Genomic DNA, 144,179 nt, shown 5'->3' on the forward strand with positions numbered 1-144,179 from the left:
AATTCATCCAGCCATGCTCCAATAAAGGCTTTCTCCCTGACGTAACCATGAGTGCCTTGAGCATAACTTTACTTATAATGTGACTTATAATCCTGCTGCAATGCGGTCATTAATTAACAGTGATTATAATGCATTATAAAATTATAATAATGTATTCCAGCTATGGGAATTATAATCGAGCGACCAGCAATTATGAAGTATTATGATTCTTGACCTTATAAGCGATTATAAAATGCTTTATACGAGGGATAGGCTAATTGTCACCCATGCAGCCGGTCATTGTTGAGTTATTTCTCAATTATCCCACTTCGCGGCTACGTAATAAATATGAATGAATAATTTGACCCAAAAGTAACAAAACAAAGTATTTCTATGCTTACGGTAATACAAGTATTGCATGTTTGTTGTTTTGTCCTTGTTTCGCTGAGCCTGGGTGGTCACGGTTGTCTCGGAAAACAAGGAAATGTTACTGTTGATAGAATACATTTTCAGGTTATTTTTTGTATTTCTCATTTTTTTTTTTTTCAAAAGGGATTCTTGAGAGCAATTGTATATCTGTACAGTACATTTTGTTTTAATGGCTGAAAAGGCATAAAATCAAGCAGCGCAGTCTCAAAATCCCCCCCCCCATACCATATGAAATTCCACCCGGGAGTGTCGGACTGTGGCAGTGAGACTTATCAGACAGCAGAGTTTATTGAATACTTCCTAAACCCACTGTCGATAAAACACCCCGGTTTTATAAAAGACACTTACGATTTTGTAGACAAAATTAAAGCTATTATAGAAGGAAGGGAGGCCTTTCTTTTTTCAATAGATATAGACAGCCTCTACACAAACATTGAGACAGAAGCAGGCCTACTAGCAGTTAAAGAAGTATTTAATAAATACCCAGACACAAATCGACCAGAGGAGGAATTACTTCAATTACTAGACTTAAATCTAACCCAGAATGATTTTTCCTTTAACAACAAGTTTTATTTACAAATCAAAGGGACGGCCATGGGAAAGCGATTTGCACCATCTTATGCAAACATTTACATGAGCATATGGGAGCAGACAGCACTAGAAAAATGCAGACTTAAACCAACACATTATTATAGGTTTCTGGATGATATATTTGGAATATGGGAACATAGCAAGGAAGAATTCCAGGAATTTATTGATGTTCTAAATAGCCATCATAGATCCATAATGATAAGATTTGTGACACACACTGAAAGGATTGACTTTCTTGATGTAACAATCTTCAAGGGCCCAAACTTTAACACAAATGGGAAACTAGACTTAAAAGTATTCTTTAAAGAAACAGACACCCACGCCCTATTACACAAAACGTCCTTCCACCCGACACACTCCAACACAGGGATAGTCAAATCACAACTACTAAGATTCCATAGGATTTGCCCGCAAAGAAGTGATTTCAAAATAGCTTGTAAAACACTATTTAAGGCCCTCAGACTAAGAGGATACACTAGGACATTCCTCCGGAAAGCTCAAAGTACCTTCTTAGAATTAAGAGTGCAGGATCCAGGTCCCAAATTGGCCCTGATAACCAGTTATTCAACACAGAGCACACTAGCCAACAACAGAATAAAAAGGAACTTTGAGAACCGAACGGATGATCTTCTAAAAGATTATAAAATTATATCGGCCTACAGAAAAAACCTTAAAGATTATCTAGTACACAGCAAGCTAAAAGAAATCAACACACCAGCACGCCAGGGACCAGAATACTTCAAACCCAAACAATTAGTCAAAAATAGAACTACAAAACGCGTGTTAGAGATTAAACAACAAATAACAACCAGAACCAGCAACTGCATTTACTTAATCACATGTGAAGAATGTGGTTTACAATATGTCGGAGAAACGGGTAAAACAATAGGTACAAGGCTGGGACAACACAGATACAATATTAACAATGGAAAAAAGACAACCACAAGGTTTGTGCAACATTTCATGGCTCACGGCATTGAAGCTCTAAAATGCGCTGGACTTCTACACAATCCCAACTGGACAGTAGGACAAAGACGTTTTAATGAAAAACAGTGGATTAAGAACCTCAACACGGATTTTCCTAGAGGCTTAAACATGCCTAAAATCAGATCTTGAACACAACAAAAACTTAAACTCAGGATTAAACTGGAGAAATCTAAAAATGATTGGATCAGACTTCCTTCAGATACATGGCGAATGCATTTATTCCTTGCATTGTGCCTACACATGTTGCGACCTGCCGTGTGTAGGCACAGTGCACTGAAGTTTTTTAATTCCCCCCCCCCCCCCCCGGGCACCAGTTTGAATAAATTTACGAGAAATTGTTACATGCCTAACATTGCAGTATTGATATACTTTAACTTAAGTTACTTTTTCCACCATCACTTGTCCATAAACAACATATCAGTTCTGCTTGGCTTGACAGGCGACACGGCCGTATTACATTATTATAGGAGTATAAATTAACCCATTTGGAGCGGGAACCCCTTTTGGTGTTACATACATTATGTTATAATTTCGAAAAAATAGCAGATCTACAAGCTACGAACTTGTAGGTCTGCTATTTTTGAATAGTTGTAAAAATGTGGCGCAAATTCTTTCAAAGTGAATGTTTTTAACTCTGGTCTAAATGGATTAAGCTCTTTCAGGCAGCACATCACACGCGTGTCATCCATCCATCCATCCGGGGGGGAACATGATCCAGTCATGTGGCCTCCTGGCCGGTATTATGTAGGAATTAGCACGCAAAACGCTCGCGCGACCGCGAAGAAAGCGGAGCGCAGCGACAAAGATGGGGATCTCTCAACACTGTCGAGGTGTCGGGAGGATTAGGACTGCCCTTCACACACTGGGATCCATTACACACTGCGGCGCGGTTACATAACCCGTTCTGACCTGAGATCAGATTCTAACAAATGTCTTCTAATCTACATCCTGACAGTTTTCTGGAAAAAGCTATGTTTCTATATGTCAGTTGTGCTCAACCTTTTTCATGTCAAGGACCCCCAGAATTATTATTTATATTGTGCCACGGACCCCCACCTGAAAATATGTAGTTCCAGGGACCCCCCCAGAAGCCAATATTTTAGTTAAAAATGTTCGCTCTTGAAATATTATATTCAAAGATTTGCGCCACATTTTCGCGACTTTTCAAAAATAGCAGACCTACAAGGAGCTTGTAGATCTGCTATTTTTCAATAGCTAAAGCATAGCATAATGCTAACACCAAAAGGGGGTTCCCGCCCAGAATAGGATAAGCAAGGGGAGATAGGGTTAAGATGTGATTACGGCCGTCGGCTGGACAGCTGAGGACATAGAATCACATGCGTGACCTCCTGATATGACCACCCTCGGTGTCTGTTGACTTTGGGACGCTGGCATGGTCCTCAAAGAGGGGCCTGCCTGTGGGGACGTCCCCCGGGGACGTCCTTGAGGGGGTTCCAGCAAAATTGAGAAACAGTTTTATGAGGCCTATTTTATTTGTTTATCTGGCTTTAAAAAAATAGCCCATCTAAAGAGTTCACGAAGCGCCACATTGTGGCGGTCGTGAGCTTGTATAGAGGCTATATAGGGCTGTTTTCTAAAGATTTAGACAAATCTGGACAAATTGTCACTTATAATAACGTCCACTTGGACTCAAGGATATGCCACATTTTTATGCCCGTGAAAGTATTCACACATTTAATACCTTTTTTACAAATGAGTCTGGAATTTACATATCTGTAAAAATTGCAACGGATTCGCAGAGTGAGTGAGTGAGGTACCCAACTGGCATGCAGAATTGTATAGATTTTTCTTTTTTCAATTTCTTACAATAGAATAGAATGCTATATTAAGTACGTTCATAATGGGTTCCCGCAAAAATCACGGGAATCTACACATCATGGAGTTGGTTCCCGATTTGATTCTCCACTAGTTCACTAGTTGGAGCAATGGGAGCATTGACAGGCTCATTGACAGGCTCAAATCAGACAGACAGCAACCAAGGCTTATCCCATTCTGACCTGAGATCAGATTCTAAAAATGTCTTCTAAATCCTGACAGTTTTCTGAAAAAGCTATGTTTCTATGTCAGTCGTTCTTCGATTTAAAAAGAATAGCAGACCTACAAGCTCGTAGCGCGCCACTCGGTGGCGCGCTATGAGCTTGTAGATCTGCTATTTTTCAATAGCTAAAGTGTAACATAATGCTAACAGCAAAAGGGGTTCCGTCCTGTGTTTCCAGGTAGGTGTGCTAACCGCTGTTTGCCATGCCTTATATTAGCTGTCATCAGTTAGGTAGACATGTTGCAGCCACAAGGAAACGAGATCAGCACCGATAAAAGCATGCCATAACTAACTAGGGCTTCTGTCTCTCACCGTGAATCAGTGTGGGGGATGACTGATGCATCCTGCTAAGGTGAGGTTGGACTGACTGATTAAACCATTATAAGTATGAATCAGTGTGGGGGATGACTGATGCATCCTGCTAAGGTGAGGTTGGACTGACTGATTAAACCATTATAAGTATGTGGTCTACGTTCTATGATCGCCATGCAGCAATACATCTTTTGTCAATTAATGTGAGCATTAATATAGACTGTATATATATATTTGGAATATAAAAGTGTAAATTACAAAATGGTGTCCGCTAGCTGACCTTTGGTCATATATTTTACAATATGTTTCCATGCCAGGAAAAAGGAAACGACTTTTATCACTATCGCCTTCAAAATGAAAGGACAGAAAGGGTCACTGTCTAAAACTGAGTAAAAAGGGAAGTAAACTGTGTGTGTGTGTGTGTGTGTGTGTGTGTGTGTGTGTGTGTGTGTGACGTGTGTGTGTGTGTGTGTGTGTGTGTGTGTGTGTGTGTGTGTGTGTGTGTGTGTGTGTGTGTGTGTGTGTCAGTGCAGGCACACCTTAGCGCACAGACGAAGCTGACGCCTCGACGTCATTCCGGCTTTTTAGACAGCTGGTGGATGGAAAAGAAGCTCCACCCCCGCGGCTGACTCCCGTAAAACGCTCTCCTCTGCTGTTGACTCCTCGTCTGTTCGCGGCTGTGCGCTAAGGCAGGGGTTTTCAACTGAGTATGAACCAGGGACCACCACCCTGACTGAGAATCAACCTGGGGACCACCACCCTGACTGAGAATCAACCTGGGGACCCCCACCCTGACTGAGAATCAACCTGGGGACCACCACCCTGACTGAGAATCAACCTGGGGACCACCACCCTGACTGAGAATCAACCTGGGGACCACCACCCTGACTGAGAATCAACCTGGGGACCACCATCCTGACTGAGAATCAACCTGGGGACCACCATCCTGACTGAGAATCAACCTGGGGACCACCACCCTGACTGAGAATCAACCTGGGGACCACCACCCTGACTTAGAATCAACCTGGGGACCACCACCCTGACTGAGAATCAACCTGGGGACCACCACCCTGACTGAGAATCAACCTGGGGACCACCACCCTGACTATATAATCAACCTGGGGACCACCACCCTGACTTAGAATCAACCTGGGGACCACCACCCTGACTGAGAATCAACCTGGGGACCACCACCCTGACTGAGAATCAACCTGGGGACCACCACCCTGACTATAGAATCAACCTGGGGACCACCACCCTGACTGAGAATCAACCTGGGGACCACCACCCTGACTTAGAATCAACCTGGGGACCACCACCCTGACTATATAATCAACCTGGGGACCACCACCCTGACTATATAATCAACCTGGGGACCACCACCCTGACTTAGAATCAACCTGGGGACCACCACCCTGACTATAGAATCAACCTGGGGACCACCACCCTGACTGAGAATCAACCTGGGGACCACCACCCTGACTGAGAATCAACTTGGGGACCACTGTTGTGTTGGAGGGGGGGATATGGTCGTGGTGTGGGGGAAATAAATTAACCTTCCATATTAAACTCATGTTGCTGTTCATTGTAACATATTCTATGACTCAGTAAGCAGGCACTTGCGATTCATTATGGGCACATTTCCTTATAATGGTGACTCAACCAGGCAATCCGGTACAGTTTCCCTTGAGATTCTAACTCACTTTTCTTCAAGTTCTTGACATCCGTCTTCCCAGTAACCATGACAACATCGATGCGTCATCATTTGTCACCAGATTATTTACTGCATTGTTTCTCAACTTGTGGTCAATACAATAAATTCAAATACGAATCTTCACTTTCCTACATTACCAAATGCACGGTCAGGGACCACATGCAATACCTTCACGGACCACCAGTGGTCCACAGACCACCTGTTGAAAACCCATGCGCTAAGGTGTGCCCCCGGCCTGTGTGTGTGTGTGTGTGTGTGTGTGTGTGTGTGTGTGTGTGTGTGTGTGTGTGTGTGTGTGTGTGTGTGTGTGTGTGTGTGTGTGTGTGTGTGTGTGCATTCTCTCCAGGGTGCTACCAGTGGGGGGGGAGAACTGATACGTGTCTGACATGGCATGAATATTGTCACGCCTCGCTCCTCCGCCTTTGAATTTGAGCAATTATTGACTTAGGTCCAAAGCACTGGACTAATATTTGGCTTATGACCTTCATGGTTATGTGGTTGATTTATGTTCTGTATTTGCTTAAGTCTAGAAAATAAGTTGTTGTTACTATTCATGCCTTTGTACTTGTTTACTAATATACTGCAGTCCTTCAAACTTATTCTGTTATTTTCTGTATGTTCAGTATTTTGCCTTGTCTTCCTGTTCTGTTTGGTTTTCTGTTACTCGATCTGTTGGTTTTGTGTATCTTATTTTGTAGTATGGTCCCTAGTGTTTCCTCCTGTCTGCCTAGTTACTGTTCCCTACCTTGTCTCACCTACATTGTGATGTGTCAGTGTTTTCACCTGTGTGTCCTCTTTAGTTCTGTTAGCCTATCCTGTGATTGATTGTAGTTTGTTTCACCTGTGCCTAGTTAGTCCGTGTCTATTTATAGTCCCCTGTTTGTTCACTTCTCTTTGCTAGTTCCTCACTTTATGTCAGTAGTGTTCTCCTCGTGTATCCATGATTTAACTCCTAGTGTAGGCCTACTGTATTTACTTCTTTGTTGCAAGGGATTTTTTGGAATAAAGACCTTGCATTGAAGCTCATCTGCCTGCACCTATCTGTCTGCTATTGGGTCCTAAAGCTCCTGCCACGATTATCCCACGATTTTGTAACCCATTTTTCACCCCTGTGTCAATCATCTAATGTGATCCTGGGCTCTACACACCCTCCACCAACCTAGTCCCCATATGGGGGACAAGGGGAGAGCAACGGACTTCATGCCTGAGTGTCCAAGTTGCTCCTTTACACCTGACAGGGGGGAGTTTCCCTGGTTGGACGTAGCGCGGGGAAGGAACACGTTATTCCAACCAGTTCCTTTCCCCTCCATCAGGCGCCCCGGCTGACCAGGGGGAGGCAGTTTAGTGACCAGGATTACTGCATGTTTTTTGTGAGGGTACCTACCCTAGGGGACACGGGGAGAACATGCAAACTCCACACAGAAAGGCCCTTTCGCCAACCCCGCCTTCGGGTTGCCTTTGCACTGTGACAAATATACTAGTCTGACATGGCATGAATATAGCCTACTAGTCACTAGTATATTCATGCTATGTCAGACAAGTATCAAGAGCAAAATTAGTTTATTCCACTAGTAACTAGTGGAATAAACTCATTTTGCGCTTGTTGAAAGTCTTTAGGACAGAGACAGTGAGTAGGGGCTCAAGGGTGCTTCTGTTTTGTACTGGGTGTTACACTAATAATTTATAAATTATAAAACCAGTTAATACTGTGTTTGTAAATATGGTATGGTAAAGGAAATGATTTTAGTTCTTTAGTCTCTTGTCACAGATTGTGTGACAGCTCAGCATTATTAATACGTTCCCTTTAAAACACGTTCACTTCCCTGTTTTGCTCCATGATGCTACTTCCTTATTTTTTGTCTCTAAGGCTTAATATACAGGCTTGTTGTACCTCATTGCAACGTACGGTACTCATCGTGTGCATGACAGTGGAATGTTCAAAGGCAATATTTATTTTTCATTCACCTGAAAAATGGGGAGCAACTGAATTGTTCTGGCTGCATTAAGTCACTTGGGTAAGGCATTACAGCTGTGTGTGTGTGTGTGTGTGTGTTGCAAATCCTGTAAGGATTTTACAGTAAATGTGAGCTGTACAAAAATGTCACCAGTCCACTTCAGTCGTTGATCAAATTATGAACGTGAAATACAGCAATCCAATTGTTTCTGACATATCATACAAGGTTTTTGCATAGCTTAATATCACACATTCCCTAGCTTCCCTCTAGCTTGGTTATATAATACGCCCTGTACGTGTGAAGTAGTCAATACTTGTGAACATTTTCAGGTGGGGGATCATATCCTGCAAGCTTTCTTTCGACATGGAAGACGCTTACACGGAACTTTTCCGGGAATTCCTTCGGCTGAGATCCATATGTCTGAAGCAGGCCGCCCTGCTGCGTCAGCTCACAGATACCCTGCAGCAACAGCCAGGTTTGATTGATTCAGATTTTACGGGGGCCAGTTTCGAATTGCAGTCGTCCGTAGGTGCCCTTTGAGAGCTGAAGGAGTCAAGGGATTTGCATGTCTTAATGACTGTTGGTAGGGCGTTCCACATTTTGGTGGCATAGGAGCGGAAATAATGTAGTCCCTTGTTTGTGCCAGGCCCAGGTATGACACAAACACTCAGATACCCTGCAGCAGCAGCAGCCAGGTCCAGGTATGACACAAACCAGTGGCGTGCACAGATAGACACTAGGGGGTGCTAGAGCACCACCTGCCCTTGCCCTCTGGACAGCAATGTGCCCTTTTGAAAAAAACAAAAAACACACTTTTTTTGTACAGTGTACAGTATGTGGACCATGGTGACATTGATCAATTCTTGATTTAAAGAAAAGCTTCTAATATATTATTTATGCCCCAAAATCTATAAATCTCACACTATTAAGGCAACTGGCCGGTTCCACGCGCTGCACAAGGTGCCGTTTTTTCACTTGAGCACCTGCCCCTCTAAATGTCTGTGCACGCCACTGAAACAAACACTCAGATACCCTGGAGCAGCAGCCAGGTCCAGGTATGACACAAACACTCAGATACCCTGGAGCAGCAGCCAGGTCCAGGTATGACACAAACACTCAGATACCCTGGAGCAGCAGCCAGGTCCAGGTATGACACAAACACTCAGATACCCTGGAGCAGCAGCCAGGTCCAGGTATGACACAAACACTCAGATACCCTGGAGCAGCAGCCAGGTCCAGGTATGACACAAACACTCAGATACCCTGGAGCAGCAGCCAGGTCCAGGTATGACACAAACACTCAGACACCCTGGAGCAGCAGCCAGGTCCAGGTGTAGCGTGAGGAGGGGGGTGTTTAATGGACAAGTGTGCAATTTGTAAGGACAATGACAGGGAAACATAGCCCTCATGTTGACCCTTGTTTGGACCACTTGCTGAGTGCAGCTTTATGACAAAATCCAGACTTGACCAAGGAGGCTCGATTATTTACAAGGGTCACGCTATCTAGTGTGACCACAAGGTTTATTTTCGTGACCGAATACTGACCCCCAAATGAAGAAGGCACATGCGACTGCGCACGCACGCCGAGTTGGGACTTTTGATACACATCACACATGCACCACTGATAAATGTGTATTCAGCAGACACGCACATCTGATGAAAAATGTAATATGCGTATGGTTGATTTCTTGCTGTCCTATTTCATCTTATAACCACAGATTTTTGACAGGGGAAATGCGGCTGCATTTCTGATGTGTGTGTGTGTGTGTGTGTGTGTGTGTGTGTGTGTGTGCGCATCTGTGTCCACACTCATAGGAGTGCGAGAGGGTGAGGGTGACTAGATGGTCGACCGAGATAAGAATGAATAATGACACAAGAAGTTTCCGTTGTGTTGTAAAACTGTCCATTGTTAATTGTTAACGGTTTCGTTAAGATTAGCAGTTTAAGAGCTGGTCTAAACCAGTTGTGGGTAGCCCTCTCTTTTTAATATAATGTGGGTCTAATCAAGACTCCACGCTCTTGTTCAGCGACAGCTCTGTGAAGCAGGTCGCATCAACCCGCTGGCCCACGCGCATGTAGCCTACTCGGCCCAAACAGGACCGCCGCCTATGCGCTCTCTTACGGCAGCTCTGCGGAGCAGGTCGCGACATCTTACACCACGGGCGGGCCTACGCGCAGCTGAGGACAACCGCCTAGTCTAACGGCGATCAGGACATTAAGAGCAGTCCAGTTTAATGCGAGTTTTACTCTGACAGTGATCGACTTGTTATACTTTAACTAAGAAGTAAAGTTATCCTCGCGCGCAGCATCACCAGCAGGTGAATGAACTTTTCCTGCACAGAAACGCTTGAGGAACCACCGGTGAAGGCAGTGCTACTATACCAGGTGGGTCGGAGACTGTTTGTTAAAACATCCAGCCTCAAAACGACATGGTTTAATAGAGATCTTAAATGTAGCCTATGTAGTCTAGTTGTAAAGAGAGCTCCCTTTTTATTAGATTATAATACAACTGAGATCTTCAGGCACACCGACCACCAAACCTAAAAACCTCTCTCTCTCTGCGAGGCGTCACTCTTCTCCTCCTCCTCTCCTCCCTCCTTCTTGCTAAGTTGCTGTGTTTAATTTCTTTTATTATTCATGCAAACGTGTTTTAGAAGCGAACCTATTTCAGTTGTGTATTGCGTTCGATCAGACGGGACCAGAGAACGCAGTCGCCCTTGATGATACTGTCTGACACATATACTGTGTAGGCTGTATCAACAACGAATCGCGTATACCTGCCTGACTAAACGCAATAAAACAATACGCATTTAATTGTTTCTCTGTGGCTCATGCCCAAATGGAAACAATCTCATGACGTGTTCGCTCATTTGCTATGTGGTTTTCATATCATTTGTATCCAGTAATTGATATAATAAACACCCCTTTTGATAATACAATCAATCTTCGTTGAAGCAGTTTCTTTGATTCACCAGTATTACTGTATATCTGAAGGTTGCATATGCAAGGGGAAATCTATTGCATCTCATTTATTCACAAGCCGTTCAACAACTCACGTCCGACAGAAGTGACGTTTTTAATGATGCGCTGAAAAGCATTGAATATTCCCGATTCATTTTATTATGATTTTGGAATATCATATTGCGGATTAATCATAACCAATTAATCTTACAATCTCAGTACTACATTATGGTGCCCCCTTGTTTAATGGTATCATGTCATTAATTGACGTTTATGGTGCCCACTTAAATAGGACGGCTTTTGAGGTGGTAATGACTCCCCTTTGTATGTGACATCGGTGTACATTTTATATTGAATCAAAGTTCAACGCAACTGTGGCCTTGCTGCTCATGTTTCACACGTCGCTGTAAAGGCTGACGTAATAAGCGTTCGACATCCCTAATCGCTACGCCGAACCCTATGCATGGGTGACGGTTTGTGAAAAGGGAAACTAACACGGGTTATACTTACTTGTTTCCTAAGACCCTGTTGTGCTAAGCCACGGACTCGCTATCCGAGAATTAGTCAAACAACGAATCTATATGCTAGTCAGCTTTCAGCTTTGTTCATGTAATGTGTTCATAACTAAGGTGACTGGAACCTGGGTTGTATAAACGATAGACGATTGAATGTTACACATAGGGTAAGGACAGAAAGACTACGTTAAGTATGACCTTTTAACTTAAATGTTCCCGTAAAGTAGTGTTATTGTGATTTTGTTATTACTGAACCAGGAGTGAACGAGTGGGCTAATCGGTGGTTTTCATCGGGTGCTCTATATACTGTTTTTCAGTACACGCCATATTGTGTGTTGTGTGAAGTCACGTGACTCAACTCACCACACACCCCTTTTGTCAGGGACCTGACAGGAAAAAAAGTTAGTCTGCTAGATCGCCATTTTGGTTTTCAGACTATCGTACCTCCCCTAGATAGGAAGTTCCAAGCCGTGACAGGCCAAGAGTGCCGACGGCCAGCCCCTTTGCCCGTACTGTGTGACAATCCCAGCCAACCGCCCATCTAGTGGCCATAGCTGGTGTCACTCTCACAACGGTACGTGCATGTTGCATGGTTACCAAAGCATTGAGACGTTTGGGTCTTGGTGTGTCATGAGTACGCTGTTTTTAAATAACAGCACACACTCACTGGTTCTATTTGCATGCGTTTGTTCACATAGTATCAGCAACCGCATAAGTGCGGAGCTGCTCAATTTGTGGTTTCTTTGAAGTATAGTCTTACTTAGAGACACTGTACTGCTGGTTTGATTGTTTGTGCTTTGTGTGGCGGTTTTGTGGTACTGCTGTTACACTGTCGTATGGTTCAGGTGGAGAAGAGTCATTTTGAATGCACAATGAGTGAAACGTTTTGAAAAGTGGGTAACTTTGTTATTTTAAATCTAATTAGGATTGTTTTATCACACCCTGCCGTTGCAGAATCCTAGCTTCGCCTGGGGTTTTCACAATTTAAATTCTAAAGAGTTTCAACTGTGGCTGTGTGATCGTTTGATTAGACCTGTACGGGTTATAATTAGGCGATCGCTTAACCATTGTTTTAGCTGGCTCCATTTCGTAAAGGGAAATAATCGACTGGTGGGTTTAATTGACCCGGTGGTTGAATTTAGTTCCTTTTTCGCGAATGATCTTAGTTGCAAGCTGTTAATGATCAGTGACTCTCATTGCTTAATTAATTCCGTTTTGACAAATAGTTTTAATTGAATAGTGGGCTCTTTGCTCATGTTTTCAATTGATTCAGTTTTGACAAATAGCTTTGATTGGGTAAATGAGTTACTTACTCACTGTTTCGATTAAACATTGATACCTGCAACATGTATAAGGCTTTAATTGGATTTCCTTAATTACTTTTTTTAAATAAAAAATAAATTTGGATTAAAATTTATTTTGAATTTTATTTGAATTTTAGTTTTTGAGAATTTTTTTTTAAAGTTTTATTTGCTCTCTTACTTCCTTTTCAAATTATCACTTTGATTCTTTGATGGGAATTAAGAGGGTAAATAAAAGGGGGGTTAATAGGTAAATAATAAATAACAAAACTAAAACAAATATATATCCACTTTGTTTCATTCGTGCGCATTCTTACATTGCTGTTTTTGCTTGATAGACAGTGGAGGGACGCTACTTGTCCATTCTACCTCCCGGTGTCAAACAGCATTGTGGAGTTTTGAGTATTGTTATACTTCCGAGAGCTTTCAAATTACTAAGTGCTAAAACCACAGCAGTCAGAGGGTTAGCATGGATCCAATCATAGCCATGATCAAAGGACTCCAGGTCACCACTGGTCGATTTTTCGATGACACGCCTTGCGTGAATCAATTGGATGTGACCATGACCCACTTGAATGTCCAAACTCTAGCTAATTCACATGCTGAAACCAGAGACTATACTGAAGCCGAACGCGATAAATTAGCTGGACATTTGTTGGGAAATTTAATCCGTTTATGGGAGCTGGATCTTGCGACAGGCAAAGCACTTCGTCAGCAAGTACAGGATTTGACTGATAAGGCCAACCAGACAAGCAGTGACCTCATCAAGGCACAGCTGGAAATAACTCTCTTACAGGGCATTAGTTCCCCACCTTCCCCGCCGGGGATTCCTCCTTTGGGGGGGGGAAATGCCCAGTTGCGGCAGAGTCTGACTTCCCAAGACACACCCATGATGGGTGTGGAAGGAAGGTCTACAGACCCATTGGTGACCGACCGGCTGGATGCCGACGTCACTCTGCGCAAAGTAACAGACTTAGGTTGGTTGAGCCTGACCATTCCGATCATGGGCAAAAGCCCTGCGTTACTGCAGTGGGACCAACGGTCCCCTGATGTGACCACGTCGTTGCCCTCGGGCGCGACCTTTATAGTCTATCAACTGCCCTTAGTGGGCAGGATGGAATTTGATGATCAGGAGCACATGTTGATTTACAACATCTCTCAGGAAGGCACGGCCGCAGCGCACAAGAAGCGCACGGCAACCCTGGCTAGGGTAAACGTGCTCGGTCCTCCACCACTGCCAGAGTTCGACGCAGAAATAACTCAAACTCTGGCACTGGGGGACGCAACCACAGATCCAAAATTCCACACAGATTTTCGGCAGATGTTGTATAAGCACGAGTCTGTCTTTGCCAAGGTTTCTCTCGATTGCGGGTTCACCGACATCTACATGATGGGGACCCCAATGGAACCAGCCCCGCCCTCAGGTGTGAGGCAATGCAAAGTTCCCCTGACTCTGTACGACGAACCTCCGATTGACTATAGTAAACTGGCCCCTGTGGAGAGACATTTCGATCTAGTGTCATTACAGGCGGCTGATCCAGCCCTAGCCCACATGATGGCGCTCCTTGCTGGTGATACCCCATCACCTATCCCAGATGTAGACAGGGACTCCACAGAGTACCTGGCACAACTGCTGTTAGCAAAGGACTGCATGTCACTGAGCGAGGGCCTGTTGGTGTATGCTGTAGACTTATATGCGGCACCGCTTTTGGTTATCCCCCAGCACCACAGGGGGATACTATTAAGCTTTGGCCACAACTCAGCAACTGCTGGACATCGGGGTGTCCAGGCAACCTGCGATGTGTTGTGTCAGATAGCTTATTGGCCCAAAATGCACCAAGATGTGGTTGTTTACGTGAGAGGTTGTCTGACTTGCTGTCAGTCCCAAACTTCAAGTCCAAACCCCAGAGTGCCCTCACAAGAGAGGGGAATTAAGTTCCCATGGGCAGACCTCCAGATAGACTGGTTTGGGCCATTTGCCAGATCTTCTCAGGAAAATTTGGCAAAAAGCATGCAAGTCAGGAAAGCTTCCTATGACAAAACGGCCTCGCAGGGCCAGATCAAATTACACATGCCCCAGACAATCACCGAACTGACCGACCCTGAGGCCAAGGCGAGAGAACTCACCGGCATGCACATTGTAGAGCGCTTGGTCGTGTTATATCTAGTCTATTAAGTTTAACCTTTTTATTATATTACTATAAAAACTACCTCAAAATGCCTATACAGAATACTGACTCCTATGAGGAAGGGTTGACCTTTTACTCCGCCCTGCTTCAGTGTGAGACATGAGCAAACTACAACCTCACTATAGTGGAACAAAATCCAAACAAATAGATACGTTAATCTGTCACAAATGTAGCTACACTTTTTCTTTTAAATGTTTACTTACATTAGATTTTGAGCCATTTAGCTCCTTATATTTTTGTTTTCATTTAAGTCTTATTTTTACCAGACAAAATGTTTATTTACACTAGATGTTGAGCCATTTGGCTCCTTATATCCGGTTATCATTTAACGAAAGTATTATTTCCTTTCTTCTACTCTGGCCCTTGTTCCATTTCCTCTTCTCACTATCACCCTGGTTTGCCAGTCTTTAGACCAGCACAACTTTACAAATAGAAGAGGGAGCTCAGTGTAAAATGACTTAGGAGAAACCATGTCGTTTTGGGTGCATGATGGGTTAAATGAGACTCTGACCCGCCTGCAAGGACATGATTGACATTGATGTGTTTTTCCCCTGGGAGCCGGCCGTGCTCAGGAAAAACCTTACACCCACCTGAATGACATTACAGACATCGCTCCCTCCTCCTCTATCATGGATATCATTCCGTGCAGAGCGGAACCTTGCACCACACCTGAAATGACACTGTTGCTTTTCTCTCCTGGGATCGTGCTCGGAAAAAGCTCTCTCTCCCTTTCTCTCACGAATGCTTTCCGGGCAGAGCGAGACCTGGCCTCACCTGAATGACATTGCATACACTGTCGCCTGCTCTCTGTCGCTCTCTCTGCCTCCCTTTTTCCCATGGATGCTGATACAGGCAGAGGAAGCCCTGCACCCAGGTTAATGACATTACAGACACTGCCTCATGCCTCTCTTGTCCCCATGGATGCTGATACAGGCAGAGGAAGCCCTGCACCCAGGTTAATGACATTAAAGACACTACTGGTTCCCCCCGCACCTGGGAGTATGCCAACTCGGGGGGGGAGCCTCACCTCTCATCACGTCGCACCTGACGCTCACCTGAATGACCTCACATGCCCTGTCAGCGAGGGTTTTATCTTTTCTCCTCATCCCTTACCCAAGAGAAAGCCACGAACATTGACAACACATTGGCCTCAAATTGACAACTTGTCACAAATGAAATGCGGGATATGGAAATAGGCCAAATGAAGGTCCACAGACGTTGTCTCGTGTCCCCTCATGTGTCCTAAGGGGGGATTATGTAGCGTGAGGAGGGGGGTGTTTAATGGACAAGTGTGCAATTTGTAAGGACAATGACAGGGAAACATAGCCCTCATGTTGACCCTTGTTTGGACCACTTGCTGAGTGCAGCTTTATGACAAAATCCAGACTTGACCAAGGAGGCTCGATTATTTACAAGGGTCACGCTATCTAGTGTGACCACAAGGTTTATTTTCGTGACCGAATACTGACCCCCAAATGAAGAAGGCACATGCGACTGCGCACGCACGCCGAGTTGGGACTTTTGATACACATCACACATGCACCACTGATAAATGTGTATTCAGCAGACACGCACATCTGATGAAAAATGTAATATGCGTATGGTTGATTTCTTGCTGTCCTATTTCATCTTATAACCACAGATTTTTGACAGGGGAAATGCGGCTGCATTTCTGATGTGTGTGTGTGTGTGTGTGTGTGTGTGTGTGTGTGTGTGCGCATCTGTGTCCACACTCATAGGAGTGCGAGAGGGTGAGGGTGACTAGATGGTCGACCGAGATAAGAATGAATAATGACACAAGAAGTTTCCGTTGTGTTGTAAAACTGTCCATTGTTAATTGTTAACGGTTTCGTTAAGATTAGCAGTTTAAGAGCTGGTCTAAACCAGTTGTGGGTAGCCCTCTCTTTTTAATATAATGTGGGTCTAATCAAGACTCCACGCTCTTGTTCAGCGACAGCTCTGTGAAGCAGGTCGCATCAACCCGCTGGCCCACGCGCATGTAGCCTACTCGGCCCAAACAGGACCGCCGCCTATGCGCTCTCTTACGGCAGCTCTGCGGAGCAGGTCGCGACATCTTACACCACGGGCGGGCCTACGCGCAGCTGAGGACAACCGCCTAGTCTAACGGCGATCAGGACATTAAGAGCAGTCCAGTTTAATGCGAGTTTTACTCTGACAGTGATCGACTTGTTATACTTTAACTAAGAAGTAAAGTTATCCTCGCGCGCAGCATCACCAGCAGGTGAATGAACTTTTCCTGCACAGAAACGCTTGAGGAACCACCGGTGAAGGCAGTGCTACTATACCAGGTGGGTCGGAGACTGTTTGTTAAAACATCCAGCCTCAAAACGACATGGTTTAATAGAGATCTTAAATGTAGCCTATGTAGTCTAGTTGTAAAGAGAGCTCCCTTTTTATTAGATTATAATACAACTGAGATCTTCAGGCACACCGACCACCAAACCTAAAAACCTCTCTCTCTCTGCGAGGCGTCACTCTTCTCCTCCTCCTCTCCTCCCTCCTTCTTGCTAAGTTGCTGTGTTTAATTTCTTTTATTATTCATGCAAACGTGTTTTAGAAGCGAACCTATTTCAGTTGTGTATTGCGTTCGATCAGACGGGACCAGAGAACGCAGTCGCCCTTGATGATACTGTCTGACACATATACTGTGTAGGCTGTATCAACAACGAATCGCGTATACCTGCCTGACTAAACGCAATAAAACAATACGCATTTAATTGTTTCTGTGGCTCATGCCCAAATGGAAACAATCTCATGACGTGTTCGCTCATTTGCTATGTGGTTTTCATATCATTTGTATCCAGTAATTGATATAATAAACACCCCTTTTGATAATACAATCAATCTTCGTTGAAGCAGTTTCTTTGATTCACCAGTATTACTGTATATCTGAAGGTTGCATATGCAAGGGGAAATCTATTGCATCTCATTTATTCACAAGCCGTTCAACAACTCACGTCCGACAGAAGTGACGTTTTTAATGATGCGCTGAAAAGCATTGAATATTCCCGATTCATTTTATTATGATTTTGGAATATCATATTGCGGATTAATCATAACCAATTAATCTTACAATCTCAGTACTACACAGGTATGACACAAACACTCAGATACCCTGGAGCAGCAGCCAGGTCCAGGTATGACACAAACACTCAGACACCCTGGAGCAGCAGCCAGGTCCAGGTATGACACAAACACTCAGACACCCTGCAGCAGCAGCCAGGTCCAGGTATGACACAAACACTCAGATACCCTGGAGCAGCAGCCAGGTCCAGGTATGACACAAACACTCAGACACCCTGGAGCAGCAGCCAGGTCCAGGTATGACACAAACACTCAGATACCCTGGAGCAGCAGCCAGGTCCAGGTATGACACAAACACTCAGATACCCTGGAGCAGTCAGTAAACGGTAAACAGTGGCAATAAGGTGCAGTACAGACTGTTCCATACTTGGAACAATCTACCCACTGATGTAAGAGGGTTCACTGTCACGATGTGAGACAAGTGTTTTGGACCCGTGAAGTGATGGTTTATTATCTTTATTATTTATTATTAACTGGACACAGTGTCCATTATGAATTGTATTGGACTGGAAAGACTTATGTATATAGTTAGGGGCAGACAGAATGATTTTGTCCAGCTTTGGGAGACATATATGAATACTATACAGAATATTATTAAAGAGGAAAAGAAACAGAACTGAAAACTAAAGAACTTCACAAATGTTTAAAAAATAAATCATTAAAAATATTATTGAAAAAAAAAACTGGACACAGCTAGTGGAATATAAGTATAAAATGGCAAGGACACAGGGAGGTTTAAATACACAAAGACCAACTAGACACAGGTGAAACAGAACTACAATCAACACATGATTGGCTGAGACTGAACAAGACACACAGGTGAACTTTGCAAATATTAATATTATTTGCAAATATTAATTATCATACAACTACAGCTGTGGGTGCGGCTTCAGTTCAGGTGGATCACCACCCATCACCACCCACCAGGCAAACCAGGCATACTTAATGAACTGGTGGGCGTGTCTACATGATAAAAGCATGATTTTAACAAATACTGTACACTTTTTGGAAAAAGTTCTTCCTCCTTATATTATAATAATACCTGATGATCATATTTTAGGGTCGTGGCACACCGTCTTTAACCCATTTTGGGCAGGAACCCCTTTTGGTGTTAGCATTATGTTATGCTTTAGCTATTGAAAAATAGCAGATCTACAAGCGAATAACTTGTAGATCGAAGAACCACTGACATAGAAACATAGCTTTTTCAGAAAACTGTCAGGATGTAGAAGACATTTTTAGAATCTGATCTCAGGTCAGAATGGGTTTAACACAGTGCATTTTCTACCTCTAGTAGTGGCCTCTGATCCTAGCGGAGAGACGGCCTCCATCCTTGCCCAGCGAACCCAACAACAACAACAACAGAGCCCCTCATGTTGTGCCCTGCACCACGGAGGACCCGGGCCCCGGCTACAACCACCACCAACCACAGGACGAGGACCCGGGCCCCTACCACCACCACCACCACCAGCAGCCACAGCACGCAACCCAACGGGACGGCACCATCATGACGCCAATGACACTGCAGGCAGAGGCCCTCTATGTGACCTGCTGACTACGGGCAGAGGCCCTCTATGTGACCTGCTGCTGACTGAAGACATGAAGAAACTAGGTCTAGGAGGTGTGGCCGATGATCCCAAACAGGACGTGGTGGTGAAACACGGTGGCTGCAGGGATTCGTCTGGACTGAAGGCATCGCCATCATCATCTTCTTCTTCATCTTCTTCTTCTTCAGCCTCACAACAACATGCGAGGCGAGCGTGTGCTTCTGCCAGAGACACAACACTGCAGGCCTTTAGGGTAGGTTCCTAAAGGTTCCCCAGTTTCTCATTGTTCCGCTGCATTCGACGACTGTGGCTCAGAAGGTAGAGCAGGTCGTCCAATGATCCGCATGGGTCGGCGGTTCGAATCCCGGCTCCTCCTCCTGTCTACATGTCGAAGTGTCCTTGGGCAAGACACTGAACCCCAAATTGCTCCCGATGTGCTGGTTGGTACCTTGCATGGCTTCCGCCGCAATCGGTGTATGAATGTGTGTGTGAATGGGTGAATGTAATGCACAATCTATGTAAAGCGCCTCTCTCTCTCCTACTACAGCCTATCTATCGGGCCTTGCTGGACGGCGGTGATTTCCTCAGCCCTGCGGGTGAGGATCTGATGTCAGAGCTGACGCTACAGTCCCACGTGTGTGAATTCTGTCAGGCCGTGTTCCCCGGACACACCACCACCAGGGGGGAGTTCGTACGACACCTCCACACACACATCACCTAGACTCGCTGGCCTTTGTTGCCTTACCTTGTAGCGGTGCGAAAGATTTCATTTGATTTCCTATACGGTTTAACAATACTAAAAAACAGGGGAAAGGGGAGGTGGAACAATGTTGGCATCAAGTTCAGGGTCAAACAATTCTGAATCTGAATCGAATCTGAAGGCAGAGAATCACTTCCTGCCTATAAGCACTCATCACAGCACGGGCTCAATCCCACTGGTTAGGGATGACACTAGGTGTGAATGGTCATTGTCCTATTGTCTTCTTTAAAGTGCTGTAAACAGTGCAATTCAATTAAGCTATTTCACAAACAATATTCAACACCTCTCGATAACGCTGCTGTCTGTGCGTTAACGCGGGAAAGCATCTGTATCATTTTCTTTAAGTCCAAAAATCTGAAATAACTAATGTGTTGCATTGGGCATTCAAAAACAGCAGATATACAAGCTCACATCACGTCATGAAGCATGTATATCTGCTATTTTTGATTAAAAGAAAATTGGGGGGAGAGAAAAACCTTTGAAAGTGTGAGAACTACTATAGTGATTCAGAAGGCATTTTATAGAATCGACTTGCACCAGCTCTTAATGGGTTAAACTTAACCCATTTAGACCTATAAGAACAGATTCTACAAAATGTCTAATTCTAAATCCTAACAGTTTTCTGAAAAAAACCTATGTTTCTATGTCAGTGGTGCTCAACCTTTTTCATGTCAAGGACCCCCAGGAATTATCTGTGTTTGGCCACGGACCCCCCATCTCATTTTTTTCAGTTTTTGGTTTAGACTAGTCATTGGTTAGACCAGTCATTAGTCCTACAACTACAACCTATCTCAAACCCTCACCCTAAACCTAACCTCCCACGGGGCAGCACACCTAAACCTTACCTTAACCCATGTCTAACCAATGACTAGTCTAAACTAAGTATGCACCTCTGTAGATCTGCTATTTTCCAATAGCTAACGTATATAGCATAATGCTTGAAACACCAAAAAGGGTTCCCGTACAGAATGTATTAAAGGGAGGGAGTTATCATGTACATGAGGAACTGTGCGTGCGTTGTGGCACCCAAACGAACGCGTCACCCAACTCCAGGTGAGTCATCATTCCAGCATCGTCTGTGCTGTGGAAGCTGTGGAAGAACCAAACAAGAACACACAACACAAAGAAACACACAAAGAAACACACAAAGAAACACACAACTCCAGGTGAGTCATTCCAGCAGCGTCTGGTGGAGAAGCTGTGGAAGCACCAAACAAGACTACTGCGGAGGCGGTGTTGTTGTTTCGCTGCGTGGGAGGAGGAGGACATGTATGACTACTCGGTCAGATCAGCAGATGACTATAATACTGTACTTGGACCTGCTGTACTTCTTATTAAGCCATTTTGGGGCGGGAACCCCCTTTTGGTGTTCATTCGAAGCATTATGTTATACTTTAGCTTATTAGCTTTATTATTCATGTCATGTGTGAGTGGATTGGACCCGACTGGAAACAAGGCCACAAGGTCTTTCTTCGGTGAAATCCTTTTTTTTTGGACAAAAATGCCTTGACTGTACATTGTACATTTATGTTTGCATTTATGTTGCCTAATAAAATATTCAATCATATTCATTGAATATAATATTTCAGAATTCAGAGTGAACATTTTTAACTAAAATATTGGCTTCTGGGGGGGGGGGGGGGGGTCCCTGGAACTACATATTTTCAGGTGGGGGTCCGTGGCCCATTAGAGATAATTCTGGGGGTCCTTGACATGAAAAAGGTTGAGAACAACTGACATAGAAACATGGGTTTTTCAGAAAACTATTAGGATTGATTTTTTTTTCGACCTCAGTCCAAAATGGGTTAATTGGAAGACATAAGGAAACCTATAACTGTCCTCTCAGGGCTTATTTGGGTTATCCTTTTTAGCCCAAGTACAGTTTGCATTTCTGTCTAGTAATAAAGTCAAATCAATCAAAATAAAAAATAAAAGGCTGGTCAGCACAAAACAGATCCTATCCAGGTTGGAAACAGATTGCAAAAAACAACATCGACAGTGAATCAGATTTTTTACCACATTCCTGAAATGCGATTCAAATCTGATTTCTATAACGATTGATGTGTGTCTGTTTGGACACTCATACTGGTGCCTGATTTACATTTCATTGTTGGACGGCGTTGCTTGCAGAAAATAGCTCTTCTACATTAGCTCATAGTGCATTATTCTGTTACGCTTTCTCCCCCTACTCTGTACATATACTGTTTTTATATTTGTGATGATATTGAATTTCTGGTGTTATTTCTTATATGTTAATATACTCGTATACTGTTTTACATTTCTGTCTAATAAAATATGAAATCAATCAATCTCAAACATTTTCATAACAACGCGGATGTGTATTTGACCGCGCAGACCACCATCTGAAAATGTATTGTGCCAGGGAGAAGATTTGTGTTAAAAAATAACATCATTCAATGCTTTTCAAAAATACTTTTGACTGTTCTAGAGGCTAAGAGTTTTCAGAAAAACGTATGTTGCTATAATATATAGCTAAAATACCGTGCACGCCCTCAGGCAGACTCGTTGACGGCAGACTGCTGGGTGAGTGCTTGGGCGAACTTTGGGGCAGGCCCGTCTAGAGTTTGAATGGACCGGTGGGCCTGCTGAGAACTCTAGTTTTCACTTTGGGGCAGGCCCGTCTAGAGTTTGAAAATCAAGTCACAAACAAGTCTTGTTAAATAAATAAAGTGCAATAAAAGGATTTAAACAATAAAATAACATTTATTGAGATTTAATAAAATAAATAATCTGTTTTACAACATAACAAACCGAAGAGGATGTCTTAATGCTCAAAGAGACAGATAAAGATAAACCTGTGTGTACTGTCGGCTACCATCATATCGTTGAATGGACAGGAGGAGAGCGATCAGAACAGGTTGAAGTGTGTGTGTAACAAACATACAGTAACCATGATGTATACCAGTGTAATAATTTGGTCAGAAAATTATACCAAAAGGTTTCATATATACCCTGTGTGACAAAGGAAATTTATCGGAAGGTCCCATATTGTATTTAAAAAAAAAATAAGAATGTGATGCTGTTCGACTATTTTGTGCTTGTCTAGCCTTGAAGTTGCAGAATAAGGGCCGATTCATTTCATACTCCTATTTTACCGCTGTTTCAGCGCTGTAGTGCCGAAATGATTTCGGCTCGTCAGAAATGTTCAGTAGCACCGAAGAGCCGACTTTAGGACGGTATCCCCCCCCCCCCCCCCCCGAACCTCAAATGACGTCACACTGTAGGCTCTACAGAGCCAAATGACGTCACATTGTAGGCTCTACAGAGCCAAATGACATCACATTGTAGGCTCTACAGAGCCAAATGACGTCACATTGTAGGCTCTACAGAGCTAAATGACGTCACATTGTAGGCTCTACAGAGCCAAATGACGTCACATTGTAGGCTCTACAGAGCCAAATGACGTCACATTGTAGGCTCTACAGAGCTAAATGACGTCACATTGTAGGCTCTACAGAGCCAAATGACGTCACATTGTAGGCTCTACAGAGCTAAATGACGTCACATTGTAGGCTCTACAGAGCTAAATGACGTCACATTGTAGGCTCTACAGAGCCAAATGACGTCACATTGTAGGCTCTACAGAGCTAAATGACGTCACATTGTAGGCTCTACAGAGCCGAACAGACTTTTATTCGGCTCTGAAATAAGAGTATGAATCGGCCCTAAGAGTGCTGAGAGAGATAAAAGGAAAAAAACGAAAGAAAAAAGAATACTAAGCCCTTGAGAACAAAATCACTGCTTTTGAAATATTTGGACCCAGTTTCACGTACAGTAGAGTACAGTACAGTACAGTACAGTACAGTACAGTACAGTACAGTACAGTACAGTACAGTACAGTACAGTACAGTACACATGACGTATTTCCAGATACCAGATCCAGAGAAATGCTGTATTACATGTTGTGCTAATTTAGCATGGATATTAATTATAGGCCAATCTAAAAATAGGATTTCAAGACCCTACAACAATCACTGATATTGTAAAAAAAAATGCTAAATAGTAAAATTGAACTCAGTTTCAATTCAGAAAAAAACATCAGGCTTTCCTCAGAGGTTGTGTTATAGCACGATGAAGCAACACTCTAGCAGTGGTGGAAAGTAGCTAAGTACTTTTACTTAAGTACTGTACTTAAGTAAAATGTTGAGGTATTTGTACTTTACTTGAGTATTTCCAATTGCCAGTACTTTTACTTCTACTCCACTACATCTCAGAGCCAATTTATTTTTACTTTTACTTCACTACAATTATTTGAAAACTTTAGTTACTAGTTACTTTGGAGATTTAAATGTTGATTAGAAAACAATACATTAACCACTTCAACCCTATGCATTTTGGCCATTTGAAAATAGCCGATCTGCAAGCTCACAATGCGCATTGTGAGCTTGTAGATCGGCTATTTTCAATAGACTTTGTACACATTTTGAACTTGTGAAGTGGGACATTCTGCAATATGAGTACTTTTACTTTTAGTACTTTAAGTACATTTTGATGCCGATACTTTTGTCCTTGAGTAAAAGTACAAAAGTATCGGCATCAAAATGTACTAAATTGCAGTATTGGTACTTTTGCTTAAGTAAAACAATTGAGTACTTTTTCCACCACTGCATTCTAGATCCCCCCCCTCCCCCCCAAGCTTACAGCGACATTTAAATCAGTACAACAGTCACAAACAGATATTTAACAGATAAAAAGAAAAAACACCTGCCATTTTTGTTCCCAGTGGTGTGTGTGGAGGAGAGAGAGATGCAATTGTTAAAGGATTCAAATTCAAATCTTGATTTGTGTGTGACTCTATTGAGCAATGACATTTACATATTATCAACATACAAAGCAGGTGTTTTTCTTTAGTATGTTTTGCATTTGGGGGAAAGGAAACACCCCCTGGTTCTCCCCCGTCCCCTCTACACAATGTGAATATAATATACCCTCTATCAAAAACAATATTAGCACCGAAGGTCAAAACTAAAACGGCATCCGTTTCTCTGGTTTGTGAGGCTACAGTGAAAAGGACAAATAACGTTGATAGAAAGTGTTGGATGATGGAAATGCATACTTAACCCATTTTGGGCGGGAACCCCTTTTGGTGTTTTAAACATTATGTAAACATTATTATAATTTAGCTTTTGAAAAATAGCAGACCTACAAGCTCACAAGCTTGTAGGTCTGCTATTTTTTGAAAAATCGTGAAAATCTGGCCCAAATGTTTGAATATGTTCTTTCAGAGCGAACAGTTTTGAACTCAAATCTTTGCTTCTGGAAGGTTCCTGGAACAAAATATTTTCAGATATCAATATATTACATATATATTTGGGCGTCTTTGACATGAAATAAATGAGAACCACTGATATAGAAACATGAGGTTTTTCAGAAATGTTGTAGAATCGAGGTCAGGTCTATTAAAATGGGTTAAGCATCCACGTTTCTGCGAATGAATGAATGAATGAATGAATGAATGAATGAATGGATGGATGGAACTGTGGAAACAGTTACATGGAATCCCATTTCAAAAGCTGTGTGTGGGAACTCTTATGGCGCCCCCTGCTGGCCAGAGAGAGAGACTCAATATTCATTTTTTTGTAACATAATCGTCAACTGGTGATTTATTTTCCCTCCTCAGTGTTTTTCACAAGGAAAAATGGTTCTGTACAAAATGTACACGACTGGAATAAATGTTAGCTCAGATTACCTGTGTCCCCAAACAAAGCTCTTCTAGGCTCTATAGTATGAAATATGGAGTTGAATTTGTGTGGTTTAACTTTAACCAGAAGTGGAATGAATACCATAGTTGAACATCACAGATCTAATAACACAATTGCATTGAAGGGGCATGGTCCCTAAAAACAAACAAATTCACATATTTATGATAGTCGCGATTCAGACATAATATAATATTTATCATTCTTCCCCTGTCAGATGTACATATAAAGTCAGTTATGTAAGTACGGTCGACGCTACGTCGTCACTTGCCCCTGTGGTTGGACTCATCTTTGGTGATGCCAGACGGGCTGTCAGTCCGACAGGCCGGCACCGCAGAGCTCTTCCTCTCCATCTTACTGTCATAATCTGGTGGATGAAAAGGATCGAATTATCAATCAAATCAATAAACTTTATTTATTCAGACACAGGTTAACATAAAATCCCACTAACATCCTTTAACGTCGAAAAAAAAGTCTTTTCTGGAGAAAAAAACATGTTTCTATGTCAGTTGTTCTCAAACATATTCATGTCAAGGAACCCCAAATATATATGACATTGGCCGCCGACCCCTATCTGAAAATATGTAGTTTCAGGGACCCCTCTCAGTAGCAAAGATTTGAGTTAGAAACTCTCTCTGAAAGAACATATGTATTCAAAGATTTCAGGCACATTTTCACGATTTTTCAAGTGGCGCGCTACGAGCTTGTAGGTCTGCTACAAGCTAAAGGTCTGCTAAAGCATGACATAATGCTAACACCAAAAGGGGTTCCCGCCCCAAAATGGGTTTTAAAAACAGCAGTTTTTGTCACAGCCCTGCAGGCCACAGTCTGTGCCACACCCACTCATCCACTGCCCTGATGACTACCTGGGCCCACCTGTGTGTCTGTCTCACCTCACCTGCTCCCTAATGAACCTAGTCTATATATAGCCCTTGATGCTCTCATGTGGTTGTTGGTTTATCAGTTTGCTCTGCCTTGTGTATTCATTTATTCTTGCCTCGTAAGGTGTACCTGATTTCTACTTTTGCCAAGTAAAGACTTTAAGTTTATTCCTTGTGTCTGTGAGTTGTGCATTTTGGATCCTTTACCTGGGATAGAAGCCTGATAGTTTTATATAGTAAACAGTCATACCAGACAGTGCTTCCAAAAAGCAGACCCGATACCTAGTTACACTGAGGCTGGGGTTACACAGCACCAAAATAACACAGTTCTGAGACTCATTGAGCCGACACATACATTTGTATACATCAGGTTTCTCAGTAATGCATGAAAAGTATACACACCCACATTACAGAATAACTCCCTTGCACTGTCTGCTCCACCTTGGTGTTTTCAACAGTATACGCATGCAATCATAAGCAACCTGCAGTTTCTGCATGCCTGTTTTCTTAAATTTATATGTGTCAACCGAACAAATAAGGAAATGGATCTGTAATATAAGGCTACAGACAACCGTAGAACATCATACATCAAAAATTCAAAACGGTCCGCGAGTATGAGAACAGATGTACGTGTACCGCCTTATAAGTCGAACAATTTGACAACAAACTATTCCCGATCTCATGATTTGTTTTTCCTCTATGACGATGAGGATTATAGTCCTTAAAGCTGTTATCTATGTAATGGTTGAATATATAAATCCTTCCTTGTTTTTACAGCACAGGGGAAAGACTCTCCATGTGTGAACAAGTCACAAGCAACAGGTCATTTATTAAAAAGTGTCAGAATGTATAGTTAATAGGGTTTTATTTCAAGACTGGCTTCCACTTTATACAGTTAAAAACCGAGTCGGAGATTTGTTTATTTTAGGGTTTGATATATTGTGTCATTGTTCTGATGTTTGTTCTACGAGACAATTAAAGAATAGTTATATGCATACGCGTTAGGGCATTAAGCTACTAGTCGACTAGTTTACTAGTCGACTAGTTTACTAGTCGACTATGCTGGTACTAGTTGACTAGTTGATTGTCATAGTTGATAGTGATTCCCCCCCCCCCCCCCCCCCGATTTTGTAGGCCTCAAGATCAGGTAGATTATAGTTATAGTCACCAATGTAAACAGTTTTAAAATGTACAACAAAAAGAAAATAACTTTTACATAATAGGTGGTTAAACAACTAGTCAACTAGTCGACTAGTCAACTAGTAAAAATGACTAGAAGTGAATGCCCTAATACGCGTATAGTAATAGTTCTATGCATAAGCGTATTTGTAGTGTTTTAAACAGGTGAGGTCCGAGGATGCAAAATAAAAACTGCACACAATTCAAAGTGAACTAAGTAGTGAGAGAGAAACAAAACACACGTGAGGGGGAGACCGACCGACGTCAAGACATTCCACTTTTCTCCTTTCTGTTGTTGGGTGTACAGTATTTCCACCCCCTTCCAAAGTAACACAGGGATAGAGAGAGATAAAGTAACACAGGGAGAGAGAGAAAGATACAGCATGTGTATATAAAAAAGGGCCTGCCTTGTGTGGCACTTCCCTGCCCACGGGTTTTTTTATTTTTGTAACACTGTCGCTTGGTGAGTCAATGCAACGCCCCTCCAATTACCGCCCACCACCTCACCCCCACGCCCTACCCATCCCAGCCCGCCCCGACCGCCCACGCAAGCTAGCACCGTCTGACGTCAGGCAGCCTGACGACGCTGGCTGCTGCTGTGGTGTGGTGGTGGTGGTGGTGTGTGTGTGGGGGGGGATCTGCTTCAACCGCCCACGCACCACTTCCTGTCCCCCCCCCCACTCCCCCCCCCCCTGTGTCTTTGCTGGCTTCCCTCTTTTTTTCCTCCTCTTTTCTCTTTTCTCTGCTACCCAGAGCTCAGACCTGCCGTGCTAAGTCATCCGTATCAATTATATTTACAGCGACTTTTAGACGAGCCCTAGAATAGATAGACGGGTCTGCGATTGATTGTTTTGTGCTAATTTTTTTTCTTTCTTCCAAAGTTTTTGAAAACATCTTTTGCCTATAATGACAGCCAAGTGAGTGGTCAAGTTGATTGACAAAGATGTAGATGGTGAAGATTAGAAAAGTTGTATCTAATGTGACACTAAAACAGCACACAATGCTCTCTCTCTTTCCCTCTCTCTCTCTCTCTTCCTCCCTCGCTCTCTCTCTCCCTCCCTCTCTCCCTCCGTACCTCTCTCTCTCTCTCTTCCTCCCTCCCTCTCTCTCTCTTCCTCCCTCCCTCTCTCTCTCTCTTTCCCTCCCTCCCTCTCTCTCTCTTCCTCCCTCCCTCTCTCTTTCCCTCCCTCCCTCTTTCTCCCTCCCTCCGTACCTCCCTCTCTCTCTCTTCCTCCCTCCCTCTTTCTCTCCCTCTGTACCTCTCCTTCCCTCCCTCTCTCTCTTCCTCCCTCTCTCTCTCTCCCTCTGTACCTCTCTCTCCCTCCGTACCTCTCTCTCTCTTCCTCCTCTTTCTCTCTCCCTCCGTACCTCTCTCTCTCTTCCTCCCTCTTTCTCTCTCTCTCTTCCTCCCTCCCTCTCTCTCTCTCCCTCCATACCCCTCTCTCTCTCTATCTATCCTCCCGTTCCCCTTTTCAAACTTCTCTCCTTCTCTAATTTGCAGCGTAGTGAGGTAGGTTCAAGCTGCGTATAATGGTGGGAGGGTTCAGCTGCGTTGTATGGTGGTGGGAGGGTTCAGCTGCGTGTATGTATGGTGGGAGGAGGCGCGTCGCCTCAGAGAGATTGTGACTCACCACAGAGAGTTCAAACTGCAGATCCATGAAGTGTTCATTGTGAGAGAGGTTGGGGAATTGCCTGTCTGCCTTTTTTCAAGAACACATCAATTCTACATCAATTCCTTCTTTATCTGCGCAGAAATAAAGAGGTCCTCTGTTGTGCGCATTGTGTGTGTGTGTGTGTGTGTGTGTGTGTGTGTGTGTGTGTGTGTGTGTGTGTGCGTGTGCGTGCGTGTGTGTGTACGGTACGTGTACTATACTATACACATACAGTAAATTGTTGCGGGGCATGACTAAATCCACCCTTGACTTCGAGGTGCAGACAACAACACAGGTATCAGCAAGCATTGCGGTGGTGAGACCGATTGATTGCACATAATACTGTGGCTTTGTATTGCAGTGCAGAGACCACGATCTTATGAACAATGAACAGAAGTACTCATTTTTCATCCCCCCCCCCTCCCCCCAAAGCCACGAAAAGGTGCCAAATCCATCTTTCATTTGCACCTCCAACGCATTCACGTGGCGATGATTCCCTTCCTTCCGCCCCATTCGCACTTAATACGGCGTGACGTCACTGTAGCAGCCAAGAGAATGATTTGAACCCATTCTGGGTGGGAACCCCTTTTGGTGTTAGCATTATGTTGTGATTTAGCTATTGAAAAATAGCAGATCTACAAGCTCATAGCGCGCCACCGAGTGGCGCGCTATGAGCTTGTAGGTCTGCTATTTTCGAAAAATCGAAGAACCACTGACACTTTTTCAGAAAACTGTAGACGACATTTTTAGAATCTGATCTCAGGTCAGAATGGAAAACTGTCAGGATGTAGAAGACATTTTTATAGAATCTGATCTCAGGTCAGAATGGGTTAAATCTCACCTGTGGAATGAGGGCCCCCCTCGGGCGGCCCGCCGCCTATAGGGCCCATCTTGCCGGCGCGGTCGTGCGACACCATCCGAGCCAATCGGAGCCCTTCGTCCATCAGCGTCTGCTGGATGAGCTGGCGACTCCAGTTGGCGGGGTTGGCGTTGGCGGTGTCGGCGGCGGGGGGGTGGGGGTGGGGGGACGCTGATTGGTTGTTGCACTGCGAACTCGCGTCTGTTAGAGCCAGAGACAAAATTGGGTGTAAATGAAAAGTGCGATCGTCATAACCACACTGACCTCTGTGGCTTTGACTTTAGCGGATATAGTCAACGGTTCTCACAGTCAAGACAATTTACAATTTAGGCATTTAGCAGACACTCTTGATCCAGAGTGACTTACATTAAGCAAGAACAAAAGCATGGCATACATCACATATATAAAAAGTAGTTATCATGAATCATGTATAAACTAAGAACGTAACAGTGGAGTATCTATGTCAGCTATACATACTATACTATACTATATATTATACAATATACATGTATATTGTATATTGTATATATATATTGTACACATATATATGTGTACTATAAAGTGCTATGACTACATAAAATGCAATTCTAGTGCCGTCTACGTAACGAGCTATACTGTAAGTCTGTCTAAAATACTATCTAAGTCTACATAAAGTGCTAAGTAAGGGGCTAGGCTAGGGCAAGTACTACGGGCCATGGTGGAGTCTGAAGAGGTGGGCTTTCAGACTACAGACACTGACATTTAGTTCTTTTTTTAAAGAGACAGATGCAGATGAAATCTGATATACTATAACTGGGTGCCTAAAGTTCAGAATCAAAGCATGGATCTGAATTGAACGATTAAAAACCAAACAGCGGCTAAAACTTGCGGAATAAAACAACAATACAGTATCTCCTAAACTGTCATTTTCGCAGCAGATCGTGACACCATAAACATACCGTGTGACAAGCTATCGAGGCTCTCTGTTGATAGGCTGTCGTCGTCTGCCCTCTGTGCCAAACACTCGGACGCCTCGGCGCCATGAAGGAGCGAGGAAACACCCTCGGGTACGGCGCCCTACGGACGGTCAAGCATAGCTGGGGTCAGTAGACTGACCGGTGATGTACTAATAAACCTTCTGGAAGTACTGAAGGGAGGATAAGTGGTAGTTGCTGTGACACACACTACTCAGTGACTACTGTGTATTCCTTCCAGTCCTCTTCATCACATAATTATACAGACTATACGCCGACTGTAATAGGATTAATCAGACCTATACTTTGGCTGGTAGTACGGTAGTTGTTTTAGTGAGATAACTCTGGATTGCTGCTCCCTTATGTGTTTTATTGTCTCTCCACCAGGCCAAAGGCATGGGGGGAGAGTATGGTTTATTGTCTCCACCAGGCCGAAGGCATGGGGAGAGAGTACCGGTATGTTTTATTGTCTCCACCAGGCCGAAGGCATGGGGGGAGAGTATGTTTTACTGTCTCCACCAGGCCAAAGGCATGGGGAGAGAGTACCGGTATGTTTTATTGTCTCCACCAGGCCGAAGGCATGGGGAGAGAGTACCGGTATGTTTTATTGTCTCCACCAGGCCGAAGGCATGGGGAGAGAGTACCGGTATGTTTTATTGTCTCCACCAGGCCGAAGGCATGGGGAGAGAGTACCGGTATGTTTTATTGTCTCCACCAGGCCGAAGGAATGGGGGGAGAGTATGTTTGTCTCCACCAGGCCGAAGGCATGGGGGGAGAGTATGTTTTATTGTCTCCACCAGGCCGAAGGCATGGGGAGAGAGTATGTTTTATTGTCTCCACCAGGCCGAAGGCATGGGGAGAGAGTATGTTTTATTGTCTCCACCAGGCCAAAGGCATGGGGAGAGAGTATGTTTTATTGTCTCCACCAGGCCGAAGGCATGGGGAATTTCTATACACTATAATGAAACTATGCATATAATATATAGTGCTATTGTCTACATATCTAAGTTAATCTAAGATCTAGATTGTTTGACGTTGTGTCCAGCACATGTCCGAGCATGTACAGCACAGCACAGCACAGTACTACAACTCACCTCATGTTTCATCCTCTTTTGGGATGTCAAGTTGTCATCTGTGCTCGTCCTGTCAAAACAAAGCAAGAATTTCACACATCGAAAGCGAGACTAACATAATTATATTCTATTGCAGACATTTTGCATTTTGCATTTTGACAACAACCCAATCTAAGAGAGACCCTGGTTTATTTAGATCAAATGGTGTTACTATCATTCTTTTGGCTCTGTGCTACATCCGCTAAATGTCTAAATTGAAATACAACACTGAGAATAAGATTAGAAGTATACATAAAAAGCGTGCACGGTCATTTTTTCTTGGATCAAAGAGCACTGGCTCTACAGCACCAGAAGGTGTGTGGGTGTAGGTAATCATGGTCATTGGTTACAGGTGGGAAAATCCCCGCTCTGTGGGTTGGTTTTGCTTACCTTGCGTGCTTTAGTGTGGACGTGTAGGCGCATTTTCTCGCCACCTGCCTAGCCAAAGAAAACAGTTCCACACGTCTCAACAAAAGAGCATTGTCCCTCATACAGAACTGGGCAGCGGCTTCATTGATGATCAACTGTGTGTGGGGTAGGGAAACAAAACTAACATTAAAGAAATACTCCTACTTTATTTTTAATACTTTTCAATCTTATCTTTTTTTTTTGTTTTTTTGCAAAAAAAGAAAAGAAAAGAAAGAAAAAAAGACACCAGCAATACCATCTGTTGCTGCAGGAACTTTCCCTGGCCCAAACAGTGAATACTACAACACCCAGAATGCTTTTCTCTAGCTTTTCACAGCTTTTTTTAGACTTAGAATAACTTCATATTTTACTGGACGTGGAGCTGGACAGTTCTATAGAATACATACAAAACGTGGGAAAATGGAAATAGCTCAGATGTACATTATTTAGATTATGTATTTATTCTTCCTCCTCACCCGCGGTCTCTCGCTACGAGGGCCAAAGGCAGCGGTGGCAGCTATAGCTGCTGCCCACGACTCATGATCCTGCAGCAATACTGTACATTACGCGCTGATACAGACAAGATGGACATGTACAGTATACAGATAAAATGCCATTACAGTTTGGTATTTTGTATTTGAAACATTACATTATGGTTCTCTCAACCTGTGGCTTGGGTCCCCCCCACATGATTTTTGGGACAGTGAAAGTGTCAATTTAAGGACTTTTAAGACCTTTATAAAGCCTAACAAAACAACAAACTACACGCTAAAAACTGGTCAAACAATGACCAAAATTGTCAAATTATATAAGAAAGAGTCAAAAAATTTCAAAATAGCAGCTCGAGCGTTGCGAGGTGTTGTGAGCTTGTATGTCTGCTATTTTCACAATCTGTGAAACTGATTCAAACCAAATTGAATGCCCTCAACTGCTATAGTACATTCCAAGTGCTCCTCAGACATCAGGGTGGGGGGTCTCTCCAGTTTAAATATGATTTTCTTTTTTTGGGGGGGGGTTCCTTTAGACCAGTGGTTCCCAAAGTGGGGTCCGGGGACCTCTAGGGGTCCTTGAGGGAGTTCCAGGGGTTCCCCAGCTAAATGGTAGTTATAGGGAACCAAATGGACCCTTATGGGTCTGTAACCCAGAGAGTGTACTAATAGAACCAAATACCTCGTGGTGTGGGAGTTGTAGTTTCTGTGTTTACCTCGTGGTGTGGGAGTTGTAGTTTCTGTGTTTACCTCGTGGTGTGTGAGCTGTTTGCCCTCTCTCCGCTTTGAGTCGAAGCGGCCATAGATGTAGTTTTTTGTGTTTACCTCATGATGTGTGAGTTGTAGTTTCTGTGTTTACCTCGTGGTGTGGGAGTTGTAGTTTCTGTGTTTACCTCGTGGTTCTGTGAGTTGTAGTTTCTGTGTTTACCTCGTGGTTCTGGGAGTTGTAGTTTCTGTGTTTACCTTGTGGTGTGTGAGTTGTAGTTTCTGTGTTGTTTACCTCGTGGTGTGGGAGTTGTAGTTTCTGTGTTTACCTCGTGGTTCTGTGAGTTGAAGTTTCTGTGTTTACCTCGTGGTTCTGGGAGTTGTAGTTTCTGTGTTTACATCGTGGTTCTGTGAGTTGTAGTTTGTGTTGTTTACCTCGTGGTGTGGGAGTTGTAGTTTCTGTGTTTACCTCGTGGTGTGGGAGTTGTAGTTTCTGTGTTTACCTCGTGGTTCTGGGAGCTGTAGTTTCTGTGTTTACCTCGTGGTGTGGGAGTTGTAGTTTCTGTGTTTACCTCGTGGTGTGTGAGTTGTAGTTCCTGTGTTTACCTCGTGGTGTGTGAGTTGTAGTTTCTGTGTTTACCTCGTGGCGTGGGAGTTGTAGTTCCTGTGTTTACCTCGTGGTGTGGGAGTTGTAGTTTCTGTGTTTACCTCGTGGTGTGGGAGTTGTAGTTTCTGTGTTTACCTCGTGGTGTAGGAGTTGTAGTTTCTGTGTTGTTTACCTCGTGGTGTGTGAGCTGTTTGCCCTCTCTCCGCTTCGAGTCGAAGTGGCCATAGTGGTGTGGGAGTTGTAGTTTCTGTGTTTACCTCGTGGTGTGTGAGCTGTTTGCCCTCCCTCCTCTTGGAGTCGAAGCGGCCGTAGATGAGGCTGTACTTGCGGATCTCCTCCTCCTTGTTGGCGTCCTGTGGCGCCATCTTGTAGATGTGGCCCACCGTCTTGGCCAGCTTCTTGTTCATCCTCAGCAGCGTCTTCACCTCCCCGGGCTCCGACCGGGGCAGGGTCCTCAGGAGCCTCTCCACGCTCTCCCCCACGGCGCGGGCCGTCTCCGCGTCCAGCTGGCCCCCGGGCCAGGCCGAGAGAGGGCTGAGGGTCGAAGAGGCCGGAGGCGTGGACGCCGGGCCGGGGCGAGAACGCGACGACGACGAGACGGGCACGGGCGGGCTCGGCTGCTCCTCCTCCGTCCCGGAGCCGGAGGTCAGAGCTCCGAAGTTCCCCTCGGTTTCGCCGCCGCTGCTGCTGTTGAGCCAATGGGGGTCCATGGGCGAGAGCTTGTCCCTGTAGTGTGCGTCCAGCGGCTGCGGGGAGGCCCGCTGAGAGCACGGGCTCCGAGGGCTGCCGCTGTGCATGGGCGTGAGACAGGCCCGGTCCTGAAGCAGCAGCTCCCTCTCGCACGCGGGCGAACCGGGCCGGCCGTTGCTGCTGCAGCTCAGAGCCTTCCGGAGCCCGGCCGGCGTCAAGCCGCCGCTCGGCGCCGTGCCTTCCACCTTGAACAGAGGTATGCCCTCGCGGGCCGGCGGAGGCACGCTGGCGGCGACGGGCTGGTTGAACACGGCGGGGTTGTTGGCCCAGTCGCGGAGCGCCTTCTGCAGCCGGCGCACGTGCAGCGGCTTGGTGGCCATGCCCACCAGCGCCATGATCTCCAGGAACTCCTCCTCGGCCGCCTCGCACAGCTGCTGCACGTCGTCGCCGCCCTGCTGGATGAAGGTGTCGTAGTAGGACAGCAGGTTGGCCTTCTGGAGCACGCGGTACAGCTGCAGCTCCCCCAGGGTGCGCGGCAGAGACATGGCCGACTGGAACTACTGTACGGGGGAAGATATTAAAGATATTAAAGACATTAACTTAACCCATTCTGACCTGAGATCAGATTCTAAAAATGTCTTCTACAATCCGACAGTTTTCTGAAAAAGCTATGTTTCCATGTCAGTCGTTCTTCAATTTTTCAGAAATAGCAGACACCAGATGCTAACACCAAAATGGGTTCCCGCCAAAAATGGGTTAAAGATGGAGTGCCAGGATTTTTTCCCCCACCCTAAAACATGATCATCAGGTATTATTATAATATAAGGAGGAAGAACTCTTTCCAAAAAGTGTACAGTATTTGTTAAAATCATGCTTTTATGTGGACACGCCCACCAGTTCATTAAGTATGCCTGGTTTGCGGTGATCCACCTGAACTGAAGCCGCACCCACAGCTGTAGTTGTATGATAAAGGGGGAGGGGAGGGGCTGATAGTGTGATGTCACTATATTACTGTTTATTTCATTGGCCCGTTTGATTGTCAAGGGTTCAGCCTCCAGGAAGAAACCGTAAATACAAAGTTAACACACCATTGCACATAAAAACGACTCAGGGTGTCTAATGAAGTACTGTCACCTCATAGACACATGAAAAACTGGAAAAATACAAAAATTGTGGCACTCCATCTTTAATGTTTTGAAGAAAGAAAAGAAGAAAAAAGCAGATATCTCTTCAATGAATATATAGGCTGGAATGTTCTAAAGTGCATGACAATGTTGTAAATGCTGGAAATTATAGGTTATAAGTTTAGAAACAAAACATGATGTAGCTAGTACTGCATTAGATAAATAAATGTTGGCTTTGCTAGAATGCTATAGTGCATCTCCATGCAGTTTTCAAACTGCTCTCTGGACAGAAAATAACTAGTAGGCTAAGTAAGTATTAAGTAACAGCGTGCTTTTGCATGTTTATTTCCCAATAGACTTAGACTAGCACACCTCCCACTAGAAGTCACAGCTCGAATGTTCAGGTCCATTGTTTCTTCAGATGGTATGCCATTAAAAAAATAAAAGTTTAAGACTTTATTGTAGCCTACTATAAAAAAGAAAACAGCCTTACCTTCAGCTCACACAGATAGGAAAAGGCTAGTCACAGCGTGGGTGACTTTAGGGTATATATAAATCCAATCAATCAATGATTCCAAATAAACATAATTATAAGTGTCCTTAATTGAGCAGTTTCTTATTAAAACGGTCTTTTAAAAGAAGCGAGGCATCTCGCCTTAATTCGAGTTCTTCTGGCGCGTCTCGTCCGGACTATATAGCCTACTATAAACAAAGGTGTGTGTCGATCATGAATGTTTTGTGATCCAAGATCCTTTAATAATCCTTACCTTTGTTGGCGAATCTTCCACAAAGAACGGCGAAGTCATGCAGCCAGCCAGCCGCGTCTGTGAGAAATCCGTTGGCAGAAAATCCTCCCTCCCGACGGCGCACCGTAGAGGCTATTGGTTGTGCTCCGTGCTGACTGTCTTTTTGCTGTTTGTGTGTGTGTGTGTGTGGGTGCGAGAATTACGGGGGCGGACTGCAGCACATGCACCATCTGACCGAAAAAGAGCTTTCCTCTGCCGGTTATACAGAGCAGAGGCGACTATACTTTTCAAACTGAAGGCGTGGGTGGCGAGGCGAGGGTGCGAACGAAGGACATTATTAGGCTACCCTTTGTTTGTTTCTCCCAGATTTGTCCCTATAGCTACACAGAATACACAACAGTTCGAGAGATATACATTGGAGTTAGGCTACACCCTGTTCTTTGTAAACTGGAGCCTAACATTTCAAAACAACACACGACTTGACTGAGGCGTAATGTATTAATAACTCGAATACAAATCGGCTGATAAATTTATTTAATTTAGGGTTTAGGCCTATACTCGAAGCTCATATTATAATAAGTAAAGATAATAAATGTAGTTAGTTTGGTCAAACAATCGTGGAAGACACGTCGTTGGTGTAATATTTGGTTTATAAGACCAGTGTTGCCGATGGAAACTCTGTGACGCATTGAGGGGTTCCCCGGGCACATGTCTGCATCACTGCTGATATAACGGTGATGCTGGCCAGGGGATGCTGTTTTGAAGAGGGTGATTTCATCATTCTTTTTTTTAACTCATTTCAAAGGACAAGGTACACTATAGGCTACTATACTATAGGCCTATTGTGTTATTTGGAGCCCACAAGTTCAAGAAAGTATAGGATGGATTGTGCGGCAGCCAGGTGTAGGGAGGGAATGAGACAGGTGCATGCAGGTGAGTGCAGGAATTGTATCGGGATCAGATGGCCTTGTCCATCTATTCAACAACCGTAGTTAAAATCCGAGGTAGAAGCTAGAGGAAAGTTACATAGCCAAAACCCAAACATGTTTGTTTGGGTTTGTGTGTCACAGTGTGTGTGTGTGTGTGTGTGTGTGTGTGTGTGTGTGTGTGTGTGTGTGTGTGTGTGTGTGTGTGTGTGTGTGTGTGTGAGACGCAACTTGGCCTGTTGTAGCGCCACCATGAGGCTGATTTGAAAACTGTCAAGTGGCATTTCTTCCTCAGCCTATAGTCGGAATAGGCATGAGAAGCCGTGGATATGCACGGCTTGGGATATCCGTGGAAATGCACGGCTTGGTTACATAGTGCTAGTGGAACACTACTGTACATGTTTTCCCTTTTTTATACTTTGTGTGTGTCTAGTGCTTTTTGGTTTTGTCCTCAAAGTAGGCCTAGCCGTTTTTGTATAGGCCTATTGACTTGTGCTTTCAATCAATCAAAAAGCTTTAATAATAGGCTATACATTCATCCTATTTCTGTGTTTAGTAAATGTCTTATAATAAACAACTTATTCATTATTGATTATTGATTAAGATTATTAAGCATGAGTTCAAGTCCGTTGCTCTCCCCATGTCCTCCATATATGGGGACTAGGTTGGCGGAGGGTGTGTAGAGCCCATGAAGGATCACATTAGATAATTGACACAGGGGTGAAAAATGGGTTACAAAATCGTGGGATAAAAATGATCAAAAAGTATTGATTATTGAAAAGGGGAAAAGGTCATGGTTCACACTGTCGCAATGCAAAGCAATGAGATTGTAGGCTACCGTAGGACTGTCATCAGATATATTATTTTCATTTTGACTAATAATGCTAAAGTTGTTGAGTTAATAAATAATGGAATCACATTCGTCTTCTTTATTAAATGTATATATTGGTCAGAATCCTCATGCTAATGCGGACACTACACTACACTACACACTACACACGGACACTACACTCCCACATGTTACATGATCAGTATCATTATTAGTAGTATTGTTATTATTATTACATGTTCCATGATCAGTATGATCAAGTCTACATGCATCAAAGGCACATCAGTATAATATCTCATTGTAATGTAGACAAACTGTTTCACTGGTTTGGAAAAGTGGCGACCACTGTGGTGCTTCGGTAAAAATGCAGAAAGGCTTCTTCTTCTCTGAAAAGAAAAGGCTGCCCAAAACAGTCCTGTGTTGCAGATAATAAACAAAAGGTATCCTCAATGAGAAATAGTCCAAACACGATCAAAAACAAGGTATTCTATGTCCAACAGAGAATAAGTCTTCACTCTGTGAAAGCTGCAAACTGACTGACTCACAAACTAAAAACTCTCCTTATAAAGAACAAACTCAATTTAACACACCTAGGCTGTAATTGCTGCCTCTCTCTCTCTGAGCTGAACACTCAATCATCAAAGATTATTATTATCATTAATAATTAATATCATTAATCATCATTAATCATCATTATCATTAATAATCATATCATAATAATCATTATTATTATTATTATCAACACACATGAGGTCACACTGGCTCACTTAAGGTCATAGTGACCCAACTTTACACTGTCGCAATGCAAAGCAATGAGATTGTACTGTATAGGCCTATACCTCTGATATATTCTTTTCATTTTTAGGAATAGTGCTAAAGTTATTGAGTTAATCATGGAATCACATTCCTCTTAATTCTTTATTAAATGTATATATTGGTCAGAATCCTAATGCTCGTGCGGACACTACACTCCCACATGTTCCAGGATCAGTAGGATCAAGTAAGGCACACTGCTATAATATCTCATACAAGGTGAAAATTCAATGTGCTTCACGGACAGGGCCGGCTGTAGCCTGGCCCACTAGGGTGGGCAGGACGAATATATGGGGGTGCATCCCGCACGCACCGCATAGCGTAATAATCCTATGCTATTATCTCAGATTATCTATCTATCTTCTCCTTCTTTGACCAATAGTAATCCAATTTCCATCCGCACCCTGTTGGCAGTGGCGTGCACAGACATTTAGAGGGGCAGGTGCTCAAGTGAAGAAGAAAAAAAGGGCACCTTGTGGAGCGCGTGGAACCACTGGTTAGTGTGTGAGATTTATAGATTTTGGGGCATAAATAATATATTGGAAGCTTTTAATCCAGAATCAATGTCACCATGGGCCACATATTGTGCATAAAGTTAATGCGAGGCCAAAACAAATGTATTATGGAATACTGTAATCAAGTAATTGTTCATTTTTATTGACTGTCCATGTCAAACGGTGAATATCAGCGGTCAAAGGGCTTTTATTAAAGGCAGATGATTAAAGAAAATTTAATTAATCTGTCCAACAGCAACACAGTTCCCTAAAAGATGATCGTCCGTGCCAACTTCATTCCATTCACTGCAATAAAAGTCTCGCTTCACTGCCGTCCTTTGACCATGCACTGATATTCACAGTTTGACGTAGGACAGTTAATAAAATTAACAATTACTTCATTACAGTAGTTTGTACACACACACACACACACACACACACACACACACACACACACACACACACACACACACACACACACACACACACACACACACACACACACACTCCATAATCTTTGATTGGGTGGGCAGGATGCACGTTTGGGTGGGCTAAGCCCACCCTTGTGCCCCCTTAGAACCGGCCTTGTTCACGGATAAATAATAAATGCTGTAAAGAACAAACAGATACAGTATTCCAAACCACAGCCCCCCCCATCCCCCCCCCCCACACACACACACACACACACACACACAAAGTAAGGCATAAAAGAAATCCATCCATCCACACATTCACAGCATATGAACTCTTTCCCCACCCACGCAATCATGCACACCCACACAGGATGCAGCAACCCACACAGAGAGAGAGAGAGAGAGAGAGAGAGAAGAGACTGACTATCTGTCTGTCTGTCTGTCTGTCTGTCTGTCTGTCTGTCTGTCTGTCTGTCTGACTGACTGACTGACTGACTGACTGACTGACTGACTGACTGACTGACTGACTGACTGACTGACTGACTGACAGACAAACCATAGAAACTAATATGAGAGAATGGGTATGGACATTTGCAATCTCAGGACAGTTTGTTCCAGAAATATTTACCACAATTACTATAATGCACCATCCCAGGATTAGTCTGATTAAATTAAATAATGACTAGATTTTGTCTTGTCGTGTGTGTGTGTGTGTGTGTGTGTGTGTGTGTGTGTGTGTGTGTGTGTGTGTGTGTGTGCGTGCGTGCGTGCGTGCGTGCGTGCGTGCGCGCGCCTATATGGGGCATTCATTATGGTTAAAAAAGAACTTCATTAATTTGTCCTCTGCATCCGCATAATTGCGCCCCCTGGGGTCAGCTCCATCTATGGTCAACACCATGCAACTCCAATGGTTTATTGCAATCTTCTGGGTTAAAGTAAGTAGATTCTGTGGCAGCAGTATAATCTTCTGTCTTTTTATCATTATCTTTATTTATTTTTTACATTGTTTTATTTAATGTTCAGCTTTACATTCAAACTTGTGTTACAAATGCAAATTGTAACTATAGGCCTACATATCTGTCTTTCTTATGATGTTTTTGCCTATATTATTGATATATATATATATTATTGTTGTTTGTTTGTCTAGTTCAGTTCTTGATGAATTGAATACACCTTAATGGATTATTATTATTATTATTATTATTATTATTAGTAGTAGTAGTAGTAGTAGTAGTAGTAGTAGTAGTAGTAATATTTGGGTTATCCTTTTAGAATTATCTGTGCCACCATGCCTTATTTCAGTGGTTCTCAAAGTGGGGTCCTTGAGGGAGTTCCAGGGGGTCCCCGGCCCAGCTAAATGATAGTTAGAACCTGTATGGGACTGTAACTCAGAGAGGGGGTCCCCAGCTCAGCTAAATGATATAGTTAGAACCTGTATGGGACTGTAACTCAGAGAGGGGGTCCCCGGCTCAGCTAAATGATAGTTAGAACCTGTATGGGACTGTAACTCAGAGAGGGGGTCCCCAGCTCAGCTAAATGATAGTTACAGTAGGAACCTGTATGGTACTGTAACTCAGAGAGGGGGTCCCCGGCCCAGCTAAATGATAGTTAGGAACCTGTATGGGACTGTAACTCAGAGAGGGGGTCCCCGGCTCAGCTAAATGATAGTTAGAACCTGTATGGGACTGTAACTCAGAGAGGGGGTCCCCAGCTCAGCTAAATGATAGTTAGGAACCTGCATGGGACTGTAACTCAGAGTGTACAAACTACAAACCCCTACGCCGGTAAGGGTCCATTTGGTTCCATTTGTACACTCTCAGAAGTCTGTCAATCTGGGGGTACCTGAAATGAAAATGGTTGAGTCACTGCTATAGCTGTAAAAGGGGGGGGGGGGGGGGGGGGGGGGGCATAGTGGCATACCTTGGCATGCCCTGGCATAGTGGCATAGCTTTTCAAATTGATTGATTGATTGATTGATTTATTAACAGTTTGCAGAACGTTACAGTATACGTTTCAAGTACAACTCAATACAAAAACTGTTAACTGTGAGTGGACGACACCATAAAGCAAGCATTACACTTGTTTACAATAGGGCCCACCATTTTCAATTCATCAAAAATGGGGGTCCGCCGCGGGATAATAATAATAAGTGTCAATTATTTTATTTTGCAAAGTGAAAAGATCAGATGAGGCTTTTTCCCCAAACTTTCATGTCAGACAGTAGGTGGCGTTAATACACCTCCACAAAGACACACACGCAAAATAACCCACAGGCAGAAGGAGGAGAAGAAGAAACAAACAGTAAGTATAGTGTCAGTAGAAGAAGAAGAAGCTGAAAGTAGCAAAGCAAAACAACACGTCTCACTACAACAGCTAGCCGACACACTGTCTCTGTCTGCAGCTACAACAACCACCACACAACACACCCTTATTCCGGGAGGTAAGGCGCAATAACGGGACACTCTCTACGAACAGCACGTTTTAAACGTTTCCCACGCCGTCGTCCCCGAATCGTTTATTGGGACATTATCCTCCACAGCTTTTTAGCTTCCCATGCTAACACCTTTTTTAATATGAAGGAAGAAATCACAGCTAGCATCACAGTTTTAGCCGTGCTACTATAAGTGGGACGACTTCCTGTGATGTCGGGGCTAAAGGGTTTAGCTAAACGCGTTGTGTTCAACATTATGTCCGTTTTGTGTCCCTTCTTCCAGGAGCAGAACATCTTTTATTTGCCTGTCTTTTGTTAAAATGACCAACAGTGAACTTAATTCGTTTATAAGTTGGCATGAACTATAATCTGTCCCGCCCTGGGGCATGATGATGACACGATGTAGGTGAACATTCTGGCGAAAAATGGAACAATTCGGCGAATATAGCAGAACTACAAGTTCACAATGAACGCGTCGCATCGCGCGCTCACAGATCGCGGCTGTTTGATAATCGATACAAGGAAGTGTTGTTGTCAACGTGTCTTATCGTGGCCTGTGGCTGAGCTATTGTGTGAAAGGCTGTACTATAGGCAAGATACAGAAGACACGTGTCTTAATATCTTGCCTAAATAAAGCAAACTATAGACAGTATCTATCTAAAGGTTATTATTTATTAGATGACCTACATGTATGCCACGTGTATGTCTAGAAAGAAACCACTTCTCTGAATGTCCATAGCTGAAGGTAATGACAGGCAGATTAACTGAGACACATTTGCATAGTACAGTTAGATCTGTACTATGCAAATCTGCATAGTACATACTAGCAGATCTGGCAAGCTTGTTGGAGCTTTTTAGACATTACATGATCATAAAGTATTCATTTTTCAGTACTAAATTATTCAGTGCTTTATTCTTTTCCTCCTTGAAATAAGTTGAAAATGAATCCAAGTGGCTCACAGTTTTCTTCCCTTAAGTTTCAGTTTTACTTGAAGTGAAAGTTAACTCCCACTAGCCTCATACATCATATCTTTTTATTATTTAGAAGCGGTGTCATTCCTTATAAAACCCAAATGGCTTTTTCAGAGGGTGTAACTTGTGATCGGTTTGCTTGTTTAAATTTCTTGCAGATCAAAAGAAGAAAGATTCACCTCCTAAGAAAGCCTTTTTTCTTGTTCTTGTTTGCACGCCTGTCCTGGATGTGTCTCTTGACATTGTGGATAATATGACACCTACCTTCAATCAATCCAGGGTCTTGTTCTCTCCTCACCAGACTTTGGGGGAAATGTTGACCGAGCATGTTCTATGCAGGCTCTAACAGGCGCCTTCAACCTCCAATGACACTCAATTCTCACAGAAGTAAATCAAGAGGCTAAGAGGGGGTAAAAAAAATGGAAAAAGAACCCGCCGCCGAGAAGGAGATGGACAGCATTGTAGATAACGAGGACGAGGGCTCCCCAGCGGGCGACCCGGCGGTCAGCGGTGGTTCCGGTTCCACACCGACGGCCGAGCCCGGTCGCTGTGAAGCCAGAGGGACCGAGGAGGAGGAGGAGGAAGGCGAAGGACCAAGCGAAGAGGTCTCGACGGAAGGTCTTCCGTCTAACCCTCAGGACGCGGGCCCGGATCCAGCCGCGCCACTAGCCTCAAGAGACGGAGAAACGGAGGAGAGCTGCTGGGGGGGAGGTCCCGCCGGCGAGGGCAAAGACGAGGACGCCGCGGAAGAAAAGGTTTCCGCTGAACGGATCGTCTCGGACGAGCGAGCCTCGTCCGAGCCGGGCTGTCGGAAGACGGCGGAGATGACGATGGACGACGAAGAGGAGGAGGAGGAGGAAGACGGACAGGGAGGTGAAAGCCTAAACACGACGGCGGACGGGGGGGAGTCGTCCGGCGGTGTCTGGAGGAACCCGACGGGAGGCGCTCCCGGTGGTGGGAAGAAGTGCCGGTCCAGGAACAGCGGTTCGGAGCAGAGCCACCCGTCCTACACCGCCGCCTACACCGCCGCCGCCTTCGCCCCCCCTCCTCCCCCCCCCTCCTCCTCCTCCGTCCAGAAGGGCGGCCTGTCCGGTGCCGCCCCGAGCGGCGGCGGCGGCAGCCGCCACAAGCAGACCCGGAGACGCAACAACCAGCACCACCAGCAGGGGCGGTCTGGCCGCCGGCGCACGGGCGGCCAGTTCGCCGGCGCCCTGCGCGACATGCTGTCGGACTCGCTGAGCACCTGGTGCATGTCCTGCGTCCACATGGTCATCGAGCTCATCGTCACGCTGACGCACAACTGCGGCGTGGGCGTGGAGGCCGGCGGCGTGGCGGTCTACGGCCTGGCGCTGCGGCTGCTGGCCCGGGTCACGGACGTGCCTGGCATGAAGGCGGACGCCCGGCGGGTCCTGGAGTGGACCAGGGTGCGGGGCGCGGGCGTGCTCGGCGTCGTCCTGACCACGCTCTGGTGGGCGAAGCGGGCGTTCATGGCCTGCTGCGGCATGTTCTTCGTCATCGCCATCCTGGGGTACCTGGGGGGCAAGCGCCTGTTCGTCAAGCTGGGAGGGGAGAGGGGCCAGCGGTGGTGGGGCGCCCTGCGGGACTCCAGGTTCTGGGGCGCGGCGGGCTCCCGGCTCGCCAGAGTCATAAACTGGTTCAGGAGAGCGCCGCGTCCGTCCAGCGGCAGCAGCAGCCCGGAGTCGCCCGGCCGGACGCCGCCTGGGGGGGGGAGGTACCAGCCGGACCAGGAGCTGGAGAGACTGCTGGCCATGGCTCAGGTGCCGGAGGAAGATCTGGACCCCTTCGCCGTGCTCGGCGTGGAGGTTCACGCTACTGAAACGGAGCTGAAAAGGGCTTACAGACAGCTGGCTGTCCAGGTGTGTATGTAGTTCTGTACTGTACTGTACTGTACCGTACCGTACCGCAGGCTGGCATAGCCTATGCCTCCAATATTTACTCATTAACCCATTTAGACCTGAGCTCGATTCTACAAATCTTGACAGTTTTCTGAAAAACCTGTGTTTCTATGTCAGTCGTTCTCAAACATTTTCATGTCAAGGACCCCCAAATATATATGTAATTGGCCGCCGACCCCCATCTGAAAATATGTTGTGCCAGTTTTTCTTAGATCTGATCATATACATTAGGGATATTGTGGGGATGACTTGGCCCTTTTCTTGAACACAATATTTAACGTTTTGGTAAATAATTATCATAATTATATAAGGCTTAGAGGTGGCACTATTTTAAACATTTTAAAATGACTGAAGCCGACCAAAGTGCTATACTACAACACAGCAAGAGAACAACAATGACACAGAAAAAATATACAAACAAATGCATGCAGCAATTTGAATACGAAGTTAAATATGCACAGCAGAAAACGGTGTTGAGGTAGCCTGGACACTACACTCAATCGGCAGAACATATTTTTGTAATGGCCGTGGTTAGCGATTCAGGGGGCTTGGGGCCAGTCTTGGGGCGACAGATGTAGCTGTGCTCAAAAACCAAATAAATAAGTCTTGATTGATTTAATCATTTTTAAATCAATGATTTAAAAATGTCCATGGACGACTTAAGCGGCAGGCTATCCCAGAGCCCTGGGGCAGCCGCAGGCAGCAAAGGCTTGACTTCCTCTGGTCTCTAGTTTTAGTCAGTCTTTTGAATGAAACTTTCCATTTACTTTTAGTCATATTTTAGTCATCTGAAATGTTTTAGTCTAGTTTTAGTCAGTCTTTTGAATGAAACTCCATTTACTTTTCAAGGTTTCTTTATTTTGTCTCCCAAGAGAGAAATTTGTCTTGGACCCTAAGGACCCGCCCTGCACCATACAGATACAATACAATACAAGACAAGACAAGACACAATACAAGACAACAAAGGCACACAGTGACCCGTACAACATTAGAAAAAACACACCCAACATACCTAGTGCAGAAGAGGAATTAAGAACATCACCAACATGACCTTTTAGTCATATTTTAGTCATCTGAAATGTTTTAGTCTAGTTTTAGTTGACTAAATCTCCAGTCGATTAGTAGTCGACTAAAATTGTAATTTGGGCCGGCCTTGAGGCCATCGAATGCCTGATTTATATGCCTGATCCCGGCTGTGTGCTGAAAATAGCAGATCGGTTTGTACATCCGTTTATTTTGGGAGAGTGAGACCTGCACACGACACAACCAAACACAAAATGACTTGTCTTAGTTCGACTGTGTCTCTTCTCCACTTAGTCCCTTAACATTTTAGCCTAGTTTTGATTTGTTGACCGAAATTGTCAGTATTTTTAGTCAAAGTTGTAGTCACCATAGCTTAGTTTAGTTCGTTTTTATTTGGGTTTTTTTGTCAGTGAAAAAGGGTAGTCGACAAAAAATAATTCGTCATAGTTTTAGTAGACGAAATTAACACTCATCTCATATAACCTATTCAATGTTCAAGGTTTCTTTATTTTGTCTCTCAAGGGAGGAATTTGTCTTGGACCTGCAGCATACAGATACAATACAAAACAAAACAATACAAGACAAGACAAGCCATTAGCCATTTTGGCTAGTCTAAGGATCTCAGATTTGTATTTTACAGTTGGGTTTCCAAACCAACTGGTGATACCATACCTTAGAATTGACTATACTTGCTCTATAGAAGATCAGCATTATGTTTCTACTCACACCAAAGAGTCTGAGCCTACGGAGAAAATCAGTGGTTCTCAAACTATTTCACCCCCAGAATTATCTGTATTTGAAACATCTGAAAATATGTTGTTCCAGTGAGTCAGCGACCCTCCCCCCCCCCCCCCCCCCCCCCCCACACACACACACACAGAAGCAAATATTTGAGTTAAAAACATTTGCTGTGAAATAATATATATTTAAACATTTGCACACATTTTCACTATTTTAGTGATCTACAGGCTCGAGCTTGTAGATCTGCTAGTTGGTGGTTAAAACGCTAAGGTGAAACAGAGGGCGTTCCAGGTCTTATAATAATGATATTGATATTGCCTTAAATCACCTGTGTGTTCTGTCCTTTCCTTCTTAGGTTCACCCAGACAAAAATAAGCACCCGCGTGCAGGCGAGGCGTTCAAGGTGCTGAGAGCTGCGTGGGATATTGTCAGTAACCCTGAAACAAGGAGAGAGTATGAACTGTGAGTATTATTAACCACTTGAAACCTTATATACCTGCTTATCGATCAGAATACCCAGCCCAGGGCTCTGTACTTGGCCCTTCCCCTTTGTTCTTTCTGCACCAAATCTCTCTGAAAATAACCAATTTACCAAGCTCGCTCGCAACACATGTCTCATTGCGAGATTGTACTGCTTTGATATGTACCATTTGATGTTGTCAAATGTTTGTCAATTTGTACGGCAGTGGTTTTCAACCAGTGGTCCTTGAGGGGGTCCCCAGCTAAATGATGGAGAGTTGGTAACCAAATGGACCCTTATAGATCTTTAACTCTTGAGAGTGTAAAATGAAACCACATGGACCAGGGGTGTCCAAACTACGGCCCGCGGGCCAACTGCGGCCCGTGATCCATTTTTAATTGGCCCGTATCAAATTCTAAAAATATAATGGAATATGGCCCGCACATGAAACTTGCACTTGACTGTATTGTATTTCTTAGTTTTAACACTAGGTTGAGCTACTGTCTTGAACAAGGCAGCTTCTCCACAAAACCAAAACCGATACCTAAGAAACCTTTTCCCAATCGAGTGATAGAGATTGACAGGTTCCTTAGCCAATCAGATTTCGAGTTTGCCCTGCTGGGCCAGCTAGCTGGCCTTTGGTGACGTTAACGCTTGCTTGGATCCCATCTGCTGAAAATATTGTCCAACTAGAAAAAGTGCCCTTCCGGGCACAGGTCTCCACCAGGTTATCCACAGATCCGTGCAGTTAGAGGTAAAAACACTTTTCGGCCAGTTATAGCGCCACCTTGAGGCTGAGTTGAAATTGTTCATGTGGCATTTCGTCCTCGGCCTAGTGGGAATGTGGGTGCACAATTTCACGGAAATCACGCGATGTGTTCATGATTTGCAGCATTTTGTTTGAAACTGAGCACTCCTGTGAACTTTGGAAGCCAATCTTAACCAATCAGGATGGAGTCTGATAAATCTGAAAGACCCGTTTCGTTGAATGGCTGTAGAGAGACTGTGTACCAATTTGCGTGATGTTTGGACAAAATCTGTAGGTGTACTGTGCAAAAACGTGTTTTGCACAAAGCGGCCTCCTGGTGGCGCTATAACAGGCCGTTCTGGAAAGTTTGGGGCAGAGGTTCATGGTTGGCATCCAGGGAGTGTGTGTGCAAAATATGGCATTGAAAAACTTGTTTTGCACAAAGCGGCCTCCTGGTGGCGCTATAACAGGCCGTTCTGGAAAGTTTGGGGCAGAGGTTCATGGTTGGCATCCAGGGAGTGTGTGTGCAAAATATGGCATCGACCGGGTTAACGGTGGCCGAGATTAGCTGTTCACGGACACACACACGGACACACGGACGGACGGAGTGCAAAACATACTCTCCCCACATGCCTTCGGCCTGGTGGAGACAATGAGAAAAGAGTACTGGGTGTTTGAAACTTTCTGCGCGACTTCCTATCTGTGGGTAGCTCGCTAAATTAACAGATTTAACTCACAAACAAACACCAAAAATGACTGGACTAGGAGAACAAACTGTGGTGGTGGATTTACAGTCAAAGCCCTGTTCGAGGACTTCAAGAAAAGCTTGACATTATAACGAAGGGTCGGCATGATATGATCAGCCATGGTAAGGATATTATTACATGCGATGCGATACGATGCAGCTTATTGATCGATTTATGGCCGGGTCCGTGTTGAAGAGAAAAACAAATTATATGTTAGTACACGGGCCGGCTGGGCGCTGGCTGTGCGCTATGGTTGTTGTGAACTTGTGGCTGGTGCTCACTGGCCGAGTCTCTCTCAACCTCAATGCGGCAGTGCCCACTTGGTTGTAACGTGTGTGCTGCGGATCTCTCTCTCTCTCTCTCTCTCTCTCTCTCTCTCTCTCTCTCTCGCGTGTGTGCTGTTTAGTCCCCCGGTGACAGGTTGACACTTGACAGGCTGCATATTATTATTATTATTGTTTGTTTGTTTGTGCACGTGCGGCCGTTCCGCGACCGTCCCGGATGGTGATGTAGGCTGTTTTATTTCTGTAAGCATATTCAATTATCAAGCATAATTTACCTACATTTGATTGATTTTGATAACTTTAATACACAACAGGTGAGGCGATATACCTCATCTCTAGTGAGTGGCCCAGCCCTTCCTATATTTTTCTGTATGTGGCCCTAAGTGAAAAAAGTTTGGGCACCCCTGACATGGACCCTTCTTACGGTCCATTTGGTTTCACTTTACGTTCTCAAGAGTTTCATTTTTGTTAAACACCTGCATTAGGCTACTTAATTTGCAGGAAGTCTACACAATTGGCATCTAAAATAATTCTATTTTTATTTTATTTTTTTATATATTTTTTATCCCACGATTTTGTAACCCATTTTTCCCGCTGTGTGAATCATCTAATGTGATCCTGGGCTCTACACACCCTCCACCAACCTAGTCCCCATATATGGGGGACAAGGGGAGAGCAACGGACTTGAACTCATGCTTCCTTCATGCCTGAGTGTCCAAGTTGCTCCTTTACACCTGACAGGGGGGAGTTTCCCTGGTTGGACGTAGCGCGTGGAAGGAACATGTTACCAGTTCCTTTCCCCTCCCATCAGGCGCCCCGGCTGGCCAGGGGGAGGCAGTTTAGTGACCAGGATTACTGCATGTTTTTTGTGAGGGTACCTACCCTAGGGGACACGGGGAGAACATGCAAACTCCACACAGAAAGGCCCTTTCGCCAACCCCGCCTTCGGGTATGGGCACTGATGACGCTATATTCTCAATAATTCTCATTTTGATCAACGTTTGCCTGTTATCTCTCCTATGGTACCAACATCAATACAGCATGGGATTGTGGACAAAATCTTACCCAACAACAATCAATATATTCTTTAGTTTTGGGTCTGAGAGGCTAAATTTCATCCAATGGTGGTATAATAAATAAATAAATGGTGCATTTATATAGCGCCTTTATCCAAGGCGCTTTACAGAGATTGTGCATTACATTCACCCATTCATACACCGATGGCAGCGGAAACCATGCAAGGCGCCAACTAGCACATCGGGAGCAATTAGGGGTTCAGTGTCTTGCTCAAGGACACTTCGACAGTAACTCTGAGGGAGCCTGGGTTCGAACTGGCAACCTTACGGTTACCATCCAGGCACTCTACCCCTGAGCCACCATAAATGCTGAATACATTAACGGGCCTTGATATGAAAAAGGTTGAAATCAGCTGATGATCAGCGTTGGCATAATGTCATCCAGTCATCAAGGCATCATTTGGCGGCTGTGGCTCAGGAGGTAGAGCAGGTCGTCCAATGATCGCTGGGTCGGCGGTTCGAATCCCGGCACCTCCTCCTGTCTACATGTGAAGTGTCCTTGAGCAAGACACTGAACCCCAAATTGCTCCTGATGTGCTGGTTGGTGCCTTGCATGGCTTCCGCCGCAATCGGTGTATGAATGTGTGTGTGAATGGGTGAATGTAATGCACAATCTATGTAAAGCGCCTTGGATAAAGGCGCTATATAAATGCACCATTTAATCACTGAAAGGTCTTTCCCTCGCTCTACAGGAAGCGCATGGCGGCGACGGAGCTCTCAAAGTCCATGAACGAGTTTCTCACCAAGCTCCAGGATGACCTGAAGGAAGCCATGAACACCATGATGTGTACCAAGTGTGAGGGAAAGCACAAGTATGTATACCATGAACACCATGATGTGTACCAAGTGTGAGGGAAAGCACAAGTATGTATACCATGAACACCATGATGTGTACCAAGTGTGAGGGAAAGCACAAGTATGTATACCATGAACACCATGATGTGTACCAAGTGTGAGGGAAAACACAAGTATGTATACCATGAACACCATGATGTGTACCAAGTGTGAGTGAAAACACAAGTATGTATACCATGAACACCATGATGTGTACCAAGTGTGAGGGAAAGCACAAGTATGTATACCATGAACACCATGATGTGTACCAAGTGTGAGGGAAAGCACAAGTATGTATACCATGAACACCATGATGTGTACCAAGTGTGAGGGAAAACACAAGTATGTATACCATGAACACCATGATGTGTACCAAGTGTGAGGGAAAGCACAAGTATGTATACCATGAACACCATGATGTGTACCAAGTGTGAGTGAAAACACAAGTATGTATACCATGAACACCATGATGTGTACCAAGTGTGAGGGAAAGCACAAGTATGTATACCATGAACACCATGATGTGTACCAAGTGTGAGTGAAAACACAAGTATGTATACCATGAACACCATGATGTGTACCAAGTGTGAGGGCAAGCACAAGTATGTCGCCGCCACTATTATCACGATTCTTTTTCATGTTTTCTTTTGGTATTTTATAAGTTAGACCAATTGGAACAAAATACTTTGAGCAATATTACACAAGGGTGTGGTTTAACGTGATTATTGCCACGGCAGTGATGCGGTCAGGAACGAGACGTAGTCGAGTTCCGCAAGCATCACTGAAGTGTAATACTGGAGTGTAATATTGCAATGACAGATGTAGTCACTACGACCACAAATGTCCCAAGAAACTAGCTAGCCTAGCCACAGAGTTTGGTGCGCTCTGGGAAAACAGAGCAGCTGAATTCTTTGCTTTGATTAGGTGGTTTAGTGGTGCTCGTTTGAACCACGGCTAGAAAGCTGTTTCAACCAATCAGATTGCTTCCTCGAAACGACCTGTTTTATATTTGTAGCCTGTCCCTTTGTCACTGCTAGTGTGAACACGGCATGTGTAATACAAAATGTCTGACACCGATAAGCAAAACAAACGTCATAAAAAAAAGATCACGATTACTTCTGTTTAGATTGTTTGGTCATGCATTTTAGCAAACGTGACTCAAGTCCAGTTAGAACAGTATTAATGTCGCTGACCGATCTGTCTTGAGTCCAGATAGAACAGTGTTAATATTGTTGCCCGGTCTGTCTTAAGTCCAGTTAGAACAGTGTTAATATTGCTGACCACTGATCTGTCTTGCAGGAGATTTGAGATGAATCGGGAGCCCGCGGAAGCTCGGTTCTGTGCAGAGTGCAACCGCTGTCACAGCGCCGAGGAGGGAGATCTGTGGGCCGAGTCCAGCATGTTGGGCCTACGGATCACATACTTTGCCTTTATGGATGGAAAGGTCTATGACATCACAGGTGAAAACATGGTTTTTCTTTCAATGTATTTCCCGGGACAGTATATGTTCTTTCCTCCTTCAGAGAATAATATTCAATCTGTTAAGTCGGCTGAGGTCGCTCATCCTAACGGTGACACCTCGCCGATTTGTAACCTAAAAATCCATTTGTTCTGAATCTGATGTGAAGGGGGGACGCCCAGGAGTCCTTGAGAGTGCTCCAGGGAGTCCCCAGCTAAATCAATGATGGTTCGAAACCAATTTCCATACTAGAAGGCTTTCTTACCTTTATTTGTACGTACTTGTTACGTCCCCACCAAAGAGGTCCAGGTGTTATTTTGTGCAAAAGTGCATTATTGGCTATTTCCCCTGATGTAAGCCCTCAATGGGGGTTGGGTTTTTGTGATAATTCGCTTATTTCCGTCAAAAAAGCGGCACACTTTAATAAGTGTGCCGCTTGGAATACTATTTACATTATGAAGAGAGGATATATATACAAAATACAAAACACATTATGGAAATAAGCGAATTAGCACAACACATCATAGCCCCATTCAATTCAACTTATGGTAGGGGAAATGGCTAATAATGCGCTTTTGCACAAAATAACACCTGGACCTCTTTGGTGAGGACGTAACAACTACAAATAAAGGTACCCAGTTATAAAAATATTTTTTCCGGATGCATATTAAACCGGCGGTCCTTGAAATGAAAATGTAATTCTGTATTTTAAGGTAGGAGCGATATACCAGGTCCATTAGATGCTTGTATATTAGGCAGCGGTTGGAGTAAAGCAGAAGGGACGTGGGAGGATGTTGTGCGAGGCCTCAGGGCGTTTAGTTAGACAGACAAAAGGAGGTAATTTGTCTCTCTGGCAGCAAAGCGTTGCTGCTCAGCCGTTCTGACATGCTCTCTCTCGCTGTGCTCTCGTGTTTCAGAATGGGCCGGTTGCCAAAGAATAGGTATCTCTCCAGACACGCACCGTGTGCCGTATCACATCTCCTTTGGTTCAAAGAACAACAGCAGCTCCACGAGGCAGAGGTGAGTGACCTGGAAGGAAGTAGAGCCGGGCCGACGGGGCCGTTATTATTATTTAGGGTTCAGAGAACAACAGCTCCTCCACACGGCAGAGGTGAGTGTCCTGGAAGGAAGTTATTATTTAGGGTTGGGATCCGGAACCGGATCCAAACATTGACGGTTCACATTTGTGACTGATTCTGGAAATAGGTTTCATCACAGTTAGATTATTTATTTATGTGTCACACACCAAAGGTGCCCAGCCCACATGGACTTCAATATTGTAATAATATTGTAGGTGTACAATAAACAAAACATTCTGCCTTTTTTCCCAAGCTTTACATAAGAAATCGGCTTACACGGATTGACACCTGCATTTAAATGTCATTTTATTCAGGCAACTGTTGGTAAAAAAGGGAAAATATCAGACTTTGTTTGTAATCCTAGTCCACGTCTTTTTCTTTTCCAGAACGACGTCTGAAAACGGTCCCGGTCCGAGCAACCCTGCAGATCTACAGGACTTCTTCAACCGAATCTTTCAGGGCGGGCCCGTCAACGACATGACCGCCAACGGGGGCTTCTTCCCCTCTGGGGGCCCGTCTCAGCATCACCCCACTGGGGGGGGCGGAGGTGGGGGGATGCCGCCGCCGTTCTCCCCTCCCCCGTCTCAGACAGGTTTCTTCATGCCGGGGGCGGGGCAGGGGCAGCAGCGTCCGGAGCCCGGCGAGACCACCTCGTCGTCGTCGTGGACGGAAAGCGCCAAGCCGCCGCCTCGGAGGAAAAAGAAGGTCCGTAAGCCGTTTCAGAGGTGAACAAAAACCTTAACCTGTTGATGTCTTGATGTTATTATCACCATAGCAACAGCAGGGAGAACCCCCCCGGAACCGGAAACGAATAAATGGCCCATGTTTGTGTCTCTCGCCTGTCCCGCGGGGCGTGCCAAGAGCTGCCCCCCCCCCTTTATTAGGGGTAGAACTCGGGGTAGATTGACGCGGTGCAGAGGCTGCCATTCAGACAGCCAACAGCAGAGGGCGTCAGAGAGCCGCTAGGATCATGAAGACATGAAACTTGCCCCCAATTGAAGTATTTGCTGGAAGGGGTTTAGAAGATGGCAGTGATGGTGCTTCCCCCTCCCCTCCCCTCCACTCATTTATCTTTTGTTCTGTTGGTCTTTCAGAAGACCGTAGCCTTGGCATTGAACTGTTCTGCAATGAAAACAACTTTTTTCTTTTTCTCCTGTCTTAATTTTCCTGCCAAATCCTGCATTGCATGCATGATTTATTGATTCACTTGCAAATTTTTAAACCTTTTTTGGGTTCTCTAAAACTTGCGCTATTGTTTTTTTTGGATAGGGTTGTTTTTCCGTTTATGGTTAATGTGTTCCGGCTTAATACAGTGCAAGAAATTGTTGGAGATTTTTCAAAAGGCCTATTTTGGAATGTTTTCTTGGATTAATTAATTTGACCGTGATGATCGTCATAAACGATATGTTGATCTGTGCAGTTTTAACTGCTTCAGCGTTACCTTTGATGTGTGCACTAGTGATCTGTGTGCACTAGTGATCTGTGTGCACTAGTGATCTGTGTGCACTAGTGATCTGTGTGCACTAGTGACGTGTGTGGGCCTACTTTTACAGCCGTCGCTTGTTCACGAACCCATTCTGACCTGAGATCAGATTCTAAAAATGTCTTCTACATCCTGACAGTTTTCTGAAAAAGCTATGTTTCTATGTCAGCCGTTCTTCGATTTTTCAGAAATGGCAGATCTACAAGCTCATAGCGCGCCACCGAGTGGCGCGCTATGAGCTTGTAGATCTGCTATTTTTCAATAGCTAAAGCATGACATGATGCTAACACCAAAAGGGGTTCCCGCCCCAAAATGGGTTTTAAGGAACGAATCTGAACCTGCAAGTCATGAGATTTCTGACGCTAATCTACAAATACGGAATGGAATATTGCCCCCCCCCTCCCACGTTTATTTAAATGCAGCTTTGTAACATTGATAATTGTTAAAGTGATTTTGCGTTGCTTAGATTTAGAGACAAAGACAAAGAAAGTGGACTTCTTCTCAAGACGGCGACATGGCGTGCTAAGTTAACCCATTCTGACCTGAGATCAGATTCATACAAGGTTTCCACTGGACACACACTGGTCTGATTAAATTGTTGTCATTAGTCAACATGCTAAAAATGGCTTTTTTTTTTTTTCAGAACAGAAGCAAAATTACTACCGGTAGTCAAAACCACTTTTGCTTTGTTTGGCTGATTTATAATTTAATTTGGTGGTTTATGTTTACTTTTAACAAAGTTAGTATCAAAAGTTGGTTTTGGGGGGTTTATTTTCAGTCTCTACAGATTGTAGTTCTGAATATGAACAGAATTGTCTTTCCTTCTGAACAGGAATTGATCCTTAAATCACGTTAATATAATTTGAGAGGAGGAACGACTCCCATTAGGCATACATGTGAGAATCTAATAACTGTTGCTATTTGGCAAACATGGTACAATAATTAATTATTTACATTTTTTCCCATAATGTAGGGTACATTTTCCCATTCAATCATAAGTGCAAAAACAGAATTCCACCCTTTATAAAAACTCAAACTTATTGGAATCACAGGATCAAAGTAGTCTGGCAGCCAACAGGCTTTTTTTGCTCAACGTGGGAAATTTGGTATATATATTTTTTGTTATTGGCCTAAAATATTGTCTATATACTTTACATACATTCATGAAATCCACCTGCTGACCAGCTGTCCACACTGAGCATTTATTTATTATAGGGCGTTATAAGTGACCATACCATTAACAACCCATATAAGGGGATATATGTGACCATACCATTAACAACCCATATAAGGCATTATATACATTTTCTAAATTTCATTATGCTTCAAACTAGGTTTCTTTTATTGATGATGATTCTGAATCCATTGCAAGCATTAGTTTTGCACGGTCATTGAAAGGTTAACCCAGTTTCTATGTCAGTCATTCTTCGATTTTTCCAAAATAGCAGACCTACAAGCTCATAGCGTGCCACCGAGTGGCGCGCTATGAGCTTGTAGATCTGCTATTTTTCAATACACCAAAAGAACATCTGGAGACAGACCCTTTTGGAACAGAGATAAACGGTTCTTTCATAGTATGGGAGCTCAAGGTCTCTCTCTTATTAGACATGGACAGAAACAGCTGCCTGTTGTCATGGAAACCTTTTTAGCCTGAACGTCTTGACTGCACCTTGTGCGGTTTACATTACAAGTATTCAACCAACCAATTCTATGGATAAAGGAATTTTTCAGGCGGTGGTTAGATTCTCTTATCTGGAAGTCGTGGCCCAGAAGAGGGGTTCTCAAACTTTTTGAGGGACGCTATAGCCCCTCCTATGCCCCAGCTTTCTGAGTTTGTGTCAACACAAACATTGTGTCTTGTCATTGTGATTAGCTGATCACCCCATAGCGATGATTTGATTGGCTGAGCACCGAGTACATATTGAAGTTAAAAAAAGTGAGGGCAGAAAAGTGAATTGTGATTGGCCAGAATGAGATAATGATATATGACGAGAAGAGCGCCCCTCACTTCACACAGGTGTGATTTTTAACCCATTCTGACCTGAGATCAGATTCTAAAAATGTCTTCTACATCCTGACAGTTTTCTGAAAAAGCTATGTTTCTATGTCAGTCGTTCTTTGATTTTTCAAAAATAGCAGACCTACAAGCTCTTAGCGCGCCACTCGGTGGCACGCTATGAGCTTGTAGATCTGCTATTTTTCAATAGCTAAAGCATAGCAAAATGCTAACACCAAAAGGGGTTCCCGCCCCAAAATGGGTTAAAGCATAATTTTTTTTTTTTTACATTTAGCCTTTTATAGGTTGTTAATGGTATGGTCACATTATAAGGCCCTATAAAAACAAATTGCTCAATACCGAAAAGCTGGTCAGCAGGTGGATTCATGAATGTATGTATATATATAGATAACATTTTAGGACAATAATAATAATTAAAGAAAATGCCCCCCCCGGCTGCCGGACTACTGTCATTGAGGATTAATATTGGACTGTAACATGTACTGTATGTCATATGACATAATCCTGTATGATTCTTCATGCATTTCCCCCGTTGTACTCTTAAAACATAAAATAAGCTCTTTGGTAAGGTTTCATACTTCATAGGGTTAAAGGGACACCTTGACATTTGTCTTTTTCTTTTCTTTAGATCTTCTTTTTTTTGCCGCCTTGGGCTTCAGGTTACTTGATTAATTTGTTCCTGGAAATGTTATTAATTATTACATCACAAATCTTTATGTTCAGTTTTGCTTGAATTGCTTCCCGTTATCTTTAAGTGCCATTTGAGCTGCTAGATATTGCTAGAACATTAACTTATATATATTATACTGTACACATCAGAGACACATCCTGTCAAAATGCACTACAGATATTGTGGGGAATGATTCTTATTTCTTAGCCTCCCGACCGGAGGCTGATTCTACAAATGTGTTCTAAATCAGTAAAGGCTTTTCTGAAGAAAAAAAAAAACAACGTATGTTTCTATGTCAGTGGTTCTCAAGCTTTTTCATGTCACGAACCTCCAAAATTATATGTATTTTATTTGGCCCACCGACCTCCCAGAAGCGAAGATTTTAGTTAAAAACGTTCGCTCTGAAAGAATATACGGTATATTCAAAGATTTGTGCCACATTTTCACGATTTCTCTAAAATAGCAGATCTACAAACTCATAACGCGGCACTGAGTGCCGCGCTATGAGTTTGTAGATCTGCTATTTTTCAATAGATAAAGCATAACATAATGCTTAAAGCACCAACAGGGGTTCCCGTCCAGAATTTAGCTTTTCTTCCAAAGTCTGCAGACCTCAGTGATGCTAGGAGAATGTAGAGTGCCATCCCACCATTTTGAGCCACATCTGACTGAGTGTCCATTAGCAAAGGGCTCTATGCACGGTCGATGATGTGCACACACACACACACACACACACACACACACATACACACATACACACCATTTTGTTAAGAACCTGGGCCCCTTCCCTACTACTACCTGTGATGATACTAATGAAGGCTCTGTGGCTTCTGTGTTCCATGCTGGTCAAACAGAGTCAAGCCCCTAAACCTCACCAAAGGGTCACCATTCCAACCATGTAACTCCTTGGGTCCCAAGCGGTTGCAAAGGAGTTGACGCTAAAACCGGCTCTCGACCCTTTGGTGTGGTTTTGGGGCCATTGAATTCAATGTGTTGAATCACTAGGTTTCAAACGTGGGTCAACGTGCAACAAGACATATCACACCGCTGGGACAACGCTAAAAACCGCCTTGACTCTTGACCGTTTGGTGTAGTTAAGGCTTCAGGGTGCTGCTATTGCCCATTTGCAGACCACGGCCATGTTTCCATCAGAGTTTGGAAGCACTCGTTTTACTTTTCAGTAAAGCAACGCACCTTGCTTATATGGTAAGATGGCCACGGTCTGCATATGGAGAATTGTGTGTGTTGGCCACTGTGGAAACACTCTGCTACAACACCAGTGGGTTCCAAAAGGCCTCGTACGGGTCTGTAACTCTGAGAGTGTACAAAATGGAACCACATTGTTATTGTGGTTCCATGTGTACACTCTTAGAGTTATGGGGGTCCTTGAAATTAAAAGTTTGACAACCCACTGTGCACTAATTGGAACTAGAGGCTTATCCGGTAACACCTGTGAAGGAACTAAGTAAGAAAGGAAGTAGGAAGATTTATTCTGTGTGCAATCTGTCCATAGAGCCTATTTAGAGTTGGAATTATCTTCCAACATGTTATCTTTGGTGCCGCCTGTAGGAGGCACTGCTGTGAAGGAAATCCAGAGTCGTGTTGATGTTGCTGTTGGTCACGGTTTTCTTTTCATCTCCACTCATTTAATGACGAGTAAACTCGAGTTTCTTCTCTCCAGATGGAGTCGTAACACCAGTCTTTAAGTAAACTCGAGTTTCTTCTCTCCAGATGGAGTCGTAACACCAGTCTTTAAGTAAACTCCAGTTTCTTCTCTCCAGATGGAGCCATAACACCAGTCTTTAGACCTGAGGACCTACAAATACAAATTCCTTCTACAGTTTTCTGAAAAACACATGTTTCTATCTCAGTGGTTCTCAAACATTTTCATGTCAAGGACCCCCAAAAACATATTAAATTGACCGCCGACCCCCATCTGAAAATATGTTGTTCCAGGGACCCCCCCCCCCCCCCCCCCCCCCCAAAGATTTGAGTTGAAAACATTCGCTCTGAAAGAATATATATTCAAAGATTTGTGCCACATTTTCACGATTTTTCAAAAATAGCAGTCCTACAAGCTTGTAGTGTGCACTCTGTGCCGCTCTACGAGCTTGTAGATCTGCTATTTTTCAATAGAGGGTATGCGCATGCTTAAAGTGAGTGGCAAAGCAACATGCAAAGTGAGTTTAACGTTGTTTAATGCAATCAGATTGGACTTTTCTGTTTGGATGTATATGGGCTGTCAAGGCCAGAAAGTAGTTTTTTGCCACTCAGTAGGCATTCCTGCATAACATCCGGGTTTGATGATGATGTCACGCGCCACATACCCTCTATAGCTAAAGTATAAAGTATTGCTTAAAACACCAAAAGGGGTTCCCGCCCTGAATGCGTTTAAAGCCCAGTCCACACCAAAAACATTTTTAGTGCAAAAAACCCCGTTTTGGGGTTCTGTTGCAAGTGGCAGGCCGGCTGTCACCATTAATTGTCACACAAATGATTGTGATTAACAATTGTAATAGTTTTATTTTTATTTTACATTGGAACGTTACAATTGATTCTACAACCAACCAATTCTACAACCTAAAGGAATAAAAGTTGTGAAATGTTTTGTCCACAACTATTCTTTTTTTACACCTGACTCATACGTCACACCAGAGCGATTTGCGTCCAAAATAGCCCATCTACATACAAGCTCACAATGCGTCACTGCATGTTGTGAGCTTGTAGATCTGTTATTTTGTTGGACGCTTGAGCATTCCCTGGACACGAGCTATATCTGGTGTTGGCTAGAATAAATGCATTGCGGGGTTTTTCCATATTGTTGGGTCCAAAACTGTTACTTTTCAGCATTCAAATCCAAAAGTAGCACACATTATAGATCCTTATAGATCTTTAACTCTTGAATGTGTAAAAAATGAAACCCAATTGCTTTCTTTTTACACTCTGAGAGTTACATTATTGTTAAACATCTGCATTACTTAATTTACAAGAAGTCTACACATTTTAGAGAATGTAAAATGATTGTTATTCTTGGTCAACGTGTTGACCTGTTATCTCTCCTAATGGTACCAACATCAATATGGAATTGCAGACAAACCTTATCCAACAACAACATATTCCTTTAGTTTTGGTCACTCACACTCACTCACACTCGCTCACTCACACTCACTCACTCACACTCACACTCACACACTCACTCACACTCACTCACTCACTCACACACACTCGCTCACACTCACACTCACACTCGCTCACTCACACTCACACTCGCTCACTCACACACACTCACACTCGCTCACTCACACACACTCGCTCACTCACACACTCACACTCGCTCACTCACTCACTCCAGCAAGGCTGTGTTACGGTGAAATTGGTGACCTGCTGAAATATGTGACGATGATGTAGACAATCGCATAACGTCAGTGTCCGAACCTTAATTATTGTGGTTTGTTTATTAGCGGAGTTCAACCTATAGCTGTATTTAAAGACCTCCATGTATGTGTATGTGAAGTCCACAAGATGGTAACATATTTCGGCAGGTCACCAATTTCTCCGCAACACCGTCATGCTGGAGTGAGCGAGTGGCCGAGATTTTTGGTTATTGGAATTTAGCTCAGATGTCATCAAATGGTGGCTCAAATGCCGAATATATTTATAATGAGCCTTGAGACGTTTCTGCCCAACACCAATGATATGCTATGCTTGTGATGAGAACGTTTTCATGTCGGGACCCCCAAATTGACACTCATTAGCACGCGGACCCCCATTACAAAACGCCAGGGACCCACATAATAAGACAAGATTTGTATGTCTCTAGCAGTGATTCTTAACCATTGAATTTCAAGGACCCCCAATTTGGCAAGCATTAGTCTACACAGACTCCCCGTTTAATTGCATTTCTATCTCTGGGACCCCCAATTTATATAGAAAAATGAATTTATTGTGTGTACAAATGGACCCTAACAGGTCAAATTGGTTCCATTTGTACACTCTGAGTTACAGACCCATAAGGGTCCATTTGTACACTCTGAGTTACAGACCCATAAGGGTCCATTTGTTTCCCAACTATCATTTAGCTGGGGACCCCCTGGAACTCCCTCAGGGACCCCTGGGGGTCCCCGGACCCCACTTTGGGAACCACTACTGCTCTAAAGATCACTTTAACTTTAATACCATTTGGAAAGAGTATCAAAATGTCAAGAGGTCCTTTTAAGTTCCATCTATCCATTACATGTGGTGTTTTGGTTCAGCATTTAAACTATTCTTAAAATCTAGTCATATTTCCGGGGAATATTTTACTTCTAAAAAAAATTTGATTGGGGGGATTATTGTTTACATGTATCTCTGAAAAGACAGTATGAATCCGAAGCATTTTGATGACAGCTATTTTTCTGATATCGAAGTTTGATGACGGCAGTTATTTTGAAGTTTTGCACTTCTATGCCAGTAGAAATGGAAGGGGGTCGACTGACTTGTACATGATTTGCAAAAAAAAAAAAAAAAGGACTTCGTATCTTGTAATTAAATAAATTAAATTGTTATTTTTGCTTCATTGCCATGGTTAAATGAGAATTATTTGAAATGTTTCCAAAGGTTATTATCATTATCATAATTGGAGAAGCTCTTACTGTATATCAATTGAAGCTAGCCCACTGCATTGACAATATGTGATCGATACACGTATTATTACAGCTTAAGAAATGACCTTGTATGAACCCATTTTGACCTGAGATCAGATTCTAAAAATGTCTTCTACATCCTGACAGTTTTCTGAAAAAGCTATGTTTCTATGTCAGTCGTTCTTCGACTTTTCAAAAATAGCAGACCTACAAGCTCGTAGCGTGCCACTCGGTGGCGCGCTATGAGCTTGTAGATCTGCTGTTTTTCAATAGCTAAAGCATGACATGATGCTAACACCAAAAGGGGTTCCCGCCCAAAATGGGTTAAGGCCTAAAGTTGGAAATGTTCATCTCCATCTGTAATCTGGTTTTCTTAGCAGAGGTGTTGTAAGGCTTTGAACACGGATGACAAGACCAATATTGTTTTTCCATCTCAACGTTGCACACAAACAAATCGTACATTTCGTTTTTGGTGCTGGTCAATGTCAGTGATGTAAATTGTAAAGGGGTTCCAACATTTTAAAAAAATGGTGGAAATGTCTCACATTATAGTAAAATTCTAAGATTTTTCGAGCTTATTTTAAATGATTTCTTGTGGTTTCGAGGTGGTTGTGAGCAGGAGTTTAAAAGTCCACGAACAAAACGATTCTATCAGTCGAAGCTCCGACAGTTCCATTATTTTCTTATTATTATTTTGAACAGAATATGCAAAAGGTATTGCAAAAAATATGACAATCATCAGGGGTTTAATGTGCAGGACACTTAAAAAGAAAAGTACATGTACCATTTTTTTATTAGGAGGGGGGGGGGCTGGGCTGCCTGGATGGCAAAGTAGTTTTTAAATATCACTGTTTAGTTTGGGTTTGTTTCCTCCGCTTTCTCTGATTTTTGAAATAAAAATTATTTCCTATATGTGCAATTTAATTGTTTTGTGATTAATGTACAGGACATGGTTCCTTGTTCTCGGATTAGTTATACTGGTTTTAAACATTATTGCAAAACTATAAACACTTAAACAGATTGTATGCTAGATCTAACTGAGGCCCATTCTGCAAATGTCTCTAAAATCACACCCGTGTGAAGTGAGTGGTGCAACTCCGTGTGGGGGTCCCTGGGGGGGAGGGGGGAGTTCCAGACCCACAGGAACGCTCCCAGGGTGCCGGCTCGATTCCGGCGAGCCGCCCCATGTCCGAAACGGTTGAGAAATGACAGTTACCGTGTGGGGGTCCCTCTACTCAGTCTACTGTACCCTCTACTCAGTAGAGAGGGTACAGTAGAGTCTACTGTACAGGCACACCCGAAATCAACATATATACAGTTAATATGTGTGTTTGTGTGTGTGTTAGGTTGCACACAGGTGGTGAAAAACTATGCTGTTTTCGTGCTCAGACGCACCCAGCCACCCACACATAGCCCTGTAAGGGAGTGGTTGCACCACTCAAAAAATCCTAAAAACAATTCTGTAACACTTGTTTCTATATCAGTGGTTCTCAAACTCTTTCATGTCCTTGACATGAAAAAAAATGGGAACCACCCATTTTGACCTGAGATCAGATTCTAAAAATGTCTGTTTGAAAATGACAGTTTTCTGAAAAAGCTATGTTTCTATTTCAAAATGGGTTAAGCTCAAATAAGCAACTACTACACTTTAAAATAATAATGCCAACGTCTCTTATAAGCAGGTAAACACCTTGATATAGGTCTCCCCAACCCCCCCCCCCCCCCCCCCTTCCCACGGTAGGGTAGGAATAAGGTGAATTAAGTCATGCTTTTTAAGCTCATATCTAAATAATACTTCTCGAGCCTGTAAGCCTGCATTAGGTTCCATAGCTACAAAATGGAAGTTCATATTATTTATTTCTTGTTGCGGTCGTCATGCTGAGCGAAGCTTATACCTATTATGGCTTTTCCATTCTGTGACCTTGTGAACTAACGGTGCTGTGGGTTAATATGGAGAGTTCAAGTTCAGTTCTCTGCGCCTTAAAAGGACTTGTTTTTAGAGATGTGCACTAGAGACTCCTACACCAGAACTAATGTTTCAGCCAAGCAATTTGGACCTGAGGAAGATTCTACAAATGTCTTCTAAATCCTGTCAGTTTTCTGAAAACCCTATGTTTCTGTCAGTCGTTCTCAAACATTTTCATGTCAAGGACCCCAAAAAAATAAATAAAGGGAAGCTCCGCACACTCAGATCTGCGCACAATCAATGTATTTATTTAGCAAGCTTTCGGTCTACTGACCTTCTTCAGGCATTAGACTGATCAGTAGACCGAAAGCTTGCATTAAACTCTGACCCTGGGCGAGTGAATTTTGTGGCCAGCATTCTTGTATTCCTTACAAGCTGTGAGCTTGTAGATCGGCTATTTTCACAATGTAAAAAAATAAATAAATAAACATTTTAAAGTGAAGAAAAACATAAAGCACATTGTTTATTAATGTTCACCTGACCTGGGTCATATATAGACAGTATTTTCAAATAATCTGTATTAATCTCCTTAAAGTACTATGTTTCGCCAGAGTCACGTGGTTTATTATTTACCCAAATACTTTGTGATTGTCTAATTAAAGTTTAGACAATCGCAAAGTATTTGGGTCTATTAAAACCTTTCTTTTGTTAATCAATAAAACACAAATATAATAGTACTGTAAAATATGATCCGTCGACCCATTCTTTCTCACGTTTACAGTAGCAGTACTGCATAGTAAAATGGCACACCTTTGCAGATAATAAAACGTTCATTAAATTAATTGATATAAAAGACCCCTCTATACCTAAAATAGATAACATATCAGCAACAGCTACTTCAGCTTGTGCTCAGTATGTATATATATATATATATACAGTATATATATACTGTATATATACTGTATATATCCAATATATTCATCACTACTAAATGGATTACAGCTAGCAGAGGAAGGAGAAGATGCCGGAGCAGAACGGTCAATTCAAGCCTGTTATTTATTATTCATGACTCTGATAGAGACCGTGTACGTCCAGACCGTGTACGTGTACGTCCAAACGTTAGTCATTTCTTTCTGTACTAGCACCTAAATATAAAAGGCTTGAATTGTCCGTGCTGCGCCAGCGCAGCCCGATCTCACAGAAATACATAGGAATTGCAATTCTGTACATACATACTGTACATAAACGACAAAAAAAAAAACCCAAAATCCGTACATATTATTACACAAAGTCCTACTGTTTTGACCGCGACGGAGACGTGGCTTTCACTAGTTACGGAAGTGCTATTTCATCCGTGGCTGGGTGAGTTCGTGTTTGACATTATTTACTGTTCTGTCCATGTCGGGTTACAACTCGGACGGGGCTGAGTCGGCTCTACCGAACTTCGCAAAAACACTCACCACGGTAACTCGCGGCCACGCCCGGTGGCGTCTTCCTGTGACGCCCGTCATTGTCTATGGGGATGATTTCAGTGTCATATGTACGGATTTTGGGGTTTTCTAGTCGTGTACGTACGGAATTGCAATTCCGTACTTTATCTAGGTATTTCTGTGCTATCGGGGGTTGCCCAGCGTCGTCTCCTCCTCCTGCACTGTGTGGTTACGACGATCACAGCTTGCCTTTCAACCCCGCTAAGACACTGTGGAGTGCCGTGGAGTCCAGATAGGCCACCAGGCCGCCCTGGTTGGCCCAGCGTTCTGCCCCTTTGCTCCCCGCGGCGCCGGGCTGGTGGTAGACCAGCTCCGCCCCCTCCGGTCGCTCTGCGCCGGACGACGCCGCCCGGCGCAGACACTCGCTCAGGTCCACGATGCCGCCCCCTAGGGCCCGGAGGAGCGCGTGCGGCGCGCACGAGTCCCACTTGAAGGTGCTTCCCTCCGAGAGGACGTAGGCGTCGGCCAGGCCCTGGATCACGCACAGGATCTTGTAGCCGGCGCCCGACGCGTACGTTAGCTTGTCCGCGCCGCTGCACAGCGGGGCCAGCGCCGCCTTCACCAGCGGCTTCTCGCTGGAGCTGAGAACCACCGACAGGCCGCCGCCTCCTCCTCCACCACCACCACCGCCGCCTTCTTCTCGGCTCCCGTCACGTCTGTCCGTGGGCCGGGAGACGGAGCAGGCGTTGATGCTTCCACACGACACGCCCCAGAAGTGCTTCCCTCTCCAGCTGTAATCAAGAGGGCCAAATCGATTCAGATTCAGACAAACAAAACATGAATAGTACTGTAAAATCATGTCTGACACATTTTCTTTCTCACGTTTACAATTCCATACAAGTACTGTAGTAAAATGACACAGATGCTTCACCAGTGTAAAAGACCTGAGGCCGATTCTAAAAATGTCTTCTACATCCTGACAGTTTTCTGAAAAAGCTATGTTTCTATGTCAGTCGTTCTTCGATTTTTCAAAAATAGCAGACCTACAAGCTTGTAGATCTGCTATTTTTCAATAGCTAAAGCATAGCATAATGCTAACACCAAAAGGGGTTAAAGCATAACAAAACGTAGTACTGTAAAATCATGTCTGACACATTTTCTTTCTCACGTTTACAATTCCATACAAGTACTGTATTATATAGTAAAAATGACACAGATGCTTCACCGGTGTTAAAGACCTGAGGCCGATTCTACAAATGCTGCAGTTCCCCACATTTTCTCGATTTTTCAAAAATGTTCAAATTGCAGATTTACAAGCTTGCAGCGTGGCACGGAGTGACATGCTATGAGCTTGTATATCTACTATTTTTGAATAGCCAAAGTATAAAATGGTCACAGACGCTTCCTCGGTTTTAAATTGGTTAGAGTGAAACGTTGCCGGGAAAAAAATCCCTATGTTGTATAAATACCCTATGTTGAGGACGCAAACTTGTGATATTAAATGGGTCGTTTCATGTTATCGCTGCAAAATCCACACATTTTCCAATTGTAATCACGTTCACAATCACAACGTCGTCTTTTTCCCCACTTTACTTACCAACCGGTTGCCGGATCCTTGCAGTTGAACGGCTGGTTGATGACGCCCATGACGGGCTCTCCGGTGCTCCTCAGATACACCCCAATCAGAACCAGGGCACAGTGCAGACCCGACGGAGACAGATGGCCTTCAGTCAACACCTCCTCACGGCCTTCAATGTATTGGCTGGTGGCGTCTAAAACACACAAAGACCCACAAAACCACAAAATTAGCCAAAACGTTTTGACAATGTGAGCTTGTAGATCTGCTATTTCTGAACAGCCAATGCTTAACCCATTCTGTACGGGAACCCCTTTTGGTGTTTTAACTAAGCATTATGTTATACTTTAGCTATTGAAAAATAGCAGATCTACAAGCTTGTAGGTCTGCTATATTTGAAAAATCGTAAAAATGCGGTGCATATGAACTTTTTATTTTATTTTTTACGTCGGGCCTAAATGGGTTAACATTCTAATATGAAACGGATGCTTTCCTGGTTTTAACGAGAAAGCAATGAAAAACGAGTTTGCCCGAAAATGAGGATGATTCTATTGCAGCGAAGAGTTTTTTACCAATGGGATCGATCCAGATGCCGATCTCCTCGGGGCTACAGGGCACGTGGAGACCCTGGGGTCCCGTGTCGCTCATCTCTGGGTCCTGGTGGATGGCCCGGGACAGCAGAGACGCCGCCACGTTGTCTCCGTCCAGCACGGTCGCCAGGAGGGCTGCCGTCTCCGCCTCTGTCGCGCACACGGTCACCGTCACACTCTCTCCTAATATGGAGTGCATGTGAGAGAGAGAGAGAGGTTAGCGCGAGAGAGAGAGACATAAGACATATTTATTCAGCTAATACATGTAGCTTTGAACATACAGTGAGTGTGGCACATACCGTACACCGAGGCGTGGAATATATTAAACTAGAAAAAGTGCCCTTCTGGGCACAGGTCTCCACCAGGTTATCCACAGATCCGTGCAGTTAGAGGTAAAAACACTTTTCGGCCAGTTATAGCGCCACCTTGAGGCTGAGTTGAAATTGTTCATGTGGCATTTCGTCCTCGGCCTAGTGGAAATGTGCGTGCACAATTTCACGGAAATCACGCGATGTGTTCATGATTTGCAGCATTTTGTTTGAAACTGAGCACTCCTGTGAACTTTGGAAGCCAATCTTAACCAATCAGGATGGAGTCTGAGAAATCTGAAAGACCCGTTTCGTTGAATGGCTCTAGAGAGACTGTGTACCAATTTGCGTGATGTTTGGACAAAATCTGTAGGTGTACTGTGAAAAAACTTGTTTTGCACAAAGCGGCCTCCTGGTGGCGCTATAACAGGCCGTTCTGGAAAGTTTGGGGCAGAGGTTCATGGTTGGCATCCAGGGAGTGTGTGTGCAAAATTTGGCGTCGACCGGGTTAACGGTGGCTGAGATTAGCTGGTCACGGACGGACGGACACACGGACACACGGACACACGGACGGACGGAGTGCAAAACATACTCTCCCCATGCCTTCGGCTGGTGGAGACAATAAAAGGTTTCTCCTATATAGTCACGAATTCTTCTAATAAGCGATGCTTCTTTAAATGGGCAGCAGCCCATACACAACACCACTATTAATGTTATTGGCCATGCCCATTTTGCTTAATCTAATCTACATTATTAAGTATTATTGACACAGTAACAGCATTTGGTTATAGTTATCTCGACATTTCTGGGATAAGCAAAACAAGTCACTGGGCCAGCTTCAGCCAGGCAGTCACGCAGGCTGTCGTTATATAAATTAGTACAAAAAATTGTTTTTAAATGATGGGGTAAATCACCATCTTGACTTTCATTCACAAGAGCATGATAAACGAGATTGATTGTTTACATTTTGTCATTTCAGCACAAGCATATTCTCCATAGGCCTACTGCCTTTTAGATAAAACAGAAGTTACAGCTTAATCTTCAAAGCAGGCTAGAGGGAACACTAATATAAGACTATAATAATAATATAACTATAATAATATAAGAGGGAACATGTCACTAATATAACTCCCAGTGAACTCAGACCACATGTAGGAAGGAACCTCATCAACCCACCTGTCATTCTAAAGTATTACATAGACCTGAACTTAGATTCTTGACATTCATGCGCAGACTCGTCACTGTCGAGGTGTTTGGAAGTAAGAATGTGTCGTAAAGTAATTACCAAGCCCGTTTTCAAACTTGTTGGACTCCTCTCCTTGTATGAAGTCAGTCATCTCCGGGAACTGAACAGAAACAGAAAGTAGGGCAGGAGATTAATATAAAACCAAAATATGCTTAAAACTTTAAATGCCACTTTTGTTAACCAATTCCACTCCCAGCATCCCTATTCTGGGGGGACGATCGACAAGCTCACAACGCGCTGCGTTGCAATGCATTGTGAGCTTGTAGATCTGATATCCCTGCCGCATCTATTCGTGTAGAGTAAAATAAGAGCGTACCAAAATGCGCTCTTCACAGATGAGTTTTATCAAGAATAGAGGGTTTAAATGGTGTCGAATTTACAGCTCAACAAAAGCTAATTCATCCTAGTGTATATGATGGATGACAATTTCACCATAAATTAAAATCTCCACTTTTTTTTATCGCGCTAATAACGATTATCGTCCGACTCCCATCCCTACCCCGGAGCCCACTTTGTGAACCAGTGTATATAAAAACTATGGCATTCCGACGCTCCTCCATTCCGACTATGTGACTTCCGTGTGCGGTTAGGGTTAGCGTTAGGGACAGGGTTTGTAAAAACGGGGGCGAGTCGGAATGGCGGCGTGTGAACCTATTAAAGACTACCTGGGCTCCGACGTCGTGGCGGATCATCTCCTGGATCACCACGTCGGCGAGCGTCTTGAAGTCCTGGACAAACTTCTTGTTCTTGTCGTCTCCGGTTTTCTCCTGGACCAGGAGCTGGAACAGGAGCTCCTCCTGTCTGCAGACGCGCGCCACGTTGGCGGCCTTCTCGGCCACGCGGAGCAGCAGCCGCAGTACCTCCGCCATGAGAGAGGAGGTAGGATGAGAGAGAGGAGGGGGCTGGATAGGTAGAGAGAGAGAGAGACAGAGATAAGACGGATTGATTTATTGAAGGTCAGAGATAAAATAGGGTACATTTTGCATCCCAAAACAGCGGGGCTGGAGAGCAAAGGTCTGTCCAGCAGAAGTTGGATGTCGGGGTTTTGTGGCAACATCAACTGTCAGGCTGATGAAGGACCTTGGCATCAGCGGACAAGTCCTACGTCGGGCCATCAAGGAGCTAGTGGAGTAGCCAGTGGCTCTGGCTGAAAAGGAAAGACCCTAGCTGGTCTCCCAAATAAGCAGGCTGAAAGTAGGACCCCACTTGACAACCCCTGTGAAGTGTCTGTCCAGCTGTCTCGACATCGCAGTGCTCAAGTCTTCGATCCTTAGGTATGCGGTCAAGTGCAAGCCTGGCTCAGGGAGTAGGACGCCCCTGCCTTGCAGAGTCCCTAGGCACGTCCTGTGTTTTCGAAATCATGCATTCCAAAAAGCAGTTTATAGTTAATAAAACAACGACCTCTGCATCCACGGGATGCACTACTGTACTGTTTTTTTTTTTCATTCTAGTTTATTTTGCTAGCTTTAGTTATAATAATCATTTATTCTTCTGTTTTCTACATGAATATAACTGCATTATAACCATATAAAATGAAATGGGAGTTAAATGTTGCAATTTGTAAAAATGGCAAAATATGACTCCTAACGACGTTGAAGTGGGACTCGTAAAATGTCCCTGGGACTCATCTAAAAGACCATCCCTGCATCCTGGGACTCATTACATTGTAAATCTATTTACATCACTGGAAGGTACAGTGGTACAAAGGCCTTGTTTCTATAGAGGGTATGTGGCGCGTGACATCATCATCAAACCCGGAAGTTATGCAGGAATGCCTACTGAGTGGCAAAAAAACGACTTTCTGGCCTTCACAGCCCAGACATCCAAACAGAAAAGTCCTATCTGATTGCATTAAACAACGTTAAACAATGTTAAACTCACTTTGCCAGTTTGCCTGTTGCTTTGCCACTCGATGTGCCATTCACTTTAAGCATGCGCATATTGTGCTCGTGTGTATTCAATTCATAGAGACATTTTGAAGACAAGAACGATAACATACAATAATATGCAAAACATTAGCCATGGTTCACATGACGCTAGTACAGTACAGTACAGTACAGTACAGTACATGAACATGATAATTCATCAACAGTCATGTTCCAGGTCTAGCAAAACATCATATATAGGTTACTAGTTAGTAGCAGCCACAATTTGCAACACTGGATCTTTTTTAAATATGTGAATAGAGTTGTAATACCACAGCCCATACTGTAACTACATACAAACAGTAGTCACATAAACGACGTTAAACCCATTTTGGTGTTAGCATCATGTTATGCTTTAGCTATTCAAAAATAGCAGATCTACAAGCTCATAGCGCGCCACCGAGTGGCGCGCTACGAGCTTGTAGGTCTGCTATTTTTTTTTAATCGAAGAACGACTGACACAGAAACATAGCTTTTTCAGAAAACTGTCAGGATGTAGAAGACATTTTTAGAATCTGATCTCAGGTCAAAATGGCAACGTTGCAGCTTGAATTATCCTCCTTCCTCTTTCTTAAATGTTGTTTTTTTTGGCGGCTTTCGCCTTTATTTTTTATATATATTTTTTTTATAGAGGGACAGACAGTAGGCTGACAGGAAATGGGAAGAGAGACGGGGGGTTAAGGCCGTCGGGATCGGGAGTCGAACCCGCGGCACACTGCCAGACTGGATACCACCAGCCAAGGTGCCTGGACCGCTGAGCCACGGCCCAGACCCTCCTTCCTTCCTCTTTCTAACATGTCTATCCACTGACACCACTCTGTAGACATGTTATGAGCACTGACACCACTCTGTAGACATGTTATGAGCACTGACACCACTCTGTAGACATGTTATGAGCACTGACCCCACTCTGTAGACATGTTATGAGCACTGACACCACTCTGTAGACATGTTATGAGCACTGACACCACTCTGTAGACATGTTATGAGCACTGACCCCACTCTGTAGACATGTTATGAGCACTGACACCACTCTGTAGACATGTTATGAGCACTGACCCCACTCTGTATAGTAGACATGTTATGAGCACTGACACCACTCTGTAGACATGTTATGAGCACTGACACCACTCTGTAGACATGTTATGAGCACTGACACCACTCTGTAGACATGTTATGAGCACTGACACCACTCTGTATAGTAGACATGTTATGAGCACTGACACCACTCTGTATAGTAGACATGTTATGAGCACTGACACCACTCTGTAGACATGTTATGAGCACTGACACCACTCTGTATAGTAGACATGTTATGAGCACTGACCCCACTCTGTATAGTAGACATGTTATGAGCACTGACACCACTCTGTATAGTAGACATGTTATGAGCACTGACCCCACTCTGTAGACATGTTATGAGCACTGACACCACTCTGTATAGTAGACATGTTATGAGCACTGACACCACTCTGTATAGTAGACATGTTATGAGCACTGACACCACTCTGTAGACATGTTATGAGCACTGACACCACTCTGTATAGTAGACATGTTATGAGCACTGACCCCACTCTGTATAGTAGACATGTTATGAGCACTGACACCACTCTGTATAGTAGACATGTTATGAGCACTGACCCCACTCTGTAGACATGTTATGAGCACTGACACCACTCTGTAGACATGTTATGAGCACTGACACCACTCTGTATAGTAGACATGTTATGAGCACTGACACCACTCTGTATAGTAGACATGTTATGAGCACTGACACCACTCTGTAATAGACATGTGAGCTACTCTCTGTCAAGATATTCCGGTGAATGCAGGCGATATATTTCTTTCTTTTTTTGTGTTGGGAGTTTGGAAGCGCTCAATCTATCGACAGCCCTGCAACTAGTGTATACCACCTGTTTTCTAAATTGCATAGCAGGAGAAGGGTATTGAAAATGAGCACTTCCAAACTCACAAAACACAAAATAATCACCTGCATGGAATCTCTTGACATGCTATACAAGTCATACATGTCTATGGTGGATTTTTATGAAACAAAACCTTTGTAGATAGAGAGGATAATTCAAGCTTTTCGTACAGCTGAGCTGCAATGTTGGTGAGTTTTAACATGGTTTAATACAATCAGATAGGACTTATCTGTGTGTCTCACACACACACACACACACACACACACACACACACACACACACACACACACACACACAGGAAAGAAGAGTGAGAGACACAGACACAGATTGACATTAATTCTAAGGTATTAGGCACCCTGGCCTGATCTAATTATAGCATCAGAAACGAAAATAGGCCATTTCTGAGGCCAAAGGATGTTGGAGAGAAATGGCCTACAATTGGGTCAGCACTCAGCAAATTGCTAATGTAGTCTAACAGGTATTATTACTTGAATCAACCTTATTTCGTGCCAGTTTGTACTGATGATGACATAATAAATTATAATACATTTAATCCTATATAATGGGGAAAACAACGCCATTGATTGATTGATTGATTGATAATCAATCATGACGGTCTAACTATACCTAAACATGATGAAAAGAACAGGGTGGCTTTGGCCGTAAAAAATCTTTATGGAAATATTGGACAAAAATATGTAAAACTCTTCTTACCCCGAAAAGCTACTGCAGTGTAGGTGACGGCGGATCCGTTCTCTGTTCCTGGTGTGTGTGTGTGTGTGTGTGTGTGTGTGTGTGTGTGTGTGTGTGTGTGTGAAGCGGCGTTTCCTCAATCCCAGCCGCACAGAAAGCAAGCAGAAGACGCGGACAGTATTAAAACACCGCTGTTGTACAGTGTAAATACATACAGTGATAAATATGTTGATGTCAATCCATTTAGGCAAAACCTAACCTAAACCTGCTGTCCGTTCTGGTTTCATGACGTCACAGTGAGTTTCCTATTCGGAACTGGGCGTTACGTTGTAAGTTCGAGGGAGGAAGGGGGCGGGTCTTTCTTAAAGGTACAGACGCCTGCTGTACACGTCACCAAAACGTGACAACAAACAAGTTGTTCTTCATTGATAAAATCATCAGTGCCCTAGGCTAGAGGGAAGGGACATTTATAGTCCCCTGGGTGACAAGGAAGGGACACCCTGTTTCTGTCATTGATTCTCAAGCTTAATCCATTTCAAACACATGATTATAATAAAAAAATCTATCAAGTGGTCCCAAAATATTAAAATATTACATGACACCACAAAAACAAATAATATACAGAAATGACGAAGATCTGGAAAGTATATTAATGTTTGCAGTCAATACTTGGGCTGGGCTACTTTTGAACAAATTATTTCATCAATGGGGCGTGGCAGGTGATCAGCATGCGGCACTGTTGAGGTGTTTGTTATGGAAGCCTGTTTGCTTTGAGCCGTAAGGTAATTTTCTTATTGTTGAGTCTAGTGTCTTACACCTTCCTCTTGACAATACAAGTTATACAAGATTATCTGTGTGGTTCAGCTCGGGCCAGTTGGCTGTTCGCAGTTAAGCACATAGTAATACCATGGTCAGTACGCCAATTAAAGCCCAACACACACCGGGTGCGCAGCGACGCGGCACAGGCGTTGCCGCGCGGCAACACTTGGAAAATAGAACAGTGGCGTATCGGAGCGTCAGGCGAGGCGTGAACGCGCGTCGGACGCCACCGGTGTGCGATAGGTTCATTGAAAATAACGGAGGCGGCTGTTTTGACATGCGGCGTTCGCAGACGGTGTGTGAAGCCCTTAAGCCTACTACTATTTGGCTCTGTGGGCCAGCTGGAAAGAAAATCAGCATCTCCATAAAGCTTGTCAACATACGGAAGCACAAAGTGCTCAACAGGTTCTCCAGTGGCGTGCACAGATAGACACTAGGGGGTGCTAGAGCACCCCCTGCCCTTTTGGCAATTTTGCTCTTAAAAATAAATAAAAAATAAATAACGTTTTATTTATTTTCTTAATTTGTAGTGTGGACCATGGTGACATTGATCAAATCTTGATAAAAAACGCTTCTACTATATTATTTAGGCCCCCACAATGTAAAGCTATGTTTCTATGTCAGTGGTTCTTCGATAACAGACCTACAAGCTCGTAGCGCGCCACTCGGTGGTGCGCTATGAGCTTGTAGATCTGCTATTTTTCAATAGCTAAAGCACCAAAATGGGTTCCCGCCCCAAAATGCGCTGAACAAGGTGCCCTTTTTTTCACTTGAGCACCTGCCCCTCTAAATGTCTGTGCACGCCACTGAGGTTCTCCATATATTATGTATTATGTCTGAATCATATAAGTATGCTTGAGTCATAATGATGTGTTGGTCTGTGGTCTGTCCATCTGTCCACCCCACCCTCCCATTAGTCAATGTTAATATAGGATGTATTTGAAAGTGTTATTGTTTGGTTTGAATTGCTCAACAACAAAACCTTCTGGAAAGAAATGTATTAAGCTAGGACCCAAAGCCTTTCGTCCAATCAGGATAGAGTCAAAAACGAAACCTAAGGTTTTTTGACCCCCAGGGGTTAACTGGGGACAGGGAGGAACTCCTTATATGGTCAGCACACTCTAGAGAGGATTATCACAACAAAACAAAAAAATAAGTGATATTTGAATTAAGTGAAATCACTGAATATACCTTTAACATTTAGATTGATGGATCCTGCACCATGTGTGCACTGCAAACCTTTATGAAATTCCATGGAACCATTACGAGGAACACACTTTCTAATTTTATGGCACCCCCGTGGACCATTTTTGATGTACTTTTTCTACTGGCCATTAGGCCAGTATCGAGTTCCTCAGTTATGGCCATGCGTTTATGTGGCAGGCCAATGCACACTTTGTCTTAAATTAATTGACTCACAGATATTACTTATAGCTATTGTCTGATATCGCTGGTTTATTGTTAACAAGAACACAGTGAAATAGTAGTGGGCTATACGTTTAGAATGTAGTATACATTGCATTAGGCAAGACACAAACGCAGAAACCTGACCCTGCAGCAAAAGTGACAAGATTTTTAAAAGCAAATTGTGGGTTTCCGTCCTATTATCACTGGCGTCCACGGTCCATTAGGCGCCATGCATACTCTATGCATCACAGTGCTTTGGTGTGGTTGATCAATAGAGTTTAATGTTGACAGCACTGGGCGAGGCCTGAAGGAAACAAACTCCTGCTGCTAGATAACTGCTCCTTACTCCTCACTGCAACACTGCCATACACACACCACCGGTACCGTTACACGCAAGGAAGAGGCGTCCGTCTGTCCAACTTCAGATGAAGGTAAACAACACATTATTGTCTCTAATGCAGTGGTTTACAACCTCAAGGTTTAATATTTATTTGGCATTTGAGCCAAATTAATTAAATTTCTTCGTCGTTTGATACAATTTTGTCCACAATTATTGCAGGCTGTATTGATGTGGTACTATTAGATAACAGGCAAATGTTGATCAAAAATAACAATTCTACATTCTCTAATTGTGTAGACTGTACACATGTTGTAAATTAAGTAATGCAGATGTTAATCAATAATTTAACTCTTGAGGGCTAGCATGAAATGAAACCAGAATAGTTTTACGCCAGTTAACTTATCTATTAAAGGGACCATTTGGTTACCAACTCTCCACATTTTTGTTGGGGACCACTGGTTGAAAACGACTGCTCTAATGCATTGTGCTTATAGTGTATACCTGGTTTTCTTTTTATACTTTTTGCAGGATCGTATACAATCCATTTCTCCCATAATATCTCACAGGTTTTATTCACTTGTTTAATTTATCCTGCATCATTGTTTATGTATACTTTTTAAGACATTATACAAACAGAAATTGCCTATACCTGTTGAGTTGACAATCTGTTCTTCTATGATCATATACCTTTTTGCTGTTGGTATCTGATCTGATAGTATCTGCCTATTACAAATGTACTATACATTGCATGTATTATGTTTAAAAAAGGCTTCAAATGCTCAGTTATCAAGGGTGAAAGAACTGCATGTCTATTTGATCTATTCGCTCCAGAAATAGCAGATCTATAGCTATTTCTGTTGTAAGTGTGATGAAGTATGGGTTAAGATATGCTGACTTGGCCCAGGCGGTGGCGTAACCGTCTGGGCACCCGACTGGTAATCCAGTCGCAGTGTGCCGCGGGTTCGACTCCCGAGCCCGACACGGCATGTCTTCCCCATCTCTCTCCCGTTTCCTGTCAGCCTACTGTCTGTCCCTTCAAAAAACCAATAAAAGGCGTAAGCCGCAAAAATATATATATAAAAAAAAAGAAAGATATGCTGACTTGTATGATCGGATGTATACATTGTGTGTGATTTGTTTTCTTTCTTTGCTTTTCACAGAAGTCAGAAAAAGGTCAGAAGTCGACGGCTTGTGCCGGTATGTCCGACCTGGAGAGTTCTATGATCACCGTGATCCGCGTGTTCCACAAATACACGGGTCACAAGTGCAAGCTGAAGAAAGCAGAGCTGAAGGATCTCATTAACAATGAAATGAGTCTCTTCATAAAGGTAAGGATCTCATCAACAATGAAATGAGTCTCTTCATAAAGGTAAGGATCTCATCAACAATGAAATGAGTCTCTTCATAAAGGTAAGGATCTCATTAACAATGAAATGAGTCTCTTCATAAAGGTAAGGATCTCATTAACAATGAAATGAGTCTCTTCATAAAGGTAAGGATCTCATTAACAATGAAATGAGTCTCTTCATAAAGGTAAAGATCTCATCAACAATGAAATGAGTCTCTTCATAAAGGTAAAGATCTCATCAACAATGAAATGAGTCTCTTCATAAAGGTAAAGATCTCATTAACAATGAAATGAGTCTCTTCATAAAGGTAAGGATCTCATCAACAATGAAATGAGTCTCTTCATAAAGGTAAGGATCTCATTAACAATGAAATGAGTCTCTTCATAAAGGTAAAGATCTCATCAACAATGAAATTAGTCTCTTCATAAAGGTAAAGATCTCATTAACAATGAAATGAGTCTCTTCATAAAGGTAAGGATCTCATCAACAATGAAATGAGTCTCTTCATAAAGGTAAGGATCTCATTAACAATGAAATGAGTCTCTTCATAAAGGTAAGGATCTCATTAACAATGAAATGAGTCTCTTCATAAAGGTAAGGATCTCATTAACAATGAAATTAGTCTCTTCATAAAGGTAAGGATCTCATCAACAATGAAATAAGTCTCTTCATAAAGGTAAGGATCTCATTAACAATGAAATTAGTCTCTTCATAAAGGTAAAGATCTCATCAACAATGAAATGAGTCTCTTCATAAAGGTAAGGATCTCATCAACAATGAAATGAGTCTTTTCATAAAGGTAAAGATCTGAGCTGTGGCTCAGGAGGTAGAGCAGGTCATCCAATGATCCGTGGGTCGGAGGTTCGAATCCCGGCTCCTCCTCCTGTCCACATGTCGAAGTGTCCTTGGGCAAGACACTGAACCCTACATTGCCTCCAATGAGTCGGTCGGTGTGAGCTTGCCACCATTGGTGTGTGAATGTGGGAAGTGAGGACGCTGGCGTCGACTGTTCGCCGCTTCACCTCCCAATGTATGAATGAATGTAAAGCGCTATAAAATGCAATTCATGAAGTGCTTTTTTATAATTATCCCGAACAGAAAATCCAAGACAAGGAGACCCTGGACGAGCTCTTCGCCGACCTGGACCAGAACGGAGACCTGGAGATCGACTTCCAAGAGTTTGTCGCTCTGATCGCCATGGTGACCACAGCATGCCACGCCCTGTTTCCCCCCCATTACCATCCCGATTAGTGATGCCATGTACAGTATGCATTAATACACATCACGTCAATTATTATGCACGCACAGTCGCACACACACACACGCACGCACGCGCACGCACGCACGCACACACGCGCACACACACACACACACACACACACACACACACACACACACACACACACACACACACACACACACAGCTAGAACATTATTAGGCTTTTATTGGATGCAATGCGGCTTGAATGTACAAAATGGATTGGAATGGACAATGTAATTTAATTTTGCCATGTTTACTTTTTCTACTGTGAAGCACTTTGGTCAATTCCGGTTGTGTGAAATGTGCTATATAAATACAGGTTGGTTTGGTTTGATTTGAATGGTCATCTTTGCATAAGATAATACAATTGACAATAAAATGTATCATAATTATGCAACATAATTATGACTATAATGTTTCTACGCTCCACTGTTGCTTCATTGTGCCTCATTGCCTAATGTTTGTTACATTCCAAAATCATTTCTGCAAATACAAATACAAAAACAAACAAACAAATCATCATGTAATGTGGGGGTGGTGAATATCTGGTATAGAATTAAAGGGCATTGCCAAAGAAAACTTAATGTTCTCCTTGGGGACGGACGGACAGGGACACAGACTCTGGTTTATATGGTCAGATTTCCAAGAAAAGTCTGGGATTTTTTTTAATTATTATTACTTTTATTCAGAAATATACACACACCCACACATGCATCACCCTCGTAAATTGCATTCCATAAAAGTCAGTATTTTCTTCCAGGAATCTTCCTGGGCAGCAGCATGGGACGCAGGGTGTCCTCCCCACACTGTGAGAACTGCAAATTAAAGGCAATATTTTCCAGTAAATATTAGATATTATTGTGTGTGTGTGTAGGTGCTGCCACACTATCTAAAGAGCCGTGCACGTTCTCGGCTGTGCGCAGCTTCTTTTTCCGGGTTTTTAGACAGCTGGTGGATGGAAAAGAAGCTCCAGATTCCCGCGGAAACGCTCTCCTCCGCGTCAGTCGTCCGCGGAGGTGGAGCTTAATTTCCATCCACCAGCTGTGGAAAAAGAAGCTGCGCCCAGCCAAGAACGTGCGCGGCTCGTGTCCGTTTTGCGCTTAGGTGGAAACACTGTTTGTGTGTGTGTGTGTGTGTGTGTGTGTGTGTAAATGCACATACTCTTTTTGGGTTTGTTGGCCCATGTGGAGACCCTGCTGTTTGGGGTGTAAGGAGGCTCGATGAGGTGACCAGCACCAGGGTACGACAAGCAGGAGAACAGGTGGTCTCGGCCAGCAGCCCTCAGGCTCTCCTCCATCTGGACACAAACAGAACAAGCTCTTACTGTACGCTCCTGTAGGACTGTCCAATATCATTTTGGGTCTTAATACAACCTATAGCCTATAGAGCGTCGCTGTCCCGTCCCGCCCCCTACCAGGGCCCAGGAAATGATCTTCCGTTAATTTTCCTCATAGACTTCAGAAAGTATTTATTTAAAGACGTTTACGCCGCGGACAAAGCCAACTCTTGTCGTGACAAATCATGACAATAAACACAATGTTTTGGGCCAAAAAAAAAACAGCAGGTTACAACACTTTTTTTGTTGTTGTTTTTCTTCTTTGTAATTGTTTGTTTGGTCCAAAATATTGTGTTTATTGTCATGATTTGTCACGACTGGAGTTGGCTTTGTCCGCGGCATAAGCATAACCGTCTTTAAATACCTTTTGAAATGTCTATGGGAAAAATGCATTGCGATTCATTTCCTGGGCCTGGCGTCATCATGACAGGGGGTGGGACTGCGACGCTCTATAGGTCTAGTGACGGATAGTGCAAATTCCATTATTATTATTTTTTTGTCCCACGATTTTTGTAACCCATTTTTTCACCAATTGCCAATTGCCTATAAAGCTGTAATCTGGCCACTACTCTCCCTCTGCCAACTTGAGGAGGGCCCTGAGCCCGGGCCGAACTTAGTTCATGCTTCCTTCAATGCATGAGGAGTCTGAGCGGGCTCCTTTTTTATCACCGAACAGGTGGGAGTTTGCCCGGTTGGATGTAGTGCGTGGAAGGAACGCGTTATTCCAATTCCAACCAGTTCCTTTCCCCTCCATCAGGCGCCCCCGCTGACCAGGGGGAGGCAGTATAGAGACCAGGATTACTGCATGGATTTTGCGAGGGTAACCTGCCCTAGGGGACACGGGGAGAACATGCAAACTCCACACACCCTTTCGCCAACCCCACCTACAGGGTATGGGCGCTGCCGCTGATGGTACAGAGGAGAGAACACGCCCCAAGTGCCCAAAAGCGTATACAGCAAAAGAAATCAAGACAAGTGGAACACTTCGAACACATGAGGAAAGGACGACAATTCACAAAACAATGCAGTACACACATTTTAGAGTGGCTGTGGTACATGTGGTATTATTAAACATAACTGTGATATTAACATAACTTCTCTACCTCAGTTGCATTCTCTGCACTTGAAGCGTTCTGGTCATCTTCACCCACGATGCACAGTAAGGGGCAAGCCAGGTTTTCAAACTTCACACACACACACACACACACACACACACACACACACACACACACACACACACACACACACACACTTGTTTTAGAAATGCATCAACTTAATGCATACATTTCAAGTTGTCAATTCTAAATTGTCTGCCTGTCTGTGGTGGGGGGGGGTGGGTTATGCCCTAATGGTCAATCAGCAAGAGAGAGGGAGGGAGGGAGGGAGGGAGTAGCCGAGACATTAGCCCCGGGAAAGTAGTGAATGTCAGATCTACAAGCTCACAACGCGCCACCGCTTAACAAGGCCAATGCAGAGTACTGACATCTGAATACGCTGATTGATATGTTGCGAAGTAGCACACTGTCTGCACAGCAATGACCCGAGCAATGGTGGGCTATAGCTGAGCTTGTATAAGTAGGTTCTGTGAACACACATGTGGTGTTAGTAGTAGCACTAGTAGGTTAGTAGTAGTAGTCACATTACCTTTATTCTGTTCTCAGGGAGGATGTTACTGGGCAGGGAGGACTGTCTGATAGTGAGATAGCCCTGTTCATCTATTTGCCAGTATGGTGTTGGCGGGTGGCTAAAATCAATCCAAGTGGAGACATAAAATGAGAGAAGCAAGGCAAAGGCAATCACTTATCATAGGTTTTATTCATGTTAAATTCTTACTTTTCATCATGGTTTTCAGTACTGTGGTCACTGATGTAGGTGTTGGTCACATTTCCCATTGGACCGTTCACACAAATCACACACTTTGGCTGGAAAGACAAAAACAGGAGAACAAAAAGAATATTGAAAGTCAGTTACTGTTTAATTTACTGGGCTAAAAGGCGGGCTAGTATTATTGAGCAGGCTAAAGCTGTGAACAACGTTCTGAAAAAGGAGGTGGTTTTGGGGTTTTAGTCGACACTGTGACGGCAGCAAATAACAGCTACAGGAGAGGATGGAGGGCAAAGCCTGACTCTGTGGCGGAGATGGCAGAGAAGAGGACTCTGGCCGAGACACTATAGACTCTGTGGCGGAGATGGCAGAGAAGAGGACTCTGGCCAAGACACTATAGACTCTGTGGCGGAGATGGCAGAGAAGAGGACTCTGGCCAAGACACTATAGACTCTGTGGCGGAGATGGCAGAGAAGAGGACTCTGGCCGAGACACTATAGACTCTGTGGCGGAGATGGCAGAGAAGAGGACTCTGGCAGAGACACTATAGACTCTGTGGCGGAGATGGCAGAGAAGAGGACTCTGGCCATCCTGGACGATGTTAGTCACCCACTGCACACAGCACTTTATTCTCAGAAGTAACAGGTTTTTATCCCAGACATGCAGCACAGATAGACTTAAGAACTCCTTTATCCCAATTAAGGGCCATTAGACTATATCATTAATCAATGACTAATGGAAAACAACTGCATGCTCCAAGGATCACTAGGTGAGCTGAACCATTGTTTTTTAACCCATTCTGACCGGGCACCCATTTTGGTGTCGGCATCATGTTATGCTTTAGCTATTGAAATAGCAGATCTACAAGCTCATATCGCGCCACCGAGTGGCGCGATACGAGCTTGTAGGTCTGCTATTTTTCTTTTTATCGAAGAACGACTGACATTTTTAGAATCTGATCTCGGGTCAGAATGGGTTCATCAGACCAGTGTGTGTCCAGTGGAAAACCTCGTATGAATCTGATCTCAGGTCAGAATTGGTTAAATGTTTCAATAGGCTGGACTCACTGCCTCCAGCGGGCTTCGCGGTGCTCACATGCAGACCCATAAAACTCCAGCACTTACTCTGACACCAATCTGAGTGATATTGACTCCAGCACTTACTCTGACACCAATCTGAGTGGCGATACGTAGAGCTACGTATCCCCCAAAGGAGAGACCGATGACCCCAACCCTGTCCCCACAGACCTGAGGGTGGTCTTGGAGGAGCTGGAACGCGGACTGTTGATGGAGAACAAAATGGAGATTTTTAGGACATGGAAACACGATTCAGAAAAATAACAAGATGTGCTGCCAAAAAGATTGTTGACTGGACACTTTTACCCTGAAGTAGCCGTCACCCACACTGACACAGTTGGGTGGACCAGGACGTATATCTTTGTGCTTGAAATAGACCAGGGCGAGACTAGCGAAGCCTCTGGACGCAAACAGGGCAGAGCGATACTCATTCAGCCCTCCACCCATGCCCCACATGTCTACCATGGCTGGGAATGGCCCTGGGCCTACAGAGGGAATCACTTATTATTATTAGAAGACATTCATGAACAATGAAAATGTTTCATTGTTCGTCTCATGAAACGATTTTGTTGCTCACCGGGCGGTAAGAACAACGTCCCCACAATTCCATCCTGGCGAATCTCTATTCTTCTTACGCCTGGCGCCATGTACCATCGCTCAACGGTTACAGAGGCCAGCTGCTCTGAACTCTGGCCCTCTTCAGTCAAACTGTCACGAGGCGACGACACGTGGCCCTCGAATAAGGACAAGTGCACCGAGTATGGAGTCTCTACGTTGATCTTCCTCAGCCTGTGGACAAAGCACAAAGCAGCAATTTGTGTAAAATGTCAGGACCACGGTAAAGCGCTTTACATAGATTGTACATTACATTCACTCATTCACACACATTCATTCATACACAGATGGCGGAGGAAACCATGCAAGGCACCAACCTGCACATCGGGAGAATTTAGGGGTTCAGACAGTCTTGCTCAAGGACACTTCGACACTATAACTCTGGGGGAGCCCGGGATCGAACTCGCAACCCCTGAGCCACTAGTTGCCGCCCCATATAACTGCACTGCAATGAATTTGTTATTACAAAAACTTGAAGCGTCATCATTGAACGAGTTAAGCTTAATTCTGCCTGGTGTCCTTCTCTGTAACTCCCAGAATGAATTACTTACCGCACATGCCGCCTTTCCCTGAGTGCAGGGTGCAATCCCCAGAACAGACCCATTGGTTCACAGCCTAGATATGAGCCTCCAACTGAAGCATCTCTGGATACTGTTGTCAGGAGACAAAGAGAATCACCAACAACATAAAATGGGTATAATATACGCCTAGACGGGGGGGCTTGCAGGTCGGAATTGCTTGGCATGGAAGATGGGAGGGGGGTATTGAGTGCTAGGGTGCATGTGTGTGTGTGTGTGGGTGGGTGGGTGGGTGGGGGAGGTAGTAATTTGACAGTTACTACCTTCAAACATGTGTGGGCAGGGCCTATTTCTTAGAACATATCCTGAACGTAAAAAATGCAATCATATATCCAAATTGTTATAGGACTTTGACGGGCCTTTATAGAGCACGCCTCCAAAACCGTTTTCACTTTTGCTCTCTTGGTGGGCGTCGGTCTTAAACAGGAATAGTTGTGACCCTCTGTCATACAAACAATTTCCTCCTCCCTGAGGCTTCCAGGTGTCGTCCAACCTGACGACTGCACAACACAGCTACTGACACACAGCCCTGGGTTAGGCAACCCGGCCTGGTGCAGATATACTTTTCTAGTTTCTTACAGCAATCCAATTCCTAAACCATTACAGACCATTGATTGATGTGTACAAACTAGTCAGAACTGCAGCATCACTCCCAATCTTCCGCCATAGTCTGAAAACCCACCTTTTCAGACTCCATCATGGCCCGTAGCACTTACCCTATACCCCCTTAGATAGCATTTCTGTAGACTTAGATAGCATTTGATACAGACTTATAGCATGTTATGTAGACAGCACTATAATTGCATTGTATAGCATAGTATAGTATATGTATAGTTTCATTATATAGATATTCCACTGTTAACTTCTTAGCTTACGCGTGTTTCATGATAAATGCTTTTTTATGTGATGTATTCCCATACTTTTTGTTCCTGCTTAATGTAAATCGCTCTGGATTAAGAGCGTCTGCTAAATGCCTAAATTGTAAATTGTAACTACAAATAAACCCCTCCTCACGGTTAACGGTGCCCGTCCCGTCTGTGCTGTAGTGGGACAGTGCTTCCCACAGGTCACCGTCCTCGCTGTGCATTTGGGCGCGCACCGTAACGGGCCAGTGGGGGGGCAGGAAAGACCCTTCCACCACGACCTGGTCGTCTATGAGAGCACGAGAAGGCGTGGCTTTGAGAAGAGGAGCTGGCGCCGTGCAGGCGTTCCTCCATGGTACCGTCCTCCATGGTACCGTCCTCCATGGTACCGTCCTCCATGGTACCGTCCTCCAGGGTACCGTCCTCCATGGTACCGTCCCTAAGATGGACACATCAATAATGACACATTGGGCACGATCGTTGGGACGATTCTACAAATGCCTTCTAAATCATGACAGTTTTCTGTAAAACCTCATGTTTCTATGTCAGTGGTGCTCAACCTTTTTCATGTCAAGGACCCCCAGAATATGTATTTGGCCGCAGACCCCCATCTGAAAATATGTAGTTCCAGGGACCCCCCAGAAGCAAAGATTTGAGTTTAAAACGTACGCTGCCGCGCTATGAGCTTGTAGATCAATAGCTAAACTATAACATAATGATTAAAACACCAAAAGGGGTTCCCGCCCTGAATGGGTTTTAAGACCTGAGGACGATTCTAAATGTCTTCTTCTAAATACTATAACATTTTTACAGGAAAACGTATGTTTCTGTTTAACGTATGTTTCTATGTCATGGCCTTGGGCGCTCAAACCTTTTCCATGTCAAGGACCCCCAAAATTATATGTAAAAACATTATGTTCCAGGGACCCCCAGAAGCACATATTAGTGTTAAAAATGTTTGCTATAAAAACAAAAACATTATTTCTTTATATTATTTTTTGTCTCTTGCTACAGTATGTGCTTTTAGTTCAAATTGCGTTACAAATATAATGTATTATTATTATTATTTTTTTTATATAAGTAAATAGAGTGTTGCCATAAGCATTTGTTGGACTGGATTGACTGCATACACATACAGTGTCGCCCCTACTGTACATCCATGACAACAAGGATTATTTCCTGCTGTCGGTGTACGAGGTCGGTCGAGGATCTGCATGAAAGCCTAAATTCCAGAGCTCATCTTCCAGAATGTAGGTCTACTTGAAAAACAAGAGTCCATCCATCCTTTCCTCACCCAGTTGACGATGCGAGCCTCTCAGTATCACACTGATGTCTGCGAGCTGCCACAACACCGCTGGCATATTTTGTCCTTTAAGCATAATTATGGTCTTTCAGTCAAACCCTAAAGATAAAATAAATAAGTCAAATCGGAATGCTTTCGTGGAGTTTGCATTTACTGTCAAATCTATATTAATGTGCATAATGCTGTTTTACCATCTGGAATTACTCACTCTCTGTAATGCTGCTCAATGGTGAAATAAATGCACTCTGTTATTGTATGGACAGTGGTGCTCTCTGCTCTGCTACAGATTAACCTCTTCCACATGTACTGTGTGACAATTCAGCCGTACTGTCTGCCAGTTATAGATATACTCTGTTAGACATTAACCTTTTGACGTCATGCATCACTAACCAGATAGACTTCACACTTGTGTGTGTCAAGAGACTCACCAGCCTTTCCATAGTTCAGTTGCCATGCTGGGGGATGTGCTTTGAACTGCTCCTTCTCCTTCTCGTTTTAGGCGGTTTGTTATCCATTGTATATTTTAGTGCATTACTGCCACCTTCTGCTCCCAAGTGTGAATGAGATAATACCCTCTCTCAAAGTCTCTCTCTCTCTCTCTCTCTCTCACATACGCACACTACAACTACATCTACATGATATCCTATTAAACACTACACTCCTGTTTACCTTAAAGGGATTGTGACATTAAAAAAAAAGGTTTTGGAATTGTTCTCATTTTTTTTAGGTTTTCTAATCTCAATTGCACCCAAAAAACATTAACTTTTAACATTCAGTAGATTTTCTTTGATCTGGGGTTTTCGGGCTCAAACAGGTGCTCTGATTTTCCTGCTGTTTGTGATGTAAGATCCTGCAAATCCCATATATGTCAATGGGATTTGCCAGCAGATGTCACTGTTTTCACTGTTTTGCCTGTTTTCATTGTAGCTCAAAAGGCTTCCAAACCCCAAAGAAAACTTCAGACCACAGAAAATCCACTGAATGTTCAAAGTTCAGGTTTTTTGGGTGTAATTGAGGTCATAAAACCTAAAAGAAAAAAGAAAAAGAAATGAAAATGAATGTCATAAAACCTTTAAGACATCTAACAGTAATCTTAACCTTTGCACTCCCACCCAAGCGCAATAATAGTTTTTGTGTAAATTCCTGGAACCTTAATTTCCTCAAATGATTCCTCATCATCCAGAGAATGATATGGACAGACGTACGGTTATGTCTTTGTATTTGTAAGGACAGATATTACGGTTATGTCTCTGTGTTTGTAAGGACAGACGTACGGTTATGTCTTTGTGTTTGTATGGACAGGCGGACGGTTATGTGACTGTCTCTGTAAGGACAGACGTACGGTTATGTCTCTGTGTTTGTAAGGACAGACGGACGGTTATGTCTTTGTGTTTGTAAGGACGACCGCCTGAACACATAAGTCCTCCAAGTGTTCATCTCGCCTATCTGATTGATGTCTGTGAGGGAAATAGTTGTTTTGATTGATTGAATACTTTATTAGTCAGAAATGAAAGACAGTCAGACATTAAGGCTATAAAAGTACAACACCAGTGTTACACAATACACATTCCACATTCTGTTGACTGCCAGTGAGGGCTTTGTAATTGCATTCATTTGGGGGAATGGGCTTCCTTACACAACACCACCGCATCACCCTCGTAAATTGCATTCTATAAAAGTCAGTATTTTCTTCCAGGAATCTTCCTGGGCAGCAGCATGGGACGCAGGGTGTCCTCCCCACACCGTGAGAACTGCAAATTAAAGGCAATATTTTACGTGGTATTTAGTAGTATAACAGTGGATATGAAATATTATTCAATACAAATTCAACTCTTTGATAAAATCCCCCCCCCCCCCACCCCTCTCTCTCTCTCTATCTCTCTCATTAGCAGGCAACTGCAGCACTCTCTCTCTGTTTCTGGCACAACAGCGCACAACAGCGCCCCTACTGGTACTCATTCTCGTGCTCATTAACGTCACAGACACACATAGGCGGACGGACACGGACATTGCTGGTTGCACCACTCAAAAAAAGGGTTTATATTGTGAAGATGATAAATTCACAACGGAATCTGACAAAGTACAAAATGCAGGTGTGTGAGAGGGGGGGGAGAAAAAAAAGACAAGAAACGTACTCTTTTTGGGTTTGTTGGCCCATGTGGAGACCCTGCTGTTTGGGGTGTAAGGAGGCTCGATGAGGTGACCAGCACCAGGGTACGACAAGCAGGAGAACAGGTGGTCTCGGCCAGCAGCCCTCAGGCTCTCCTCCATCTGGACACAAACAGAACAAGCTCTTAGGCTCCTGTAGGACTGTCCAATATCATTTATTCTGACCTCAGATGAGATTCTCAGGTTGGTTGTGGCACTTTGCATAGGCCTACAGTATCTAACAATCACCATGGTAACATGTAAACATATATACTGCACCTCAGTTGCATTCTCTCTGCTTGCAGTGTTCTGGTCGTCTTCCCCCACGATGCACAGTAACGGGCAAGACAGGTTTTCTAACTGCAAAGACACACACTTTCTGAGGTCAGAGTTTGTTCAGCAATGTAAAGTAACACTATTATTACTTGTTACAAATAATTCTGCCTCCCCCTGGCCAGCCGGGGCGCCTGATGGAGGGGAAAGGAACTGGTTGGAATAACGTGTTCCTTCCACGCGCTACGTCCAACCAGGGAAACTCCCCCTGTCAGGTGTAAAGGAGCAACTTGGACACTCAGGCATGAAGGAAGCATGAGTTCAAGTCCGTTGCTCTCCCCTTGTCCCCCATATATGGGGACTAGGTTGGCGGAGGGTGTGTAGAGCCCAGGATCACATTAGATGATTGACACAGGGGTGAAAATGGGTTACAAAATTGTGAGATAAAAAATATATATATATAAAAATAAAAATAAATGTAATTATTATACAAATGAGTTATTAGTATATTAGTAACCTGGCCTCACCAGGCTTTCCACCACCTCGGAGGAAAGCCTCGTCTCTGTTTCAAAAGTCCGTATGATCCTGTCGGGAGCGGATGATATCGTTACGTCATGTTATAGTATTGTTTTGTAGTCGACAGGCAGGAACAACAGGCGGCAACTTTCTTTTCCCTCAAACCGATTTTTCTCAATAAAAGCTCTCGTAGCCTGTAGCTTTTATTGAGAAAAATCAGTTTGAGGGAAAAGGAAGTTGCCGCCTGTTGTTCCTGCCTGTCGACTACAAAACAATACTACAACATGGCGTAACGATATCATCCGCTCCCGACAGGATCATATACCCTAAATGAAATTGTGCCCAGGCTAGTATATTAGTGCTAGTATTGTTGCTGAGACTCTATAATGCTCATCACCTTTAGTTTCTTCTCGGGGAAGACGGTGCTCGGTGAAGAGGCCTTTCTGTAGCTGACATAATCCTGTCCATCACTTTGCCAGTATGTCTCGGGACTGCAACACAGCAAAGTTTAAACTGTAAAACATGAATGAGCTTAACTTGTTTCACACCCCCAATGAATCGCCTGATTTGTTGTCACTTGTTACTTGTCACTTGTACTGCGGTCACTAATGAACAGAATGGCATAGTGATGGCCTTACCTTTCATAGCTTTCAGTACTGTAGTATTTACCTACACAGAATGGCATAGTGATCACCTTACCTTTCATAGCTTTCAGTACTGCAGTCACTAATGAATGGCATAGTGATCACCTTACCTTTCATAGCTTTCAGTACTGCGGTCACTAATGAATGGCATAGTGGTCACCTTACCTTTCATAGCTTTCAGTACTGTAGTATTTATCTACACAGAATGGCATAGTGATCACCTTACCTTTCATAGCTTTCAGTACTGTAGTATTTACCTACACAGAATGGCATAGTGATCACCTTACCTTTCATAGCTTTCAGTACTGTAGTATTTACCTACACAGAATGGCATAGTGATCACCTTACCTTTCATAGCTTTCAGTACTGCGGTCACTAATGAATGGCATAGTGGTCACCTTACCTTTCATAGCTTTCAGTACTGTAGTATTTATCTACACAGAATGGCATAGTGATCACCTTACCTTTCATAGCTTTCAGTACTGCAGTCACTAATGAATGGCATAGTGATCACCTTACCTTTCATAGCTTTCAGTACTGCAGTCACTAATTAATGGCATAGTGATCACCTTACCTTTCATAGCTTTCAGTACTGTAGTATTTATCTACACAGAATGGCATAGTGATCACCTTACCTTTCATAGCTTTCAGTACTGCAGTCACTAATGAATGGCATAGTGATCACCTTACCTTTCATAGCTTTCAGTACTGCAGTCACTAATGAATGGCATAGTGATCACCTTACCTTTCATAGCTTTCAGTACTGCAGTCACTAATGAATGGCATAGTGGTCACCTTACCTTTCATAGCTTTCAGTACTGCGGTCACTAATGAAGAAGTTGTTGACGTTCCCCATTGGACCGTTTACGCCAATCAAACACTTTGGCTGAAAAAGAAAAGAAAAGGTCGATATAGAATCAATCAATATATGAATGTAGAAGCACAAGGCATTTCAAACGACAGTGTGTAAGACCTTTGTGCCAGCCATACAGAGAATTCATCGTATGTCTTCATTCTGCTTAAAAAGCATTATTAATCATGCAGGACATGAAGTATGTCCTGTTCAAAGTGGATGGATGGATGGATGGATGAATGGATGCATGGATGGATGGATGGATGGATGGATGGATGAATGGATGGATGGATGGATGGATAGATGGATGGATGGATGGATGGATGGATGGATGGATGGATGGATGGATGGATGGATGGATGGATGGATGGATGGATGGATGGATGGATGGATGGATGTGTGTGTGATGTTTCTAGTAGAGATTAAAATACATCACTTACACGGCAACCCATCTGCGTGGCCATTCGCAGAGCCAGGTACACGCCGAAGGAGAACCCCATGACCCCGATCCTGTCCCCACACACCTGAGGGTGGTCTTGGAGTAGCTGGAATGCGGCCTGTTGATGGATAGAACAAAATGGAGCTTTTGAGGACATGATGAAAACACGATTCAGTAAAATGTCATAATTAAGAGAAAGACAAAATGTTGACTGGACATTTTTAGTACCCTGAAGTAGCCGTCGCCCACAACGACACAGTTGGGTGGACCAGGCATGTCTTTGTGCTTGAAATAGACCAGGGCGAGACTAGCGAAGCCTCTGGACGCAAACAGGGCAGAGCGATACTCATTCAGTCCTCCACCCATGCCCCACATGTCTACCATGGCTGGGAACGGCCCTGGGCCTATAGAGGGGGAATCACTTGATTAGATGCACCTTTCACTTTTTACGAGCGTGAATAAATAGCATAAATATATATTTTCTTAGTCTCCGTCTAAGGAGTTGTCCTTTTTGTGGAGTCTTTTTCTGATAAAAATGATAAAAATGAAAACACAAATTAATGTTCATCTTGAATCATGTGCTCACCGGGCGGTAAGAACAACGTCCCCACAACTCCATCCTGGCGAATCTCTATTCTTCTTACGCCTGGCGCCATGTACCATCGCTCAACGGTTACCGAGGCCAGCTGCTCTGAACTCTGGCCCTCTTCAGTCAAACTGTCACAAGGCGACGACACGTGGCCCTTGAATAAGGACAAGTGCACCGAGTATGGAGTCTCTACGTTGATCTTCCTCAGCCTGGGGACAAAGCAGCAATTTGCGTAAAACATCTGGATCACTGGAATGCAGTTATATCGATCATCATAAACTGCATCATGTACATTATGTGTTAAGGATCGGGAGGCCCCGTTCATGACGTCATCATTTTAATAATTCATAATTATTAAAGAATTATAATAAAAATAAACGTGACATGACAGTGATTATTAGCTGCTACCAACTAGTGGTAAGTGGACATACAGGATGAGGCCGAAAAATTGACAAGGCTGATTGGAAGGCTGCGATGCAATGCAATATTACTACTACTACTACTATTTTTGTTTACAAAAATAAAATAAAACAATTTGAGGCCTCTGGAGGGTCGAGGCCCGTTTCAATTGAAACGACTGAAACATATATAACACTGTGTGTTAATAGAGGGTATATGCACATGACATCATCATCATACTCGGAAGTTATGCAGGAACGCCTACTGAGTGGCGATAAAACTACTTTCTGTTCCTGACAGCCCATACATCCAAACAGAAAAGTCCTATCTGATTGCATTAAACAACGTTAAACGTAGTCAAACTCCCTTTGCCACTCACTTCATGCATGCGCATACCCTCTATCAGTGGGTCGCGGGGTCCACATGAGAACAGTAGCACGGCTCTAACTGTGGATCTCGCACTGAATGTGCGTGGCTAGCTCATGTGACATTAGTCGTCTGTTACATGGATGGGTTCCCAAAATATTCAGTGCAACCACACTTGCAATTTCACAAAAATGCACCGGTCCTTTCTAGTTTAACATGAGATGAGCTCGATGGAACTGAAGATTTAATAATTACTCCTTGTGTTCTTTTCGATAAACTATATTATTATTACCCAATACTTACCGCACATGCTGTCTTTCCCCAGGCGCAGGGTGCAATCCCCAGAACAGACCCATTGGTTCACAGCCAAGATATGAGCCTCCAACTGAAGCATCTCTGGATACTGTTGTCAGGAGACAAGGAGAATATCAGTGGATTAACCAACAACACAAAAAGATGGCTCATTATCTGATTTAAACTATAAGTAGTGAGTGTTTTACTATTGTAACCAAGTATAAAGAGTGAAAATCCTTTTCTCACATGTAAAATTATCATTTTGGCCAAACTGCAGATACAATCATGTGCATACTGTATGACCCTATTTTTGAGATTCTCACACTGTGGTTCAAATCTCTGAACAGTACTCTCTCTCCACATGTTTTGAACTCCTTTACAACGTGCCAACTATGAAATGTCGAAAGAGAGGGTAATAACAAACACATTTAAGTATTTCCCTAGGATATTTAGATAATAATCAAATTAATTAATCAGATACCATTCGCCAGAATGGTACCTCCCAGTCCCGGCAGAGTAGTTCAGGAGGAACGGATTGTGTGGCCCTGGTTTTTCCCTAATGGGACTGATCGAGGGTAGCTACTGGGACGGAAGTCGGGACTTGATCACCCCGGCTGGGTCGCCTGAGTGAGGGGTATGATGTTGGGAGACCCGAAACCCTGATGACCTCAGGATACATCACTGAGGATACGTCCCAGGTGCATCAATGTATGTATGTATTTTGTTATATCACAATTTAAAATATTTAATATTTAATAATAATCTAATTAACATTTTACAGCAATCAAATTCCTGAACCATTACAGACCATTCATGGACCATTGATTGATGTGTACAAACTACAAATAAAACCCATGCTCCTCACGGTTAACGGTGCCCGTCCCGTCTGTGCTGTAGTGGGACAGTGCTTCCCACAGGTCACCGTCCTCGCTGTGCATTTGGGCGCGCACCGTAACAGGCCAGTGGGGGGGCAGGAAAGACCCTTCCACCACGATCTGCTCGTCTATGAGAGCACGAGAAGGCGTGGCTTTGAGAAGGGGAGCTGGCGCCGTGCAGGCATTCCTCCTCCATGGTACCGTCCCTAAGATGAACATACATACACACATATCAGATACAGGTGATGGTATTCCTGCTGGGCATTGCTGCCTGACGCACCTCCTCCAGTGCCTTTTGAACAGGTGTGCTAGCCTGTGACACCTCACTGAACACCTCTGTGGGCCTACACGGGTCATCAGCTAAATATATAAAGACACGTTGGGCACTTTACAGGGGAAGATTTCACTCAGAGTTCATATTGCCACAATGCTGTGGATTTGTACTGTAGCCACAACAACCATTCTACATGTTAACCCGGAATGCTGGACCTGCAGGCCAGAACACTCTCGCCCGCAAGCGGTTATTCTATATTCTTGTATTTGTTTAAATAAGTTTACTGTAGTTTAGTGTCCTGGTAGCTCAGTCAGTCGCTAGAGCTCTCGCCTTATTGGACCACAACAAGTTCATGGGTTCAATCCATCAAATCAAAGATTTTGCCATGAGAAAATAATTGTGTGTTGTTGCTGTTGTTGTAACGGTTCGCTTTTTTACTGTTGTTGACCGAAGACAAATTTCCACACGTGGACAATAAATGAAACTCACTAACTAACTAACTAACTAACTAAAATAGGATAATTTGCTAGTTTGATAATTAATCAGCAGCAGTGGCTCATGACTCAGAGCTGGAAGGTTCCATCGATGTCTCCTCCTCCGGGCTGCGTGTCGAAGTGTCCTTGAGCAAGACACTTAACCCTTAACTACCCTATGGTTGGTGGCGGTGTGGGTGCCTTGCCTCTGCCATGCAGTGTGTGAATGAATGGGAGATGCATTGTAAAGTGCTTTGGAGAAAGGTGCTGTATTACAGTCCATTTAGCATTTTCCTTCTAAGAATATACTTGCAAATACAATTACAGTACTTACCCAATTTACGATGCAAACATGTCAACTTCCACCATCTTCTCCGTATCACACTAAATTCCGTGAGCTGCCACAATGCTGTCACAGTTGCATGCCCTTTAAACATCATGGTCAACAAGTCAACCCTAAAGACAAATTTCAAGTAAAAACCAAAATACTGCATTAGAAAAAACGGGAAAGCATCTGTGTAAATGTTTAAGATATTTGCAAAATATAGCAGTTGTGCAAGCTAGCTAGTCTGCTATTTTTTTTACATTTTAGAAAAATCTTCAGAGAACTATTTTGTTTAGAAGGCATTGTAGAATCGGCCTCAGGTCTTAATGGATCAAAAGGAAAATGTTTTCAGCTCTAACTAAAATATTCTAAAATATGAATTATGCTTTTTCTACCCAGCTGAAGGACAGGGCGACAGGCTACTGATCAAGGGTGAAATGCACTGTGTTGTTTCAACAGTAGTGTCTGGCCAGAGCCCTCTGCTCTGCTAAAGATTAACCTTTGGCCACATACTGTGTGACAAGTCAAGTCACAAGCAGACACTATACTGAATATAGTGCACACTGCACTACTACCACCATCTGACCAGTAGTGCCGGGACAACGCTCCACACGTCCCAAACTCTTCTCCCTTCTGGCTCCAAAACTGTGGAATGCACTTCCCATTGCAGTCAGAACTGCAGCATCACTCCCAATCTTCCGCCGTAGTCTGAAAACCCACCTTTTTAGACTCCATCATGGCCCATAGCACTTACCCTACCCCCTTAGATAGCATTTCTGTAGACTTAGATAGCATCTGATACAGACTTATAGCATGTTATGTAGACAGCACTATAATTGCATTGTATATAGTCATAGCACGCCATAGTACATATGTATAGCATAGTATATATATATAGTTTATATGTATAGTCTCATAATATAGATATTCCACTGTTACTTTCTTAGCTTACGCATGTTTTATGATAAATGCTTTTTTGTGATGTATTCCCATGCTTTTGTTCTTGCTTATTGTAAGTCGCTCTGGATTAAGAGCGTCTGCTAAATGCCTAAATTGTAATTGAAATTGTAGTGGAAAAAGTAGGCTACTCAAAAATGGTGCTTTATAAGTAACAGTATCAATATAGGCCTATTGCAGTGTAGAAATATACTCACATGTTACAAGTGGAGTAGAAGTAAAAGTATTGAAATTTGGAAATACTCAAGTAAAAGTATAGAGTCCCACACTGTAGCCTACCTCAAAATGTACTATAGGCTACTGGTATTACTTGCTTATTATGACACTGACTTATGACTGCAGCTGGACACCAGTTGTTTACACTGCGATTTACACTCACCACACTATTTGGAAGTTCTCTGCGAAATGGACACACAACCCCGGCCGTCACCGTCCATAAAACATCATATTTACTCTCCCATAGACATAGGAACATAATATAATAATAACACACAAAATAACACTAACAAGGAAGCTCACCAGAAATGCCTTCAGAATAAGATACCATCACACTTTTTTTACGATAATATATATATTATTTTTTTTATATATCAAATATTGTTTATTATGTTGAACCTTTTAATTATTTTGTATGGATATTGCTACATTCACAAATGCAATTGGCTAAAAGGAAACCACACATAGAACTAGTGGAAATGGAAACTAATACAGTTTTGTAGCCTTAGATATTTTTGATCTTTTACAGTTTTACTAGCTCTGACACATTATTATTATTATTGTATGTTAATAATTAATTATATATTATTATAGAAATTATATACAAAATAAATAAATAAATATATAAAACAGGACTTTATTTTTTATTTTATTTTGAAAACGGACAATGAGAACAGTGAGTGATCACATCCGGGTCAAACGTTGACGTTGAGGAAGAAAAAAAAGAAAACACCAGAAAACACAAGTCGGGACTCGAGAGAGTTTGTTTGTTTGTTGAGCTATTAGCTCCGCACATCTCTCTCCTTTCTTTACATTTTATATCCTTTTTAAAGATTGTAGTTCGACAACAAACAAAGAAGACCTGTTTCAGTCCGTGTTGTTGTCCAGACAGAGGGAACCATAACCATCCATATGGAACCTTCACCATCACACTGACTGCGCTGAATGTAAATAAACATCTTGTTAAATTTTTTTACCATGTCTAATGCGTTGTTGACTTGTTGTTCCACCGCGCTGCCTGTCTGTGTGGGTCTAATTATTTTTTATTTATTTTATGTATACGTTTATTTAACAGGGACAATACAAACAACACTGTATCAAGTTGTAAAAACATATAACCGTTGCAATGTATATGGGTTTGTACTTGTAGCCAAGGCTAATTTGCAACCCCAGTCCCTGGTTAGACTGCTTTAGCTACCGTGGCTAAGCTAAGCTAAATCACAGTGAAGTGGAGAAAGAGGTGACGTTTTTTGGTTTAGCAGAGAGTGATGACTGACTGATCATATGGTTATATGATCCCTAGTATAGTGAAGTGACCACAGCTAGCTAGCTAGCTGCAGTAGCTCGCTAACGTTTGTTGTCGGCCTGCTGTACGTGTTGACTGTACAGTACTTTACTTGAGTTGAGTGAGTTTTTTTTGATTGATTGAAATATTTATTAACAGTTTGTAGAATATACAGTACATTTTAAGCACAAACTCAATACAAAGACTATTAACTGTGAGTGGACGACCCAATTAAGCATTACACTTGTTTACAACAGGGTCCACATTGTTCAATTCATCAAAACATTTAGTGATCCTTAACCACCATGGATTAAAAAGGCTATAAGTTATATTATCCACGCATTTCATACAGATTTAAATAAACCCGATACAATACATCTATGATAATAGTCTCGGATTAAGACATCTTAATTTTCTGATGAATTGAAAGTGATGTCAACAAGTCTTGGTGCTTTTCTGGTTTCATCCTTGTAGCAGTTTTTTGTATTGGATGCTCTCACTGACTTCACCTTGATTATTTGCCAGATTATCATAGTTATTTGCCAGATTACCATAGTAGTTATTTGCCATATTACCAATTTACCATAGTTGGTTATTTGCCAGACCAACATCACCTGGATTTCATTTACATTGTAAATGAAATGTTGACATCACTCTGACATCAGGATAACCTGAATAGTATAAAAAGAGCAGAACTCCCATAGTCTAAAAGATCACACATTCGGTTATCTCCAACTATCTCAAATCCCCTGAATCCTCTGTCAAGACCTTCATCCTCAGCATCATTCTACAAACACCATTGTTGTAGTGTTAATTGTTGTCCCCCCGGGCCCCCGCGCACATCAGTAGCACTAAAGGTTTTCAAAGAGATATACCTGCCAGACAGTAGGATACAAAGAGATATACCTGCCAGACAGTAGGATACAAAGAGATATACCTGCCAGACAAAGGCTGAAAGGCATGCATTTGCTTTCGAATGGGTGATTGAGGGTCGCGTCAATCCGCTGTCCACTAATAGTATAGTTCTCAGGTCTTGTTTTTAACCTAGTGTATGGATTTTGGCCAGACAGAAAATGGATTTGGACAGGCGGACGGACGCCTTATTGTAGATACGTCTGTGCAACACTCAGGGCACACACAGGACTCAAGACAAAGAAACGAGTATCAGCCAAATCACCCAAACGAGTGAAAATAGCTTATCTACAAGCTCACAACAACGGGACCCATTTTGTGTTTAGGAACCAGTGCCTTATAGAGCCAGAAACCGACAGAAATGTGTGTATCTTTTTTCCATTAACCCATTTTGGGGCGGGAACCCCTTTTGGTGTTAGCATTATGTCATGCTTTAGCTATTGAAAAATAGCAGATCTACAAGCTCATAGCGCGCCACCGAGTGGCGCACTAAGAGCTTGTACGTCTGCTATTTTTGAAGAATCGTGAAAAGTGACATGAAAGTGTTTGAGAAGGACTGACATAGAAAAAAATTGCTTTTTCAAGAAAACAGTCAGGATTTAGAAGACATTTGCAGAATTGTTCCCAGGTCAATATGGGTTAACTCACTAGTGCCGTTTTGTGTTTCAGGCTCTGAAAGCGTCCGTACTCTCTCTACACTGCAGGGGCGCGAGCTGTTTAACATCTCTCTGGACTTGCAGCACGCCCTCCCGGGTGTGTGACATCTCTCTGGACTTGCAGCACGCCCTCCCGGGTGTGTGACCTGCAGACGGCGGTCAGCCATGATGGCCAGTCACTTCCGCAGCTACGTCTGGGACCCGGTGCTCATCGTGTCCCAGATCGTGCTGATGCAGTGCATCTACTACAGCTTCCTGGGTCTGTGGATGGCCGGCGTGGACAGCCTGGTGCAGACGCACCGCTCGCTGGATCAGATCTTCAGCTATGAGGTGAGTTAAAGAGACGCAGTAAACGATGATTAGCGGCTTCGGGTGTTATCAGATGATTTAATCTGCATCATCAGCCGTTCCCAACACCATTCAATCACATTTCCACATACTGACGTTGTTGTCAGCCATTGTCCGATGTGGCGTTGGTCGCATCGTCTGACTTATTGCTAACCGTAACGTCTAAATATAACCCTAACTCTAACCTCAGTCTTTACCAGCCACGTAATTCCCTTAACTTCATATCGGTCTTAACCGGCCATTTAAGTCTGTTTCACATTGTTTTCGCTTTGGTGGCAGTCATTTCACTTTTGCATTTCCTAGTCTCCTACTAGGAGTAGGCAGTATGTGGACATTTCCATACTGGCTCGGTGGCTCCATTCAATGGTCCTGATAAGAACATACTGCTGATTATTGGCTGATAACATTCGAAGCGGGTCTGATGGTAATATATTGATGTGTCAAATTAGTGTTTTAAAATACCTAAAGACCCTGAGGACGTTTCTACAAATGTCTTCTAAAATCCTAACAGTTTTCTGAATAAAATAAGTTTTTCGGCAGTGGACCCCCATCTCCAAATAGTTTTTTCTAGGGACCCCCAGTAGCAAAGAAAAACAGATCTACAAGCTCAAAACTAAAATAATGCTTTCCTGTTTTTAATGGGTTTAAACTTTAGATATTTAAAACCTGTTCTCTTTCCTTGCAGGTCATTGGAGTCGCTACAATGCAGGGCCGACTCTCAATGATGGCATTCATCCTGAACTCACTTACCTGGTAATTAGTTTTTTTCCTAAGAATTATATCCATAAGTAGCTTTACCAAAGAAAAGCAAAATTGTCATATCTACAAGCAAACGATGTGAGGCACCTGTGATGCATTATGAGCTTGTCGGGTTGGCCCATTTCACAGACGCTATCAAAGTGTTGTAGACCAAAGAAACGGGCGTACGGACTGTCTACGGACCGCAACTGTCGGGCATTCATCATTCCTTCGTCACTTTGACTTTAGACATAAAACCTCACGTCTGGTCTGAGATGGTGTAGTCTTCGTCTACACAGCCCGTCCTGTTACTTCCATTGTAGACATGCGGAGCAGCATTGTCTGTTCCACTTTGACACTCCTAAATGTATTTTTTAATCGCGATTAATCGCATGATTTGTGTAGTTAATCGCACAATAATCAAAACATTTTATTGTCTCAAACTTTAATGATGAACTGAAAAGCAGTGCATTGTGTTGTATACGGAGCATGATGCATCCAAATGTATTATTTATTTTACTATACTTTTATTATGTATCCAATACAATTATAAAATTATAAAATCCATTGATGATTTATTTAATTATATCATACTTGAGATCCTCTGGTGAACATACTGACAACATATAACATATGTACATAACATGTTTTTATTACACACACACACACACACACACACACAGAGACACACACACACACACACACACACACACACACACACACACACACACACACACACACACACACACACACACACACAGAGACACACACACACACACACACACACACAGAGACAGACACAGCTTCAAGTTAATTTTGTCTGCAGTGAAGCCAAGGAACCAGCGGTAGTTTGGAAGAGACACAAGAAGCCGACTTCCAAAAGCTTGAGGCCGGAAAATGAGCTTCGCAGAGCCGAGTGGATACGATGTCTTATTGTTTATATAATGCGCAGAGGGAGTGTTCAGAGAACCTACGGACGCTCCAAAGGGTCAACAAATGTTTTGCGTTAATGCGCAAAAACAACGCAACGCCGTTAATTCGGCCATGCGTTAACGCATGCGTTAATCCACGCGCAGAACCGACATGCGGAAATCACCCGTCGCTCCCGACAATGCGTTGGTCCGACATTCGTTGCGCCGTGCTTGCGGTCAGGGTTATATTGGAACTAAAGCCTGCCCCGTACCCAACGCGTTGATTTAGACAGCGCCAATAAATACGCTGGTTTGTACACTCCGTTGACAAACGAGGGCCATTATCTTTATATCGGTGTCTTGTGTCGTCCTTCTCATTCAGTATTTAAGTCCGAAGTCATTTTGTAGTGCTACGTTACGTCCGGGTCCAAGTGGCACCAGCTCCCGTCCGCATCTCATTGTAAATAGAATATCTAAACTCGTGAATCTTTTTACAATGACGTTATTTTTCAGAAAGGAAGCCATTGAGGGTTAAAATGGGTCTTAATGCTTCCAACTCGAGTAGAATTATTAATGTTTTGTACAAGTGTCCATGACAACAAAAATATATGATGTGGAGACAATAAAGACTATTATTATCATTATTATTGAAGGTGGCAACAGTCCATTTGCTCTGTAAAATATTTCGGGGGCATATTTAGAATGTGTGCAGGCTTGAGTATGTTGAATTTAGTTTGCATTAATGAGGATTTAGTTGACACAATAAAATAAAATGGCGATAGTATTCCATGTGGGGCAGACGGCCTGTCACAGCCAGATTTGGGAGAGCAGCGCAGCTTTGTTGTTGCGAGGAAAGCGGTAGAAAGCGGACTTTCGTGGTTGTTTTCAACCACGAAAAGTAGGACACATAAGTAGGACCCGGAAGTATCTCAGGAGGGGGCGCTCACGTCACAGCTAAAATACTGAATCCTCCGCTTGCCTGCTTGTCTCTCCCCCGTCGTCAGCGCCATCGGCCTGTGGCTCTTCATCCGTCGGGGGAAGCAGTGCCTGGACTTCACCGTCACCGTGCACTTCTTCCACATGCTGGGCTGCTGGCTGTACAACGCCCACCTCCCGGCGCTGTCCTGGTGGCTGGTCAACGTGGCCTGCATGGCCCTGATGGCCGTCACCGGGGAGTACCTCTGCATGAGGACGGAACTACGGGCCATCCCGGTCAACAGCGGACCCAAGTCTAACCTTTGACCCGCTCAACAGCGGACCCAAGTCTAACCTTTGACCCGCTCAACAGCGGACCCAAGTCTAACCTTTGACCCGCTCAACAGCGGACCCAAGTCTAACCTTTGACCCTCTCGCTCTGACTTGACCCTGTTCTTCTTCTGACTTTATATGCTCAACGTGAAGATCTTAAATATGGACCACATCAAAGGAGTTTACTCAGAGGAGTGAATGTTTGAACTGCTGAGTGCTGAAATGGAAAGTCAAAGCGCTATAAGCGGCAATAATGTCAGATGCTGGAGCGACGGCAGAGACTGAACTGTGACGTTATTAACGTTAAGGATACGACTACAACGTGATCTGTGTGATTTTATTATTAGCTCTTTAAGTCAATTTAATGAATAATAGTAATTTAAGTAAGGAACTATACCCATCTAACAGTAGGAAACATATTGTAACTATAGTAACTACATTGCTTCTCTCCATGGTGTCCACTGTCCAGGGACCTTGAGGGAATTCCAGGGACGGTTCCCCAACTCCAACTAACGGGATCTGTAGACTCAGAGGGCTGTATTATGCGTGTCTTAAGTACCAGGTCTTATTACTTAACTTAAGACCTGGAGGCGTGGTCAATGCTGTTTGGCCACTCAGAATAGTCAAATGGCATTGATCACGCCTCCAGGTCTTAACCCATCTTGACCTGAGATCAGATTCTAAAAATGTCTTCTTTCTGAAAAAGCTATGTTTCTATGTCAGTCGTTCTTCGATTTAAAAAAAATAGCAGACCTACAAGCTCATAGCGCGCCACTCGGTGCTGCGCTATGAGCTTGTAGATCTGCTATTTTTCAATAGCTAAACCATAACATAATGCTAACACCAAAAGGGGTTCCCGCCCAAAATGGGTTAAGTTAAGTAATAAGACCTGGTACTTAAGACACGCAAAATACAGCCCAGAGAGTCTACAAATGGAACCACCGTGGCTCCATTTGGTGCACTCTTGAGTTAATACAGGATCTTTACAATGCGGGTCCTTGAAAATAAAATAAAAATATTCCGAATTACTACTATCGAAAAAAGCTGTTTTGCATACTCTGCTCAATCTTTCATTCACAATGAGACGCATCTGTGAGTTCAGCGTTGGAGCCAGTGTAACATGTTTGACCTTGGACATGATGGGTCAAGTCTGGGATCTTAATAACAACCAAGAACTTTTTTTTAATTACTTTTGTGTATAGAATTGGAACAACATAGGATAGAGACTGAACCGGTGCGATGATTATGGCGGATAGAATCCGCCATAATCATTTACAGCGAGAGGGCTGTCACCATTACACATCTTCCTGAGTAAGAGGCTGATTCTAAAGAAAAGGCTTCTAAATCCTAAACAGTTTTTCTTGAAAAACCTACGTTTCTATGTCAGTTGTTCTGATCCTTTTCAATGTCAAGGACCCACCGGAATTATCTCTATTTGTCTGCGGACCCCCATCTGAAAATATGTTGTTCCAGCGACCCCCCCCCCCCCCAGAAGGAAAGATTAGCAATTCGATTGGTGTTAAAAAAAAACTTTGCTTTAAAAATTTATAATATTCAAAGATTTGCACACATTGTCAAGATTTTTTCGAAAATAACCAAAGTGCGTTATATAATAATGGTTAAGGTGGTTCAAATCTAAAATGACAGGAATGCTTTCCCGGTTTGAATGGGTTAATACACATTTTATGGGATAAAGAACACTCCATTTTTGTATTATATTCTCATTCCACGTTTCTTCCTGGTAATTGTGTGAGATCCTGGAAGCGGGTGGCCCTTTGCTTACAGTGTATTGTGGACTAATGCAGTGTTACATTTTGAAGCCCGTTCTATGGACTTTTCACAGTGCTTCATTTCATTCGTTGGGTTGATTATTATTGACAGGTTATGAATTATGATGCATTTTCTTTTAGCCAGTTTGATTCATACATCTCCAACAGTTCAAACCAAACCGCTGTTGTACTTCACTAATAATCTGAAACCATGATACCTATATTTGGCTTTTTTTATGATATATATTTAATAAATACTGTGAACCCTAATGGGATGCATTGATATGCTTTTTTTCCCTCCCTCTACAAGCATTATGTAGAGAAGCACGTAAAAGTTCATTTATTTTTTGTCAAGTATTGGCATCAAAATGTAGTTGACAGTACAAGTAAGGGTACTCATGGTACTCGATGGCCCATTTCAAATAGTAATGCGGTAGTAATTAGTAATGTGTTCATAACTTTAACGCTGCAGCTAGTAAAATGTGTGGATTATTTTAATTCATGTACTGCTGGGTAACATAACCTATAATACGTGATCATTTATCTGTTCATTTATGTTTTGTATTTAATAATCAAAATCCTTTAAAGTACCAAAAGTGGCCAAATAATTGTAGTGGATTAAAAAGGACAAAGTTTGTTTGTTCTGAGGTAGATCTATAGATTTATCTAGAGATTCTAGAAAGTAAAGTAAAGGTTCCTCAAATTGTACTACTTTATTACTTTTCATCACTGGGGTACTTTAGGCCTGACGTCGAAATAAAAATAATTTCTTCTAAATTCTGAATTTTTTTCTATATCAGTGCCAGTGGTGTTTCATGTCAAGCACCCCAAAATGATATGTAATTGGCCTCCGACCCCCATCTGAAAATATGTTGTTCCCGGGACCCCCCAGAAGCAAAGATTTGAGTTAAAAACATTGTTCTGAAAAAATATATATTCCAAATTTGCGACACATTTTCACAACTTTTCTAAAAAATAGCAGACCTACGAGCTTGTAGATCTGCTATTTTTCAATAGCTAAATTATAACAATGTTTAAAACACCAAAAGGGGTTCCCGCCCAAAATGTGTTAAACAAAAATAATCCGCCATAATCATTTACCATCAAATGGTAGATTACCAATACCTGCACTTGACATCTAAATAGGGGAGAAATTGAATAATGAATGTATGAATAATATGCTCATTTTAATACACTACTAATACACATTCTCCATTCAGGGCAGGCAGATCTTACTGATGACAGCCTCTTTTTAAAGCAGAGTTTTAGAAGGTCAAGCCATTTGTGAATTATGAATAATGTTGTGTCTCACTTCATAACATGACTGTACCGTCGTGTCTCCTTTCATCTTCATCTCAATGAATATTAATCTCATGTTGGGGAAACTGGCTGTTGAACAACTAGCTATCACGTTGCTTTGATGTCAAAGTCAAAGATAGCTATATTGTACACAGTAAATATGTTGTGTTGGGTTTAACTGACGGTTGTTTTTGGCAGCATGTTTTAGTTTTAGTCATGGACTCTTTCAATAGTTTTCATTTCACAGATCTGCTATTTTCAAAAGGATTGGCGTCAAATTGTACTTCAAAATGTAGGCCTATATACATTTTGAAACCTTTTAACCCATTTTGGGTGTGAACCCCTTTTGGTGTTAGCATTACGTTATGCTTTAGCTATTGAAAAATAGCAGATCTAAAAGCTCATAGCTTGTAGGTCTGCTATTTTTGAAAAATCGAAGAACCACTGACATAGAAACATATAGCTTTTTCAGAAAACTGTCAGGATGTAGAAGACATTTTTAGAATCTGATCTCAGGCCTATTTGATGCCAATACGTTTTGAGCTTTTTTCTCAAAGTACATTCTTTACTTTGAGACACAGACACAGATCTTGACGGACTGTGACAGAGAGTCTTTGTAAAAGTAGTATGTTGCTGCTTTTATTTAAGTTAACCCATTTTAGGCGGGAACCCCTTTTGGTGTTAGCATTATGTCACGTTTTAGCTATTGAAAAATAGCAGATCTACAAGCTGAGCTTGTAGGTCTGCTATTTTTTAAAAATCGTGAAAATGCGGCACAAATCTTTGAATATATATTCTTTCAGAGTGAACGTTTTTTTGTACTTCCTCCTCCCCCCCCCCCGGGGGCCCTGATGATCCCATCATCTCACATCCTGGTGGAAAGAAGCCCAGGTGGAACCGAACAGATGGGCTTTGTACTAACGAGCCGCTGAGACGCAGCTATGTTGATAAATGCTAAATGTAGTGCTCATTATTTAAGTTATGTTGTTGTTGTTTGTATTTCAGATATAATTATAGGCCGGTGTAGAGAGACATAGGAAACCAAGGACAGAGAGAGAGAGAGAGAGAGAGAGAGAGGACAGCGCAGTGTTGCCATGTCGGCTTATTATAAGCGACCTTTGGCTTCTTTATCTGTAAAGTTGCTTCATTATTGGTAGTTGCTGTTTCTAAAGTGTAGTTGCTTATTTTGGGCTAGTTTTATAATATTGTTTAAATATTGTTTATAATATTGATCGGCAAAAATAGCCGATCTACAAGCTCAAAACGTGTCGCAGTGTGATGCGTTTTGAGCTTCAGAATCCTAAAAAGTTACATTTGTATTTCATTTCAATGCCTTAAATACATTGGACATAAAAATGACTAATATTTTAATACTACTCATTAAGCTATACTAATTTTGACTGAAGTAATTAAAGCATGTCATGTTTGGATGCTTCAAATTGTATACAGCTGAAATATTAACCTGAGTGCCCCATTATGGGAAGGTGGGGACCACATGTGGCCCCCGGGCCGCCAGTTGCTCAAGTATGGTTTAAGTAAACCAGTGATTCTCACACAAGAATCCACAGATTGATGTATTTGCACAAGGAATGACCCTAGTCACCTTACATCTACAAATATTTTGTGCCAGGGACCCCCCCCCCCCAAAAAAGCATAACCTTTTTCCCAAGATTTCTTTTTTTTTGGAAAATAGCCTAGTCGCTTGTTTTCATAGACCCTGTTGCTTATTATTTCTCTCACACAATCTGGCAACACTGGAGGACAGACATGTGAGACAATTAAGTAGACAAACGCGGGGGGTCGGATTTGAACCTTCGTCTTCGTCGTCCTCCTCACGCTCGCTCGCAAGGAGCAGATGGTCTGTGCACTAAGTGGCTGAGCCCCCCGCCAGGCACCGCTACGGGGGAAACTAAACAAGGAACCATGCTGTCAGGATTATTACTGGCATTATGTATAATAAACACTACTGTACTGACCTATGTATGAGTCATCGAACGCACTACGCTGCACAGTAATTAACTATATACTCTCTATGGAGATAGGTTATGAAACCACACATGTATTTCATATTTCATGTATTATACAAATGGCAAACGTCTTTTGAAACCCCCTTTTGGTGTTAGCATTATGTTATGCTTTAGCTATTGAAAAATAGCAGATCTACAAGCTCATAGCGCGCCACCCAGTGGCGCGCTACGAGCTTGTAGGTCTGCTATTTTTTTTAATCGAAGAACGACTGACACAGAAACATAGCTTTTTCAGAAAACTGTCAGGATGTAGAAGACATTTTTTAAATGGGTTAATGTATAGTTCAAGTCTTTCTAATAAAACATACGCTCGGGGGATGCCTCTATTACAGTGTGCTGTACAGTACATTGATATTTATCTTGGTGTAGGTTTAGCATAGGTTTAAAAAAAAAAGAAAAGCACAGGAATATTCGTCATTTTATTGCTTTATTATTACAAACATTTGCAATGCAATACAGACCTGTGTTATTAATAGTGCACATTGTCTTGGTTGTGTACACTAATATATATATTCCATTTGTACATTCAGTAGTTTTCTGAAAACGTTTCTCTGATTCTGCGGTATAGTATAAGTTCCTTCAAAAACCATAATAATGTCATTTGAACGGACTATCGTTAATGTGGTCGAGGTGTTCATGCTCTGTTTTCTCCCCCAGTTAGTAGTTAGTTGCATAAGGAAGGCAAACGTTTCCTCTTCAGGATTTTAACCATACATATTGCTCATGCTTTGAGGACAGTAAAGTACAAGTCATTCTTATTTCCATTACGTGCCACCAGACGCACACACACACACACACACACACACACACTGTGTGACACGATTCACTTCTGAATCACAAAGAAAATATTATTAATAACGACCAGTAGGATGCATGCTGATCGGGGGTAGAATGACCGTGGATATACAGGGACATGCACACACATAGACATCCAAGTGGAGCTTTAGCCCCTGCCCCTTTTACCCGTCTGTAAAACAACTGCCCTTTCCAGACCACGAATGCAGCGGTGGCCGAACGGTTTGCGGAGCGGTCTTGATATCGGAAGGTCGCTAGTTTGTATCCCCGGACTGGCACGTTAAAATTACCACCACTGAAGTGCCCTTGAGCAAGGCATTGAACCCCTACCATGAAATGTTCTATTAGCAGGGCCTGGCTGTAAACAAGTTCTTGAGCTTAGTCCAGTTACCCTGGGTAAATATAGTAACTTTGCTTTGCAGCGTTTACTATTATGGGTGCGTTCGGAAATGCGCACCGGGAATGTGGTCAGTTTGTTGAGTGTGGTGGGCGGTGACGTCACAGTGTGCCTTATTTACGAACAACCACAGGTGTGACGCATTCACACCGCCGACACCGGACAACCCCAACTTCAGGGTAGGGTCGCTCAGTGGACGACCCCAGCTTCAGGGTAGGGTCGCTCAGTGGACGACCCCAGCTTCAGGGTAGGGTCGCTCAGTGGACAACCCCAGCTTCAGGGTAGGGTCGCTCAGTGGACGACCCCAGCTTCAGGGTAGGGTCGCTCAGTGGACGACCCCAGCTTCAGGGTAGGGTCGCTCAGTGGACGACCCCAGCTTCAGGGCAGGGTCGCTCAGTGTGGCCACTCGGCACACCCGGTGCACAGCTCACTGGAATGTTCGAACGACAACGCACTGAGTGCACTGAATAAACGAACGACAAGAGAGCACACCAGTGCGTTCAGGGCGCTTTTCCGAACGCACCCTATGGTGGAAGAAAAATGCAAATGCCCTCCTCTCCTTTCCTTGCATGCTAATATTATATGCCGGAAGGCAGCATTCAGGAGAATAGCTTTTTTTCCCCCCAAAGTCTCCCTCATGAACTTGAATGCAGCATTTTGCGTTGAACAAATTTGTTTAGAAATCCATGTCGCACACCACATTTCCATTAAGCTAAAGAGTGCTGGGTTGCGTCTCGAAAATAGCAGATCTTTCAAGCCCTCAACGCGTCGCAGCGCGACGTGGAGAGCTTGTAGATCTGCTACTTTTGTCCAAAAGTGCCCTCTTTGCGGGATTTCAGCCCATGCCCCTCTAGCACGTCCCTGTGTGGAGAAAGAAACGATACTACAACTAACAGCATATGTCAAAAGTCTAACCTATAGCATGCATACAACAATATTGTGGCCGAGGTACAAAACAACAAAATATTGTTTTGGTGGAAAAAAACGATCATGCATTTCTGCTGAATTAATTTTTAATGAGCATTTCAATAAAAAAAAGATAACCATACAATTTTCAATAACTTAAATGGGCAACAATTTGGAATGTGTGTTTACCTATAGTTAACGTAAAATGTTTCTAATAATTATATAGCCGCAATTAAGCGGCTGTAAGTAAACAGCCATTACATAGCTACGTAAAAATGTTATATATATCAGAGAACAGTTGTGCATGTTGGTATAAATTAATTATTTTGTATTTTTATGAGATAGTGTACACTGTATGAGTATGTACAGGTAAAATCATTAGTGTTAATCCAAAATGTCTCTTGAGAGAGTACAAATGTAACCAAATGGACCCTTCAGAGTAGAATTAACTAAGGATTTGACTATTTTGTTGTATTGTCTATGTTGTCATTGCTTTGTAATACTTGTGTTGCATACGTGGATGTGTCAGTGAAGCAGTGACATCTACCCCATGGTTCTCAACCTTTTCAGGCCGTGACCCCCCCCCCCCCCCCAAATATGTTTTTACCTGGTGACCCCCCCAAAAATAATCTTTGAACTGGTGACCCCCCCCAAAATAATCTTTGAACTGGTGACCTCCCCCCAAAATAATCTTTGAACTGGTGACCCCCCCCAAAAAATTATCTTTGAACTGGTGACCTCCCCCCAAAATAATCTTTGAACTGGTGACCCCCCCCCCCCCCCCCCAAAATAATCTTTGAACTGGTGACCCCCCGCCAAAAATAATCTTTGAACTGGTGACCCCCCCCCAAAAAAAATATCTTTGAACTGGTGACCTCCCCCCAAAATTATCTTTGAACTGGTGACCTCCCCCCAAAATAATCTTTGAACTGGTGACCTCCCCCCAAAATAATCTTTGAACTGGTGACCCCACCCAAAATAATCTTTGAACTGGTGACCTCCCCCCAAAATAATCTTTGAACTGGTGACCTCCCCCCAAAATAATCTTTGAACTGGTGACCTCCCCCCAAAATAATCTTTGAACTGGTGACCCCCCCCCAAAATAAATCTCTTTGAACTGGTGACCCCCCCCCAAAAAAAAAATATCTTTGAACTGGTGACCCCACCCAAAAAAAGTATCTTTGAACTGGTGACCCCCCCAAAAAAATTTATCTTTGAACTGGTGACCCCCCCCAAAAAAAATTATCTTTGAACTGGTGACCCCCCCAAAAAAAAATATCTTTGAACTGGTGACCCCCCCAAAAAAAATATATCTTTGAACTGGTGACCCCCCCAAAAAATATCTTTGAACTGGTGACCCCCCCCCCCCCCCAAAAGAAAAGAATCTTTGAACTGGTGACCCCCCCCCTTCCCCCCAACATAATCTTTGAACTGGTGTTTTTTTATTATGTTTTATGCAGTAATGCTCCTTTTCACATGTGGGGGACCCCCTCCCTAACCCCCTGACCCCTAGGCTGAGAACCACTGGTCTACCCCTACGGTGTGTGCTGTAATCTATATCCACATTACATTGCTGTGCTATAGAGATAATATCTATTATGTGCTTATTATATTGGGAGTTACAGTATCCGTCACTGTATAGCAGGCAAACAACTTCCATACAACGTGAACGTTGTGTGTGTGTGTGTGTGTGTGTGTGTGTGTGTGTGTGTGTGTGTGTGTGTGTGTGTGTGTGTGCGTGTGCGTGTGCGTGTGCGTGTGCGTGTCCGTGTGCACGCATGTCTGCGTGCGTGCGTGCATGTCTGTCTTTTTGGTGTCTTCATAGGGGTATTTGGGGGATACAACGTCACGTTTCGCTGTCTTGATTGTCACTTAAACACAAAATTCTAGAACTATAGCCTTAAAAGTATTAAACAACCCCAAATCAATATTGCTATGCTTTATAAATATAGGCAGAAATACGAGACTATGACTTTGCTTAGCTTTTGTTTCAGTCCTATGCGTGCCAAACCCCTCACTCACATTTCATAATGTATCTATAATATATTATCTTATTCACCTACTATATAACTTATATGAGATACATAATTAATATTGGTTCTCTTATCGCGTAAATAATGTGATAATTTCTTGGGGTTTCTTTATATAAAATTAACTGTGGTTTAGGGCTCTGGGCTATGTTGCTAAATCGGAGACAGCTATCTGACTATAGACATTGCACTGATTAGATTAAGACTATGTGAAATGCACAGAGTACATGGGTTGGTGAAAAAGTGAAAACGAATGAGAGGTTCCAAAGTCATCTAATGGCTCTGTGCTAACCTCTTAAGCCCTATATTTAAAAAGCCCAAGAATAGGGACGCCATGGGGTTAAAGTGGTCAACGTAATCCCGCGAATGCAACGATAGGCCTACTGAAATATTACTCTGAAATCCTTGGCTATAATAGGAGGACGTTGCCACCCCCCCGAGGAATGTGCAAGTGCTCTGGGAAGATGGGGGGCGGTGCGGGGGCGGTGGTGGTCTCCTCCTCTCCACCGTCTTATGAAGATTAGCCTGGGCACCATTTCATTTAGGGTATATGATCCTGTCGGGAGCGGATGATATCGTCATGTTGTAGTATTGTTTTGTAGTCGACAGGCAGGAACAACAGGCGGCAACTTCCTTTTCCCTCAAACCGATGTTTCTCAATAAAAGCTACAGGTTATGAGAGCTTTTATTGAGGGAAAAGGAAGGAACCTTCCTTTTCCCTCAATAAAGGTGCCGCCTGTTGTTCCTGCCTGTCGACTACAAAACAATACTACAACATGACGTAACGATATCATCCGCTCCCGACAGGATCATACAGACTTTTGAAACAGAGACCAGGCTTTCCTCCGAGGTGGTGGAAAGCCTGGTGAGGCGAGGTTAGATGAAGATGGGGGACGGTGCGGGGGTGGCGGTCTCCTCCTCCTCCACCGTCTTATGTGGACGCCCAGATGGAGCCAGTCATTAGGAGCGTGCTGCAGCTGAGCAGGAAGGACCAGGGAAGGCCCTTGGCCAGCTGTGAGCGCAGCAGGCTGGGGGGAGCGGAGCTGGGGCTGCACAGGTCGAACAGGCTCCCCTGGAAGCGGATCTTCCTGGAGTCCTCCCTCAGGGTCTCCCAGATGGGGCCCACTTCCTCCTGGCAGTCGGACAGCGCGGTGAGGGCGCACGTGTGGAACGCCTCCCAGTGGCTATATATATATATATATATATATGGGAAAGACACAAAAAAGGTTCAGATGGGGCTCCGCAATTTAAGCGACAGTGACATTTAGAGGGTCAAAAACAAGGGCACATTGTGCAGCGTGTGGAAACCGGCCGGTTGCCTTAATAGTGTGAGATTTATAGATTTTGGGGGCCTAAATAATATATTAGAAGCTTTTTTATCAAGATTTGATCAATGTCACCATGGTCCACATACTGTACAGTCAGTGTACACTGCAATATATATATATAATAAATAAAATAAACTACTTTCTGGCCTTGACATCCCATACATCCAAACAGAAAAGTCCTAACTGATTGCTGACTGCGACTGGCGTTAAACTGACTTTGCCACTCACTTTATACATGCGCATACCCTCTATAGCAGGGCTGCCCAAAAGGCTGTGCAGGTGGTAGATCACATTACATGCCCCTGCCAGGGGGAGGCAGTTTAGTGAACAGGATTACTGCATGTTTTTTTTTGAGGGTACCTACCCTATAGGGGACACGGGGAGAACATGTGAGGGTACCTACCCTAGGATTCGAGTCTCCATGGTGCTGCATGGGGCAGGAACTTTACCCTTGCTGTACCACACTGTGTGCCGTTTCGTTTTCGACACAGCAGAAAGAACACGAATGTTTTATCGCCCGCCCCGTGATTGTGGTCGGGTGCTAAAAACACTGCGGCATACAGTCACTGACACTGTACAGGGATATATAGATGTATTTCAACTTGGATGTTCCGTACTGCGGGTGTGGAGAGCTACGCACTAACAATGACACACAAAAAAAAAAAAAAAAAAACATCTCTCTCTTCTGAATTTCATTACCGCTGCAGCAAGGTCATAAATTATTTAGAAGTGTGTGTATGGCTCCAGTGTTTCAGCCCCAACATTCACTACTTGTGTTTTTCTCCCTCGGAGTATACATCTGTTCTCTTTCTCTCCCGCTGTGTTTTCTGTCACGTAACATGATGAATACCGTCAGACATTCATCTATATGCTTTACATACCGCATGCACCACCACGTCATATCACCACGTGCTGAGCCAGCGACTCGGTGTCCGTCCACTGAGGACAGACGGAAGGACGTTATGATGTCAGTCTGTCGCTGTCATGTCTGTCATGTCTGATGTTATAGTCTGTCTCTCACTTGCACCAGTGTTGTTTTTGGCAGCACATTTCTATTTTAGTTTTCATTTAGTTTTAGTCACATTTTAAGTCACCTGGAATGTGTTGGTGTTTAGTTTAGTTTTAGTCGACTAAATGTCGTGAGATTTTAGTCTAAAATGTGTTTTGGCGGGCCTTGATGCCGTCGTAATGACTGTTTTTACACTTGGTGAAAATAGCCAAGTTTAAAATGACTTATACTGGATCTCTTGTCCACTAGTCCCTTCCTAACATTTTAGTCTAGTTTTTATTTGTTGACTAAATTGTCAGTATATTTAGTCTTCGTTTTAGTCATCACAGCTTAGTTTTCATTTATTTTCTATTTAGTTTGTCAGTGGAAAAAGGTAATCGACGAACATTTTTCGTCTTAATTTTTGTTGACGAAAACACTGACCTGCACTCAGTGGTGGAAAGTGACTGTACCTGAAGTACATTTACTCAAGTATACCGTACATACCTGTAAGTACAATTTTGAGGTGCTTTTTTACTTTATACTGGAGTATTTACAAAGTTCAATACTTTTACTTTCCCGGTCTTCCGCTCCACTACATCAGAGGCAAATATTGTACTTCTGAAAAACCTTAGATCTCCATATATGGAGCTGACCTGTTGTGACGTTCCATATGTCGATCCCTCTATCCCCACCCGTCCTTCCTCTTCGATGTCTCCCTTTTGACTGATACCTGTCCACTCAAACTCTAGACGGGCCTGTTGACTGATACCTGTCCACTCAAAACTCTAGACGGGCCCGCCCCAAAGTTATTAGCGCAGCCGTGCCCGAAAGCTGGCGAAAAACTAGAGTTCTCAACAGGCCCGAAAATGAAGGCCCTACCTGGTTGTTAGTGTTTTATTGTACCTGGTTGTTTAATGGGACTAAATTTGACTGAGGGACTGCCATTGGATTTTTTTGAATTTTCGTTTTTTCATGTCATGTGAAAGCAGGGAATCATAGCTTCAAATGTACATATTGGTTGTTCAGTTTGACCCATGCACCAGTTATGGAGATATGGCTTGAAAGGTTCACTTCTGTGGTCTCTAACATTACACCTAGCTACATGCATTCATTTCATATTTACATGTCGATTTCAGCTCAGACATATTTTTTCAGACATGCTAGATAGCTAGTATGTGAAGAGTCTGCCTGTGCTATAAACTCATAAAAAAAAGAAAAAGTTTTTGTCCTCTGGTGAAAATCTGGAATTTGCGCGATAGCAGTCTCTCAGTCAAATCTGGTCACAGTTTTATGGTACCTGGTTGTCAGTGTTGTATTGTACCTGGTTGTTAGTGTTTTACTGTACCTGCACACGGCCGCCACTCCACTCTCACTGGTGACGTTCTCCTGGTAGTTGTCCATACTGTCTCCCAGCTCCAGGACGCAGTCAGAGAAGTCCTTGTAGATGCCCTCACACTTCACATTGGGCGAGTCTCCTCCTGCCGCCACAGGGATGGCCAGGAACACTGAAGATGACACACACACGCACACACACACACACACACACACACACATGCACACACAAAGTTAAAAACGTTCACTCTGAAAGAATATATATTCAAAGATTTGCACATTTTCAAGATTTTTCAAAAATAGCAGATCTACATGCTTGTAGATCTGCTATTTTTCAATGGATAAAGCATAACATAATGCTTAAAAAACCAACAGGGGTTTGCATTCTGAATGGATTACGTAGCCTACCATGGAATGTTAGTATGTTTACCATGTACTGTAACCCATTAAGACTGAGGCGGCCATAGAGTACCGAAGTTCTAACGTAACTCGCTCATCCCTTCGATTCCCCTGGTTCTAAAGTCCTGACGTAACTCGCTCATCCCTTCGATTCCCCTGGTTCTAAAGTCCTGACGTCACTCGCTAATCCCCTCCATTCCCCTGGTTCTAAAGTCCTGACGTAACTCGCTCATCCCCTCCATTCCCCTGGTTCTAAAGTCCTGACGTCACTCGCTCATCCCCTCCATTCCCCTGGTTCTAAAGTCCTGACGTCACTCACTCGCTCATCCCCTCCATTCCCCTGGTTCTAAAGTCCTGACGTCACTCACTCGCTCATCCCCTCCATTCCCCTGGTTCTAAAGTCCTGACGTCACTCGCACATCCCCTCCATTCCCCTGGAAAGTCCTGACGTAACTCGCTCATCCCCTCCATTCCCCTGGTTCTAAAGTCCTGACGTAACTCGCTCATCCCCTCCATTCCCCTGGTTCTAAAGTCCTGACGTAACTCGCTCATCCCCTCCATTCCCCTGGTTCACAGAAGTAATTTCTCTATGGAGAATAACATGGGGTGATCTTAATATCGTCTACTATAAGTGTTGTGGTCCAAAATAAACAAAAGTTGTCTCGGCGTTATTGTCTGGGAGGTGTCTCTGTATCATTTGCAACAGTCAGTCACTCATATATGATACAGTCTGCTTCTAGCGAAAATGTAACTAATTCAGTAGCAGTAACATTAGCGTTTTCTCTCAGTCAGTTGATTCTTCATATCCATATGAGTGTGAAGAACACAGTTCTTATGTGAGGCGATCTAAAATCCCCCTATGGGGATTATAATGCAAATAAAAAGTACATGAACCTGTGGATTTGTGCCCTCTACCGATATTGACGTCAGACTTTGGTGCTCTATAGCTGAGTGGTTAGTGGCCAGGTCAACAATGTGTGGATGTGTGTCCCCCAAATTGCTCCCCGAGCGCCCTAGAATGCAAGGCTGCTCACTGCTCCTAGTTGTTATAGGATGGGTAAATGCAGAGGACGAATTTCACCTATGTGCTTAATATATACTATATATAGTATACATATAGGCCTATGTGACAAAATACACCCCAAAGGATTGTGGACTATATTCTATTCTATCTATTCTAAAGATCTGAGGACGTTTCTATACAAATGCCTTCTAAACCCTATGTTTTCTGAAATCAGTGGTTCTCAAACTTTCGTCAAGGACCTGCACCCACAATTATATGTATTTGGCTGCCGACCCCCATCTCAAGCCAAAATATTTTGTTCCCAGGGACCCCCAGAAGCATTGAGTTGAAAATGTTCGCTTTAAGATTTGCACACATAAAAAAAAAAAAATCAAAGATAGCAGATCTGCAAGCTCATAGCACGACATATGAATAATGTGTTTTTGGCTATGAAGCCAAATGTTGTAACGACACAGATGCTGTCCCGGTCTAAATGGACTATGTACAGTACTTTGTCGTATTGAAGATATAGCAGATGTATAAGCTCACAACGTGTTGTGAGCTTGCAGATCTGATATTTTCTCTATCTTTGAAAATGTTTTTCGCAATGTCTTGAATTTAATCTATAACGATACATATATATATTTAGGCCATACTGAAAACAGGGACACAATGTACCTGATGCCAAAAGAGTTGAAAGACTAAATCAGACCCAGCATGTCTCAGAAAGAAGCCAAAAAATGAGGCCATCGCACTTTGTTGTTGTTGTTCCTGGGGATAAAAGTGTGACAGCGTGGATCCAACCTTGCAACCCCCATTCTGGTGTCTGTCTGTCTGTCTGTCTGTCTGTCTGTCTATGTTTCTATGTCAGTCGTTCTTCGATTTTTCAAAAAATAGTAGACCTACAAGCTCGTAGCGCGCCATGAGCTTGTAGATCTGCTATTTTTTATTTATTTTTATTTCAATTTTTATCCCACGGTTTTGTAACCCAGTTTTCTTTTCACCCAGTGCCAATTATCTAATGTAATCCTGGGCGCTACACTACCTCTGCCAACCTGGGGGGGGGCAGCGGACTAACCTCATGCCTCCTTCTATGCATGAGGAGTCCAAGCTGCTTCTTTTCACCTGACAGAGGGGAATTTCCCCGGCCGGACGTAGCGCGTGGAAGGGACACGTTATTCCGACCAGTTCCTTTCCCCTCCATCAGGCGCCCCGGCTGGCCAGGGGGAGGTAGTTTTAGAGACCAGGATTACGGCATGTTTTTGTGAGGGTATCTACCCTAGGGGACACGGGGAGAACATGCAAACTCCACACAGAAAGGCCCTATCGCCAACCCCCGCCTCGGGTTTGGGCACTGATGGCGCGGAGGAGGGAACACACCGCCAGTGCCCACAGCGTCCCCAGCGGGATCCCTAGCTGTGAGGCGACAGCACTACCAACTGTGCCACCGTGCCCCTGAAGCATAACATAATGCTAACACCAAAAGGGGTTCCCGCCCATAATTGTTTAAGATAGTCATATACCAAAGGGATATGGTTCTTTCTCAGACTCACTTCATCTCTTTTCTCCAAAAGCTGTGTAGTGGATTTCTGTGGCTGCGTCTTTTGTGTGTTTTCAGAGAAACAAATGCTTTCTAAATATGTTCTCAAAACGTTTTTGTGCCAACTTTAATAATAGTACCCCCGAACATGTATTTGCCAAGGGACCCCCCCCCCCCCCATCTGAAAATGTGGTATACCCCCATAAGAGAAGATTTGTGTAAAGAAAGAGAAAAACAACTAAAATAATTCAAAAATAGCAGATGTACAAGCATGCAGCGCGGCACGCAAACTTGTACATCTTCTATCTTTGAGAACCACTGATCTAAATCCAAAGAGTTTTCTGAAAAACGTAGCTATATACAATATAATAGCTAAAATGACACAGATGCTTTCCCGGTTTCAATGGGTTTTTAATAAAGCATGGCTTTATTTCTGCTGTATGCAGAAAGGTTAAATCTACAGGCGCAGCTAGCGCTGTGATCCAGATGGTCTCACCGTCGTCTACCGTGACATTGGGTTTTTATTAATTATCAGTCATCCTCCCCGTCATCTTTCCAGTATACATAGACATGTCCACGTCATCTGGACAAAGTCATCAGACTAAAGAGGTCCTTTGTCCACCAGTCGACTCTGAGGCTTTCATTTATTTTTTTTATTTAACCCTTATTTAACCAGTAAAATCACATTGAGACTGCGTCTCTTTTACAAGTGGGAACTGGCCAAGAGGCAGAAATAAAATTACACTTCAATACCACATTTTGAACCAGCAAATACAACATCCATAATACACCTTAAAGTACCTATGCATAAATACAACAAGTCACCTGTCCTACTTTTTAGTAGCAGGGCAAAATACACCATATACACAATCTACACGATCTGAACCGATATAATAAATATATAGGCATGAACATAGGCTAGTACATATCCAAACATGTGCAGGTGTTGGACTGTACATCAAAGATGATCCTTTTGAAACTTCTCAAGGGAACTTTCAAAGCCAATTTTAATCAAAATTAGTCAATTTTAATCAGGAGTTGTACTCTTGTCTTCATGTCTTTATGTATGTAAATTGTCTTGTTCTTTGTGTTACTGTATGTCAAATGTGTGTACATGTGTTCTGTATACTTGGCTACATGGGTCGCAAGACACATTTCAGTGTGAACTGACAATAAAGTACTACAGTATATCACTATCACTATATCTGTCCTAATCGTGGTCCTTTAGGGAGGGACTTAGGCATATACTTTCCATATATATATATTGAAATTTTATTTCCTTTAGAGGATAGCCCCTTGAGATGGTCCTCAGGCACAACACAATGAATACAGTACATAGACAAAACAATACATTAAACATGTCGACACAGAACAATACACTTACAACATCAACAAAACATAGATGCTCTCCAAACCACTCAAACACTACATCAAGACCAGAAGCAACTGCACTGAGTTATATGTGACTAATAACAGTTTTAAATTATGATGGATAATTCAAGTAAATGCACTTAAAAATGAAAAGCAACCATACTGGTATATATACTGGTAGTTAGCTACCTATAATGTATAGGCTTACTTTCCCTGGCATCAGACATGTTTGTCCACCATATGCCCTTCACTTCACCTGGCGTGACATTCCATTCTCACTACAGGACGTATACTGTACATCGTTATCTGGTGAGGTCCACCTGCCGTCAGATGGAGACTTTTGTCATTTCCTAATTGGCTCTTTCTTGACCTTAACCTGAATCCATGGAGCAGTGACCTGTAGGCCAGGTGTAGCTAATCAGTGCTACTGAGGTGTAAAGCTACTGTACATCGGTAATGGCTGCGCCAAGGGAACCCCTCTTCTGTGGAATAGTACTATAGACAAATCCACTTGCGCTGCAATTTTATTATTATTATTATTATTATTAATAATAATAATATTATTTGCACCATGGTGTAAATCAGTGATTCTGGTTCCCAAACTTTTTCATATCAAGGACCCCCAAATTGACAGCAAATTAGCCCGCGGACCCCCATTTGAAAAAGATATGCAATTAAGAGAAGATTTTTGGCTCTGAAATTTCAAGGACCCCCAGTTTGACATGCATTAGTCTATACGGACCCCCCCATTTAATGGGACCCCAGTTTATATTGTAAAATCAATGTTAATTTAACTCTCATTAGGGTCCATTTGGTTCCATTTGTACACTCTCAGAGTTACAGACCCATAAGGGTCCATTTGGTTCCATTTGTACACTCTCAGAGTTACAGACCCATAAGGGTCCATTTGTACACTCTCAGAGTTACAGACCCATAAGGGTCCATTTGTACACTCTCTGAGTTACAGACCCATAAGGGTCCATTTGTACACTCTCTGAGTTACAGACCCATAAGGGTCCATTTGTACACTCTCAGAGTTACAGACCCATAAGGGTCCATTTGTACACTCTCTGAGTTACAGACCCATATGGGTCCATTTGTACACTCTCAGAGTTACAGACCCATAAGGGTCCATTTGTACACTCTGAGTTACAGACCCATAGGGGTCCATTTGTACACTCTCTGAGTTACAGACCCATAAGGGTCCATTTGTACACTCTGAGTTACAGACCCATAAGGGTCCATTTGTACACTCTCTGAGTTACAGACCCATAAGGGTCCATTTGTACACTCTGAGTTACAGACCCATAAGGGTCCATTTGGTTCCAAATGATCATTTAGCTGCATGGGGACCCCCTGGAACTCCCTCAAGGACCCCTGGGGGTCCCCGGACCCCACTTTGGGAACCACAAATAAATAACCAAAACAATGTTTTATTAATTCAAATTAGTTTATATAGCTTTAATGTGGCTCTGATAGATATGTTTAGATATTTACTACGTAGTGTGTGTATGTGTGTGTATATATATATATATATATATATATATATATATATATATATATATATGATGGGATATGCTGTAGCTGTTTAGATTAATTAGGACGAAACAATTATGACTGAGTATGATTATTATTATTATATGTTAAGCTGCAATTTTGAAGATCTCTTTTTCACTTTGTATTCATAATTGGATCTGCTATTAAATATTGTAGGCTATTAAACTTAGGCTATTTTTGATTAATTGAGAATATAATATTTTAACAATGTCTGGCTAGTATAGTCTTCATTAATTTGAATATTAGTGGGTTTTTTTTATAAAGCTGCATGCATTCACACCATATCCTGCAAATAGTAGGTGCTATTTTTAGACATAGGCTATCTAACACTAAGGGGTGTGTTGTTGCTGCTGCTGGCGATGGCAATGCCTGACATAACATATAGTGCATTAAACAACATATCGGATAAAATGTATAGCCTATATAGCCTTATATGTTTATGTATATCTATACAGAAAGAAGAAGAAAATAAATAAATATAGGTATAGCCTGCTGCACGCGCACACACACCCCGATCATACACTACACACATCTAGCCAAAAAACACAACAATGAACAATTTGCGATGTAAAGATGTCTTATATATTCTTAATTATCTTACCTATGGCAAACGCAAAAAGTCTTTGTATTTTCGTCGACATAAATCCCATGTCCACAGCATTTCAATGATCCAAGCGCGGGGCAGCAGTAATATCACCACGAGCCATCTATCTACGGATGGGATCTGACCGAGGAGTCCATGGATTTAAAGCGCTAGTAATAGTATAATATATATACTAATAAATAATATCACGAAGAAGAATAGTCTTAAGTAAAGATCTATACTATAGCCTACTGATGGGAACGGGAAAACATTGACTGCAACTGCAAGTCCGCATGCAACGTCTTTAAGAAACGATCAACACTTAAATGTATATCGGTGAGTGCAGCGGTCTATCGTGAGATGTAACGGTTTGCTGTTGGGATACCTGCGCTGCGGTCCTGCCCCCCTCCAGACCCCCCCCCAGCCCCCAGTCCCTCCCTCTAGTCCCCCCCCCCCACAGCCCCCCCCTTCCAACTGGACGGTAGTCTCGCCTCCCCTGCTGGCTGCTGATGCTACGACGCATGAGCAGTGAGTGAGCACGGTGCCATCGCTGGATAGATTCATTCATTACTGCATGGTTCCTCCCATACGCATACACGTTGAGAAAATGTGATGTGACCCAATTATAACCTATAGTGAAAATAGACAACAACAACAACGCCTTATTATACTCTTGTGAGCGTGTGGATCGGCTATTTTCTCAACTTCTTAAGCATTTGTTTTCTAAAATTTTTTCTTCTAATTTATTCATGACATTGAATTTGTTTTTCATTCATAAAATGTTTTTTTATATATAATCACACCCGTGTGAAGTGAGTATAGTGCAACTTCGTGTGGGGATCCGGGGGGGGGGGGGGGGGGGGGGCGGGGGGTTCACAGGAACGCACCCAGGGTGCTGGCCCGATTCCGGCGAGCCGCCCCACGTTAATATGTGCGTGTATGTTTGTGTGTGTGTTAGGTTTGCGCACAGGTGGTGAAACAACCATGCTGTTTTCGTGCTCATACCCACGTGACCCAGCCACACACACACACACACACACACACACACACACAATCAATTTTCAATTCAAAGGGCTTTATTGGCATGAGAAAACATACGTTTACATTGCCAAAGCAGAAAGAACAGTACAACAATACAGCAATACAATCAAAACAAAAACAAAAATGATGTACTTTGTCAGATTCTTCAATAGATCAACTTCTATGTTCAAGATCACTCGATGCAGGTATAGTGCAGGCATATACACAATGATTAGTCTTTACGGTGGTTGTGTTCCATTTGATATCCTTCTCCTATCACAGCAACTCACAAATCTTGCTGCTGTGTTTGCACATTGTTGTACTTCGCCCAGCAGATATGGGAGTTTTTTGTCATTGGTCATGTTTTCAAAATCTCCGTGTGTGGTTGTAATCTGTGGGAACACACACACACACACACACACACACACACACACACACACACACACACACACACATGCACCCACATAGCTCCGTAAGCGAGAGGTTGCACCACTCAAAAATAAAATAAAGGGACATTTACTTGTAGGAATGGGACGGTATTATACGGATCTACTCCTGCCATCCATGCTGCTCGTTGGAGGATGACAAAATAATATCAGCCTACTTTCATCATAATGAACTGAAAAAACGAGTTCCAATTAAGAAAGACTTTTAGACTTTTAATAGACAGTTTGTAAGTTGTAACTGTCATATGTAATGGCTTTTCATTCTAGGCTGTGCAATATGCTTCAACACACCAAGACAGTTGTAAGGTCAAAAGGTGCACGTCTAACATAGTGTATAATGACCAGACAGCTGTCAAGATGGTACATCAGCCTCTCCAAGGAAGGCACAACTAATTGGACATGTCTCCCTTTCTGCAGCCTTTTATTCCTTTTCGAATATATATATATATATATATATATATATATATATATATATATATATATATATATATATATGTGTGTGTGTGTGTGTGTGTGTGTGTGTGTGTGTGTGTGTGTGTGTGTGTGTTTTTTAACCAAGATTATGACATGAAATCTGACAGTATAAATATGGCTATAATTAAGAATGTAGCACCATGTGTGTAGGCTTACAATTAAGTTTAAGTGCCATGCATGGACGATAAGACGAGTTTTTCTTTTTAAAAATATTTTTATCCATATTTTGAAAATTACTCTAATCTGGTGTGCAGGTGATAACATGCATAATATAATTACATTTTCTTTTATTTATAATGGGCTAGTTGGCAACGAAAGCCAAAACTGGTGACCACCAGGTGGCGCTGAAAGTTAAAACCTGAGGCCAATTCTCTACAAATGTTTTCTAAATCCCAACAGTTTTCATAAAAACGTATGTTGTTATAACAGTACGGTTCCGAAACCTTTTCATGTCAACGACCCCTCCAAATTATATGTATTTTTATTATTATTTTTATTGTATTCCAAATGATATGTATTTGGCCGATGACCCCCCCCCCATCTCAAAATATTATTGTTCCAGAGACCCCCAGAAGCAAGGGTTTGAGTTAAAAAGGTTCGCTTTCATAATATATACTGTATACTGTATGCAAAGATTTGCACACATTTTCACGATTTTTCAACAATATCAGATCCCCATATATCTGCGATAGCCCGTCCTATATCCAGCTTTTGGTGTGTGTGTGTGTAACCCAAACATTAAATGCCATTGACAATGGACAATTTAGAGTGTTTGTGTAAACACAAACACTAAAGACGAAGGTGAGAGGATGCAAATTCTGATTGGCTGGAATGAGATGATTGATGTAGGATGATAAGATCGCCCCTCACTTAGTTCACACATGTGTGATTTCTTTTTTTTTCTTTTTTTAAATAACCAAATAAATCTAAAATGACACAGATGCTTTTAATGGGTTTTAAAAAGGCACCACCATGGCCAGGGGAACAGAAGTATAGTTGGGTCAACATTAAGCATCCTGCAGAAACCTTGCATTCTCCATGTCGATGAGCTGCCGACATGACCCTGGAAAGTCCAGCTGGAAAATACTTTGAAATGAATGTTGTAAATGTATAAGGATCAGTGCAAAGGAAATTAGAGTTGTTCCCATACCAATAACAGTACAACAATCTGCCAATACTGATTAAAATGCTGGTAGCGGCGAGTATGACTGTATGTCATTCCGTCGGCGATACCATGTAATTTATCACTTGATATTTCATGTACAGTCATAATGGCCTATAGTTCATTTTCATTAATTTAATTTTTCATTATACTCTTACTGTACTCTCATTCACATTATAATTGTACTAACTTGTAGCTGCACATTAACAATTATCAATGGAATTCGTTTTATCAAATTTTATTTATTCCTCGATCAGTGGTTCTCAAACCTTTTCAATTTCAAGGACTCCCATAACATTGAGTGAAGAGATTCCATGTGTACAGTGACTCTCAAGAGTTACAGTTTATCTGTAACCACCCCCAGGAACCCAGATAGTCCTGTCCTATTTGTTCAAATGACACACTATCGGTATCGGATCGGTACTCAATATCAAATTTATGGAAATCGGAATGGAAAGAAATTGTACCGTTACATCTCTAAAGAAAATTCCCTCAAACTTTCTGAAAGCTTTACTCTTTATGGGTACGCATTTTTCGCAGGACACTGACGACGACATAACTTAAGCCTACATAGTTGAGTAACGGGGCCGGAAATGAGCCGATGCTTTGCAATCGGCTATATTGGGTGTGAGATACTGGCGGCGAACAATTTTAAGTCAGGCAATTTACTGATGACGAGGCAGTGAGGCACAGCGCTGTCTGTACTTTAAGAAAGGCCATCCACGAACAAGAGAAGAGTTTTACATGTTTTTAAGTCATAATTCCTTTCAGGTCCATTTGTTGTCGCAGAGCAAGGCACATAGTACAGAACCAAATAATTATAAAACAAACAAAAAACAAGGAAGAAGAAAACCAAAGAAAAGCTATGATTCAACATTATTGCATTCAAAGCACTCCTACGGGCGAAACAGGAGTCGCGTGGCTGGAACCACAATTCCAGCTTTCTTTGGCAGGTCTAATATTTCACATGTTTTTTTTCGCCCCACATGGTTCACGGAATGTAAAGTAAATACACAAGTCTTTTTGTAAAGTTTCGCACTTGGCACAAGCACTTTCAAAATAAAATGCATGAAAAGGCTAATCCTGTGTCCAGCTAGAATAGTGTCCGAACGTGGCCACGTTCTGACCATCAGTGTCCATCAGTGTCCTGAGACTCAATGGTTTTACAGACCAACAACTGTAGAGCGCGATGAAGAGGCCAGAGTATCGCCTCGAAATGAATACTGGACATTAAGCCGGAGCTGGAGAGGATCCCGGGCCTGTTGTTGTTGTTGTGCGGGGTGGTACTGGGGGTCCGATTGCTTGTAGTGGATGAAGAAGTAAGACTTTACAAGTCTGACAGACAGTAGGACGATAGCTTTGTGCGGAGATAATTTATTGGTCCGTTGTTCCGGCCGCCCTGTTGGCTCTTTTCCGCGGGGATTGTTTCGGGGATGCCTTGCCTGTAAAAGACAGAAAGCCAATTCACATCGCGTTACTTTTGTGTGTGTGTGTGAGAGAGAAAAATGAAAGTCACAACTCACAAAAAACAACAACTTAGAGGACAAAGGGACTCTGGAGAGAACACGGAATCTTTTATGCAGCGAGAAATAGCCGGGAGGGAGGTTTTCATTCTAATGCATTCTACTGCAACTGGGAAAAGACAAACAAATATAGCCAAGAAACAATACGCTTTGTAGGAGAATTAGGAAACTTTTTAAAAGAATGTTTATGATCTGCAGCAGCGGATTCATGACGTTGAGGAAAGGAAAGGAAACGTACTCTGACTCATGACGTTGAGGGTCTCCTGGGGGATCCAGCTGATATCCACATCGCGTATCCCACCTCCGGTTCCCTTCTCGACCGCCACGGCCACTCTCTTTCTCTGGAAACATTAGAACAATGTTCAAAAGTCAGCAATAATAGTCTGCAGAAATGGGCCAACACATCGGCAAAAATGTATTTTTGTAAGCACACAACCTGGCTGTGTTGTGGGCCTATAGGTCGTCTATTCTCCACTATTTGATAGACTATCCTAAGTTAGGATTATCATCAACTCTCGGTGTGGTTCTAGACAGTCCCCTCCATCAACCCCACCCCGTTTCGCTGCAGAATGTATTAACCCATTTTGGCTTTAGCCATTGAAAAATAGCAGATCTACAAGCTCATAGCGCGCCACTCGGTGACTCGGTAGCTTGTAGGTCTGCTATTTTTGAAAAATCGAAGAACCACTGACATAGAAACATGGCTTTTTCAGAAAACTGTCAGGATGTAGAAGACATTTTTAGAATCTGATCTCAGGTCAAAATGGGTTCATCACTAAGACCTGCTGTCCCACTCCCAACTATATGCATACCGGTAGTCTAATAATGTCATGCCATCATGGGGCATAATGTGAGATATGTCAAACATGAGATAAGATATGAACCAAAGACAACACATACCGTCCTGGTCTCCATAACCTGGTACACGGCAAAGAGCCCCAGGCCCACCAGTCCAGTCAGGAAGATGTACATGAACATTCTGTGGGCGTTACAAGTACAACACATTGAGTCATTTGACTGTGGAAGGCAAGGGTGACAAAGGAAATGACAGACGTTTGCTTTGCTTCTGTAAACGTGACGTCTGCTCCCTAAATATAGTATAAATAATTATTATGTTACTGCTCTAAATAGGGGAATGAATTATTATTATTTTTTGCTTCATTCTAGAATTCGTCAAAAGTATCAGGAAAAGAATATATTGAACATTGAACCCTACTCTTCCATGACCTTTGCACTATAGAACATCCTTTGATGACTATAAAATATTACGCCCCCCCCGTTCTTCTGATCATAATTTAAAATGTTCTTTCCATTGTCGAACCACTAGTGAGAGTGAGGGCTCTATACAGTAAATGGTTGGCATTAATTGGTTAAAAAATAATGACATTTGAACTGGGAACTTAATTGGCATTGTAAAAGTTGAGGCAATACATTTTAGTTTGACTCGGTTCCACAGATAGATATTGTGAAAATGACAGATACAAAAAATGCTCAATCATTTTTGCTCAGCAAATATTTGACAATTTGGCCAATGTTTGAGATTGTTTTTTTACATCACAGTTTGTAGATTACTGTTGATACAGTGATGGGTTTCTTTTTTTTTTAATTATATATTTCATTTTAGAGATATTGAAAATGTTCTTAAAATGACACTTTTAGAAATGTGCGGATACCGCGGCCTGTACACACTTAACCCCTTTTGTTATAATTATGTTATAATTTAGCTATTGAAAAATAGCAGATCTACAAGCTCGTAGTGCGCCACCGAGTGGCGCACTACGAGCTTGTAGGTCTGCTATTTTTGAAAAATCGTAAAAATGTGGCGCAAATCTTTGAATATATATTCTTTCAAAGTGAATGTTTTTAACTCGGGTATAAATGGGTTAATATGTTGCTTTAGACCCCCAGTGTTTCTCTAGGGGCTGCTATCAGGGCTTTTAGAGTTAGTCTTGCTTCCCTGAATAGCCAAACATGATGTGAGACTCGTGACCAGCGGAGACAATATGACAGCCTGGCTATAACATGAATATAACAGCCTGGCTATAACATGAATATAACATAAATATGACAGCCTGGCTATAACATGAATATAACAGCCTGGCTATAACATGAATATAACATAAATAAAGTCTTACGTTTCTCCATCCAGGCCCTCTTCTAGCTCAACGATCGTGACGGTCTGGTTGTAAATGGCGGTCTGGAATGTGTTGCCCTGCACGGGGAACAATCATTTGGTTAGAAAATGCCTTCAAATCACACATTTCTCCACAGTTTGAGTCTGTAGTACATGCAGGGCTCGACAGTGCGACTAGGTACTTGCATTTGCGACTAAAAATATCACCATGCGAGTTGTAAAATTAAATTTGTAGCACAGGTGCGACTACAGGATTTGACCATTCAATCGTGATAAAGACAAGTCTCTGTCTACAGCAAGTGCACATTCTGTTGTCGCGGTTCTATACCTAAATTTATATTTCTGAACGGCGGTGTCGTTCGCCAAAAAGAGCAGAGCTACAAGCTAACAACGTGTCGAGGCTCAATGCGGCGTTCATTTGAAGATCTGTCCCTTTGCTCCCACCGCCCCGCCCCTCCCTGTGTTGCTGCTCAGTTCTCTTCCCTGTCAGCAGTGAGCACTCAGCAGCGGAGCGAACGCAGCAGGCTAGCATAGTAGCATGGTAGCACAGAAGACAGAAGGAGTTGTTAGAAAGTTTGTAATGTTAAAACATCACTTGATATAACTTTTAACCAAACGTGAGCACATGGAGTGGACGGATTGATTGATATACCAAAACAACCCTTGCTTGTGCGCAGCGCAATACGAATGACCGACCTGGCTGGATACATTAGTCAGTGGCTAGCTCAGGTCCATAACTCTAAATGCAACGCATTAGCTTTGGACCAGAGCTAGTCAGTGGCCTCACTGGCCTGCATAACGAGCAACGTAAAAAAGGCAAAGATCCCCCCAGCATCTCCTTCAACCACGCCGAGGTGTAGCCTATATGTCCGATGTCTGAACTGAAGCAGTCAAAGCCAAGGAGATTGTTATCATCATATCATACTATAATCATCATCATCATCATCATCATCATCATACTATAATTCTAACAATGTCTGTCTGTCTGTGTGTCAGAAACACCGCCGTAGCTACTGCTTGTACCAATCACTCCCACTTTTCACACAGGCATTGACCATATGAATATGGAGGGCGTAACGAAGCCCTTTTTTCGATTTGACACATTAATGATTATCAATGAATGTATTAGTCAATTACAAACCCACACGGGTAAGGGCTAGTATTACTAATTCACCATCGAGTAGCCTCTGCACTAAATGTCACACTGACATGATAGAACAGCAAGATAAAAACGGATAGTCTGTCTGTCCATCCATTCATAAAATGAATTGATTATCTATCTATCTATCTATCTATCTATCTATCTATCTATCTATCTATCTATCTATCTATCTATCTATCTATCTATCTATCTGCATACCAAACTAATAGTCTATCAGTATAAAAACAAATTGATTATATAGATTATATAAAAAAATATATCCAGATGAATATCAATATTGTGATCATTTCTGAAAAGGTATTGTGATATATTTTGTCATATTGCCTGCCCCTACCTCATATCACTTTATTAAAGAAAAATCACACCTGTGTGAAGTGAGGGGCACTCTTATCATCATACATCATAATTTAATTTACGTCATATTTAGCGGAATTTTGACCTAATTTCTCCGTTCATTGTCAATGGCAAATATTGAGACGTGTGGGGACTAAAGCTGTATATAGGAGGGGCTAGCGCCCCTCAAAAACACATTATTTGATAACTTTTCATCGTGCTCCTAAAATAATTTGTGTGCTACTAGACTTTTCAACTTAGGCTACTTGGAAAAATGCTAAGCGTCGAGCCCTGAGTACATGTAGATTTGACTTGCTCTCAACGTGTCGCAGTGTGACGCGCTGAGAGCTTGTAGATCAGCTATTTTCGGGGCGCAACCCAGCACCCTTTATCTACTGGAGATGCTGGTGTGTAACGACTTGGATTTCGAAACAAATTTGTTCAATACAAAATGGTACGTTCCAAGTTCAGGAGACTTCGGGAAAAAACGCTATTCTCCTGAATGCTGCCTTCCGGTATATATGGCATGGAAAGGAGAGGAGGGCATTTTCATTTATTTCACCATGTAGTAAATGCTGCATTCATGGTCTGGAGAGGGCAGTTGTTTTACAGACGGGTAAAAAGGGGCAGGGACTGAAGCCCACTTTGATGTCTTATGCACGTCCCTGGTTCTCAACCATTTCAGGCCCATCCCCCAAAAATAATCATATTTGAACTGGGGACCTGCCCCCCCCCCCCCCCCCCCCCCACCACCACCCTGACAAGCATTTGGAACTGTAGTTGAGACATTACATTATGATTGACTCGTTTCCACAGATAAATATTGTGAAAATAGCACATCTACAAGCTCACTATATGTTTTATTTTGAGTTAGTGTTTGTAAACAATTGTAAGTATTGCCTTTGTTAAATGTTTGTCTGTGTCGGACCCCAGGAAGACTAGCTTTTGTCAAGGCAAAAGCTAATGGGGATCCTTATATACAATAAACAATAAACAAGGCCTTGCAACGCGAGCTTGGAGATCGGCTATTTTCAAAACTCTTTGCCTCCGTCTAATATTATTTGACAATTTGACCAATGACGTTTCACCAGTTTTTTGTAGTAGTTTGTCGATTACTAAGTATTGATCCACTGGATCCACTGGTCTTACCTCGCCGTCGACGTAGTTGAGGAGGATGACGAGGCCGAAGGGACGGCCGGCCATTTGCAGAGCCGGGATGAAGGAGTACTCGAAGGAGGCCTGTTTCTGGGGCGGCACCAGGGTGTTGAGGGGCAACGCTGTGAACTGTACAACACATTACATACAATAAGTCAGGGGTCTTCACCAGGGTGTTGAGGGGCAACGCTGTGAACTGTACAACACTTTACATACAATAAGTCAGGGGGTCTTCACCAGGGTGTTGAGGGGCAACGCTGTGAACTGTACAACACATTACATACAATAAGTCAGGGGGTCTTCACCAGGGTGTTGAGGGGCAACGCTGTGAACTGTACAACACATTACATACAATAAGTCAGGGGTCTTCACCAGGGTGTTGAGGGGCAACGCTGTGAACTAAACACAACACATTACATACAATAAGTCAGGGGTCTTCACCAGGGTGTTGAGGGGCAACGCTGTGAACTGTACAACACATTACATACAATAAGTCAGGGGGTCTTCACCAGGGTGTTGAGGGGCAACGCTGTGAACTGTACAACACATTACATACAATAAGTCAGGGGGTCAGAATCGTGCCATTTTTTCATGATTATTATTGAGGACCTATTATATGAAGATAGGTTGAAAAGTGGTGAAGTGGTCCTTTAACCACACATAGACACGGACATTGCTGTTCCTTGGAGTGGTTGCACCACTCAAAAAAATGGCTCCACCTGTGCTTGAGCAATGAAATTGCTGATCTGTGTCAATGCCGAGATCAGAGTTGTTGTTGTTCTCTCCATTTTTCAGTCAGAGAAGAGACATGTGAAACTCATCATTTCTACGGCACAGTAAAATCACACCCGTGTGAACTGAGTGTTGCAACTCCCCCCCCCCCCCCCCCCCCCCCACCTGTCTCTCTCTCTCTCCTATTAGCAGGCAACAGTGCAGCACTATCCCTCTCTCTGTTTCTGCACAACAACATGTCTCTCATGTCGTTCTGAGATTATTTGACAATAATCATATAATTTTCGGCCAAATACAACGAGACTTAGTGCTGGGGGTGAGTCAGCTATAGGTCAGGAGGTAACAGGCAATAAGGTTTGGGGACCGCTGACCGGCCTAGAGTCATAACCAAAAGTCAACAGCAATTTGTTGTGCCAAAAAAAGAAAGATTTAAAATGGACCATGCACTTATTTTAATCAAAGTGATTTCTTTTACTCGGGTGAAATGAAATAGAAACAAACGTGTTTAATTTGGGGTAGCTAAATGATAATAGCTAAAAAGAATCATCTTCTTCCAGGAGTTTGTATGACGGTTATGCTAAACGGAGTAGATAATTTTTGTCCATGTTGTCAGCATAACAGCATGATCAATTACACTGTTATACACAACACAAGATGTGCAATCAATCTCCACAGGACGCGTGAATAGTTTGGCAGCAGTGTTCGCTCTCTCTCTCTCTGAGCCAGTGTTGTTTTTGGCAGGAAAACATGACACGTTGTGAGCTTGTAGATCAGCTATTTTCAGCATGCAGCCAAGAGTAAAATTACTTAGTGGATCTCTTGTCCACTAGTCCCTTCCTAACATTTTAGTCTATTTTTTATTTGTCGACAAAATTGTCAGTTAGTTTTAGTCATCATAGCTTAGTTTTCATTTAGTTTCCATTTAGATTTCGTCAGTGGAAAACGGTAGTCGACGAACATTTTTCGTCTTAGTTTTAGTCGACGAAAACAACACTGCTCTGAGCCCACTTACGTTCTGGATGTAGAACTGGAAGTCTTGCGGGTAGCGGAATGACGCCTCCAGGGACTGCACGGAGAAGTCCTGGCTCCCCTTGTTGGTGAAACCCACCATGAACTTCACTATCTCATTGGCAGGAAACTCTGGAATGAAGACCAAGACCATAACTCATAAATCATGTTTCTGGATGTAGTATCAGCCCAATTCTGGACACAGTCAGAAAGGCGTTGTGTGTCATTTGAAAACAACAACATTATGATAATTTATGATACCAAAAGAGGCAGCAAATATTTCATTTTTTACTGTGTGTGACTGTACTAGCAGTAGTGGCCCAGGGCCTCTTCTGGCTAAGGGGAACTTTTCTTTTAGGATCAAATACTTGCTATGAGCAACTGAGCATTTTATGGTCTAATATTCGTCTAAAGGGCCGTCTAAAAATGCGATAAAAAACGTCTAAAAAGACGTCTATTCTTAGATTAGACGTTGATTAGTGGTTGATTAGACGTCTATATATAGACGTCTATATATAGACGTTTAAACAACGGCTAATCAACGTCTAATCTAAGAATAGACTTTCATTTTTAGACGTTTTTTATCGCATTTTTAGACGCACGTCTAATAGCCGGCTATTGCTCAGTGGGATTGTACAAGGCAGTGGTGAGTGATTCTAAAAGAGAAGGAGGAGAACCAACCTTCGCCGGTCACAAAGAGGATGGTGGTGTCTGTATTATTATTAAACATGGTACCACAAGGCAGTGGTGACTAGTGATTCGAAAAGAAAGGAGGTGAACCAACCTTCGCCGGTCACAAAGAGGATGGTGGTGTCGGCTTCAGGGTGCGAGGTCACGTCCACCGCCAGGGCATCTTCGTCCGTATCGCCGTCCGTGTCCTGAGCAGCGTGGACGAACGCATCACGACATTCAGTAACAACCGGAATATGCATAATGGATGAACGCATCACGACATTCAGTAACAACCGGAATATGCATAATGGATGAACGCATCACGACATTCAGTAACAACCAGAATATGCATAATGGATGAACGCATCACGACATTCAGTAACAACCGGAATATGCATAATGGATGAACGCATCACGACATTCAGTAACAACCGGAATATGCATAACCCATTCTGACCTGAGATCAGATTCTAAAAATGTCTTCTACATCCTGACAGTTTTCTGAAAAAGCCATGTTTCTATGTCAGTTGTTCTTCGATTTTTCAAAAATAGCAGACCTACAAGCTCGTAGCGCGCCACTCGGTGGCGCGCTATGAGGTCATAGCAACATAGCAACATCTCAGGTCAGAATGGGTTAAAATGTTTGAAAATATTTGCACATCTTTCCATGTGGAAAGGATTATGACAATAATACAAAGATAATTGCGATTATCTCAGTCAGTTAATTTGCAGTTATGTAATAACTCTGCTCACCGAGCCCGGTGGCACCTGATCTTCTTCAACGAGGACCTCCTCCTCTTCGTCATCATCTTCCTCCTCTACCTCCTCGTCGACGTCAACGGCAGCCTCCTCTGGAGCCTCCTCCTCTGCGGACTCCGAGTCTGCAGAAACCTGGCCTGCAGGGTCAATGGGAACGGGTATAGATCAGTTGAAAGGGAGTGCAACAACAAACTATGTACAGCCCAGATTCGGCACAAACAAGGGACTAAAGTATTTTCGCTCCTATGCCACCAAAATGTGGAACGCCCTACCAACAGTCATTAAGACATGCAAATCCCCCCCCCCCCCTTTTCCCCTCACTGTATATATGTTTCTTTTCTCTTTTTACCTCCTTTATGAAGAATTCCTGTTCTGTTCTTTGTCTATATATAGAAGTGTCTATTTGTAGTCTGAAGTCTCTAAATGTTTTGATGAATTGAACATGGTGGACCCTCTTGTAAACAAGTGTAATCGGGTCGTCCACTCACAGTTAACAGTCTTTGTATTGAGTTTGTGCTTGAAATGTACTGTAATTCTGCAAACTGTTAATAAATATTTCAATCAATCAATCAATCCAAACCTTTCTCAAAATGTTTTCATGAACGATTGCATTATGGAGAGAGAGAGAGAATAAACCTCAAGCACAAATCCATTCTACAACAGGACATGAAACTGTCCCAGACCACAAGATCGAGTGACATTCCGGTTTAACACAACGGGTGAATATGATAATTTATTAGAAACGAAATGCCATTAACAGGTGTTGCAGCAATGCAGCCTCGACTTGTCCTGACTTGCAGTCTAAAACAACAAGTAACTTTTATTTGAAACCAAGACCTGCAACTTGCCTTATGTTAGTGCCAGGTTACAGCAGCAGCATGGCTTATTGGTGATACTAACCATACATAATCATAAAATGAAGCTTGATTGAAGGCACACATTGGCCAGATGTTTGTGTTTGGAGGTGTTAGTTACACTGATGGAGGAAATGGAGGAAAGTGTGGCTTTGTTTTTGAAGAAATAGCCTTTACTCCAAGAGAGTAATCTTCATCTTCTTCTAGATCTTATGCCAGATAAAGTATAGTCCATCCCAAAGGACCTTTAAACATGATAAGGGAGGACTTTGTTTCAATTTGTTTTTAAATCAATCACAATTCTCAATGTGTTTACATTGGCTGCATACTGTATAATAATAATAATAATACACTTTATTTATATAGCACCTTTTCGAACAGTGTTCCAAAGTGCTTAACAACACAATTTGTTTTTAAATTATGTCGCTAGATTGGGGCAGTAGCCCTATACACTATTTAGTCAAAGAATCAACAATGGAAATAATTGTCAATTTGACATTATCCTTTTAATTTTCAGTCAGGCAATATAACATTATTTAATTAATGTTCTATGGCCAGGGTTGAGAGTGAATGGCCCAATCTTTAGCTAAGTAAAGATAGAGCTGGCCTGGGCTTCTAGTACGTGAGAGTCTCTCTCTATGGTGACGTGTCCCAGACGCGGAGTCCCGTTAACTTGCGTGTATACAGTAGTTGTTGCAGCTTGCATCCTCTCAATGACACTTATTATTACTCCAGCGATCACCTGGAACTCTTTGTTGTCCTACTGCTAATTTCTTTCAATTCAATTCCATTACATTTGTACATTCGTGGAATGGAATCATAGTATAGGGCGGCTACTGACTGCATGATTGAGGGTCAACGTTTTGTGGAGGCATTTTGCACGACACGTTCAAAGACGCGCATTCATAGTTTTCAAACGTTTCTGCGTAAAAAGTAATACACTCGATCGACCGATTAATAAAACAACGCTATAGTTCATTAAGTAAATCAACGATCCGGGCGTTGATTTACTTAATAAACTATAGGGTTGTTTGATTAATGCCACGTCAATGTTAACGTGCTCTGAAATTCCAGGCAACAAAAAAAAAAGTTGAAGCAAGATCTTATTTATACACAGTCTAAAAAGGGTTGTTGTACAAACAGTTGGAATATAATAAATATATGACTTACCGATGGATATTAATCCACAGGGAAAGGCCAGGAGGAAGATCAGGAGTAGTTTTGAGCCAAACGTGAACATTTTTGCAGCTTATCTTCAAGGCAGAGGTTTGTAACACATCAGCAGTCAGAGGAGAAAAGGTAGTTTTACAGAGAAAGGGGTGGGATGACGAGGAACTATAGACACGCCTATTAGCACGTCTCTGCGGTGGAAAGTAAAAGTACATTTACCCAAGTACTGTACTCAAGTATACACACTGCACACAGTCACTTTTGAGGTACAGATTTATACAGACTTGTATTTTCTGTAGTATATGTATAGTAGTAATATATATAGTTTATATAGTTTCATTATATAGATATTCCACTGTTACGCCCATAGCTTAATATGCATGTTTCATGATAACTACTTTTTATGTAGCCTATGTGATGTATTGCCATGCTTTTTGTTTTTGCTTATTGTAATTCGCACTGGATTAAGAGTGTGTGCTAAATCTGCCTAAATTGTAAATTGTACTTTAGTACTTTTTAATACTTAAGTATTTTTCAATACTTTCACTTCTGCTCCCAGTTTACTCCACTATTTGAAAACGTTTGGCTTTAGGCTACTATTCTTTTCTTTTTATTGATATTGAGTATTATTTGTCGCGTTGTGACTGAGCTTGGACTTCTGCTATTCTCAAAAATTAAATATTTGAAAACTTATAAAAATGTGACATTCTGCATGAATACTTTTTTACTTTTGGTAAAAAATTTATATTTTGATGCCAAAACCTTTTATATATAGTATATTTATTGGTTTTTAACAATGTTGATATAGTGATACCTTTATAACACATTTGAGTAGGAGTACTTGTCACCACCACTGGTAGGCGCAGTAGAGCAGTGGGGAATATGGTTCTTTCTACACGAGGATTTGGCTAGATGGCCACCGTAGAAAGGACGGAAGTTCTACTGACGTCAATAGAGCCACGCCCCCTGCCTGGGTCACAAACGTTCTCATTTAATTAAATATGACGAAAGCCCTTCATTTATTGGACTGTGGGAGTATGCCTACTCCTTTTTTACTCATAGTTATCAGGAAAGGGGAGAGGAATAGAGATATTTCGTGTATAATAGCCTATGTCTTTGATTGATTGATTGATTGATTGATTGATTGATTGATTGATTGATTGATTGATTGATTGAAATGTTTTACTTCACAGTATGGATAATGGATACATTTCAATACAAAAACTGAGGACGACATGCATGGAAAGCACAAGACTTCTTTACATCAGGGTCCACCATTTTCAATTAATCAAAAACAAAATGTCAACAATATTATATTTGTATTCACTATATTCTAATATGATATAAATATTATTGATTTATGTTGTTGTTATGATTCATTTTTATTAGTGTTATTATACTGTTATTATTGCATAGCCTATATGCTATTACTAATTTACTGCTCACTCTCAGCCAGGAGGAGGAAGAGGCACACCACCTAGTGGACACACTACAGCATGACAGCAAAGCTAGCAACAATCAGTACAACTGACACTTGTCTTCAGATTTTACGGGGCCAGTTTCGAATTGCAGCCATCCGTAGGTGCCCTTTGAGAGCGGTTTTGAAGGAGTCAAGGGATTCACATGTCTTAATGACTGTTGGTAGGGCGTTCCACATTTTGGTGGCATAGGAGCGAAAATAATTTAGTCCCTTGTTGCCGAATCTGGGTTGTACATGGTTTGTTGCACTCCCTCTGGTGTTGTTGGTGTGGACTTCGTTTACATTAAGGAAGTATCTAGACAGGTACATGGGTATCTTGGTGGTGTATCTAATTTTGTGGACCAGACCCATTGCAAGATGCAATGGGTCGACCCTAAGCCATTCCAGCCTGTCAAAGTGGGCAGGGGTGAGGTGGGTTCGGGGAGTGAGGCCAAGTAGGAGCCTGACCTGTTTGTTTTAGGAGGTCTGGAGCCATGTTTTAAGGGCCTTTGATGTGCTGTGGTACCAAGAGGTGGATGCATAGTCAAAGAAACCTTGTACGAGGGCTCCTGTTAAGGTCTTCAAGGTGTTTTTGTTGACCATGCAGTGAGGAGATCCTGTAAAGGAATCTTGTTCTTTGATTGACATTTTATCACCGGAAAGATTGGCCTCCAGGATGGAACCTAGGTAGGTAATTTCATCTTTTCGTGTGATAATATTGTCACCCACTCTAACCAGCCTTGCTGAGATTACTATTTGATCCGAAGAGAATGGATTCAGTTTTTCCCAGGTGTAAGGATAGTTTGTTATTCATAGAATGAATTCTCCCTAAAACTACCACGACAAAATCATAACATTTGAGTTGAACATTATTGTTTATAGTCTTCCTATGAATCTGCAAAAAGAACTGTCGCAGAACTGTGACGCAGGAGCTGGAACAGATGAAGATGAACCTGTCCTGGGGAGAGGCGCAACATGCTGCCAGGGATCGGATGCAATGGAGAGCGCTCATTGAAGCCTTATGTCCCATAGGGGACGAAGAGGAGTAAGTAAGTAAGTTTGAATCTGCAACCGACCTACAGTTTTATGCTCACTGGAAACAAAGCGAAAAGCTTTTACCTTGCAGGACAAACCAAAGACTCACTGCAACAAGAACAAGATATCTGCTTCCCAGCATCGCTGCATATGTGAGTTACTTTAAGTCCTGAGGAAGAAGTGAGGGCTGGATGGCCCTCAGCAGAGGTTTTAAGGCTTTCTGCTCGTCCCACAGCTGTTCATGATCAGCACTAATGACACCTGTCTGTCTGTCTGTCATTATTTGGATGAATACAAAATCAATATAAAAATCTTAATACTGTCCAATACTTAGATATGGAGGGGGTGACAACCGTGTCATTATGACAGGCAGTCCAACAATAACCACATAACACTGCTCTGAAACAGGTGGATCTGACTAAGTATTTGGGTTCATATTCTTCCCAAAAGGACTTTCAAACTAGGAAGGGTATGGCCTGGTCAGCCTGCAATGTCATGCATAAGATGTGATCATCCCAGCTTAGTAAGATGTTAAAAGTAAAAATATGTAGGACGACCGTTGAGGCGATTCTACTCTATGGGTCCGAGACATGGACACTTTCAAAGAAATTCGAGAAACTGTTGGATGGCCCTTACACCCTTCTAATGAGCGCAAAATCTGTCTTGGAAGAGCCACCCATCGACTAATCTAATATACGGCAACCTTCCACGTGTTTCTTCACTAGTCCGATCCAGAAGAACAGTTTGCCGGCCACTGTTACAGAGCCGACAATGAGGTTATATCTTCCCTTCTTCTCTGGAATCAAAGCAGACCAGAGGTAGAAAACGGTCGTTGCCTGATGTCATCGCTAGGGACACATGCAGCACTAAAGCAGGAACTGGGGATGGCAATGAAGGACGGGAAAGTCTGGCGTGGCATTGTGAAAGCCATGATCTCGACCGCGGTCAAAAAATGAGCATCATTTCTTGTTATTATAATTAGTTTAAGCTCACTTGGCAGCTTTTAGGAAGGCCACTCGATAAGCCCTTCTGGGTTGTTTTGGCCCTTCCGGCACATTGTTTGATTTATTTTATTTTATTACAAATGTATTTCATTCCATTTGAATTTGAATTTGTTTTTTTAAGTGCAAATAAACTAACCAATTTATACTCAGCAAGTATTGAGGGTCTAAAAAAGTGTCGACCACTTTTTTTTTTAGAGGTTTGGGTTGTGTAGTTACCTTGCCATGATGCAACTCCAAATGTGAGTATTTGTTTAATGAAAATGTTATCTTCCTGTCGATTTATTATTACTTCAACTGTTAGTGTTTTAAGATGGGATTCATATCACTCAACCTCAAATATTTTACAGGCTGATCGAACCCACATTTGGTAAATTGTCTCAAGTGTAGTTAACGGGGGGAAGAAGGAGGTTTTCAAAAAAGAAAACTTTAATGAAGACAACAAATAGAATTGACAACAATGCAACATCCTGATGAAGCTGTTAAACATCATAACATTGTCGCATCATGTCCTCATTCCTGCAGAATCCCTCCCTCTGCAGAGTGTCATGTCGGGCGCCGGCACTCCTTCGCCATCATCGTGCCTCTTTACTCTTCACTTCACGCAGGCGGGCGTTAAGGATAGTCTATCCCATTCCTAAACGCCTGGATAGTGAACCATATAGAATCTGGGGGCAAAGTCACGCTGTCCCTGGTATCATCATTCATCATTGTGCTGCCGTTGGTGGACACGCTGGACATGGAGGAGTTCAACACGGGGGCGTCAGGCGAGCTCTGCAGGTTGACGAGGGAGAAAGAGTATCCTGGAGAAAGACGCAAGACATTCTGAGTTTTAATACAGTTGTATTGACCTGAGGAATAGACAGATTATTAATTAAGTTGGATCTAAATTAGTTGACAACTCTCACTATAGAGAAGCAAGACTGCAATCAAACTGTGGGGAGCAAACAGTGGGGATGATGAACGTCGATGTCCACGTAAGTGTCAACTAAGTATATACTGTAGGCTTACATAAATGCACAGCAGCCACATTGGAAAGACATTGGGCCTCTTTCTTCCTTAGCGAAAGCAGCACCATGACCAGCAGTGGTTCCTTATGGAGACACAAGGAAGCACTGCTGGTCAAAATGAATGACGAGGGCAGTAAATGACGACGCAAGTCATCATATAGCCAATATATCTACTCACTTCACACAAGTGTGATTTTTAATTTAAACAAGGCAAATAAAATGACCATCTCCATTTGTACTCTCAAGAGTTACAAACCCTTAAGGGGCCATTTGGAACCCCCTGAAGGAACCATGAGGATTAGAGAAACACTAAAGTTGACATCATAAACAGAAATGAGTCGTCATAGACGGAATGGAAAAACTTAGCATGAATTATCTGGAGCTGTAAGGTGACGTTATAGATTGAATTCTCCCTAAAACTATCAGGAGGAAAATTATAACATTTCAGAGTTGCGTTGTTTAGTGTACAATTTAATGTACACTGGAAACAAAGCGAAAAGCTTTTACCTTGCAGGACAAACCAAAGACTCACTGCAACAAGAACAAGGTATGATCTGCTTCCCAGCATTGCCGCATATAAGTTACTTTAAGTGCTGAGGAAGAAGTGAGGGCTGGATGGCCCTCAGCAGAGGTTTTAAGGCGTCCCACAGCTGTTCATGATCAGCACTAATGACACCTGTCTGTCATTATTTGGATGGGAAGGTTTGGAAATCTGGGAATACATTTCTTACCAAGAATCTTCTTCAACCACCCCCTAGGGGAAGTTTTGACAGCTGCTGAAAGTTGCATCAACAACCTGTTCTGAATTTCATTATAATCTACTTTAATTAGCATGTGACGTGTCAAACTATGGGGTTTCCATGATTCTGAACCCATTCCAAGCATTAGTTTTGCACGAAAAACACTCCTTGGGCTAAATTCGGCCATAGACACTTGCCCAAATGTGCTGACCTCATCACATGTAAGACTGTTATGCCCGTTTTCAGCCCAAGGAGTGTTTTTCGTGCAAAACTAATGCTTGGGATGTATTCAGAATCAAGAGAGAGACAGAGAGAGAGAGAGAATAGCAGAGCTGCTCTAAAATGGAGTCCTTTTGTAAAAGTGGCAGCCAAGACTATAATGGCTGCTCCTCCACGGCCTATATTGGTCCCTGCAGGGATTGCATTGACAGCTGCAGTACACCGTTGAAACGGACCAGAAGTGGGGCCGCTGTCTCATTTGGGGGCGTGACATTTGTAGTCCCAGTGTGTCTCTATGGGTGCAGGCCAAGGGGCCAGTGAGGCTTTCCAACGTTGAAGCACGGGGCCCTAGTGGTAAGAGGAAGGACTGCAGGCGGACCCGTGGATTCATGACGAGGAAACCCCGTGCAGCTGGGCTTTAACATTGAGCGCTCTGTTGCACTTTCCGCAAATCGAAAAAAGTCGGAGTAGACGGTCCTTCCGGGTGCTTCAAAACGCAGCTGAGCAACTTCCACTGACGTGGATGGCGGGGGGGGGGGATCTTCGCACCAGATCAGTCTCTATCCTTTTAATACTCTATGGTAAGCAAAGCAAAGTTACCATATTTAACCAGGTGGACTAAGCTCAAGAACTTCTTTACAGCCAGGCCCTGCTCATAGAACATTTCATGGTAGGGGTTCAATGCCTTGCTCAAGGGTACTTCAACGGTGGTAATTTTAACGTGCCGGTCCAGGGATACGAACTAGCGACTGCTCCGCAAACCGTTCGGCCACCGCTGCCCCTTACCACTCAGGCGATTGCTTAAACAGCAAGACAAAGAGACATACCTGCACTGAAGCAAGACAAATCAAAGCGGGCCAGCCCAAGACGAGGAGGAGCGACTGAGTATGAATGTGGCGTAGCACCCACTATGAGCAGACGGAGACAAACGCTGACGAGCAACAGGAAACGCGCTGCCTTTATACTGCTATCAATCAGTCACTGATGAGTGAGTGGAGGATGGGCCGTGACAGCGTGGTAACCGCTCATTTCTGTATCATTTCTTGTTATGTATTATTTTCATTATACAGTATGTTTTAATTTTATTATAATTAGTTTAAGCTCACTTGGC

At 43.0% G+C, this 144,179-nt stretch overlaps 9 protein-coding genes across 10 annotated transcripts; 3 read left to right on the forward strand and 6 right to left on the reverse strand.

Annotated features, from left to right (window-relative positions):
* Positions 1-26,369: 26,369 nt before the first annotated feature.
* nab2 (NGFI-A binding protein 2 (EGR1 binding protein 2)) lies at positions 26,370-36,206 on the reverse strand. The gene is made up of 6 exons (XM_083771318.1): positions 35,226-36,206; positions 33,151-33,284; positions 32,743-32,791; positions 31,634-31,751; positions 30,678-30,896; positions 26,370-26,491 (listed from the first exon to the last, which is right to left on the reverse strand). The coding sequence occupies exons 1-6, from the start codon at positions 36,201-36,203 to the stop codon at positions 26,388-26,390; spliced, it is 1,602 nt and encodes a 533-aa protein (XP_083627444.1). The 5' UTR covers positions 36,204-36,206; the 3' UTR covers positions 26,370-26,387.
* A 7,124-nt stretch (positions 36,207-43,330) lies between these two features.
* Positions 43,331-56,288, forward strand: dnajc14 (DnaJ (Hsp40) homolog, subfamily C, member 14). Its single transcript, XM_083770988.1, has 7 exons — positions 43,331-43,443; positions 44,565-46,283; positions 48,442-48,548; positions 52,093-52,212; positions 53,534-53,694; positions 54,611-54,713; positions 55,159-56,288. The coding sequence occupies exons 2-7, from the start codon at positions 44,826-44,828 to the stop codon at positions 55,499-55,501; spliced, it is 2,292 nt and encodes a 763-aa protein (XP_083627114.1). The 5' UTR covers positions 43,331-43,443; positions 44,565-44,825; the 3' UTR covers positions 55,502-56,288.
* A 9,739-nt stretch (positions 56,289-66,027) lies between these two features.
* inpp1 (inositol polyphosphate-1-phosphatase) lies at positions 66,028-75,444 on the reverse strand. Its single transcript, XM_083771315.1, has 6 exons — positions 75,185-75,444; positions 71,286-71,522; positions 70,660-70,720; positions 69,049-69,249; positions 68,498-68,672; positions 66,028-67,691 (listed from the first exon to the last, which is right to left on the reverse strand). The coding sequence occupies exons 2-6, from the start codon at positions 71,487-71,489 to the stop codon at positions 67,139-67,141; spliced, it is 1,194 nt and encodes a 397-aa protein (XP_083627441.1). The 5' UTR covers positions 71,490-71,522; positions 75,185-75,444; the 3' UTR covers positions 66,028-67,138.
* Positions 75,445-77,725: 2,281 nt separating this feature from the next.
* Positions 77,726-80,552, forward strand: LOC310862618 (protein S100-B-like). Its single transcript, XM_083770604.1, has 3 exons — positions 77,726-77,820; positions 78,890-79,057; positions 80,177-80,552. Exons 1-3 carry the CDS (start codon positions 77,815-77,817, stop codon positions 80,327-80,329), a joined length of 327 nt encoding a protein of 108 aa, XP_083626730.1. The 5' UTR covers positions 77,726-77,814; the 3' UTR covers positions 80,330-80,552.
* A 484-nt stretch (positions 80,553-81,036) lies between these two features.
* Positions 81,037-87,992, reverse strand: LOC310863017 (bile acid-CoA:amino acid N-acyltransferase-like; the record flags this gene model as incomplete). The annotated part of the gene is made up of 11 exons (XM_083771139.1): positions 81,037-81,154; positions 81,501-81,636; positions 82,779-82,859; positions 83,320-83,419; positions 83,509-83,597; positions 84,663-84,779; positions 84,882-85,060; positions 85,153-85,364; positions 85,742-85,841; positions 86,783-87,070; positions 87,926-87,992. The coding sequence occupies 11 exons, from the start codon at positions 87,990-87,992 to the stop codon at positions 81,054-81,056; spliced, it is 1,470 nt and encodes a 489-aa protein (XP_083627265.1). The 3' UTR covers positions 81,037-81,053.
* Positions 87,993-89,466: 1,474 nt separating this feature from the next.
* Positions 89,467-97,838, reverse strand: LOC310863157 (bile acid-CoA:amino acid N-acyltransferase-like). Its single transcript, XM_083771316.1, has 12 exons — positions 97,739-97,838; positions 96,412-96,533; positions 95,321-95,536; positions 94,465-94,564; positions 93,394-93,605; positions 93,036-93,211; positions 92,809-92,925; positions 92,316-92,401; positions 91,269-91,362; positions 90,362-90,442; positions 90,070-90,205; positions 89,467-89,685 (listed from the first exon to the last, which is right to left on the reverse strand). Exons 2-12 carry the CDS (start codon positions 96,515-96,517, stop codon positions 89,585-89,587), a joined length of 1,425 nt encoding a protein of 474 aa, XP_083627442.1. The 5' UTR covers positions 96,518-96,533; positions 97,739-97,838; the 3' UTR covers positions 89,467-89,584.
* Positions 97,839-98,379: 541 nt separating this feature from the next.
* Positions 98,380-104,899, forward strand: sys1 (SYS1 golgi trafficking protein). 2 transcript variants are annotated; one of them, XR_014569646.1, is made up of 5 exons: positions 98,380-98,522; positions 100,442-100,758; positions 101,462-101,529; positions 103,430-104,235; positions 104,323-104,899. XR_014569646.1 is itself a non-coding variant. In XM_083771319.1 (4 exons), exons 2-4 carry the CDS (start codon positions 100,594-100,596, stop codon positions 103,665-103,667), a joined length of 471 nt encoding a protein of 156 aa, XP_083627445.1. In that variant the 5' UTR covers positions 98,380-98,522; positions 100,442-100,593; the 3' UTR covers positions 103,668-104,899. The 2 variants fall into 2 exon arrangements, 1 of the variants encoding a protein (XP_083627445.1); XM_083771319.1 differs by having other exon boundaries at positions 103,430-104,899.
* Positions 104,900-113,827: 8,928 nt separating this feature from the next.
* Positions 113,828-121,087, reverse strand: LOC310863018 (neuritin-like; the record flags this gene model as incomplete). Its single annotated transcript, XM_083771140.1, has 3 exons — positions 113,828-114,080; positions 116,561-116,693; positions 121,069-121,087. 3 exons carry the CDS (start codon positions 121,085-121,087, stop codon positions 113,828-113,830), a joined length of 405 nt encoding a protein of 134 aa, XP_083627266.1.
* A 5,750-nt stretch (positions 121,088-126,837) lies between these two features.
* LOC310863130 (translocon-associated protein subunit alpha-like) lies at positions 126,838-137,737 on the reverse strand. The gene is made up of 9 exons (XM_083771282.1): positions 137,605-137,737; positions 135,575-135,717; positions 134,934-135,027; positions 134,154-134,281; positions 132,404-132,538; positions 129,761-129,837; positions 128,526-128,604; positions 127,864-127,966; positions 126,838-127,544 (listed from the first exon to the last, which is right to left on the reverse strand). Exons 1-9 carry the CDS (start codon positions 137,672-137,674, stop codon positions 127,477-127,479), a joined length of 897 nt encoding a protein of 298 aa, XP_083627408.1. The 5' UTR covers positions 137,675-137,737; the 3' UTR covers positions 126,838-127,476.
* Positions 137,738-144,179: the final 6,442 nt, after the last annotated feature.

Source organism: Protomyctophum parallelum (assembly GCF_964188405.1).
Source record: "Protomyctophum parallelum genome assembly, chromosome: 8".
Taxonomy (NCBI): domain Eukaryota; kingdom Metazoa; phylum Chordata; class Actinopteri; order Myctophiformes; family Myctophidae; genus Protomyctophum; species Protomyctophum parallelum.

Bases quoted from the DNA above. Each gene is read 5' to 3' on its own strand.
- nab2 (XM_083771318.1), bottom strand. From the start codon at position 36,203: ATGTCTCTGCCGCGCACCCTGGGGGAGCTGCAGCTGTACCGCGTGCTC. The intron at 30,897-31,633 runs GTATGTTTATGG...TGGCTCTAACAG, and splicing joins CCTCGATAGCTTGTCACACG to ACGCGAGTTCGCAGTGCAAC. The intron at 26,492-30,677 runs GTGAGATTTAAC...TTCATCCACCAG, and splicing joins GGGGGGCCCTCATTCCACAG to ATTATGACAGTAAGATGGAG.
- dnajc14 (XM_083770988.1), top strand. From the start codon at position 44,826: ATGGAAAAAGAACCCGCCGCCGAGAAGGAGATGGACAGCATTGTAGAT. The intron at 46,284-48,441 runs GTGTGTATGTAG...TTTCCTTCTTAG, and splicing joins ACAGACAGCTGGCTGTCCAG to GTTCACCCAGACAAAAATAA. The intron at 54,714-55,158 runs GTGAGTGACCTG...TTTCTTTTCCAG, and splicing joins AGCAGCTCCACGAGGCAGAG to AACGACGTCTGAAAACGGTC.
- inpp1 (XM_083771315.1), bottom strand. From the start codon at position 71,489: ATGGCGGAGGTACTGCGGCTGCTGCTCCGCGTGGCCGAGAAGGCCGCC. The intron at 70,721-71,285 runs GTAGTCTTTAAT...GTTTCTGTTCAG, and splicing joins GCCACGACGTCGGAGCCCAG to TTCCCGGAGATGACTGACTT. The intron at 69,250-70,659 runs GTAATTACTTTA...ACTCCATATTAG, and splicing joins CAAGTTTGAAAACGGGCTTG to GAGAGAGTGTGACGGTGACC.
- LOC310862618 (XM_083770604.1), top strand. The intron at 79,058-80,176 runs GTAAGGATCTCA...TATCCCGAACAG, and splicing joins AAATGAGTCTCTTCATAAAG to AAAATCCAAGACAAGGAGAC.
- LOC310863157 (XM_083771316.1), bottom strand. From the start codon at position 96,517: ATGATGTTTAAAGGGCATGCAACTGTGACAGCATTGTGGCAGCTCACG. The intron at 95,537-96,411 runs GTAAGTACTGTA...TGTTCATCTTAG, and splicing joins ATGTTTGCATCGTAAATTGG to GGACGGTACCATGGAGGAGG. The intron at 93,212-93,393 runs GTGAGCACATGA...CCCCCTCTATAG, and splicing joins GACGTTGTTCTTACCGCCCG to GCCCAGGGCCGTTCCCAGCC.
- sys1 (XM_083771319.1), top strand. From the start codon at position 100,594: ATGATGGCCAGTCACTTCCGCAGCTACGTCTGGGACCCGGTGCTCATC. The intron at 100,759-101,461 runs GTGAGTTAAAGA...CTTTCCTTGCAG, and splicing joins ATCAGATCTTCAGCTATGAG to GTCATTGGAGTCGCTACAAT. The intron at 101,530-103,429 runs GTAATTAGTTTT...CCCCGTCGTCAG, and splicing joins ATCCTGAACTCACTTACCTG to CGCCATCGGCCTGTGGCTCT.
- LOC310863130 (XM_083771282.1), bottom strand. From the start codon at position 137,674: ATGTTCACGTTTGGCTCAAAACTACTCCTGATCTTCCTCCTGGCCTTT. The intron at 135,718-137,604 runs GTAAGTCATATA...TTGACCCTGCAG, and splicing joins CTGTGGATTAATATCCATCG to GCCAGGTTTCTGCAGACTCG. The intron at 128,605-129,760 runs GTAAGACTTTAT...TAACGCCCACAG, and splicing joins GAGGGCCTGGATGGAGAAAC to AATGTTCATGTACATCTTCC.